This window comes from Setaria italica, chromosome IX (genome assembly GCF_000263155.2).
Source record: "Setaria italica strain Yugu1 chromosome IX, Setaria_italica_v2.0, whole genome shotgun sequence".
Taxonomy (NCBI): Eukaryota; Viridiplantae; Streptophyta; class Magnoliopsida; order Poales; family Poaceae; genus Setaria; species Setaria italica.
In genome coordinates, this window is record NC_028458.1 from 38,868,739 (window position 1) to 39,000,773 (window position 132,035).

At 48.3% G+C, this 132,035-nt stretch overlaps 2 pseudogenes; both read left to right on the top strand.

Moving 5' to 3' along the window:
• Positions 1-17,510: 17,510 nt before the first annotated feature.
• Positions 17,511-18,648, top strand: LOC101780799 (annotated as a pseudogene).
• Positions 18,649-33,803: 15,155 nt separating this feature from the next.
• LOC101781200 lies at positions 33,804-82,334 on the top strand (annotated as a pseudogene).
• Positions 82,335-132,035: the final 49,701 nt, after the last annotated feature.

Below are 132,035 nucleotides of genomic sequence, written 5' to 3' on the forward strand. Positions count from 1 at the left end.
GCATACAGAGATTGCGAAACTGAGAAGGAAGCAGCAAAGTTGCAGCGCATGATAGATGATCACCAAAAATTGTTGTACCCAGGTTGCCAGCAGGGCCAGGTACGACACTAGAATTTGTGCAATGGAAGGCAAAAAATGGTGTGTCCGATAAGGCATTTCAGGGGATGTTGAACATTATCAAGAAGATTCTCCCCGAGAATAATGAATTACCGTCCACAACATATGAAGCTAAATAGATTATTTGCCCTCTCGGATTGGATGTTGAGAAGATACATGCATGCCCTAATGATCGTATCCTCTATCGTGGTGATGAATACGAGAAATTGGATGCTTGTCCCATCTGCGAAGCCCTGCGGTATAAGATCAGGCGAGATGATCCTGGTGATGTCGAGGGGCAGTCTCCCAAAAAGAGAGTTCCCACGAAGGTGATGTAGTATTTCCCTATAATACCACGCTTGAAGCGCTTGTTCAGGAACAAGGTGAATGCTAAGTTGATGCGATGGCACAAAGAAGACCGTAAGAAAGATGAGATGCTGAGACACCCCGCAGATGGGGCCCAGTGGAGATCAATTGATAGAGCATTCCCGGACTTTGAAAGTGAAGCAAGGAACATAAGGTTTGGTTTAAGTACTGATGGATTCAATCCATTCGGTGAGTTGAGTAGTGGCCATAGTACTTGGCCTGTGACCTTATGTATGTTCAACCTTCCTCCTTGGCTGTGCATGAAGCGGAAGTTCATTATGATGCCGGCGCTTATCCAAGGCCCAAAACAACCCGGCAACGACATTGACGTGTACCTAAGACCGTTGGTTGATGACCTTTTACAGCTCTGGAAGGAAGAAGGTGTACGTGTGTGGGATGAGGATAGACAAGAGATCTTTAATCTATGAGCATTGTTGTTCGTAACCATCAATGATTAGCCTGCTGTAACGACCGACCCTTAAACCTTCCCGAGTTAGTCTTGATCAGAGCCCTTGATCCTAGCCATCTGTCTTGCTTGACCGCGCCTAAGTGCTCAGCTATCCGCCTGGTCCCGACCCCTGAGATCCGACCCCTTCCCGCTTCGCTCCTCTCCCGACCCCGGCAAGCTCAGCCCACCGTCGGATTCTGCTAATCTTCCTCACCCGTCCGATCTATCCACCGGTGGACCCGTGAGATCTTTTCCAGATCCCTCGCGACAGCCGCACTCGAGTTGCATGACTGCTTCAGAGTCTTCCTACCGCGTGGCTCGTCTTCTCCGACGCCGCCGCTCAGTTTTGTCTCTGGCCAGCGACCGAGTGGGTTCCCGCACCCCCTTTTCCCCAATGGTAGCGGAAGCCCTCTGCACCCCTTTCTGCAGAGCCTCGCCTCCCGTGCCCATCATCACGCCGCCAGATCCCAGCCCCAGAGCCCGATGTCGCCCGTCTTTTCCGTCCCTTCAGCCACAGTCGTGCCGCCTGGTCGCCGCTACACGACGATTCCTCCACCGCCAACCCCGACCGCAGCCGCGACAGTTCCTTTCCCCCGCTCTATCAGAAGCCGCCCGACAATCTGTTGTTCTGCGCTCTCCCCCGCGCCCGCGTCCGCTTGTCTTCTCACCTGTGCGCCCTCGATTCTAGCGCCGTTAAGCCGGTCGCTTCTATCAAATCTTCCGCACGATGACGCCCACTTTCCGCCAAACCTCAACCACCAGTCTACCCGCTCCTACGCCGCCCTGACGGCAGAACGCAATGATCGCTGGCGTCACCCCCGGAGTTCTGCACCACCGCCCTCTTCGCTCAATCGCCGCCCCGGCAGAGCACTCCAATGCCTCTCCCCGGCCTTCGCGCCGCTCCCCTTCTCTCTCTCCGCGCCATTTCCTTTCCTCTGCTCCAGCAGCTATAAAAGGAATGCCCCCATCGCCGAAGTTTCCTCCGCCCTTGTTGCCTTCAGCCCTTCTCTCGCTCTCTGCTCAAGCTCCTAGCGCCACCCACCCAGTTCTTGAGGAGTTCTTCTCTCAGATTCTCTCTCAGTTTTCTCCAAGTCACCCAGCAGCTTGCTCCTCCGTACTGCGTAAAAGCTCTCTTGTGATCCGCAAGAAGCAGCGCCGCCGCCGGAGCATTGCCGGTCTTAGCTTCTGTTCAAACCGTAGTCCCTCCGCCCAAGTCCGCTTCTTTCCGACCCCAAGCTTTCCTTTCAGGAAGAAGGTGAGTTGCCGACCCCTGTCCCCCTCGCCCGACCCCTCCTATCCGCCCAACCCCGGTTCCGTCTCGCCCGATCCTATCTGTTCCGCCGACCCTTATCCGCCTCGCCCGAGGGCTTGGCTGTGATCTTTTTCTTCAACTCGAGGGTGTATGTGTAAAACTTGGGAACCCTTCAGCGCTTGCGTCTAAGGACCCCCAGTTTATCACATCCTCTAGTTCAAGGATCAGACCACTAGTTCCTTTCCTACCCTTACCTCTTGATCATCATCAGCTCTCTCGAACCACCATAACCTCCTGCTCTTTGTCGCAAGTTTCTGGGCTCAGGTGAGCCAGTGTTGCTGTTGAAATAACCGTCTATGCTAACCCTTGCATTGCATTCGTGTAGAGCTGCACCTTACCGACGGCTTCTACGAGCTTCACCCGGCGCCAGAAGGAGAAGCTGTAGCCGAGCTCCTGTCCTCCGAAGCTGAAGTCGCCCCCGAAGTCGAGCAGTTCCCGTCCTCCTTGCTTGAAGGCAAGCCCCGGTTGCATGAAAATCCTACGTGTTTTGCCAGACTTGCACATGCCTTCTGTAACATGCTTGTGCATTTACGTATAGGAGTTGTGTGAAAACCTAGATGCATGACTTAGTTATCCCAGTGATCTGAGCACTAGCTGTTGGACCGAGTAGCTGCATTGCTTAACTAGGAGACGGTAAAAGTCAAGTGATTTCCTGTCACTCGCGAGTTGTAGCAGTTGCATGTTTACTCTCCTGTTATAACTATAAGGATGATGGACGGGGCAGGGTTTTGGTAACTTTTTGGTGGTCGGATGGTTGCCCCGTCTGTCTATGAAATCTTGCTAAGGCTCGACAGTGGTGGTGTTCGTGATCAAGTGTTTGAAAGTACTAGCCTCATACTTAGTATGGGATGAGGAAGCCTAGTACCGGATTGAACCTAGACGTGAGCGGTCGCCCCATTATTCTTGGAACGGAGTTTCCCCTGCTGGTTGTCGCACGTGGTGGCAAGCGTGGTCACAGAACGGCAGAGGCCGGGTCTATGGAACCTTGCACCAAAGGAAATGGGCCCGACACGGGTTAGGAGATTGATGGGGAAGGCCGACACAGGAAGCGACCTCCGGGTGCGCGGATGTCGTGAGGCTAGGTTCACCATGCATGGTTAAAGAACTCGAATCGATTCGTCTGCCTTTCACAGTTTGAGATTGCTTCATCGCTATGTCACTCTGAGTAAATGAGGAATCTGATGATGGCAATGTTTGTTGTTATATCTACACATCTTGCTTGGTTCTATGATGCTTAGAATAGGTGGCACAACCTAGACTGGTAAACGAACCTAGAACCAGAGCTAAAACTTGAAAATAGGGTTTTACTTAGTGCTTTTGGCAAACAAACCCCTCAGCCAAACAGCTTGCATGTCTAGAAGGAGGAGTAGCCCTTACTCCTATCGGTTAAGTCTTGTTGAGCTTAGTAGCTCAGCCTTGTTGTGGCTCCTGTTTTTCAGGTGAAGTTGCTGCTTCCGACCCCTCTCTAGTTGGTGCTTGGCCGCCCCAGCTCTCGCCAGGCTGGACGGTCGAGTGGGATCCTTCCTCGGACGGCGAGGAGAGGAGCCAGTGATGTCCCGGTTGGCCTCACCAGGGATGTCCGACCCCAACGAAGTCTTCCGCTAGTGTTTTCTCTGTTGCTTCCTGAAAACTTGTAAAACTCCGATGTTGGATTTTAGGGCCGAACTAAATGGGTAAAACTTGTTCAACTCAGTGGACTTGTTGTATTCTCTGTAACCACTCACCTTCGTGTGGGTTTGCTGAACTTGATCCTGTTTAAGTGGTTAAATCGGATGAAATCTGACGGCACTTCGTATTAACTCGGTTTAGGCAGGAGCGTCGCATGTTAGGCGGCTTAACCCTGCTTAATCAAGCTAATCCGAGGTGGTTCCGCCACAGCTGGTATCAGAGCCGTGTTTAGTGTTTCAGAGAACCCAACAAGCCCTAAACACTTCTTTGAAAAGGATAAAAGTTGCAAGAAACTTTTGAAAATCTCGTACGATCGTTAAGGATGACTTAGTGCGAGAGGCCCTAGGGGATTTTGGGGTTGTTTTAGGTGACTAATAAATATTTGGTTATTTTGCTAACCCTTCCAGCACTTCGCCACGTCTATTATACGTGTGCCGAGTTCCGCATCGCGAGCATGCGAGGGTTGATAAGGAGCTCCATTCAAAGGACCCTATCTTCGCGGTTGTTTTTGCCAACGTCTATTACACGTGCGCAGGTTCCGTATGTGTTCCATACGAAGGTTGGTACGGTTCGATTCCAACGAACCTATCAGCATGGTTGTTTCGCCACGTTTTGTCATACGTGCGCCGATCCCGCATCGCGAGTATGCGAAGGGTTATATGGTTCCATTCGAAGGGAACCTATTTCCACGGTTGAGTGCTGTCCATGCAGCCTTAAACACATGGGTGCCGTTCCTATAGTGAGCGGTAATATTTGGGAATGCTTTCGTGGGTGCTGGCACGAAAGGTTCGTGTGTGGTGTTTTCTGCAGGTTGCTAACCACGTTCGGATAGGAGACGTTGCTAGAACCTGTAGGGATACGAGGTAGGCTACACTAGCGCAAATCAAAATTTTCTACCGCGTATAACCAGGAAGAACTGCCGTATAAGGATCACGGGATTACCACTCGACGCACTACTGGTGCGGAAGATGTAGATATGTGTCGGTGCAGTGAAGACGATCACGTAGTCGTACGTAGTCGATCACGTCCAGCAGCTCCTCAGCAGCTCGTCCACGTGCACAGCAAGATCGCCTCTGGTACCGCGGCTCGTCGTCGGCTCGTCGTGGCTCGTCGGCGGCTCGTCCAAGTGCTACAGGCGCAACACCTCCAAGGTATCCACACGTGCAGGGAGGAAGCGTCGCAAGCCGGATTGCTAGATCCGCGAGTTGCAACAGGCGAGGGCGTGGGAGGCGCGGCAAGTGTGTTCAGCCAAAAGGTGTAAACCCTAGGGCGCCCCCACCCCTCTATTTATAGAGGTTCCTGATGGGCCTCTGGATCCGAGGCCCATTAGTACTCCTAAACCTAATCCAACTCGGATCAAATCCGAATTGGGCTTCCAGCCCCTTAAGTGTGCGACCCTTTGGGTTCGGATACGTATAGACATGGCCCGAGTACTCCTACTCGGCCCAATAGTCGGCAGCGGCCTCTAGCAAGACGTGCCAACTCCTATACGCACACGAAGATCATATCAGACGAACCATCACAACATAATATACATGCTATTCCCTTTGCCTCACGATATTTGGTCTAGCTTCAAGCCGACCGCTCTTTCTCGATCCTGTGATTCGGAATCCCTTTGTAGGTTAACTCTTAACCGTACGTAGCATGGCCATGCATTTCCGGATCCGATCACTCGAGGGGCCCAGAGATATCACTCTCAATCAGAGAGGGGCAAATCCCATCTTGATTGACCATGTCTCATAGCATGCTTCTTGACAAACCTGAAAGCTACCTTTATAACTACCCTGTTACGGCGTAGCGTTTGATAGCCCCTAAGTAGGTCGATCCACATCTAGAATACATGCGACAATCTCAGGTCTAAGGACAAAGCGTATATGTTGTTTAAAGAGAGAACTACTTCTCGTGTTGGGTCAGTCCTAACACATGTCTCCACATGTGTCCACATTATTAGTTCAACATCTTCATGTCCATGACTTGTGAAACATAGTCATCAACTAATACATGTGCTAGTCTAATATTCATGTGTGTCCTCACATGAACTCCGACTAGGGACAACTTTAGAATAACCATACAAGTAAAGAGTTTCACATACAATTCACATAATTGCAAATCAATTCAAGTAGCCTTTAATGGATATTCAATGAACACAATATTCAAATCATGGATACAAGTGGAATATCATCATCTCTATGATTGCCTCTAGGGCATACCTCCAACAGTCTCCCACTTGCACTAGAGTCAATCTAGAAGGTACCTAATACCCATAGCTCTTACATGCGCATCATGCTTAGCCTGCGGGAGTGGTTTTGTCAACGGATCAGAAATGTTCAGATCCGTGTGTATTTTGCATATCTTGATCTCACCCCGGTTAACGAAGTCTCGAATGAGATGAAATCGCCGCATTACGTGTTTGTTCTTCTGGTGGTTCCTTGGCTCCTTTGCTTGCGCAATTGCCCCATTGTTATCACAGTAGAGATTCAATGGGCTGGACGCATTCGGTAACACACCAAGCTCAATGAGGAAATTCCTTATCCAAACACCTTCCTTCGCGGCTTCCGAAGCCGCGATGTACTCGGCTTCTGTCGTAGAATCGGCCACCGTCTCCTGCTTGGAACTCTTCCAACTAACAGCACCACCATTTAGCGTGAACACAAATCCTGATTGTGACTTTGAATCATCTCTGTCGGTTTGGAAACTAGCATCGGTGTAACCTGTTACAACGAGCTCCTCCTCACCTCCATAGACGAGGAACATATCTTTAGTCCTTCTCAAGTACTTAAGAATGTTTTTCACCGCTGTCCAGTGACTCTCACCTGGATCAGATTGGTGTCTGCTTGTCATACTTAGCGCATATGAAACATCTGGGCGAGTACTTATCATTGCATACATGATAGATCCAATAGCCGAGGCATATGGCACTCTACTCATGCGATCCCGCTCATCAGCAGTCGAAGGACACTGAGTCTTGCTGAGATGTATGCCATGTGACATAGGCAAGAACCCTTTCTTTGCCTCTTCCATGCTGAACCGCTTCAACACTTTGTCAATATAAGTATCTTGGCTCAAACCTATAAGCCTTCTCGATCTATCTCTATAGATCTTAATGCCCAGAATATATGCCGCTTCCCCTAAGTCCTTCATCGAAAAACTATTTTTCAGTGAAGTCTTTACGGACTCAAGCATAGGAATGTTATTTCCAATCAGTAATATGTCATCCACATATAAGATTAGAAATACTACAGAGCTCCCACTAACCTTCTTGTAAACACAAGACTCTTCTTCGTTCTTGGTGAAGTCAAACCCTTTGACCACTTCATCAAAACGAATGTTCCAACTCCTAGATTCTTGCTTCAATCCATAAATGGATCTCTGAAGCTTGCATACCTTTCCAGCATTTTTCGGACCGACAAAACCCTCGGGCTGTATCATATACACGTCCTCAGCTAGGTTTCCATTCAGGAAAGCTGTCTTGACATCCATCTGCCATATCTCATAATCGAAATATGCGGCTATAGCTAGAATAATCCGAATGGACTTAAGCATCACTACGGGCGAGAAGGTCTCGTCGTAGTCAACTCCTTGAACTTGTCGAAAACCTTTGCGACAAGTCGTGCTTTATAGATGTGAACATTTCCATCCATGTCCTTTTTCTTCTTATAGATCCACTTGCACTCTATGGCTTTAACACCATCAGGCGGGTCAACCAAGTTCCAAACTTGATTGTCTCCCATGGACTCTATTTCGGATTGCATGGCACTCTGCCATTTTTCGGAATCTGGGTCCATCATTGCTTCTGCATATGTCGCAGGCTCATCATTGTCCAACAATAATATTTCTCGCATTTCGCGGAGCCTTGCTGACCTTCGTGGTTGTGGCGGTGCTTCTCTTGCCATGGGTATCTCAACTTGTTCTGTTACGTTAGCATCACTCATTGATTCTTGCCCGATTGGCTCATCTTGAACTTCTTCAAGATGCACTGTCTTTCCACTCTTTTCTCCTTTGAGAAACTCTTTCTCTAGGAAAACCCCGTTCCGAGCGACAAACACTTTGCCTTCTGATCGGTTGTAGAAATAATATCCCAAAGTTTCCTTTGGATATCCCACGAAAATGCACTTATCCGACTTGGGTGTGATCTTGTCCGACTGAAGTCGCTTGACAAACACTTCACATCCCCAAATCTTTAGAAAAGACAGACTAGGAACCTTTCCAGTCCATATCTCATATGGTGTCTTAACTACGGATTTAGATGGTACCCTATTAAGTGTGAAAGCTGCTGTTTCTAGAGCGTATCCCCAAAATGACAACGGTAGGTCCGACTGACTCATCATTGATCGAACCATGTCTAACAAAGTTCGATTACGTCGCTCGGGCACACCATTTCTCTGAGGTGTTCCAGGCGGCGTAAGTTGTGGAACAATTCCGCAACTCTTTAGATGATTGCTAAACTCATGGCTCAAATACTCGCCTCCATGATCAGATCGTAAGGCCTTAATTTTCTTGCCACGCTGATTTTCAACTTCATTCTGAAATTCCTTGAACTTTTCAAAGGTTTCAGACTTGTGCCTCATCAAGTAGACATAGCCATATCTACTAAAATCATCAGTGAAAGTTATGAAGTATTGGAATCCTCCTCTAGCCGTCGTGCTCATTGGTCCGCATACATCACTATGTACAAGTTCCAACAAGTCTACTGCTCTCTCAGGAAATCCTGTGAAAGGCGTCTTAGTCATCTTGCCTAGCAAGCAAGCCTCACATGTCTCGTATGATTCAAAATCAAACGAAGTTAGAAGTCCATCAGAATGGAGCTTCTTCATGCGCTTTTCACTTATATGACCCAAACGACAATGCCACAAGTAGGTAGGACTCAAATCATTAGGCCGAGGCCTTTTAGCACTTACATTACAGACAGGTGAACCATCAAGATTTAAAACAAACAATCCATTCACAATGGGTGCAAAAGCCATAAACATATTATTCTTAGAGATCACACAACCATTGTTTTCACTCGCAAATGAATAACCATCCTTCATCAAACATGAAGGAGATAAAATGTTTCGACTTAAACTAGGAACAAAATAACAATTATTCAACTCCATAATAAATCCTGACGGGAGGTGGAGTTGCATCGTCCCGACGGTCAAAGCAGCAACTCTTGCATTATTGCCCACGCGGAAATCAACTTCTCCTATTTCCACGCTTCTACTTCTTATCATTCCCTGCATCGAATTGCAAATATGAGCAACCGATCCGGTATCAAATACCCAAGAATTAATAACTGTATCAGCGAGAAATATGTTGTCTATAACATAAACAACAAGCGTACCTGAGGTAGAAGTACTCTTACTTCCGCCGTTCTTCAACGAAGCTAGGTAGTGCTTGCAGTTTCTCTTCCAGTGACCAAGTTCATGACAGTAAAAGCACTCTTTATCTGGAGCAGGTCCAGGTCCAGCTTTAACCTTGGGCGGTGGGTTTGGCTTGGATGTTCCAGCCTTGCCCTTCTTCTTCCAAGAATTGCCCTTCTTCTTAAAGCTGGGCTTGTTCTGTATCGCCATCACATGGCTGGTACTAGCGGTTTTCTTTATGTCAGCCTCTGCTGTTTTAAGCATGCCACACAGCTCATTCAGACCCTTCTCCGTCTCATGCATATGGTAGTTCGAGATGAAGTTCCCATAGCTAGGCGGAAGAGACGAAAGAATGAAATCAGTGGCCAACTCTTGGCCCAGTGGGAAGCCTAGCTTCTCCAACCGTTGAGTGTAACCAACCATCTTGATTACGTGTGGTCCTACTGCTGCGCCTTCTGCTAGCTTGCTCTCAACAAAGGCCTTAGACACATTGAACCTTTCAGTCCTGGCCTGTGTTTGGAACATGTCTCTAAGCGCCACGATCATATCGTGCGCCTCATGGTTTGTTTCGAACTGCATCTGCAGCTCGGGTTCCATGCAAGCAAGCATAAGGCAGCTTACTTCAAGGTTAGCATCACATGCTTTCTTGTAAGCATTCTTAGCAGCAGCGGGTGCATCCTCAGCAGGTTCTTCTGGTAGTGGGTTGTCTAGAACATCTTCCTTTTTCTCAGCCCTGAGAACAATTCTCAGGTTGCGGATCCAATCCGAGTAGTTTGTTCCATTCAACTTGTCCTTCTCAAGGACCGAACGCAAAGCAAACGATGTGGTGGTGTTGCTAGGTGCCATTTAATCTACAACAAAAGTAATGCAAAATACACTAAGACAAACGTATCCATGATAGAGCAAATTACATTAAACTATTTTAACAGAATCTACTCCCACTAAAATCAATATCCCTCTATTGAAACTTAGTGATTCAGGATCCACAACTAACAAGTCTACTAGTGAGCTTTAGCATCACCGCTAGCAAATGAGGTAGATCGGTAAGCAACTTTTGCTAATCATATCACATATGACTCCTGTTGTTGGGTGACATCTCTATGTCTCGGCGTCCAACCTTTATGCCCCAAGGTCCTTAACCGTTAAGATAACCTTGTTAAGCAAACCAACCCTTATGCATGTAAGTCTCCGACACAAACCCGTCTAGTCAAGGAAAACTAGTGGCACCCTAATTTCATAGACCCACCACTAATTGTACAAGACATGGGACGGTGCAAGTTTTAGTTGGGAGGGCATACTAACTTAAACTTTGTGAGGGATCGTTCTACTTCTAACATCACAGCATGCAGAAAGTAAAACATAAATAGAATAGCATTCACATAGTTGTGACACAGTATGGCCCGTTTTCATATGGTGATCTCCATCTCCATAGAACCTGTTCACCATGGCGATCTCCATCTCCATGTTCCATGTGCGCCATCCTCCTGGTGATGAGTCCTCCAAGAACTAGAACATGCTATTACACCTAATAGCTAGTAAAGAAGCTAGTAATGAAGATTACATAGTTGCTTGGATCATCACAGATTGGTACGCAGACCATTAAATACAATAAAGTGAGAACACATATGGCTCCAGCCATGTTGCCGTACGTGCGACACGCAGGTCACGAATGAGTTACACACATGCATCACATACACAAGGGGGCCATACTGATCACAAGATACATACATACATCCTGCAAAAGAGAGTTAGGCGTCCTAACGTTCCAAACTTCGGAGGCCCGAAACTCCATCTTCCAAGCCGAATTTGGCAAATTTAATTTCGCCGAAAACGGCAAAGCCGTTGAAATTCATGTGTAACTTTTTCTGTAGATCAATTTTTGTATAGAAATCGCCCCAATCCGAGATCGTACCGAAAAGTTACGGCTGATTTACCGAAGCATGCGCATACGGCAAAATCCTGACCCCGGCAGTAGATCCTATCTACTATTGCACATCTAATGCGCCTGGCGTATGACCCTGGATCTCGATTTGACCAATCATATTAATCTTCCCTCACTGCAACTGGATTTACGTGTATCACTTAACTCCGATGGCGGAAACCGACCGGTAGGAGTATGTCGTTACACTACCATTGCAGCAAGGGCACGAAATCAGGACATAGATCAAACAGAGAACTCGCATATCTCCATATGCACATATCCCGAATTCAAAACTAAGCAGCTACGGCTCTGATACCACTGTTGGGATACGAGGTAGGCTACGCTAGCGCAAATCAAAATTTCTACCGCGTATAACCAGTAAGAACTGCCGTATAAGGATCACGGGATTACCACTCGACGCACTACTGGTGCGGAAGATGTAGATATGCGTCGATGCAGTGAAGACGATCACGTAGTCGTACGTAGTCGATCAACGTAGTCGATCACGTCCAGCAGCTCCTCAGCAGCTCGTCCACGTGCACAGCAAGATCGCCTCCGGTGCCGCGGCTCGTCGTCGGCTCGTCGTGGCTCGTCGATGGCTCGTCCAAGTGCTGCAGGCGCAACACCTCCAAGGTATCCACACGTGCAGGAAGGAAGCGTCGCAAGCCGGATTGCTAGATCCGCGAGTTGCAACAGGCGAGGGCGTGGGAGGCGCGGCAAGTGTGTTCAGCCAAAAGGTGTAAACCCTAGGGCGCCCCAACCCCTCTATTTATAGAGGTTCCTGATGGGCCTCTGGATCCGAGGCCCATTAGTACTCCTAAACCTAATCCAACTCGGATCAGATCCGAATTGGGCTTCCAGCCCCTTAAGTGTGTGACTCTATGGGTTCGGATACGTATAGACATGGCCCGAGTACTCCTACTCGGCCCAATAGTCGGTAGCGGCCTCTAGCAAGATGTGCCAACTCCTATACGCATACGAAGTTCATATCAGACGAACCATCACAACATAATATACATGCTATTCCCTTTGCCTCACGATATTTGGTCTAGCTTCAAGTCGACCGCTCTTTCTCGATCCTGTGATTCGGAATCCCTTTGTAGGTTAACTCTTAACCGTACGTAGCATGGCCATGCATTTTCGGATCCGATCACTCGAGGGGCCCAGAGATATCACTCTCAATCAGAGAGGGGCAAATCCCATCTTGATTGACCATGTCTCATAGCATGCTTCTTGACAAACCCAAAAGCTACCTTTATAACTACCCTGTTACGGCGTAGCGTTTGATTGCCCCTAAGTAGGTCGATCCACATCTAGAATACATGCGACAATCTCAGGTCTAAGGACAAAGCGTATATGTTGTTTAAAGAGAGAACTACTTCTCGTGTTGGGTCAGTCCTAACACATGTCTCCACATGTGTCCACATTATTAGTTCAACATCTCCATGTTCATGACTTGTGAAACATAGTCATCAACTAATACATGTGCTAGTCTAATATTCATGTGTGTCCTCACATGAACTCCGACTAGGGACAACTTTAGAATAACCATACAAGTAAAGAGTTTCACATACAATTCACATAATTGCAAATCAATTCAAGTAGCGTTTAATGGATATTCAATGAACACAATATACAAATCATGGATACAAATGGAATATCATCATCTCTATGATTGCCTCTAGGGCATACCTCCAACAATTTGATACCGGATCGGTTGCTCATATTTGCAATTCGATGCAGGGAATGATAAGAAGTAGAAGTGTGGAAAGAGGAGAAGTTGATTTCCGTGTGGGCAATAATGCAAGAGTTGCTGCATTGACCGTCGGGACGATGCAACTCCACCTCCCGTCAGGATTTATTATGGAGTTGAATAATTGTTATTTTGTTCCTAGTTTAAGTCGAAACATTTTGTCTCCTTCGTGCTTGATAAAGGATGGTTATTCATTTGCGAGTGAAAACAATGGTTGTGTGATCTCTAAGAATAATATGTTTATGGCTTTTGCACCCATTATGAATGGATTATTTGTTTTAAATCTTGATGGTTTACCTGTCTGTAATGTAAGTGCTAAAAGGTCTCGGCCTAATGATTTGAGTCCTACCTACTTGTGGCATTGTCGTTTGGGTCATATAAGTGAAAAGCACATGAAGAAGCTCCATTCTGATGGACTTCTAACTTCGTTTGATTTTGAATCATATGAGACATGTGAGGCTTGCTTGCTAGGCAAGATGACCAAGACGCCTTTCACAGGATTTCCTGAGAGAGCAGTAGACTTGTTGGAACTTGTACATAGTGATGTATGCGGACCAATGAGCACGATGGCTAGAGGAGGATTCCAATACTTCATAACTTTCACTGATGATTTTAGTAGATATGGCTATGTCTACTTGATGAGGCAGAAGTCTGAAACCTTTGAAAAGTTCAAGGAATTTCAGAATGAAGTTGAAAATCAGCGTGGCAAGAAAATTAAGGCCTTATGATCTGATCGTGGAGGTGAGTATTTGAGCCACGAGTTTAGCAATCATCTAAAGAGTTGCGGAATTGTTCCACAACTTACGCCGCCTGGAACACCTCAGAGAAACGGTGTGCCCGAGCGACGTAATCGAACTTTGTTAGACATGGTTCGATCAATGATGAGTCAGTCAGACCTACCGTTGTCATTTTGGGGATACGCTCTAGAAACAGCAGCTTTCACACTTAATAGGGTACCATCTAAATCCGTAGTTAAGACACCATATGAGATATGGACTGGAAAGGTTCCCAGTTTGTCTTTTCTAAAGATTTGGGGATGTGAAGTCTTCGTCAAGGGACTTCAGTCGGACAAGATCACACCCAAGTCGGATAAGTGCATTTTCGTGGGATATCCAAAGGAAACTTTGGGATATTATTTCTACAACCGATCAGAAGGCAAAGTGTTTGTCGCTCGGAACGGGGTTTTCCTAGAGAAAGAGTTTCTCAAAGGAGAAAAGAGTAGAAAGACAGTGCATCTTGAAGAAGTTCAAGATGAGCCGATCGGGCAAGAACCAATGAGTGACGCTAATGTAGCAGAACAAGTTGAGATACCCATGGCAAGAGAAGCACCGCCACAACCACGAAGGTCAGCAAGGCTCCGCGAAATGCGAGAAATATTATTGTTGAACAATGATGAGCCTGCGACATATGCAGAAGCAATGATGGACCCAGACTCCGAAAAATGGCAGAGTGCCATGCAATCCGAAATAGAGTCCATGGGAGACAATCAAGTTTGGAACTTGGTTGACCCGCCTGATGGTGTTAAAGCCATAGAGTGCAAGTGGATCTATAAGAAGAAAAAGGACATGGATGGAAATGTTCACATCTATAAAGCACGACTTGTCGCAAAAGGTTTTCGATAAGTTCAAGGAGTTGACTACGACGAGACCTTCTCGCCCGTAGTGATGCTTAAGTCCATTCGGATTATTCTAGCTATAGCCGCATATTTCGATTATGAGATATGGCAGATGGATGTCAAGACAGCTTTCCTGAATGGAAACCTAGGTGAGGACGTGTATATGATACAGCCCGAGGGTTTTGTCGGTCCGAAAAATGCTGGAAAGGTATGCAAGCTTCAGAGATCCATTTATGGATTGAAGCAAGCATCTAGGAGTTGGAACATTCGTTTTGATGAAGTGGTCAAAGGGTTTGACTTCACCAAGAACGAAGAAGAGTCTTGTGTTTACAAGAAGGTTAGTGGGAGCTCTGTAGTATTTCTAATCTTATATGTGGATGACATATTACTGATTGGAAATAACATTCCTATGCTTGAGTCCGTAAAGACTTCACTGAAAAATAGTTTTTCGATGAAGGACTTAGGGGAAGCGGCATATATTCTGGGCATTAAGATCTATAGAGATAGATCGAGAAGGCTTATAGGTTTAAGCCAAGATACTTACATTGACAAAGTGTTGAAGCGGTTCAGCATGGAAGAGGCAAAGAAAGGGTTCTTGCCTATGTCACATGGCATACATCTCAGCAAGACTCAGTGTCCTTCGACTCCTGATGAGCGGGATCGCATGAGTAGAGTGCCATATGCCTCGGCTATTGGATCTATCATGTATGCAATGATAAGTACTCACCCAGATGTTTCATATGCGCTAAGTATGACAAGCAGGCACCAATCTGATCCAGGTGAGAGTCACTGGACATCGGTGAAAAACATTCTTAAGTACTTGAGAAAGACTAAAGATATGTTCCTCGTCTATGGAGGTGAGGAGGAGCTCGTTGTAACAGGTTACACCGATGCTAGTTTCCAAACCGACAGAGATGATTCAAAGTCACAATCAGGATTTGTGTTCACGCTAAATGGTGGTGCTGTTAGTTGGAAGAGTTCCAAGCAGGAGACGGTGGCCGATTCTACGACAGAAGCCGAGTACATCGTGGCTTCGGAAGCCGCGAAGGAAGGTGTTTGGATAAGGAATTTCCTCATTGAGCTTGGTGTGTTCCCGAATGCGTCCAGCCCATTGAATCTCTATTGTGATAACAATGGGGCAATTGCGCAAGCAAAGGAGCCAAGGAACCACCAGAAGAACAAACACGTAATGCGGCGATTTCATCTCATTCGAGACTTCGTTAACCAGGGTGAGATCAAGATATGCAAAATACACACGGATCTGAACATTTCTGATCCGTTGACAAAACCACTCCCGCAGGCTAAGCATGATGCGCATGTAAGAGCTATGGGTATTAGGTACCTTCTAGATTGACTCTAGTGCAAGTGGGAGACTGTTGGAGGTATGCCCTAGAGGCAATCATAGAGATGATGATATTCCATTTTGTATCCATGATTTGTATGTTGTGTTCATTGAATATCCATTGAAGGCTACTTGAATTGATTTGCAATTATGTGAATTGTATGTGAAACTCTTTACTTGTATGGTTATTTTCTAAAGTTGTCCCTAGTCGGAGTTCATGTGAGGACACACATGAATATTAGACTAGCACATGTATTAGTTGATGACTATGTTTCACAAGTCATGGACATGGAGATGTTGAACTAATAATGTGGACACATGTGGAGACGTGTGCTAGGACTGACCCAACACGAGAAGTAGTTCTCTCTTTAAACAACATATACGCTTTGTCCTTAGACCTGAGATTGTCGCATGTATTCTAAATGTGGATCGACCTACTTAGGGACTATCAAACGCTACGCCGTAACAGGGTAGTTATAAAGGTAGTTTTCGGGTTTGTCAAGAAGCATGCTATGAGACATGGTCAATCAAGATGGGATTTGCCCCTCTCTGATTGAGAGTGATATCTCTGGGCCCCTCAAGTGATCGGATCCGAAAATGCATGGCCATGCTACGTACGGTTAAGAGTTAACCTACAAAGGGATTCCGAATCACAGGATCGAGAAAGAGCGGTCGGCTTGAAGCGAGACCAAATATCGTGAGGCAAAGGGAATAGCATGTATATTATGTTGTGATGGTTCGTCTGATATGATCTTCGTGTGCGTATAGGAGTTGGCACGTCTTGCTAGAGGCCGCTACCGACTATTGGGCTGAGTAGGAGTACTCGGGCCATGTCTATACGTATCCGAACTCATAGGGTCACACACTTAAGGGGCTGGAAACCCAATTCGGATCTGATCCGAGTTGGATTAGGTTTAGAAGTACTAATGGGCCTCGAATCCAGAGGCCCGTCAGGAACCTCTATAAATAGAGGGGTGGGGGCGCCCTAGGGTTTACACCTTTTTGGCGAAACACACATGCCGCGCCTCCCACGCCCTCGCCTGTTGCAACTCGCGGATCTAGCAGTCCGGCTTGCGACGCTTCCTCCCTGCACGTGTGGATACCTTGGAGGTGTTGCGCCTGCAGCACTTGGACGAGCCGCCGACGAGCCACCGACGAGCCACGACGAGCCGACGACGAGCCGCGGCACCGGAGGTGATCTTGCTGCACGTGGACGAGCTGCTAAGGAGCTGCTGGACGTGATCGACTACGTATGACTACGTTGATCGACTACGTACGACTACGTGATCGTCTTCACTGCATCGACGCATATCTACATCTTCCGCACCAGTAGTGCGTCGAGTGGTAATCCCGTGATCCTTATACGGCAGTTCTTCCTGGTTATACGCGGTAGAATTTTTGAATTGCGCTAGTGTAGCCTACCTCGTATCCCAAGAGAGTTGACTTTGAGCTGTCTGCTTTGGAGTCATACAGTACTAGTAACATGTCATGGTGACCTAGCTAGGATTGATACTTTGAATGATTCTGTGTCAAATCAGCTATATAAACTTGTGTCTGAAAACGGCTCGATTCTACTAGTACTCTAGTAGTATATGTTCCGAAATTGAAACCCAGTCAATATGCAAGTTTCAGTTTTTGGAGGCATGCATCAACATATATCAATCGATGATGGTCTCAGTACACATCTCACTGTATCCTTTCTGCACATCATATATTTATATGCATGCAGATAATGTACTCTGACCTGGCACCGCACGGCCCGCTGAAGCTGTACCATTTCATCATCATCGTGGCCGTGGGTGCTGGCCTTCCTCTCGCAGCTGCCGTCGTTCCACTCGCTGCGGCACATCAACCTCGGCTCCCTCATCCTCAGCTTCGCCTAAACCATCCTCGTCTCGGCTGCCTGCATCCGAGCAGGTGCGTCGAGCGACCCTCCAGGCTCCAGCGAAGGATTACTCGCTGAGCTCGTCCAAGTCGGAGAAGACCTTCAACGCATTCCTCTCCATCTCCATCCTGGCCTCCGTCTTCCGCAGCGGCATCCTGCCAGAAATCCAGGCCACGCTGGCTTCGCCGGCCGCCGGGAAGATGACCAAGGCCCTGGTGCTGTGCTACGCGGTGGTGTTCTTCACCTTCTACCTCCCGGCCATCACCGGCTGCTGGGCGTTCGGCAACCAGGTGCAGTCCAACGTGCTGCAGAGCCTGATGCCGGACGAAGGCCCGTCCCTGGCGCCCACGTGGCTAGCTGCTGGGCGTCGCCGTCGTCCTCGTCCTCCTCCAGCTCCTCGCCATCGCGCTGGTGTACTCGCAGGTGGCGTACGAGATCATGGAGAAGAACTCGGCGGACGTAGCGCACGGGCGGTTCTCGCGCCGGAACCTGGCGCCCCGGGTCGCGCTCCGGACGGCGTACGTCGCGGCGTGCGCGCTCGTCGCCGCGGCGCTGCCCTTCTTCGGCGACGACATCGTCGGCGTGGTGGGCGCCGTGGGATTCATCCCGCTCGACTTCATCCTCCCCGTCGTCATGTACAACATGGCGCTCGCGCCGCCCAGGCGCTCGCCCGTGTACCTGGCCAACGTCGCCATCATGGTCGTCTTCACCGGCGTCGGCGTCATCGGCGCCGTGGCGTCCGTGCGGAAGCTCGCGCTCGATGCTGGCAAGTTCAAGCTCTTCAGTGAGAACGTCGTGGACTGATGATCATATTTGTGTTAGCAAGAACAACGTAATCAGTGCAAGCTGCGGTTGTTCTTGAAATCTTGTTAATTAAATTTCGAATTTTGAAAGTGTACATATCGACTCTGTCCCTCTGAATCGATCTTATCCTTATATCCAGTCAGGTCATTCGTTGTTAGACACGTGCCGTACGTTGCTAGGGGCGGGTTGAGGGCCATCTTTTTTGTTTCTGATTTTTTTTAAAAAAAAATCTCACAAATACGTTCCAAATACGCTCCAGGTGGAAACATTTTAAAATCAAATCTGGATCCGCTGGCGCCAAGCTTAAACATCTCGACGCCAGGAGGTTTGGCGCCTAGGTCGTTGCATAGCTGGTGAGGGTGGCTGGCGCCAAGCTTGGCGCCAAGATCCACAGCGCCAAGCTTGCGCCAGCAACCTTGCGCCAAGCTGGCTTACACAGGGGCCCAACCTCTCTTTCCTGCTCTCATTCGACTCCTCCCCACCCTCCGTTGCTGCGCCGCCCGACCCTCACTGTGCCGTAGTTGTCCATCGCGTCGGATTCGCCCGCCCCGGTCCCCCGCCCGCCATTGCCTCCCGTCCCACCCGTGTCGCTCCCCTGCACCGGCCCCCTGCCCGCTCCGGATCCCTATCATAGGCGCCCGTGCTGACCCCCCGCCCCACCCTGCCCCGCCCGAGCGTTGCCACGCCGGCCCCCCGCCTGCGCCGGAGCCACACCATAGGAGGGCCGCACTAGCCCCCGCCCCGCCCGAGCGTCGTCGCGCCGGAGCCGCCCACGCCGGCCGCCCGCGAGGCTGGAGCCGCCCGCCTCCGCGGGTCGCATCCACTCCACTCGAAGGTAGTTAATTTTCTTCTTAGTTAACAATAGTTGGTTAGCTTAATAGTGATTTACATAGGTACATAGATATTTAGATAGATAGTTAGATAGATACTTAGGTAGATGGTTACTTAGGTAGTGATTTAGATAGGTAATTTTCTTATTAGTTAGATAGGTAGGTAGAATTGTTAGATAGAATAGTTAGGTAGAATAGTTAGATAGAATCTAGATAGGTAGATAGAATTGTTAGATAGAATAGTTAGATAGATAGTTAGATAGAATTTTCTTCATATGTAATTTTCTTTACATAGTTAGATATATAGTTAGTTACATATAATATAGTTAGTATGATAGTTAGTTAAATAGTTATATAGTTAGTTAGTAGTACATATCTATTTAGTTAGTTATTTCATATTAGAGACCTTGTATTTAGCATGCTTTATTTATGTTGGACTAAAGGAATTGTGCGTCGTTATGTGTATGGACTAGATGGACAACCTAGTGAGCATCTATCATGGAGGCACCGTGGAAAGAGATCATTATGGATATGTTGACTACCTTGCAAGGATCGCTGCAAAAGCACATGGGCACTGGAACACCACTAGGCAGAGGCAATGGGTCAAAGGTATTTTCAGTGATCCGGCCATAACTACAATTTAGTCATTTTCGTTGTAAGAACCGAAAGCAATTAACATTAAACCTACACCTAGGGTTTCCCATTCGATCCACAACAATGAACCCATAACATAACAACGTGCACTGAGGTTACCTTGGTTTCCTAGCTTTTGCACGCCTCGACATCCTACGGTTGCATGAAAATCTAAGTTCAAAAATCCAACTAATATATACCGAATCAACGTGAAAAAAAACTATGAGGGAGCAAGGATACCTTGTTCTCGAAGATTCACGGACCAAATCAAAGTTTCCAAGGTTCAATATGCCGATTCGTGATGTAGAGCGAAGTGGGGAGAGAAAAACCCGAGAGGGAGGAGAAAGAAGAAGAGGAAGGCTTGGTCAGGAAGGAGGGGTGTGGTTAAAATACGAAGCTTGGCTCTAGGGTGGATGGCGCAAAGCTTGGCGCCCAGATCTATGGCACCAAGCTTGGCGCCATCCACCCTAGCACCTAGCTTGGTGCCATCCTCACTGGCGCCAAGCCCCTGCCATATCAGCGTCCACGTCACCAACTACGCAACGACCTAGGTGCCAGAACCTCTAGCACCGAGCTTGGTTAAAATACGAAGCTTGGCGCCAGTGTGGATGGCGCTAAGCTAAGGGTCCAGATTTGAAATGTTTCTGCCAGAAGCCTATTTGTGAGAATCTTTAAAAAAAGATAAAAAAAATTAGTCGAGCGAGATGGCGAAGGACAGTCAGTTGGGCAAAGTTGTTGGTGGGCGAAGGCGGAGCTACTGGCAAGGTTGCAGATTGAGATTAGGGAAGGGCAAGGTTGCAGATTGCGATTAGGGAAAGATGTGAAAGGACTAGCGAGTGTGCGCGGTGGGTGAGGAGGTCGTCAGTGGCCTGGGTGGTGAGGATGGAGAGGGTGGGGACGGTACGGAGGCTGAAGATTAGCTTTAGTACTATTACCCAGTGGCGGATCCAAAAACGGGCTCCGCCCCGGGCTAACTAATATAAGGCTTAAAATCTTACTAGCCATACTGTGGCGGATCCACTTCGGATTTGCTTGATTAGTCATGATTAAGCCGCCTGATATGCGACTCTCATGCCTTAACCAAGTAAACACGAAGTGCCGTCGGATTTCATCCGATTTAACCACTTAAACAGGACCGAATAGCAAACTCACACGAAGGTGAGCGGTTCCAGAGAAAACAACAAGTCCACTGAGTTAACAAATTAACCATTTGGTTTGGCCATAAAACAACATCAGAGTTTACAAGGTTCAGAAGAAAAACAACAGAAGGTAAAACAACTAGCGGAAGCTAACTCGTCGGGGTCGGACATCCCTGGTGAGGCCAACCGGGACGTCACCGATCCCTCTCCTCGCCGTCCGAGGAGGGATCCCACTCAACCGTCCAACCCGGAGGGAGTTGGGGCGGCCAAGTGCCAACAGAGGAGGGCTCAGAGGCAGCAACTTCACCTGAAAAAGACGAGCCACAACAAGGCTGAGCTACTAAGCTCAACAAGACTTAACCGACAGGGAGTATGCTACTCCACCACTTCTAGACATGCAAGGCCCTTTGGCTGAGGGGTTTGTTTGCCAAAAGCGCTAGGTGTATCCCTACTTTCAAGTTTTAGCTCCGGTTCTGAGTTCATTATCCGGTCTAAGTTTGCAACCTATTCTAAGCAACCATAGAACCAACCAAAAGGTATATATAACATCATCAAGACCATGTCATCATCAGATTCCTTTATTACTCAGGGTGACATAGCGATCAAGCAATCTCAAACTGTGAGAGGCAGACGAATCGATTCGAGTTTCTTAACCATGCATGGCGAACCTAATCTCACGACATCCGCGCACCACAAGGGTCGCTTCCTGTGTCGGCCGTCCCCATCAATTCCCAGGCGCATGTCAGGTCCAAACTTCCCTTGGCATGCAATGCTCCACAGTCCCGGTCTCTACCGTACTGTGACCGCACTTGCACCCACATGATGCACCATGGGAACCTCGTTCCAGGGACAGCAGGGGTATAAGCCACGCCCTAGTTCAATCAGGTACTAGGCTTCCCCATCCCATACTAGGTATGAGATTAGTACTTTCAAACACTTGATCACGAACACCACCACTGTCGAGCCTTAGCAAGTTTCATAGACAGACGGGGCGATCAACCGACCACCAAAAAGTTACCCAACACCTTGCCCCGTCCATCGTCCTTATAGTTGCAATAGAAGAGGAAACAACCAACTCCTACAACTCGCGAGTGACAGGAAATCACTCGGCTTTTACCGTTTCCTATTTGAGCAAAGCATCTACTCGGTCCAACAGCTAGTGTTCAGATCAAGGGAGCTAAGTTATGCATCTATGGTTCCAAACAACTCCTATACGTAAATGCACAAGCATGTTAAAGAAGACATGCGCAAGTTTGGTAAAACACAGGGGATTCATGCATCCGGGGCTTGCCTTCGAACAAGGAGGAGGGAAGCTGCTCTTCTGCTTGGGCGGCTTCGGCTTCTGGAGGCAGGAGCTCGGCTACACCTTCGTCTTCTGGCATCGGGTGCAGCTCGTAGAAGCCGTCGGGGAGACGCAGCTCTACACGAATGCAATGCATTGGTTAGCATTTAGACGGTTATTTCAACAGCAACACTTGCAAGTTTGAGCCCAGAAACTTGCGGCAAGTTACAGGAGGGTGGGGAGGTTCGCTTGAGTTGGTGGAGATCAAGATACAAGGGTCGGATGGGAAGGAACTTATGATCTGACCCTTAATCTAGAGGAATAGATGTGCTAGGGGTCCTCAGACTTAACGCTGAAAAGTTCCCAAGTTTTACACATACACCCTCGGTACAAGGAAAAAGATACAGCCGAGCCCTCGGGCGAGGTGGAGAAAGGTCGGCAGAATAGACAGGGTCGGGTGAGACGGAACCGGGGTCGGGCGGATAGGAGGGGTCGGACGAGGCGAACAAAGGGTCGGTAGCTTACCTTCGTCTTACAGATGAGGCTTGGGGTTGGGAAAGAACAGGCTTAGGCGGAAAGACTAAGGCTTGGGACAGCAGCGAGGATGTCCAGTGGTACTCCGGCGGCGGCGGTGCTTCTTGTGGACCACAAGCAAGCTCTTGTGCAGCACGGGGAGCAGTGGCTGGTGGATTGGGGAAGGTGGTGTTTGAGCGGAGAGGAGAGTTCCTCAGACTTAGGCGGTGGCGCTGTGAGCACGAACAGGGAGCAAGCGGGAGGGCAGCGATGGCGAAGGGGGACTCCGGCGGGGCTCCGACATTCCCTTTTATAGCTGCACGGAAGAGAGAAGGGGGAAGCGGCGCGAAGGCCGGGGAAGAAGCGATGGAGTGCGATGCCGGGGCGGCGATTGAGCGACGAGGGCGGTGGAGCAGGACTTCGGGTATGACACCGGCGGTCATTGGGCACCGATGACAGGGCGGCGCAGGCGCGGGTTTGCCGATGGTTGAGATTTGGCGGAGGCGGGCGTCGTTGCGCGGTGGATCTGATGGAAGTGACCGGGGAAATGGCGCTAGAAACGAGGGTGCACAGGTGAGAAGACAGGCGGCTGCGGTCGCATGGGCAAGCGCGGAGCAACAGATTGTCAGGGCGGAGCTCTGACAGGGTGGGAAAAGGAGCTGTCGCTGCCGTGGTCTGGGTTGGCGGTGGAGGAATCGTCGCGTAGCGAGGACCGGGGCGGCGCGACTGTGGAGGGGCGATGGAAAAGACGGGCGGCATCGGGCTCTACAGCCGGGATCTACCGATGTGATGATGGGCGCGGGTGGCGAGGTGCTGCAGAAAGGGTAGCAGAGGAGCTTCCGCTGCGATTAGGGAAGGGGGCGCGAGAATCCATCCGGTTGTGGCCGGCGACGAGGCGGAGCGGCGGGCGTCGGAGGAGTTGAGCCACACGGCTAGGGAACTCTGAAGCGGGCATGCAACTCGAGTGCGCCTGTCGCAGGAGATCTTGGAGAAAGATCTCGTGGGTCCACCGGTCAGTCTCGGTGGTCCACGGCTCAGATTGAAGGGAGGCGTTGTGGGAGGACTTAGAAAGATCCAGCGGTAGGTTGGGGTCGGCGGGGTTGGAACTGGGGAAAAACGACAAGGGGTTGGATCACAGGGGGTCGGGACCGAGCTGGAGGTTGAGCACTTAGACTTGGTAAACTGAGATAGGGAATCAGGGACTCGGATTAAGATTAACGCGAAGGATTTTAACTGAGGTCGTTACACATACACTATTAGATATAACATATTTTTCAAAGAGCACAATTCAACCAATAGACTCAAACAATACATAGAACATTGAAGGTAGAAAAGTATCAAATTAAGAGTCTTCCATGACAAAAAAAGAACCATACATGTCTTCATGAATTAACACCACTTCCACTTGTTCCGACGTCCTCAATTCTACATAAAAATTTTCAACATCTCAGCCCTATATAAAGCAAGATAACATTATGTATTGAAATAGACTAATACAAGTAAACAACACACACCTTGAGCCCTCATTTGGCAAATTCATCTTACAGTTTCTTAAGCCTTGAAAACGCTTTAGAATTTTTTCATCTTCAATCGACGCAAACAAATTTCGCTCAATATAGCACATCATGCTACTATTCAACCAATCATCATTCATTTTATTTCTTCGTTCAGTCTTGATAATATTCATAGCATAGAAGGCTCTTTGAACTGTTGCTGTTGCTACCGGCAAAATCAATGCAAGTTCAATGAGACGATACACCAAAGGAAAAGCTGTATCTCTTCCAGTCTGAACCATCTTCTCAGCAAGGTTACCAAGATCAATACAAGTGTCAAAATTATCATCATTTCTAACTTCATCAATGAATATACGAAGGTCACCCGCAAGCTTTATGCAGTCATAATCACAGAAGTCATCTTTATAAATCTTAGCAAGCTCAACTAACTTCTGTACTTCAAAGTTGGCAAAAGAATCCCTCGGATCAAGACAAGCAACACATCTCAAGAGTTGAGTTGATCTTTCTAGAAATCGATTGTTTAACTCACAATAAACTTGATCAATCACAACATTGAAAATTCCATGATGAAAATGATGGTAGTAACTCACTAATTTAGCACCACGATATCTCGAATGACCTCTAACTAATATCATATCTTCCATATTAGGAATTCTATGTTGTTGAGGAGGCAAAACTCCTTTACCTCTCCAAAAAGAGCATCCCAGCCATTTTCCCTCATTTCATTCATATTTCTCATCACAGAGCCAATTAATCCTATTGCATGAACTATATTTTGATTTTTCTTTTGCAAACATTGTGACAAGTCTTGAGTCATCCCCAGTACTCTAATCATAAGATGTAATATGAACACAAATTAGAATAACTCCATTCTTTGAATCAATCCAGAGGCTGTAGTTTTTTTTCCCATCAGTTCCATCTTCACTAATATTCTCCAACACCTCCAGTATAGAGGACCACATGATCATAAGACGTGCCAATGTTTTGTGATGTGTACCTGTGGTGGATCCACCTCGGATTACCTTGATTAAAGCATAGTTGAGTCGCCTGACACGCGACACTCATGCCTTAGTCAAATTAACTCGGGGCTGTCGGATTTCATCTGATTAAACCACTTAACAGGACCGAGTTTAGCAAACTCACACGAAGGTGAGTGGTTCCAGAGAATACAACAGGTCCACTGAGTTAAACAAATTTGACCATTTAGTTCAACATCAAAACGAAAATCAGAATTTTACAAGGCTCAAAAGCAGCGGAAAGATAAAACAGCGGAAGCTAGCGCCGGGGTCGGATGTCCCTGATGAGGCCAATCAGGACATCAGTAATCCCTTCCCTCGCCGTCCGAGGAGGGATCCCACTCGACCGTCCAACCCGGAGGGAGCTGGGGCGGCCAAGTGCCAACAGGAGCGAACTCAAGAGCGGCGACTTCACCTGAAAAGAGAGCCACAAACAAGGCTGAGCTTCTAAGCTCAACAAGACTTAACCGACCAGTGGTAAAACTATTGGAGGTATGCCCTAGAGGCAATCATAGAGATGATGATATTCCATTTGTAGCCATGATTTGTATGTTGTGTTCATTGAATATCCATTAAAGGCTACTTGAATTGATTTGTAATTATGTGAATTGTATGTGAAACTCTTTACTTGTATGGTTATTCTAAAGTTGTCCCTAGTCGGAGTTCATGTGAGGACACACATGAATATTAGACTAGCACATGTATTAGTTGATGACTATGTTTCACAAGTCATGGACATGGAGATGTTGAACTAATAATGTGGACACATGTGGAGATATGTGCTAGGACTGACCCAACACGAGAAGTAGTTCTCTCTTTAAACAACATATACGCTTTGTCCTTAGACCTGAGATTGTCGCATGTGTTCTAGATGTAGATCGACCTACTTAGGGGCTATCAAACGCTACGCCATAACAGGGTAGTTATAAAGGTAGCTTTCGGGTTTGTCAAGAAGCATGCTATGAGACATGGTCAATCAAGATGGGATTTGCCCCTCTCTGATTGAGAGTGATATCTCTGGGCCCCTCGAAGTGATTGGATCCGAAAATGCATGGCCATGCTACGTACGGTTAAGAGTTAACCTACAAAGGGATTCCGAATCACAGGATCGAGAAAGAGCGGTCGGCTTGAAGCTAGACCAAATATCGTGAGGCAAAGGGAATAGCATGTATATTATGTTGTGATGGTTCGTCTGATATGATCTTCGTGTGCGTATAGGAGTTGGCACGTCTTGCTAGAGGCCGCTACCGACTATTGGGCCGAGTAGGAGTACTCGGGCCATGTCTATACGTATCCGAACCCATAGGGTCACACACTTAAGGGGCTGGAAGCCCAATTCGGATCAGATCCGAGTTGGATTAGGTTTAGAAGTACTAATGGGCCTCGGATCCAGAGGCCCATCAGGAACCTCTATAAATAGAGGGGTGGGGGCACCCTAGGGTTTACACCTTTTGGCGAAACACACCTGCCGCGCCTCCCACGCCCTCGCCTGTTGCAACTCGCGGATCTAGCAGTCCGGCTTGCGACGCTTCCTCCCTGCACGTGTGGATACCTTGGAGGTGTTGCGCCTGCAGCACTTGGATGAGCCATCGACGAGCCACCGACGAGCCACGACGAGCCGACGATGAGCCGACGACGAGACGCGGCACCGGAGGCGATCTTGCTGCACGTGGACGATCTGCTGAGGAGCTGCTGGACGTGACGTTGATCGACTACGTACGACTACGTGATCGTCTTCACTGCATCGACGCATATCTACATCTTCCGCACCAGTAGTGCGTCGAGTGGTAATCCCGTGATCCTTATACGATAGTTCTTCCTGGTTATACGCGGTAGAAATTTTGATTTGCGCTAGCGTAGCCTACCTCGTATCTCAACAAAAACTACTCCACCACTTCTAGACATGCGAGGCTCTTTGGCTGAGGGGTTTTGTTTGCCAAAAGCGACAACAGTGGGTCCTTTCTTTCAAGTTTTAGCTCAAGTTCTAAGTTCATTAACCAGTCTATGTTGGCGACTTATGCTAAACAACCATAGTTTTCAACAACAAAGCATAGAACAAGCATCGAGTTCATATCATCATCATGTTCCATCTTTACTCAGTGTAGCATAGCGATCAAGCAGTCTCAAACTGTGAGAGGCAGACGAATCGATTCAAGTTTCTTAACCATGCATGACGAACCTAATCTCACGACATCCGCGCACCACAAGGGTCGCTTCCTGTGTTGGCCGTCCCCATCAATTTCCAGGCACGTGTCAGGTCCAAACTTCCCTTGGCATGCAATGCTCCACAGTCCCGGCCTCTACCGTACTGTGACCGTACTTGCACCCACATGATGCACCATGGGAACCTCGTTCCAGGGACAGCAGGGGTATAAGCCACGCCCTAGTTCAATCAGATACTAGGCATCCCCATCCCATACTAGGTATGAGATTAGTACTTTCAAACACTTGATCACGAACACCAACATTTTTCGACCTTAAGCAACTTCATATAGACAGACAGGGCAAACCACCAACCACCAAAAGAGTTCACCAGGCCCTGCCCTATCCATCGTCCTTATAGTTGTAACCAGAAGAAGAACAACCAACTCCTATAACTCGCGAGTGACAGGAAATCACTCGACTTTTACGGAGTCCTATTAAGCAATGCAACTACTCGGACTCAACAACTAGTGTGCAGATCAAAGGAACTATGTCATGCATCTAAGGTTGCAAACAACTCCTATACGTAAATGCACAAATGTGAGAAGGAAGGCATGTGTAAGTTTAGAAAGTTGGGCTCATGCTCCGGGGCTTGCCTTCAAGCGGAGGGGAGGGAAACTGGTCCTCTGAGGGTTCTGCTGCAGCTCCTGCGGTCAGCGGCTCAGCTACTGCTCCGTCTTCTGGCACCGGATGCAGTTCGTAGACGCCGTCAGCGAGATTTAGCTCTACACGAATGCAAATGCAGGGGTTAGCACTTAGATGGTTATTTCAACAGCAACACTTGCAAGTTTTAGCCCAGAAACTTGTAGCAAAGCTACGGAAGAAGTGTGGAGGTTCAAGCTTCAGTGGATAGAGAACAAGACCAAGGGTTGGATTGGAAGAAACTTATGATCTGACCCTTAGACTAGAGGAATAGCTGTGCTGGGGGTCCTTAGGCTTAACATAGAGAAGTCCCCAATTTTTTACACATATACCCTCAGGTCAAGGAAAAGGATGCAGCCGAGTCCTCGGGCGAGGCGGAAAAAGGGTTGGCGAAATAGACAGGGTCGAGCAGGACGGAGAAGGGGTCGGGCGAAACAGACAGGGTCGGGCGAGACAGAAAAGGGGTCGGGCGAACAGGTAGGGTCGGGCGAGACGAAAAAAGGGGTTGGTCGAACAGATAGGGTCAGGCGAGACGGAAAAGGGGTCGGGCGAACAGAGAGGGTCGGACGAGACGGAAAAGGGGTCGGCATCTTACCTTCGGTTTATAGGTGAAGCTTTGGGATCGGGAAGGAGCAAACTTGGGCGGAAGGACTGAAGCGCTAAGACTTGGGCAGCGGCGATGTCCGGCGGTGCTCCGGCGGCGGCGGCGCTTCTTGTGGACAACAAGCAAGCTCTAGCACAGCGCGGAGGAGCAAGCGGCTGGGTGGATTAGGAAAGGCGGGTTTTGAGCGGAGAGGAGAGTTCCTCAGGAACTTAAGTGGCAGCGCTTGAGCACGAAATAGAGAAACAAGGCGGTAAGGTAGCGATGGCGAAGGGAACTCCGGTAGGGCTCGGGCATTCCCTTTTATAGTTGCGCGGGAGAGAGAGGGTTGGAGCAGCACGAAGACCGAGAAGAAAAAGGATGGAGTGCGCTGCCATGGTGGCGATTGAGCGGCGATGGGCAGCGGAACAGGACTTCGGAGATGACGCCTTCGACCATTGGGCACTGGAGACAGGGCGGCGCAGGCGCGGTTTTGCCAGTGGTTGAGGTTTGGCGGAGGCGGGCGTCGTCGAGCGGCGGATCTGATGGGTGTGACAGGGGGAATGGCGCTATAAGCGAGGTTGCAACTAGTGAAAAGACAGGCGGGTTGCGGCTGCGCGGTCGAGCGCGAAACGGTGGTGGCGGATCTGATGGGTGTGACAGGGGGAACGGCGCTATAAGCGAGGTTGCAACTAGTGAAAAGACAGGTGGGTTACGGCTGCGCGGTCGAGCGCGAAACGGCGGTCTGCCGGGGCACAGTTCTGGCAAGGCGGAAAAGGAGCTGTCACAGCCGGAGTCGGGGTTGGCGATGGAGGAATCGTCGTGTAGCGCATTCGGGGCGGCGCGACTGTGGAGAGGCGGCGGAAAAGCCGGAAGGTATCAGGGCTTGCAGCTGGGGGTCGGGTGAGGTGATGATGGGCGTGAGCCGCGAGGTGGTTTGATGCAGCAGGCGGCAAAGCTCTACCACAACGGCGACGGAGCACCACGGCGCGGCCGGCGAGGGCGCGAGCGAGACGGAGCGCTGCAGAAAGAGTTGCAGAGGGGCTTCCACTGCGATTGGGAAGAAGGGCACGGAAATCCATCCGGTCGTGGTCGACGACTGGGCGGAGCGGCGGGGGTCGGAGGAGTTGAGCCACGCGGCGGGGGAGCTCTGAAGCGGCGCATGCTGCTCAAGTGCGTCTACCTCGGGAGATCCAGGAAAAAGATTGTGGGTCCACCGGTCAGTCTCGGTTTAACCCCTGCTCAAGATTGAAAGGGACACGGTGGTTGAGACTTAGAAGGAACCGACGGGGTGGGTTGGGGTCTTCAGGGGTCGGGGCCGGAACTGGAGGTTGAGCACTTAAGCTTAGGGGAGCCGAGATAGGGGGATCAGGGACTCAGATTTGAGATTAACTTGGCGGATTTGACCAGGGCCGTTACAGCACCCCACCGTGTATCACCAGGCCTAGCAAGACTAGTTTTTTTGGTTTTTCCCTCTTCCAGAAAAAAATAGCACTACTATCTAACTGCTCAACAAGCTTATCATGATGACTTTGAAGGAGTTGATCTTTCCTCTTGCAAGAAGCACTAACAACATTGACGATTGAAGTGACATAATTGAAGAAATCAAAAGTTGAGCCACAACTCTTGGCTATAGAAACTACCACAAGCTGCAATTGATGAGCAAAATAGTGGATGTAAAAGGCATATGGGTTTTTGTTCAATACCAGTCTTTGTAACCCATAAAATTGTCCTCTCATATTTGAAGCTCCATCATATCCTTGCCCTCTAATCTTGAAAATAGATAGACCATATCTTCTAAGCATAGTATCCAATGCTTCTTTTAATGAAGTTGATGTGGTGTCAGAAACATGTTCAATGCCAAGAAACCTCTCAATCACACTTCCTTTATCATTGACAAACCTACAAGAGAAAAGAGAAAATAGTGTTACTTGAAAGCAACAAAACAAAACCAATGAAATAACCAGATGGAGAGAAGGTATATACCTCACAACCACAGCCATTTGTTCCTTAATAGATGCATCACGAGCCTCATCGACAAGAATCGCAAAACAACGATCTCCTATTTCACTTTTAATTAACTCACTTGTCTCCTCTACACAAGCCCTAGCCAAATATTTCTGAACCATTGGACTACTCATTTGATTATTCCCTGGTGCATTTTCACTGGTCACAAGTGCAGCCTTAGGATCCTTCTTTCTGTACCATTCAAGCATCTCCATAAAGTTCCCTGTATTTCTTGATGTTTTAGACTCATCATGTCCACGAAAGGCTAGAGCTTGCAAAAGGAGAAATCTAGCAATGCCTAACATGATACTTAAAATGAGCTTTATATGCCTCCTCTTCTGTTGCACTTGTAATAGTCCACACATGTTCAACACTTTGCCTCTAATTTTTGAAATCAAGTGCACGCTTTCTTGCATTATTATGAAAGCCATCAATTGATTGAGCATGCTCCTTGAAACAATTTTTTGCATTCTTCCAATTTCTAAACCCAACTTTGGTAAATGTATCATTAGTATGAAACCCAATTTGTTGTGGCTTAAAGAGATAGCAATAAAAGCAATAAGTTGCATCCTTGGCTACACTGTACTCTAACCAATCAAATTGATCAAACCATGATCCAACAAATCCTCTTGATTGGCCTTTACCATCTTTTTTCATTTTTGGAAACTTATGAGCAACTGGCTTGTATGGACCTATTTGTAGATATGCTCTTCTTGCCTTATCCCTAATGTCATGATGAAAATCATCAATTGGTTTCCTTTCTCCTAGATCAGCAACCATATCTCTCATATCAAGTTCAATCCGTGGTCTTTTTTGCTCAACCCGGCTCTCTACACTTTCGGCGCTACTCTTTTCAGCATAGTATTTCTCCATTCTAAGTTATGATTATGAAATATTGCAATTGCAAACTAAGACTCAAATACTTCCTGCTCAAATCAATAAAATGAAATATTCATTACTTTGCATAGAAATAGCATAAATAGACTAGCAGTCATGGAGCAATTTAAAAAAAATGGCATACCGGAGCTTCAGCAGGGGGCCGGTCGCCGGTGTGGCCTGGGGCGTGGGGGCGCCGGGCATGGGCACGCCGCGTGCCACGCGCGGCTGGCGCGGGCCCCGGGTGGCGGCGCACACCTGGCGGTGCACGGCCTGCTGGCGGGGGCGCGGGACCCCGGTTGGCGGCGCGCGGGCGGCCGGCGGGCGCTGGCCGCTGGCTCCCTGCCGGCGGGGGCGCGGCACGCGGCCGACGCTCGATGGCGAGGGTCGGGGGACGCGCCGACGCGGCGCCTGGGCAGCGGCTGGCGCCCGGCGGGCTTCAGTCCCTGCGGACGGGAGGCGGCCTGGAGGTGGCTGAGTCGGGGACTCAGGGGTGGGCGGACAAGAGGCGGCTAGCGCTAGGGTGACTGGGTGACGGCCTGATCACCTGGGCCAAGTTCTCTTCAGGGTGGGCTAATGGGCCAGAAAGTTTTTTTATGCTATTTTTATGAAGAACTTTCCCATTGCTCTTGGACCTCGCCCCAAGCTGCAGCCCGGGCAGCCCGAGGCCCAGATCCACCCCTGCTATTACCGACGTGTGACCGCTGATGAAGAGCCTCTGCATCATGCCCAAAATATTCACACCAAACTCTTGCTTTTCTCCTTCCATGGCTACCCTAAAAACTAATGACTGCACGGGCCACCAAAGGTGGTTGAATGAGATCCAATAAAATATATCTTCAAGAACTACCCGAAGCACAATTCCATTGACAATTACTCATAATCACCCTATCTGATCACCTAATTGGTGTGTGAGCTCAGTGCTGTCGAGAAGTGTCGGGAGGTATAGCAGGAGATAGGAGGTCACGTGCGCCTAGTCGGGCAGTGGTGCAGCCTACAAAGAGTAGGCAGAGGGAGGAAAGATGGATCTATGTGCAAGCATACTCATGTCAATGTGTGGTATACAGTGTCAAAACGGTCTTACAAAAGCACGTGGATCATTTTAGAATAATGCTTTATCGGTTTTTGTACTTGAGGGATTTATATAGTTAACAATTGAAATGTTAGGGGATTACATATAATTTGTACTACTGTTTGCTGACTCAACACCATGCCAGTACCTATGTAATGTGCATTTCAGCAAAATCGCTTTCAAAACCGCTCGAGGAGTTATTTAGACGGCCTTCAATACTTTAAAGGGTAACAATGAGTGGGTCAAATAGACAACTAGAAAGGTTAGCAAAACTGTTTACATTTTTTAATTATCGCAGGGGTCCTAAGAGCACTTTGATTTAGATAAAAACATTTCGAGTAGTACAAATGCTCCAGCTCATCGGAACCAGCACTTCCATTGAGAAGGTAGGAAGAAGTGCGCTTGCGAGGATTGTACTAACTGTCAAAAGTGATCCAGGTGATCTTTTGGTTATCTAGGACTCGAATCATTGGTCTTTCGCAGATTTGCCATTAGACCCACATTCATAGACATAGATGGACCCATTTGTCATCCACCCAAGTGGTAACATAATCGAGGAGTCAATATTTTGAGTCCTAAATATCCAATTTTCTCGTAATAACACGTAGTAATTGTAATAGATAACTGGAGAAATGTTAAAGATTCCTTTGAAAACGAGCAACAACTTTTCCAAATCGATTTGAAGGCCGGATGCATGGATAATGCAATGGCCTTTTCATCTGTGTAGCTCATGGCGCATGCATCATTTGCCGCATGGTATGGGAGTGTGTTGACTGTTCACCGTACGTCCCTGCCCAGCTGCCCAGACGGGAAACAACAACAAACGAACTGCCGAAAGCAAGGCCAGTCGTTCGTTCTATTTTATACGGTGGTATGATCCGCTGCTCCATTGTCTGCTATCTACATCCAGTTAGTTAGTTAGTTAGTCGAGGGAGAAGATCTGACATGCTGGGGGTGGGGCGGGCTCGCCGCCGCCTGGGCCTCGGCTTGGTCTTCGCCGCCGTGCTCCTCGTCGCCGCCGATGCCGGCATGACGAGCTCGTACCGGCGGAAGCTGGAGGCGACGGTGGAGATGCCACTGGACGCCGACGTCTTCCGTGTCCCTCCGGGGTACAATGCTCCGCAGCAGGTCAGGCACCGATCGGCCGGCTCATCGTGATTAAAGATCCCATCTTTAATTTAATTAGTTTTCTTTTATCTGATCGCCGCCCGCAGGTGTACATCACGGTGGGCGACCAGGAGGGCACGTCGATGATCGTGTCCTGGGTGACGGCCGACGAGCTGGGCAGCAGAATCGTCATGTACAGCGAGGCCTCGCCGGACCCGGAGAAGATGGAGCTCCGGGCTGAGGGCACACCCACACGCGCTACGACTACTTCAACTACACCTCCGGCTTCATCCACCACACTGCACCCTCACAAACCTTAAGGTCAGTTAGTTAGTTATGTTAGTTAGTTGCCATTCCATGCATCTTGCAGAATACTAATGGCCGGCCGGCCGCCCCGCCATGGACGATGATGATCCAGTATAGCACCAAGGACTACTACGCCATGGGGTTCGGCCACACGGTGCGGAGCTTCTGCTTCACCACGCTTCCCATGCCGGGTCCTGTGCCCTTCAAGTTCGGCCTCATTGGTAAGAAACAAATTAACCCGACACATTATTGATGAATCCATTCATTTCATGCCTGCTGAGTGCTGACAACTAACGACGACAATGCATTCAGGCGACCTGGGCCAGACGTTCGACTCCAACACGACGCTGTCGCACTACGAGTCCAACGGCGGCGACGCGGTGCTGTACGTCGGCGACCTCTCCTACGCCGACAACCACCCGCTGCACGACCGGTGGGACACGTGGGCGCGGTTCGTGGAGCGCAGCGCGGCGCACCAGCGGTGGGTGTGGACGGCGGGCAACCACGAGCTGGACCTGGCCCCGGAGCTGGGCGAGCACGCGCCGTTCAAGCGCTTCGCGCACCGGTACCCGACGCTACGCCGCGCCTCGCCGCCGGCGGCAGCACCGCCGTTCTGGTACTCCGTACGCATCGCGTCCTCGCACGTCGTCGTGCTGCCCTCCTACTCCGCTTACGGCATGTACACGCCGCAGTGGGCTTGGCTGCGCGCCGAGCTGGCGCGCGTGGACCGCGCCGCCACGCCCTGGCTGATCGTGCTCGTGCACTCGCCGTGGTACAGCAGCAACGAGTACCACTACATGGAGGGCGAGACGATGCGGGTGCAGTTCGAGCGGTGGCTCGTCGCCGCCAAGGCCGACCTCGTCGTCGCCGGCGACGTCCACGCATACGAGCGCAGCCACCGCGTGTCCAACGTCGCCTACGACATCATCAACGGCCGGTGCATGCCCGTCCGGAGCAGGGACGCGCCCGTGTACGTCACGGTGGGCGGCGGCGGCAACATCGAGGGCATCGCGCACTAGAGAACTGATCTTCCACGCGCCCCTTTTATCCCGGTTTAAAGTTGGTCCGGGATAAAAGGGGGCGCGCCACGGTAGGCTGGAATGGAGAGATTTATTTCCGGTTGGTATTTGCAACCGGGACTAAAGGGGAGCCTTTAGTCCCGGTTGTAACGGCTAGTTCCCAGGCGTCGGTGACGTGCCCCTTTTTTCCCGGTTGGAGCCTCCAACCGGGATAAAAAGAACCGGGACAAAAGGTTAGGTTGGTAACACCAACCGGGACAAAAAATTTACTCCCGGTTGGTAATTTCAACCGGGATAAAAGGGCCACCCTTTTGTCGCGGTTGGAGCCTTCAACCGGGAGTAAACTTTCAACCAGGACAAAAGGTGTTCCTTTTTGTGCCGGTTAGAGTTTTTAATCGGGATAAAAACTCATCCCCCATTATATACCAAGATAGAGCCTTTTTTTTTCCTCCTCCAGCCCGAGCCAGTCTACCACAAAGACAGAGAGCTGAGCTTCACCTACTCTCCGGTGGTGCCGAAGCAAGGGAGGTGCTGCCCGAATTTTTTTGCCTTATTTTCGTGGGAATTTCACTCATCCAAAGTGTTGTGAAGGTTTGCTACTTCATCCTTGTGTTATGCTTTGATATATGCTTTAGAGAGGGAGAAAAATGAGTTTGTTTGTTAGAAAGAGGAAGAATGAAGAGGCTTTGTATTTATACATGCTTTTGAGCAAGAATGTGATGAATAGTTTGCTTGTTATATACAATTTGTATTATTTAAAACAACTTGATGTGTAGAATGGAGATGGATAGTTTATTTGCTAGAATGTGAAGTAGAAAATGGAGAGGATTTTGAGCTAGAATGTGAGGGAGATTGATGTGTCATATATAGTATATATCCTTGCAGTGGTTTAAGAATGATGCTACCCTTCTCTAGACGGTTTATCTTGTCAAATTCAGTATGGTTTTTCAAATCCTTACTTGTTGAACTTGCATACCGTGTTCATCTTGGTTAGCATGTTCTTCGCTGAGCAGCAACGGACGTCAAGGAGAAGCTCTGATTCTATGAGAAAGAGCGGATACGGACATCATGGAAGACTGTGTCCCTTTTTTCGTAGAATCGAAGCTCTTCCAATATGAAGTACGGTGCCACTCAGTTGAGAACATGCTCGCCAGATGATCACGGTCTTCAAGTTCAACAAGTTCTGCAATGCTAAGATATGAATTTTTGTACATATATGGCTTCTGCTATTGGAAGAAGTGGCGATGGTGGGGGCGATTGTCGTTCCTCTTGCAACAAGGGGAAAACCATAGTTGGCCCTCAGGATAAGCTGAAGAAAATGAGCACATTGGAGAAAACAATGCTTCGTTATTTGCAGAAATGTCATGAAGATGTTGTTGCGGCGGGTCAAGAATCTTCTTTTGGTGGTCGTTATGCTCCATCGTTAGTCCCGGGTGTTTCACGTCCACTTAGTACTACCGTTCCAGGAGGCACAAATAAACCACAGGATGAGGCCGGACCAGCGGAACCTTCGTCTTCACCGCTCAAGGATGCTTAAAGTCCTTCTAGATAATAATCAATAGATGGCTTGTCGTAGTGTATCATGTTGTTTGGATCCATAATTTAAATATGTGTATTTCTATCTGTATCTAAACTTTTAGCATTATTTGCACTACAACATTTGACGTGCTTTCAATCGTGAATCTATTTTCATGGGTAATCAATTTTCAAGTGTAATCCATTTTCATGCGTAATCCATTTTCATGTGTAATATGATGCAGATGGATCGACAATGGATGTATAATGCGGACAGATGGAGCAAGGTGTTTATTGATGGCTTGCATTATTTTCTCAAAGTGGCCAAAGCGAACAAGCCAAAGAATGAGTTCATATGTTGTCCATGCTTCCAATGCAGTAACAAGAAGGACTATTCAAAGGATTTCTAGAGGACTATTCATAGCCACTTGTTTAGATATGGTTTCATGCCTAACTATTTGATTTGGACCAAGCACGGTGAAAGAGGGGTTGTAATGGAAGACGACGAAGAGGAGAAGGAGGATGACAACATTTCGGACTGGGCTACAGGCTAAGCTTTTGCAGATACTACAATGAGCGAGGCTGATGAAGATGAGTTTGCAGAAAATGGTTCTACTGATGAACTTGGTCAGGTTCTACGAGATGCACAAAGAGATTGCAAAACTGAGAAGGAAGCAGCAAAGTTGCAGCGCATGATAGATGATCACCAAAAATTATTGTGCAATGGAATTTGTGCGACACTAGAATTTATGCAATGGAAGACAAAAAATGGTATGTACGATAAGACATTTCAGGGGATGTTGAACATTGCCAAGAAGATTCTTCCCGAGAATAATAAATTACCGTGCACAACATATGAAGCTAAACAGACTATTTGCCCTCTCGGATTGGAGGTTCAGAAGATACACTCATGCCCTAATGACCGTATCCTCTATCGCGGTGATGAATACGAGAAAATGGATGCTTGTCCCGTGTGCAAAGCGCTGCGGTATAAGATCAGGCGAGATGATCCTGGTGATGTTGAGGGGCAGTCTCCCAAGAAAAGAGTTCCTGCGAAGACCCAAGGTTGTACAAGGGCGATGGATGGGAGGCTTGTCATCACAGAAGTCACAGAAAAGGGCAGGTTGGTTGCTCTTGAAAAAGTAGCAAAGAAGTACATGAGTCAGATCGAGGCAATCATAAGGGACAACGTGCCTATCAGCATCAGGGAATGAAAGGGCAAAAGCACTAATCCGTACGTGCTCCCGGATACACAAAAGAATATGCTGTGGGAAGATGTCAAGAGACATTTCACATTTTCCCGAAGGATATATTGAAAAGGATGTGAAAGCGTGGACGCTGAAGAAGATGGCTACACAATTCCAGACATTCAAGAAGATGGTAGATGCCAACTACCTTAATAAGGGCACAACTCCAGATTTTGATGTGTGGCCAAAGTTGAGGGACCACTGGGAGGCATTTGTCGAATACAAGAGGAGCGAAGACAATTTGAAAAAGATCCAGACCAACACTACAAATGCTGGTCAAAAGGAGTACCATCATCGTCTAGGGCGAGGTGGTTATGGCACAACAATTCCCAGATGGAAAATGATGGAACAAGACCTGACTGATCGGGGTATCATACCAGCAACTATTGAATGGCTCGAATGATCGAAAAATTGTTATTATGCTCATGGAGGCTCCTCGAGCCAAGAGGATGGGACATTGATATTCAATGAGACAATACGTGAGAAGGCCGAAAGGCTTATCAAGGACATTGAAGATTCTAAGGCTGGGAGGTTGAAGGTGGACCGAGAGAATGACGAGCTCACATTGGTCCTCGGTAATCCCCAGCACCCAGGATGTTGCCGAGGGTTCGGGGTCATTCCGTGGAAGTTTGCTTTTCAAGGCGACAAGCGCATCGTACAGAAGCCGCAAGTGAAGAAAGGAACAGATCAAGGAGAGCTGGCGGCAGATGCTAGAATCCAAAGTGCATTCACAAGAAGTAAGAATGTTGGAGGAAATCAATCGTCAAGTGGCCCACGTAGTTGCGGCGTTGGCCTAATCTGGAGCATTGCCGAATCCAAACTTCGCCAGCCCTTCTCAACACCTCTTGAGCAGTTGTGCTTCTACAGGGCTCCCCGATGCGCAGACGCCCAGATTGTTGGAGGTATGCCCTAGAGGCAATCATAGAGATGATGATATTCCATTTGTAGCCATGATTTGTATGTTGTGTTCATTGAATATCCATTAAAGGCTACTTGAATTGATTTGTAATTATGTGAATTGTATGTGAAACTCTTTACTTGTATGGTTATTCTAAAGTTGTCCCTAGTCGGAGTTCATGTGAGGACACACATGAATATTAGACTAGCACATGTATTAGTTGATGACTATGTTTCACAAGTCATGGACATGGAGATGTTGAACTAATAATGTGGACACATGTGGAGATATGTGCTAGGACTGACCCAACACGAGAAGTAGTTCTCTCTTTAAACAACATATACGCTTTGTCCTTATACCTGAGATTGTCGCATGTATTCAAGATGTGGATCGACCTACTTAGGGGCTATCAAACGCTACGCCGTAACAGGGTAGTTATAAAGGTTGCTTTCGGGTTTGTCAAGAAGCATGCTATGAGACATGGTCAACCAATATGGGATTTGCCCCTCTCTGATTGAGAGTGATATCTCTGAGCCCCTCGAGTGATCGGATCCGAAAATGCATGGCCATGCTATGTACGGTTAAGAGTTAACCTACAAAGGGATTCCAAATCATAGGATCGAGAAAAAGCGGTCGGCTTGAAGCTAAACCAAATATCGTGAGGCAAAGGGAATAGCATGTATATTATGTTGTGATGGTTCGTCTGATATGATCTTCGTGTGCGTATAGGAGTTGGCACATCTTGCTAGAGGCCGCTACCGACTATTGGGCCGAGTAGGAGTACTCGGGCCATGTCTATACGTATCCGAACCCATAGGGTCACACACTTAAGGGGCTGGAAGCCCAATTCGGATGTGATCCGAGTTGGACTAGGTTTAGAAGTACTAATGGGCCTCGGACCCAGAGGCCCGTTAGGAACCTCTATAAATAGAGGTGGGGGGGCGCCCTAGGGTTTACACTTTTTGGCGAAACACATCTGCCGCGCCTCCCACGCCCTCGCCTATTGCAACTCGCGGATCTAGTAGTCCGGCTTGCGACACTTCCTCCCTGCACGTGTGGATACCTTGGAGGTGTTGCACCTGCAGCACTTGGACGAGCCACGACGAGCCGCCGACGAGCCACGACGAGCCGCGGCACGAGGGCGATCTTGCTGCACATGGACGAGCTGCTGAGGAGCTGCCGGACGTTGACATGATCGAGTACGTACGACTACGTTGATCGACTACGTACGACTACGTTGATCATCTTCGCTGCATCGACGCAAATCTACATCTTCCACACCAGTAGTGCGTCGAGTGGTAATCCCGTGATCCTTATACGGCAGTTCTTCCTGGTTTTACGCGGTACAAATTTAGATTTGCGCTAGTGTAGCCTACCTCGTATCCCAACAATGGTATCAGAGCCGTAGCTATTTAATTTTGGATTCGGGATGTGTGCATATGGAGATATGCGAGTTTTCAGTTTGATCTATGTCCTGGTTTCGTGCTCTTGCTGCAATGGTAGTGTAACGACATACTCCTACCGGTCGGTTTCCGCCATCGGAGTTAAGTGATACACGTAAATCCAGTTGCAGTGAGCGAAGATCAATATGATTGGTCGAATCAAAATCCAGGGTCATACGCCAGGCGCATTAGATGTGCAAAAGTAGATGGGATCTACTACCGGGGTCGGGATTTTTGCCGTATGCGTATGCTTCGGTAAATCAGCCGTAACTTTTCGGTACGATCTCGAATCGGGGCGAATTTTATATGAAAATTGATCTACAGAAAAAGTTACACATGAAATTTAAAGGCTTTGCCGTTTTCGGCGAAATTAGATTTCCCAAATTCGGCTTGGAAGATGGAGTTTCGGGCATCCGAAGTTTGGAACGTTAGGACGCTTAACTCTGTTTTGCAGGATGTATGTATCTTGTGATAAGTATGGCCCTTTGTGTATGTGATGCATGTATGTAACTCATTCGTGACCTGCGTGTCGCGCGTACGGAAACACGGCAGGAGCCATATGTGTTGTCACTTTATTGTATTTAATGGTCTGCGTACCAATCCGTGATGATCCAAGCAACTATGTAATCTTCATTACTAGCTTCTTTACTAGCTATTAGGCGTAATAGCATGTTCTAGTTCTTGGAGGACTCATCACTAGGAGGATGGCGCACATGGAACATGGAGATGGAGATCACCATGGTGAACAGGTTCTATGGAGATGGAGATCACCATAAGAAAACGGGCCATACTGTGTCACAACTGTGTGAATGCTATTCTGTTTATGTTTTACTTTCTGTATGCTGTGATGTTAGAAGTAGAACGATCCCTCACAAAGTTTAAGTTAGTATGCCCTCCCAACTAAAACTTGCACCGTCCCATGTCTTGTACAATTAGTGGTGGGTCTATGAAATTAGGGTACCACTAGTTTTCCTTGACTAGACGGGTTTGTGTCGGACACTTACACGCATAAGGGTTGGTTTGCTTAACAAGGTTATCTTAACGGTTAAGGACCTTGGGGCATAAAGGTTGGGCGCCAAGACATAGAGATGTCACCCAACGACAGGAGTCATATGTGATATGATTAGCAAAAGTTGCTTATCGATCTACCTTGTTTGCTAGCGGTGATGCTAAAGCTCACTAGTAGACTTGTTAGTTGTGGATCCTGAATCACTAAGTTTCAATAGAGGGATATTGATTTTAGTGGGAGTAGATTCTGTTAAAAAGTTTAATGTGATTTGCTCTATCATGGATATGTTTGTCTTAGTGTATTTTGCATTACTTTGTTGTAGATTAAATGGCACCTAGCAGCACTACACCGTTTGCTTTGTGTTCGGTCCTTGAGAAGGACAAGTTGAATGAAACAAATTACTCAGATTGGATCCGTAACTTGAAAATTGTTCTCAGGGCTGAGAAAAAGGAAGATGTTCTAGACAACCCACTACCAGAAGAACCTACTGATGATGCACCCGCTGCTGCTAAGAATGCTTACAAGAAAGCATGTGATGCTAACCTCGAAGTAAGCTGCCTTATGCTTGCTTGCATGGAACCCGAGCTGCAGATGCAGTTCGAAACAAACCATGAGGCGCACCATATGATCGTGGTGCTTAGAGACATGTTCCAAACACAGGCCAGGACTGAAAGGTTCAATGTGTCTAAGGCCTTTGTTGAGAGCAAGCTAGCAGAAGGCGCAGCAGTAGGACCACACGTAATCAAGATGGTTGGTTACACTCAACGGTTGGAGAAGCTGGGCTTCCCACTGGGCCAAGAGTTGGCCACTGATTTCATTCTTTCGTCTCTTCCGCCTAGCTATGGGAACTTCATCTCGAACTACCATATGCATGGGACGGAGAAGGGTCTGAATGAGTTGTGTGGCATGCTTAAAATAGCAGAGGCCGACATCAAGAAAAGCGCTAGTACCAGCCATGTGATGGCTCTACAGAACAAGCCTAGCTTTAAAAAGAAGGGCAATTCTTGGAAGAAGAAGGGCAAGGCTGGAACATCCAAGCCAAACCCAGCGCCCAAGGTTAAAGCTGGACCTGGACCTGCTCCAGACAAAGAGTGCTTTTACTTTCATGAACTTGGTCACTGGAAGAGAAACTGCAAGTAGTACCTAGCTTCATTGAAGAATGGCGGAAGTAAGAGTACTTCTACGTCAGGTACGCTTGTTGTTATAGACAACATATTTCTCGCTGATACAATTATTAATTCTTGGGTATTTGATACCAGATCGGTTGCTCATATTTGCAATTCGATGCAGAGAATGATAAAAAGTAGAAGCGTGGAAAGAGGAGAAGTTGATTTCGGCGTGGGCAATAATGCAAGAGTTGCTGCGTTGACCGTCGGGACGATGCAACTCCACCTCCCTTTAGGATTTATTATGGAGTTGAATAATTGTTATTTCATTCCTAGTTTAAGTCGAAACATTTTGTCTCCTTCATGCTCGATGAAGGATGGTTATTCATTTGCGAATGAAAGCAATGGTTGTGTGATCTCTAAGAATAATATGTTTATGGCTTTTGCACCCATTGTGAATGGATTATTTGTTTTAAATCTTGATGGTTCACCTGTCTGTAATGTAAGTGCTAAAAGGCCTCAGCCTAATGATTTGAGTCCTACCTACTTGTGGCATTGTCGTTTGGGTCATATAAGTGAAAAGCGCATGAAGAAGCTCCATTTTGATGGACTTCTAACTTCGTTTGATTTTGAATCATACGAGACATGTGAGGCTTGCTTGCTAGGCAAGATGACCAAGACGCCTTTCACAGGAGTTCCTGAGAGAGCAGTAGACTTGTTGGAACTCGTACATAGTGATGTATGCGGACCAATGAGCACGACGGCTAGAGGAGGATTCCAATACTTCATAACTTTCACTGATGATTTTAGTAGATATGGCTATGTCTACTTGATGAGGCACAAGTCTGAAACCTTTGAAAAGTTCAAGGAATTTCAGAATGAAGTTGAAAATCAGCGTGGCAAGAAAATTAAGGCCTTACGATCTGATCGTGGAGGCGAGTATTTGAGCCACGAGTTTAGCAATCATCTAAAGAGTTGCGGAATTGTTCCACAACTTACGCCGCCTGGAACACCTCAGAGAAACGGTGTGTCCGAGCGATGTAATCGAACTTTGTTAGACATGGTTCGATCAATGATGAGCCAGTCGGACCTACTGTTGTCATTTTGGGGATACGCTCTAGAAACAGTAGCTTTCACACTTAATAGGGTACCATCCAAATCCGTAGTTAAGACACCACATGAGATATGGACTGGAAAGGTTCCTAGTTTGTCTTTTCTAAAGATTTGGGGATGTGAAGTTGTTGACGCCGGATTTTGTCATCAGTAGAATCGGCGCCAAGGAGAAAAGAAATCGAAGAAGTACGGTTGGGGATCGGTCAAGTGGTGCTATAATGCGGAATCGGCCAAGTAGCTTTTACTTCGCTTCGAGGTGAATGCGCCATATCCCAATCGGCAGTCCTTTGTCGATAAGAAATCGGTCGATCAGGAAGATGGACTAGTTGGGCCTGTATGGGCTTGGAAAGATGGAAGGATAAGGTGGAGGTCAGCCCACGAAGCGTGGGGGAATTAGTTTAGCACGGATTGTGCTTGTAGATATTTGTTTTCTGTTTGAATTAGAGATAGAGTTCTAGTCGGTTAAGAAGATTATTTGTACGGGGCTATAAATAGCTGCCTTTGTAAATCTGTAACAACAATCAATCAATACAACAAGTTACTTTCTTCTTCGTACTTACTTTCGAGCAGGCGATTTCGCCATCACTTTTTTCTTCTCACGAGTTCGTGCGGGTTGGCAGGGCTGCATCATCTTGATCTCCGGCCGATTCTGTAAGTTCCGCTTATCGAGTAATATCTAAGCTTTAACTTCCGGCGCATCGCTGTTGTTTCGTTTAGATTTATTCATTAGTTATCGATATCAACTAGATTAATAGGTTTTTTACCTGTTTTCCTAGTTTTTATCACCAGTTATCCCGCTAGGAATCGGTAGTATCGGCTTTCATTATTTCCTGTTGTTAGATTCGTCCGTTGCCGATTAGATCTTTTCCTAGTGTTTTTATTACAAGCTTTGTACCGATTACCTTAGTATTTTTCTATCTACAAGGCTACAAGAATCGTGCTGTCTTATAGCCGATTTCGTTACCACAGTAAATCGGTTAATTTGCCGATAAACTTTCTCGATCAGAAACTTAGCCGATCGTAGTTCCTGAATTTGACACGTGTTCTTCCTTGCCAATCAACAGGTCAGATTGGCTGGCACGCCGCGCGAACCGCACCAGGGCATTCACCCGAACAGGAGCTAAGCAGATTCTCCCGGGTCGTGTGTCGGTCGCTGGGATTCGGTTGACCGATTTCTAGCGTCAACACACTTTTGGCACGCCCGGTGGGACCAATACAACCGCTGTCATGTCGAAAACTGCTGAAGTCTCCGAAGATAACGTCATCGATGTGACGGAAGCAGATCTAAAGGACGACCAAAAGGAAGATCTGAATAAGTATTTGGAGCAAGTCCGGAAAACTTGCTTGAAATCCTTCAGTCGTTCTAGGAGCGGGGAAACTGTCAAAAAGTCTCCTTTTCCTACTCCCCGTCAAAAAGATTCGGATAAAATGTCCGATATGATTGAACAATCTCTTCATCACGCCTTCATCAACCAATCCCCGGTACTCTCAAACATGGTGCACAATGCTGTTGTCAACTCCTTCGCCGGAGGTATACCTCAAGGGTACAGGGGACCAACGTATTTTCAGCCGATTCCACCAAATCAGGCTTCTCAGGCTTCACAGCCGCTACAATCCTCTGTTGGAGGATCCGGTGCTTCTGCATCATCAACTCCTTTGGGATATGGTTCTATCTGCCCGTCCTCTGCACCACTCCCTCCAGTCATCCCTTTATCCTGGGGGGCATCTTTAAACACGACCGGTTTGAATCAATCGGTCAGTCAAGGAAATCCTCCGTTCCAGGCACCCTCCCAAACGGCCACTCGGCCGATCATACCACCATACCAGCCTATCGCTCCGGAGGTCAACAAAACATCAGAGCTCATGCTATATGATGAAACAAGTGGTTCATACAAGCAGCCGTCCTTTACTACACCGCCGGCTTATACTCAGATACCACCTTTTCATCAAACTCCTTTTATTCAGCCTCCGATTTATCAACACGTGCCGATACCGCAGCCAACTGTTCCCCACCAACAACCAGACTGGTCGGCGCAAATTGCGGAGGTAATGCAAGAACAATTCGGCTTGAAGCCGAAGGTGCAAACTTATACCTATAGAACACCATACCCATCTACATATGACCTGTTGCCGTTCCCCCATCGGTACAAAGTTCCTGATTTTACAAAGTTTTCGGGGATGGATGACACTTCTACCGTAGAACATGTGAATAGATTCATCATCCAATGCGGGGAGGCAGCTACGCAAGATGCCCTGCGGGTACGGTTGTTCTCATCATCCTTGTCTGGATCAGCCTTCCAGTGGTTCACAACTTTGCCACCAAACTCAATTATCACATGGGCCGATCTAGAAAGGCAGTTCCACAAGTACTTCTATGCTGGGGTCCATGAAATGAAGCTGTCTGATCTGACTAGCCTCCGGCAAAGAAGTGATGAGCCGATACCCTCGTATATACAGAGGTTTCAGGAAATCAGGAACAAGTGCTACTCCTTGGCTCTAACCGATGCGCAGTTGGCCGATATAGCTTTCCAAGGCCTGCTGCCACACATCAAAGAAAAATATGCTTCACAAGAGTTCGAGAGCCTGAGCCAGATTGTCCACCGATTGTCCGGGCAAGAGGTGCGTCCATTCGATCCAAGAAGGAATTTCCAGAAGAAAGTGGCATTCCTGGAAGAATTAGAGGATGAGGAAGATGCCGAAATCGGACTTGCAGAGTGGATTAAAGGAAAGAAGCCGATATCATGCCCGTTCGACAAGAAGGAGCCGGAAGCATTTGGTTTCGATACAACTAAAGCTGACAAAATCTTCGATCTTCTACTCCAGGAAGGGCAGATTAAACTCTCACCTTACCATACAATACCCTCTGCCGAACAATTGAAGAAGATGAAATATTGCAAGTGGCACAATGCCACATCACATGACACCAACGAGTGCAAAATCTTCAGGCAACAAATACAGTCGGCCATTGAGCAAGGCAGACTCAAATTCGAAGTGCCGGCAAAATCGGCCAAACCAATGAAGATCGACCAACACCCCTTTCCTACCAACATGGTTGATACGGGGAAGGGTTCGACCCAAACAAAAGTGCTGACATCCGAATCGGCCAAAAAGAACGGCTCTGTCGATCCCAGAAATCAAGCTACGCCTGAAGACGCCAAAGGGAAGCGACGAATGGAGGACGAAGATGGTGAGTCAGAAGGGCCACGTATTACTTCCCAGTTCCTTCTCCAAAAGTACCAACGCCAACATGAACGTTCGAGGTCCCGAGAGGAAGCGATGCGTCGGCACGAGGAACACTGGAGATGCCCATTCTTCATCCATTGTTGGGAAAATAACCTCAGGCTACCATCGGCCGATACGTGCCCAGAGTGCAACGGTCCCTATCGAGGCAATCGGCCGTTCACCAGGTCTCGCTCCAGAGACGGAAGGCCAGAACCGATCAGCAGGAATTGGCGCAACCCAGATGATCAGCGCCCTTCCATGCGTGATCGGCTGGGGGGCAGAAGTGACCGATATGATCGGTCAGAAGGAAGAAGCCATAATAGGCAGGGGGGCAGGACCGATCGACACGGTCAATCAAATAGCAAAGCCAGCGTTCACAGCCGGCTCGAAGACATGGCCGATGCTCGGGTAACGGACGAAAATCCGTTAGGACGCGAACCGGAATGGGAACACGCCGGAAAAGAAGGGAGGCCAATAAACCCCAGATGGTGCCCTGACGGTTTAACCAAATCACAAAAATGGAGAATCCAACGCCTCCGCCAATGGGAACAACAAGAAGAAGAGAGCGCGATGGACAAGAAGGAAGGAAGGCCTCGAGTGTGGCGCCCCAAAAGAAACGACAAGGGCAACGATGAGTCGGCGGGTGATGAATCGGCAGCCGAAATCGGTATGGTTTTTATATTGCCGATGGAATTCATGACCCCTGCCGATCAACAGGACGTGTCGGCGATAGAGGAACAAACAGCACGGTTGGCTTTAGAACCAATGATGGCCACGTTCGAAAAGCCCGAAGACGACGAACGACAACATATGAAGGCGTTGTTCCTTAAAGGGCATGTTGACGGTCGTCCCCTCACTAGATTAATGGTTGACGGGGGAGCTGCCGTCAATATCATGCCGTATGCCGTACTCCGAAAGTTGGGAAAGAGCGACGACGACCTAACCAGGACGGACATGATGCTCAAAGACTTCAAAGGCAAGGTGTCAAACGCTCGCGGTGCCCTCTGCGTCGACCTCACCATCGGCAGTAAGACCCTTCCTACCACATTTTTTGTCATTAATGGCAAAGGGTCCTATAATATGCTTCTTGGCCGAGACTGGATACACGCAAACTGTTGCATCCCGTCAACTATGCATCAATGCCTTGTACAATGGGTCGGCGATAACATCGAGGTGGTCAAAGCCGACTCCGCGTACAGCATCGCAGCAGCCGACGCACAGCAATGGAGCTGCAAAACCGTCAGATGCATATCAGGTAGGGTGTGGGAAACCGATTTCCTGAAGGTCACCGATTTTGGCCTACAGCCGATCCGAGCAGTCGGCTCCGAAGAAGCGCAATAGATGGATCAGTTCGCCCGAGAAGACGGGAAGCTGGGACACGGGTTCACGTCGGCCGATTCATTAGAGATGGTAGACTTAGGTGACGGGACCAAACCAAGGCCGACTTTTATTAGTGCAAATTTAGATCCAGAGTATAAGTGTAAATTGACAAATTTATTAAGAGAATTCACGGATTGTTTTGCTTGGGAGTATCATGAGATGCCCGGATTAGATCGATCTATTGTTGAACATCGGCTACCCATAAAACCAGGGTATCGGCCGTACCAACAACCCGCACGGCGATGCAATCCTAAAATTTTACCAGACATAAAAGCCGAAATAACTCGGCTAATTGAAGCAAAATTTATTCGGCAATGTCGTTATGCCGAGTGGATTTCTAATATCGTACCGGTGTACAAGAAAAACGGGAAGCTGCGCGTTTGCGTTGATTTCAGAAATCTTAATCAGGCCACACCGATGGATGGTTACCCCATGCCTACGGCCGATGTACTGATCGACGCTGCCGCAGGGCACAAAATTATTAGCTTCATGGATGGAAACGCCGGATACAATCAAATACTTATGGGCGAAGAGGACATACCCAAAACGGCTTTCAGATGTCCAGGCCACCTTGGTTTATTCGAGTGGGTGGTGATGACTTTCGGCTTGAAGAATGCTGGTGCCACATACCAGAGAGCTATGAACTACATTTTTCACAAACTCATTGACGTGGTGGTCAAGTCCAAAAGCCACGAAGAACATCTAGCCGATTTGCGAAGGGTGCTAGAGTGCACCAAGAAGCATGGTCTTAAGATGAATCCCAACAAATGCGCTTTCGGCGTCTCCGCCGGACAGTTCTTAGGATTCATGGTGCACGAACGTGGCATAGAAGTCAATCAGAAGACCATAGCGGCCATCAACAAAGTCGTCGCTCCGCAGAACAAAACTGAGCTACATTCTCTAATCGGCAAGGTAAACTTCATCAGAAGGTTTATATCTAATCTATCTGGACGAATTCAGGCGTTCACGCCACTTCTGAAGTTGAAGCCTGATCAGGAATTTATATGGGGAGAGGAACAGCGCAAGGCGTTGGAAGATATCAAGCGATACTTGGTCTCACCGCCGGTCTTGGTTCCCCCTCGAACTGGTAAACCGTTTAAACTGTATTTATCAGCCGATGAAAAAGCTATCGGGTCGGCTCTAGTCCAAGAGTTTGAAGGCAAAGAGCGGGTCATTTATTACATCAGCAGGAGACTCCTGGATGCTGAAACAAGATATCCTCCGGTGGAGCGTTTGTGTTTGTGTCTTTACTTTTCGTGCACCAAACTCAGACACTATCTACTGTCGGCAGAATGTATAGTCGTATGCAAAGATGATGTAGTGAAATACATGCTGTCACTGCCGATATTGAAAGGACGAATCGGTAAATGGATCTTAGCTTTATCGGAATTTGACCTACGGTACGAATCGGCAAAAGCCGTCAAGGGTCAAGTCATGGCCGATTTCGTCGCCCAGCACTGTGGGCCGGAGATAACCCTCGTAGAACTAGCGCCTTGGCAGTTGTTTTTTGATGGGTCATCATGCGGAGTCGGATCAGGGATCGGCATCGTTCTCATATCGCCTCGGGGGGCAAGATATGATTTTTCTCTGCCGATAGAAACCGCCGCCACAAACAATCAAGCGGAGTACAGAGCTGTATTAAAAGGCTTACGATTATTGAGAGAAGTCAAGGCCGATTCTGTTGAGGTCTTCGGAGATTCGATGCTAATCGTGGACCAACTAACCGGAAGGGCTGAGTGCAAAGATGACATATTACGAATTCATCACAAAGATTGCTTACAACTTTTAAAAGAATTCAGATCGGCAGTAATCGAGCACGTCCCAAGAGACCGCAATGAGGAAGCAAACAAACTCGCTCAACACGCATCTGGGTATCGGCCGATTCCGGGCGCCATGGCCTTAGAGCTTGCAGCTGACGATTGGCGTAAAGAAATTGCTGATTACCTGAAGGATCCATCTAAAAAGGTAGAGCGACGAGTGCGTTTTCACACTACCAAGTACGTATTGCTCGAAGATGATCTGTTCTACCGAACGATCGATGGTGTTCTTCTTAAATGCCTTGGGACAGAAGAAGCCAAGACTCTAATGGGAGAAATCCATGAAGGGGTATGCGGAGCTCACCAATCAGCACATAAGATGAAGTGGATGATCAGAAACAATGGGTACTATTGGCCTACGATCCTCGAAGACTGTTTCAAATATTATAAGGGTTGTCAGGAGTGTCAAAAGTTTGGAAATGTCCAGCGTGCACCCGCATCGGCCATGAATCCCATCATCAAACCATGGCCGTTCAGAGGGTGGGGGATAGACCTTATCGGCCAAATTTATCCACCATCGAGCAAGGGGCACAAGTTTATTCTGGTTGCTACTGATTACTTCACCAAATGGGTGGAGGCAATCCCACTAAGGACCGTGACGTCGGCTATCATGGCCGATTTCGTAAGGGATCATATCGTCTACCGATTCGGTATCCCTCAAACTGTAACAACCGATCAAGGAACAATGTTCACATCGGGGGAATTTGAGGAGTTTACGACCGATATGGGCATCAAATTGTTAAATTCTTCTCCGTATCACGCTCAAGCCAATGGTCAAGCAGAATCTTCCAACAAAGGAATAATCAAGTTGATCAAAAGGAAGATTGAAGAATACCCGAAGAAGTGGCACCTATGTTTGACCGAAGCCCTGTGGGCATACAGGATGGCCTGTCATGGGGCTACCAAGTTATCTCCCTATCAGTTGGTATACGGTCACGATGCAGTACTTCCATGGGAGTCGAGGGCTGGATCAAGGCGTATTTCACTTCAGGACCAGTTGTCAGCCAGTGACTACTCATCTCTAATGAAAGAAGAACTTGATGATTTGGCCGGCCAACGACTAAGGGCTCTGATAAGTATCGAAGAGAATAAAAAGAGAGTGGCCAGGTGGTACGATAAAAAGGTCAAAGTCAAGCAGTTCTCCCCCGGAGATTTGGTATGGAAGTTGGTACTACCGATCGGGTCGAAAGATCCTAAATTCAGCAAATGGTCTCCTACCTGGGAAGGGCCGTATAAAATCGGCAGATGCGCTCCGGGGAATGCCTATATCTTGGAAACGATAGAAGGAGAAGAATTCACTAGAGCTCTGAATGGGAGGTACTTAAAAAGATATTACCCAAGTATATGGGTCGGTGCTTAAGGAATCAACACGATCCTACATGACCGATACGATTCGGTTTTGAGATGCACATAAAGTCGACCAGAACGGCCGATTGCATTCATTCGGTACGGGCGACAGAGTACATGGCCGACAAAACATTAAGTCGCCCTTAGAACAAAAAATTACAAAAAACAAACTAATTGTCCTTCTTCTGAGATGATTCCCCATTCCGCTCCAAAGCACGAAGGCGCGAGGCCTCCGCCGCCGCCAGAATGACGGGCCGAGGAAGCAGACGGACCCTATCGGTGGGAGGCCGCGGGTTCCGAGGAAGCGGACGGACCCTATCGGTGGGAAGCCGCGGGCTGCCGTTCCTTTCCAGGAAATCCAAGATCGTGCAGGTTGTCGAAGTGATGTCACCTCCGGGAACGTTACGGCGACGACCCCTCATGGCTAGAGATCGATGACGGCTTTCGTTCACCACAGCATCCAAGACTACACGAGCATCTGCAGTAATGTGGTCTTGGAGCTCCTCTTGATGAGCTAGAATCAGAGCCTTGTCCTCCGGGGTCAAAGGGTCTTCGGAATGAATGCACTCGATGGCACGCACGAGTTCCGGACTAAGGCGTTGGGGCTGAAACAAGGAAGGAATAAGATGACACATTCTTTTCCCAAGATCAAAGAGGATAAGGCGGAGCGTCACCTGATTGACAGAAGAGGATGACGATGAGGCCATGACAAAGTAGTTGCGCCGATGAGAGGAAGAGGAAAGGTGAAATGGGAACCAGATCGACGCTATCGGGAGGAGGCGCCGAGGTCGATATTTATGGGGAAAATACGTGGAAATCTGATAAGGCCACGTCCCATCGGTAATAAGGAAGGCAGTAAATAGAGAGCATCGTGAAGGGTCGGTCAAAGAAGGCAGTAAATGTTCGTACAAAGCGGTCAGTGTTTTACAGAGTACCCAGAAGGGTATCGATAGCCGTGATGGCCCGACGCCGAATCTGATCGGCAGAGTCAAGAACCCGTTGGTCTTCTTCTGCCGATCCAGGGACCTCCGATGCGTTGCGGTGGAGTCTCAGAGCCTCTTGAGCAAAACGCTGCCTCTCCCGTGTCAAATCTGCAATAGCAGAGGGTAAATCTTGAAGCCTGTTCTCTTCGGCGCTGATTGCTTTGGTCACTTGCTCCATCTCTTTAGCGAGTTCCGCCCTCCGTCGTTTAAGGCGATCTATTTCACTAATGATCGCTGGGCGTGAGTCTTCTAGGACATGGATACGCCGATTCGCTTCTTGGGCCTGACGCTTGAAGGCATTTTCATCTTCACGAATCTTGGCCAGTTTCGCGCGATCGGCCATATGACGGAGGGCCCTAAAGACGGGAATCCTCATCGACTCAATAAAGGCCGCCGGCGCCAAGGCCTCTTCCGCCTCCTCTGGTACTCGTCCGCTGACGTCACTAAAGAGCTGCCGAATCGGCGAAGCGTCTTCTACCAGTCGGCCGATGTCCCCTTGAAGGAGGGATCGGATATTGGTGAGTTTAGCCCGGACGTCGTCAGGAACGGAGCTTAAAGCGACCTGGCGGGATGTGGTTTCCTCATCATCAGAGAGAGCGACTGCGAAGGAGAAAAGGCTATTGTTGGGAGAGTCTTGTTCCTGAGAAGACAAAGAAAAAGGGTGAATCGGCAGGGGAACAGAACAAATCGGCTGGTAAAAGCTGGTTTAAGAAATTACCATTTTAAAACGAATTTCTTCATGCTGCGCTTGTAAAGCCTTTGTGTCTTGCTCAGTGACCTGTGTCATAGGTTCATCCGATGAAGAGGACTCCACAACAATTGGCACGGTGCTCGGACCAGCTCCCTGAAGAGGAATCGGTTGTCGAGAAACGCTCGGTGTGCCGATGGTCTGCGTCAAGGAATCGGTTACATATATTATGCAAGTATTCAAAGGGAGTCCGTAAGAAAAGTACCGTACCTCAATGGGTGAGGGCAGGGGCGCGTTGGCATCCGCTCGAGTTGTCGCCGACTGTGGTATTTCCATAGAGGAACTCTAAGAAGCACAAAGTTAAGAAGAGTCAACACCAAAATGACAATCGGAAACGGCAAAGCTTGAACTCACTTGTAAAGCTTCCAATAGTAGTGAGGCGGCAGCCGCTCCGGCTTGTGTAGTGGTTTGAGTATCAGCACTTTGTGTGGCCTGGGGTGGTGCAGTCAAGGTTTCTGCCGATACGAGCACAGGAGGGTCCGCCGATTCCGTACGAGCCCGAACTCGGCGACTGGTTTTCTTGACGACCTTCTTATGAACCTTCTTCGATCGGCCAGCAATCATGTCAACTGACGGAGCGTCGTGGCCGATAAGAGGATAAGTGGTGTACGGATGGCTCCCGATTAGCCGACCGCTGCGGCTGTGCGTTGGAGGAGCTTGATTCTCAGCCTAAAGAAACAATGAGATCATTAGTGCTCAATTATGTTAAAAAGAATAAAATCGGTAATCAGAAATACCTCGGCGTTGGGATCGATGTTGGCCGGGTCTATGAGGTTGCAGTATGCCGATGCCGAGTTGCAGAATAAAAATCGCTTCCATTCGGCCCACCAAAGTTTGAACGGCTGGATGGCAAATGGATATAATAGCCAGTTATTCAAATTAATCGTACTGGAGTCCGGAATTCGGTCTCCCAGCCGACAATAATCCAGGCCAGTTTTAAGCGCTTCTCTAAACTTAATTCGGCCAGCAAAATACACCCGTATCGGCAATTGACCCATGCCAAATTGTCGTGCGGCAGTAGACGGGTTGTAGAATTCGTATGTAGGGGCGTCTTTCCCCGAAAAGAAGTTGGCCGGTAAGAGCCCTGGTTTGATCAGTTCTTCATAAAGATCTTCATCAAATCGGCCAGAAGTTGAATCGAAGCAGGAGGGGAGCTCGAAAACCGGAATGTCCCGTTGATATGGAAACCAGGTAGTTGCGTCCTCATTAAATCCATTATAAAAGCACCGAAAGTACTCGGCTAGCTTTGTAGTGGAATACGCACAACCCGGAAAAGCTGACGCTGCTTCACCATAAGACATGCATCAGCGACGCTCGGTAGGGTCTTCCGCCGATTCAATATTGGGAAACATCATGTGATCCACTGGCTGCCGGGTGATCCTGTTCATATAAAGGTTCAACCATAGATTGACGAACCACCAAGGCCCACCTGGGTTGCCGATTGGTTCTCCCTTGGAAAGCTTTGTGCCGATTTGATGGAGCATATGGTACACGGCACCCAGAAGATGTTTCCCGAGAGGAATATGGCTTCCCCTAGTCAGTGCTTCAGCTAAAGATTGGGTGTTGGTTGTCGGGCCGGCGGCTCTTCCGCAGAAAAGGTGTTTTTCTAGCCACATCATCAGGAAAGCAGTGTGTTCCCTGTTCTCGACAGTGCTGGTTTTCTTGTTATAACTGATGAAGCCCTTCCAGCCACCGATTCCCCTTGTGTCCAGCCGATGCGACGTTGCGGTCAAAAGTTGGAAAGGTGTGTCAGGAGAAGATATGTCCAGGCCGGTCAAGAGGACTACATCGGCCAAAGTGGGGGTCATAGGACCGTGTCCAAATAAGAACGCATTAAGTGCGTCAGACCAAAAGTAGGAAGCCGCCATCACCAACGGCTCATTTTTCTCCATTTGGGATAGGGAGAGGTTGATGCATTGACCGATTTTGAGTTCTTCCCACAAGACACTCTTGGATGCAGCCATCCGTTGGTACCATTCCCTCCAACCTGGGGTTTCATTCGGCCAGGATCTAAATGTGCTTGCCCATTGATCTAAGTTCATATCGGATCGTTTGAAAGGTATCCGATAAGTTTCCAAATCTATAAGATCCGCCGGATCTGGATCTCCCATGGGACCAAGGCAAACAAGACCAGGACTGCCCGTGAGGTGAATAGTAATTCTAGGTCTAACCGCCTAAAAAGGAAAAGGGGCATAGGAATGTAAGGAGTAGATCTAAAGTGAATATATTGCCGATAGGGGAAGGATTCGGTATTTACCTCCGGGATAAAGTTCTGAGTAATCGGCGTGGTCGCCGACGCAGACGCAGACGACGGGGCCGTGATGGGGACCGCCATTGGGATTTCCGATGAAGCTCTTTCATCTACGGAAGGAGTGACGGCCGTCGCTACCACCACCGGAGGCACTATCCCTGGAGCATCACGTGCGGGGGAATTGCCGGAAGGATTCGCCATTGAAGGGAAAAGGGAAGAAGTGACAGGAGCTGGAACTAGAAGGCTTCGATGGCAAGGGAGAATTGAAGAAAGAAAGATGCGCGCGCGTTGGAGAAAGAGACGTGAGCTTGAAGATGAGCTGCGGTGAAATGTTATTTATAGGGTGCTTGAAGAGAGGGTAAAGATGGAATTTTCACCACGCCGGCGCGACGAGTTTTTCGGGGTAGTGGCTGTCGTGGGCGCCCGTTTCAAAAATTGCAATGATCAGCCGGGAGACCGCGAAACGGAAGGATATTTTCATTGCGGCCGTTTCGGAGGGGAGGTTATAAAGAATTTCGAAGTAAAAGACTGTGTTTTACTCCGAAACTGGGGGGCATGTGTTGACGCCGGATTTTGTCATCAGTAGAATCGGCGCCAAGGAGAAAAGAAATCGAAGAAGTACGGTTGGGGATCGGTCAAGTGGTGCTATAATGCGGAATCGGCCAAGTAGCTTTTACTTCGCTTCGAGGTGAATGCGCCAGATCCCAATCAGCAGTCCTTTGTCGATAAGAAATCGGTCGATCAGGAAGATGGACTAGTTGGGCCTGTATGGGCTTGGAAAGATGGAAGGATAAGGTGGAGGTCAGCCCACGAAGCGTGGGGGAATTAGTTTAGCACGGATTGTGCTTGTAGATATTTGTTTTCTGTTTGAATTAGAGATAGAGTTCTAGTCGGTTAAGAAGATTATTTGTACGGGGCTATAAATAGCTGCCTTTGTAAATCTGTAACAACAATCAATCAATACAACAAGTTACTTTCTTCTTCGTACTTACTTTCGAGCAGGCGATTTTGCCATCACTTTTTTCTTCTCACGAGTTCGTGCGGGTTGGCAGGGCTGCATCATCTTGATCTCCGGCTGATTCTGTAAGTTCCGCTTATCGAGTAATATCTAAGCTTTAACTTCCGGCGCATCGCTGTTGTTTCGTTTAGATTTATTCATTAGTTATCGATATCAACTAGATTAATAGGTTTTTTACCTGTTTTCCTAGTTTTTATCACCAGTTATCCCGCTAGGAATCGGTAGTATCGGCTTTCATTATTTCCTGTTGTTAGATTCGTCCGTTGCCGATTAGATCTTTTCCTAGTGTTTTTATTACAAGCTTTGTACCGATTACCTTAGTATTTTTCTATCTACAAGGCTACAAGAATCGTGCTGTCTTATAGCCGATTTCGTTACCACAGTAAATCGGTTAATTTGCCGATAAACTTTCTCGATCGGAAACTTAGCCGATCGTAGTTCCTGAATTTGACACGTGTTCTTCCTTGCCAATCAACAGGTCAGATTGGCTGGCACGCCGCGCGAACCGCACCAGGGCATTCACCCGAACAGGAGCTAAGCAGATTCTCCCGGGTCGTGTGTCGGTCGCTGGGATTCGGTTGACCGATTTCTAGCGTCAACAGAAGTGTTTGTCAAGCGACTTCAGTCGGACAAGATCACACCCAAGTCAGATAAGTGCATTTTCGTGGGATATCCAAAGGAAACTTTGGGATATTATTTCTACAACCGATCAGAAGGCAAAGTGTTTGTTGCTCAGAACGGGGTTTTCCTAGAGAAAGAGTTTCTCAAAGGAGAAAAGAGTGGAAAGACAGTGCATCTTGAAGAAGTTCAAGATAAGCCGATCAGAGAAGAATCAATGAGTGATGCTAACATAGCAGAAAAAGTTGAGATACCCATGGCAAGAGAAGCACCGCCACAACCACGAAGGTCGGCAAGGCTCTGCGAAATGCAGGAAATATTATTTGTTGGACAATGATGAGCCTGCGACATATGCAGAAGCAATGATGGACCCAGACTCCAAAAAATGGCAGAGTGCCATGCAATCCGAAATAGAGTCCATGGGAGACAATCAAGTTTGGAACTTGGTTGACCCGCCTGATGGTGTTAAAGCCATAGAGTGCAAGTGGATCTATAAGAAGAAAAAGGACATGGAAGGAAATGTTCACATCTATAAAGCACGACTTGTCGCAAAAGGTTTTCGACAAGTTCAAGGAGTTGACTACGACGAGACCTTCTCACCCATAGTGATGCTTAAGTCCATTCGGATTATTCTAGCTATAGCTGCATATTTCGATTATGAGATATGGTAGATGGATGTCAAGACAGCTTTCCTGAATGGAAACCTAGCTGAGGACGTGTATATGATACAGCCCGAGGGTTTTGTCGATCCGAAAAATGCTAGAAAGGTATGCAAGCTTCAGAGATCCATTTATGGATTGAAGCAAGCATCTAGGAGTTGGAACATTCGTTTTGATGAAGTGGTCAAAGGGTTTGACTTCACCAAGAACGAAGAAGAGTCTTGTGTTTACAAGAAGGTTAGTGGGAGCTCTGTAGTATTTCTAATCTTATATGTGGATGACATATTACTGATTGGAAATAACATTCCTATGCTTGAGTCCATAAAGACTTCACTGAAAAATAGTTTTTCGATGAAGGACTTAGGGGAAGCGGCATATATTCTGGGCATTAAGATCTATAGAGATAGATCGAGAAGGCTTATAGGTTTAAGCCAAGATACTTACATTGACAAAGTGTTGAAGTGGTTCAGCATGAAAGAGGCAAAGAAAGGGTTCTTGCCTATGTCACATGGCATACATCTCAGCAGGACTCAGTGTCCTTCGACTGCTGATGAGCAGGATCGCATGAGTAGAGTGCCATATGCCTTGGCTATTGGATCTATCATGTATGCAATGATAAGTACTCGCCCAGATGTTTCATATGTGCTAAGTATGACAAGCAGACATCAGTCTGATCCAGGTGAGAGTCACTGGACAGCGGTGAAAAACATTCTTAAGTACTTGAGAAGGACTAAAGATATGTTCCTCGTCTATGGAGGTGAGGAGGAGCTCGTTGTAACAGGTTACACTGATGCTAGTTTCCAAACCGACAGAGATGATTCAAAGTCACAATCAGGATTTGTGTTCACGCTAAATGGTGGTGTTGTTAGTTGGAAGAGTTCCAAGCAGGAGACGGTGGCCGATTCTACGACAGAAGCCATGTACATCGCGGCTTCGGAAGCCGCGAAGGAGGGTGTTTGGATAAGGAATTTCCTCATTGAACTTGGTGTGTTCCCGAATGCGTCCAGCCCATTGAATCTCTACTGTGATAACAATGGGACAATTGCGCACGCAAAGGTGCCAAGGAACCACCAGAAAAATAAACACGTAATGCGGCAATTTCATGTCATTCGAGACTTCGTTAACCGGGGTGAGATCAAGATATGCAAAATACACACGGATCTGAACATTTCTGATCCGTTGACAAAACTACTCCCGCAGGCTAAGCATGATGCGCATGTAAGAGCTATGGGTATTAGGTACCTTCTAGATTGACTCTAGTGCAAGTGGGAGACTGTTGGAGGTATGCCCTAGAGGCAATCATAGAGATGATGATATTCCATTTGTATCCATGATTTGTATATTGTTTTCATTGAATATCCATTAAAGGCTACTTGAATTGATTTGCAATTATGTGAATTGTATGTGAAACTCTTTACTTGTATGGTTATTCTAAAGTTGTCCCTAGTCGGAGTTCATGTGAGGACACACATGAATATTAGACTAGCATATGTATTAGTTGATGACTATGTTTCACAAGTCATGGACATGGAGATGTTGAACTAATAATGTGGACACATGTGGAGACATGTGCTAGGACTGACCCAACACGAGAAGTAGTTCTCTCTTTAAACAACATATACGCTTTGTCCTTAGACCTGAGATTGTCGCATGTATTCAAGATGTGGATCGACCTACTTAGGGGCTATCAAACGCTACGCCATAACAGGGTAGTTATAAAGGTTGCTTTCGGGTTTGTCAAGAAGCATGCTATGAGACATGGTCAATCAAGATGGGATTTTCCCCTCTCTGATTGAGAGTGATATCTCTGGGCCCCTCGAGTGATCGGATCCGAAAATGCATGGCCATGCTATGTACGGTTAAGAGTTAACCTACAAAGGGATTCCGAATCACAGGATCGAGAAAGAGCGGTCGGCTTGAAGCTAGACCAAATATCATGAGGCAAAGGGAATAGCATGTATGTTATGTTATGATGGTTCGTCTGATATGATCTTCGTGTGCGTATAGGAGTTGGCACGTCTTGCTAGAGGCCGCTACCGACTATTGGGCCGAGTAGGAGTACTCGGGCCATGTCTATACGTATCTGAACCCATAGGGTCACACATTTAAGGGGCTGGAAGCCCAATTCGGATGTGATCCGAGTTGGACTAGGTTTAGAAGTACTAATGAGCCTCGGACCCAGAGGCCCGTTAGGAACCTCTATAAATAGAGGGGTGGGGGCGTCCTAGGGTTTACACTTTTTGGCGAAACACATCTGCCGCGCCTCCCACGCCCTCGCCTGTTGCAACTCGCGGATCTAGCAGTCTGGCTTGCGACGCTCCCTCCCTGCACGTGTGGATACCCTGGAGGTGTTGCGCCTACAGCACTTGGACGAGCCACGACGAGCCGCTGACGAGCCACGATGAGCCGACGACGAGCCGCGGCACGAGGGTGATCTTGCTGCACGTGGACGAGCTGCTGAGGAGCTGCTGGACGTTGACGTGATCGACTACGTACGACTACGTTGATCGACTACGTACGACTACATTGATCGTCTTCGCTGCATCGACGCAAATCTACATCTTCCGCACCAGTAGTGCGTCGAGTGGTAATCCCGTGATCCTTATACGGCAGTTCTTCTTGGTTTTACGCGGTAGAAATTTTGATTTGTGCTAGTGTAGCCTACCTCGTATCCCAACACAGATTACCCATGCACGAGCAATGGTTCACTATGGATGCCATCACGCAACGCACCTCATGTGAGCTGCATACACCGGTCGGCAACCACACTATTAAGGTATACTTATAAACAATATTTATGCAATCTTCTCAATTGATCCACACCTCGGGATCGGAGTGCGTTACCAATCCTGGCAGGACAGACAAGCCATGGCATGGAGATTCCACCTAGCTACACCAGCGTCGGCGTAGAGCAGCTTGTTGATAGCCAATATGAAGGCCTAGAGCTCGACCTCCCGGGAGGCGATGGGGAAAGGACACTAGGAGATGTGCTTCATGGGATCATTTTATGGTGCAAATGCTACATCATCATTCTCGGCACGGAGGCATCTCCTTAGAGCTCAAGACCGTTCCCCGCAGATCCCCAGCAGCGACCTTCTCCTCAAAGCTCAAGACCGTCATCTCCTGCACAATCTGCTCCAGGACCGTTGCTTCCTGCTCGATCCAGGTCTCCATCTCTCCACCACATCCTAGTGGTGGGAGCGACAATGATAATAACAACACCCCTCCCCGATCACCGTCGCCGGGACTAAGAGCAGCCCCGGTGAAGGAACCTGCAACATCTATTAAGAAGTCGTGACCACCGCCTCCCAAGCCAAGATAGAGAAAGAAGAAAAGAAAGGAGCCTCAAGTGACTCGTAAGGAACGCTGGAAAGCCATGACTCGTGCGGAGCAGTGGGCCGAAATCCAAGTAGAGGCCAGTGAGTGGTTCAAGAAACAAGCTGAAGAAAAAAAAGCAAGGGAGATGCAACCACCGCCAGTAAATAGAAGAGATTAAAATTTTTTTTATCAGGATGGAAGAAGGAGCCAAGAAGAGGATACCACTACTGTCAAACTACGAACGGGCTTTAGTTAAGGCTGATGAGAATGCTTATATCCTTGACCTGCCTGCGGAGTTTGGTGTTTCCACGAGTTTTAATGTTGCAGATTTGAAACCGTATGTGGGCGAAGATGAGGAGTTGCCGTCGAGGACGACTTCAGTTCAAGAAGGGAAGGATGATGAGGACACCACGAGTACATCTACACCAGCAGCACCTCAGGCGCCTCCAGTTGCTCCTCCAGTTGGGCCAATCACTCGAGCCCGTGCGAGAGAATTAAACTTCATCATGCTGTTAAGGAACGAAGGCCCATCGGAATAAGAAGATGGCCCAACAGGGCAGCCCAGGTGGGGCGCCTAGGGTTGGGCGCCGTGACCCCTTCGGACTCCAGGGGCTGCGCCCCCTTTATTTAGTCCGAGTCCTTTTTGTTTACGACTTGAGTTTTGTTTTACATCTAGCTTTAGCTACTCTTGAACACGCGCAAATACGCGCTGTCCTTGTGATTCAGAACTCCACCTTCGAGTGATATTTAGATTGCTCGCCTCTCTTTCTTGTTCGTTCTTCGATTGCGGACAGGAATCGATCTTCGTGATCAGGCTGATCTCGCACCAGCGAGGTTGGTAACCATCGGGAGTTGGTTCAGCGATTGCATTGGCGCTTCGGGTTCGCTCGTCGTAGTCGGATCGTGAGGGTCTACTTCCACCAAGTCGAATTTATCTTCACTCACCGAAAGATCGGGCACTCCGACTCTATCAAGTGGTATCAGCTTTCCAGGTTGATCGGTGAGTTTTACCGAGTGTTTTTCCCTTCCTACAGTCCACAAAAACCAAAACAAATTTTTTTCAGGTTAGATCCTTTGTCCCAGCAACCGTTTAGCCTCGCACATTCTTTCAATAAGTGTCTTTGTTGAATTTGTGTGCCTACTCGTTCAATTGTTGCTGGTTACTTGTGTTTAATCTGTTGTTTCTCGTTTTTTCATCTAACCCTAGTTTTCGCCGCCGCCGCCTTTCCGCTGCTCGCCAACCCTACCAGCCGCGCCCACCGCACCTCCCTGCGACAACCGCGCCGCGCCATCCCACTACTCCGATCGCCCCTCCCCTGTCAAAAAAAAAAAAGATCGAAAGCAATCAGAAAAAAAAAAGGAAAGTGCAAAAAAAAAAAAAGGAAAGAAGCAAAAAAAAAAAAAAGACGAAGAAGAATCCAACAGGGAGAAGGAAGGTGATTCGGATTTGTTTCGGTGGAAACTCTTTTTGCGCGCGCCGTGACTCCCCCTGGGTCACGACTCTCTGGGGTAAATTCCCCCCCCCCCACGCATTCCGTGCCAGCCTTTCATATCCGTATCTCTCTTTCTTGGTCCTTTATTATTCTGAGGTCCGCCTTACTCTAGAGAGAGAGAGAGAGAGAGAGTATCTTTTTTTTACCGGAATACCCCTGTACTTTCGGAAAAAGTGTGTGCCGCATTTTGATATTTGAGATCCTCTGTGTTCATATTATCAGTTTTGGGGCACCCTCTGTGAAAAAAAAAAAAAAAAAAAACAGAAATAAAAAAAAAAAAAAGAGGTGCGCCCTCTCCACCTTGCCTCTGTTCTTTCGATTTTTCCTTGTTACCAGCAACTCTTGTTACGTGTTTGGCACTATCTTTCAACTTTGCATTATTGTTTGATTGTGCTAATCCTTCATTTGAGTGCAGCCTTCCCAGAACTCCACATAGTTCTACGACGAGCATATTTTGTTTCTCCAGGCAATCGCTCCTCCAATCTTTCGTGAGTTCCACCGATTGGTTGCAGTTCGCCCCTGTGTGCGTGGTAAGAACGGATAAGAATTTGATAACAGCACTAGTGTGAGCGCCTTGTGAGCTGTTACACCCCTATTTTGTCGTTGCTTTTGTTCTTGTCTTTGCGCTAACCATGGCAGATGATGTCGACGCGGGGGCTAACCAGCTGCAGGGCATACGAGCGCAAGTTGAAGGGCTTGTTACCGACATTCAGACGATTCATGAACGGCTGGACTCGACGATCTCCTCGACGACCGAGCGGTGTGATCAGCTCGACCTTGCACAGACGGCCGCTAAGGCCACACTCGATTCAGTTGTGGCAAGACTCGATGCATTGCACACAACAGTCGCAGAGTTGCAGCAGGGTTATGGTGGTGACTCGGACCAGGATGATGGCGACCGCCGAGGCCGTGCCCGCCGCGTGCCACGCCGTCCCGGTGGTAATGATTCCTTTTCCAAGATTAAATTTAAAATTCCACCTTTTAATGGCAAATATGATCCTGCTGCCTATCTTGATTGGGAATTAGAAGTTGAACAGAAATTTTCATGCCATGATATTCTTGCTAATTCTCAAGTTAAAGCTGCTATTAGTGAATTTACTGATTTTGCTTTAATTTGGTGGCGTGAATATAAACACAAACATCCCAATACCATTCCAACCACTTGGGAGCAATTAAAAACTGCTATGCGCCACAGATTTGTGCCTTCTTATTATGCTCGCGATTTGCTTAATAAAATGCAACGTTTTCAGCAAGGTTCCAAATCTGTTGAGGAATATTTCCAGGAATTACAAATAGGAATGATTCGTTGTGGGTTATTGGAGGAAACCGACGCTGCTATGGCCCGTTTTCGTGGTGGTTTGAACCGCGAAATTCAGGATATACTTGATTATAAGGACTACACAGATATGACAACATTATTTGAATATGCTTGCAAAGCTGAACGTGAAGTGCAGGGACGCCGCTCGAAGACATATTCTAACTCTTTTGCAGGAAGAAGCTCGCCATCCAACTCCGCACCCGCTCTCCCTGCGCCACCCACGCCCACCACTACACCGCGCGAGCGAACGGCAAAACCTGCAAGCGCTGCCCCTTCCACAGGCGCCGCCCCTCCCACAGGCCGTACACGGGATATTCAGTGTCATCGTTGCAAAGGATTCGGCCATGTGATTCGGGACTGTCCGAACAAGCGCACTTTGCTTCTTCGTGACGATGGTGAGTACTCTTCCGCTAGTGATTCTGAAGATATTCGACATGCGATGCTTGCCACTGACCATGCAGCTATGGAGGTACATGTCAACCCGGGCGACGCCGATAGGTATGAAAGTCTTGTTGTGCAGCGTGTTCTTAGTACACAGGTCGCCCCGTCCGAGAAGAATCAGCGACACACTCTTTTCCATACCAAGGGCGTTGTGCAGGAGCGGTCGATTCGCATCATCATCGACAGCGGCAGCTGCAACAATTTGGCGAGTACCACGCTGGTTGAAAAGTTGTCTTTACCCACTCGTAAGCATCCACATCCATATCACATTCAATGGCTTAATGATGGTGGGAACATTAGAATTACTCGCTCAGTCCGTGTTCCTTTCTCCATGGGTGCTTATTCTGATTTTGTCGATTGTGATGTTATTCCCATGGAAGCATGCTCTCTGTTACTTGGGCGACCTTGGCAATATGATACTGATAGCTTGCATCATGGTCGTTCAAACCACTATTCTTTCATGTTTAAGGGTCAGAAAATAATTATACATCCAATGACACCTGAACAAATTCTTAAAGATGATCTTGCTAGAGCTGCTAAAACTGCTAAACAACTTGAACCATCGACATCTCTTAATTCTGAAATCAAGTTGAATGCTCCTGTTTTGCTTGCCACACGTGCTGATTTTGATGAGTTACGCGATGCTCCTTTGCCATGCTATGCCCTTATATGCTCTAGTGTGCTCGTTTCACTTGATGATGCACCATCTTTGGATATTCCCCCTGCGGTTGCTAACATTTTGCAGGAGTACGCTGATGTCTTTCCAAAAGATTTGCCACCGGGACTTCCACCACTTCGTGGCATTGAGCACCAGATCGACCTCATTCCCGGCGCACAGCTTCCGAACCGCGCACCGTACCGTACAAATCCGGATGAGACGAAGGAAATCCAGCGCCAGGTACAGGCATTGCTTGACAAGGGTTATATTCGTGAGTCTCTTAGCCCTTGCTCCGTTCCTGTGTTACTTGTTCCAAAGAAAGATGGCTCATGGCGTATGTGTGTAGACTGTCGTGCTATTAATAACATTACCATTCGCTACCGATACCCTATACCACGCCTTGATGATATGCTAGATGAGCTTAGTGGTGCCATTATTTTCACTAAGATTGATTTGCGTAGTGGCTACCATCAGATTCGCATGAAATTAGGTGATGAATGGAAAACGGCTTTTAAAACGAAATTTGGGTTATACGAATGGTTGGTTATGCCGTTTGGTTTGACAAATGCTCCCAGCACATTTATGCGTTTGATGAATGAAGTTCTAAGGCCCTTCATAGGATTGTTTGTAGTTGTCTATTTTGATGATATCCTCATTTACAGCAAGTCTATGGAAGAGCATTTAGAACATTTGCGTGCTGTTTTTGATGCATTGCGTGCGGCCCATTTATTTGCTAACCTCGAAAAATGCATGTTTTGCACACAACGTGTCTCGTTTCTTGGCTATGTTGTTACTCCACAGGGCATTGAGGTGGATAGCAGCAAGATTGATGCCATTCGGGAGTGGCCTACACCGACAACGGTTACACAAATTCGAAGCTTTCTTGGCCTTGCAGGTTTCTACCGTCGGTTTGTTCGTGATTTTAGCTCCATTGCAGCGCCTCTACATGAGCTTACAAAGAAGGATGTTCCCTTTGCTTGGAGTGATTCACAAGAGGTTGCGTTCAGCACCTTGAAAGATAAGTTAACCAATGCTCCTCTCTTGCAGTTGCCTGATTTTACTAAAGTGTTTGAGCTTGAATGCGATGCTAGCGGTATTGGGCTAGGTGCTGTTTTATTACAAGAAGGAAAACCGGTTGCTTACTTTAGCGAAAAATTAAGTGGTGCTAGCTTGAATTATTCTACTTATGATAAGGAGCTTTATGCTTTAGTGCGCACTTTGCATACTTGGCAGCACTACCTTTGGCATCGTGAGTTTATAATTCATTCTGATCATGAGGCTTTAAAACATATTCGTACCCAAACAAACCTGAACCGTCGTCATGCTAAATGGGTAGAATTCATTGAGTCTTTCCCTTACATTATTAAACACAAGAGCGGGAAGGAAAATGTCATTGCTGATGCTTTGTCTCGTCGCTATACCATGCTGTCACAGTTAGATTTTAAAATCTTTGGCTTGCAAACTGTGAAGGATCAATATGTGCATGATGCTGATTTTAAAGATGCTTTCGGCCACTGTATTCATGGCAAACCATGGGGCAAATTTCACATACAGGACGGGTTCCTGTTTCGCGCTAACAAGCTGTGTGTTCCAGCTAGCTCGGTTCGTCGTTTGTTGTTACAGGAAGCGCATGGAGGCGGTCTCATGGGGCACTTTGGCGTCTACAAGACGCATGAAGTGCTGGCTGCCCACTTCTTTTGGCCCCGGATGCGCGCTGATGTTGAGCGCCTTGTTGCCCGCTGCCCTACTTGCCAGAAAGCTAAGTCACGATTAAACAACCATGGTTTGTACATGCCTTTGCCTGTTCCTACTTCCCCTTGGCTTGATATTTCTATGGACTTTGTTTTGGGATTGCCTAGAACTAAGAAGGGGAGGGACAGTATTTTTGTGGTTGTTGATCGTTTCTCCAAAATGGCTCATTTTATACCTTGTCATAAGACTGATGATGCTAGCAATGTTGCTGAATTGTTCTTTCGCGAGATTATTCGTTTGCATGGTATTCCAAATACAATAGTCTCTGATCGTGATGCTAAGTTTCTCAGTCATTTTTGGAGATCACTATGGAATAAAATGGGAACTAAATTGCTGTTTAGCACCACTTGTCACCCTCAGACTGATGGACAAACTGAGGTGGTTAATCGAACCTTGTCCACTATGCTTAGGGCTGTTTTAGATAAACACTTGAAACGTTGGGAAGATTGCTTGCCTCATGTTGAGTTTGCTTATAATCATGCAACGCATTCTTCTACAAAGATGTGTCCTTTTCAAGTTGTTTATGGTTATATTCCTCGGGCGCCTATTGATTTGTTTGCACTTGATGCCGAGGACACCCCACACATAGATGCCGCTGCACATGTTGATCAAATGATTAGCTTGCATGAGCAAACTCAACAAAACATTGCTGCTGCTAATGCTAAATATCAGGTTGCGGGTAGTAAAGGGAGAAAACATGTTACTTTTGCACCGGGTGATCTGGTTTGGTTGCATTTGAGGAAGGACCGTTTTCCTACCTTACGTCGTTCTAAATTGATGCCACGTGCGGCTGGTCCTTTTAAAGTGCTAACCAAGATTAATGATAATGCTTATATCCTTGACCTGCCTGCGGAGTTTGGTGTTTCCACGAGTTTTAATGTTGCAGATTTGAAACCGTATGTGGGCGAAGATGAGGAGTTGCCGTCGAGGACGACTTCAGTTCAAGAAGGGAAGGATGATGAGGACACCACGAGTACATCTACACCAGCAGCACCTCAGGCGCCTCCAGTTGCTCCTCCAGTTGGGCCAATCACTCGAGCCCGTGCGAGAGAATTAAACTTCATCATGCTGTTAAGGAACGAAGGCCCATCGGAATAAGAAGATGGCCCAACAGGGCAGCCCAGGTGGGGCGCCTAGGGTTGGGCGCCGTGACCCCTTCGGACTCCAGGGGCTGCGCCCCCTTTATTTAGTCCGAGTCCTTTTTGTTTACGACTTGAGTTTTGTTTTACATCTAGCTTTAGCTACTCTTGAACACGCGCAAATACGCGCTGTCCTTGTGATTCAGAACTCCACCTTCGAGTGATATTTAGATTGCTCGCCTCTCTTTCTTGTTCGTTCTTCGATTGCGGACAGGAATCGATCTTCGTGATCAGGCTGATCTCGCACCAGCGAGGTTGGTAACCATCGGGAGTTGGTTCAGCGATTGCATTGGCGCTTCGGGTTCGCTCGTCGTAGTCGGATCGTGAGGGTCTACTTCCACCAAGTCGAATTTATCTTCACTCACCGACAGATCGGGCACTCCGACTCTATCAAGAAATAGGTATGGGACTTGATGAATGTTTAGGGCAAGTTGAGCCGCCAGCTGCACCGCCAGTTGAACCGATATGGACCTTTGAGCTAGGCAAGTCTCTAGTAAGGCCTGAGTTGGTACGGAAGCTATCAACAAAGATGTACGAATTCCATCAATGGTACATGAAGGTGTCCGCTGACTCGAGGGAGATGTTCAGCCTTAAAGTAAAACTGATAGATTTTTACGACGAAGGTGAGAAAGTTCTGTGGCTAGAATTCAAGGATATATACGAAGTGTACCATCATGATGCCTTGGACGTCTCTCTGATCAGCGTTTGGGTTCTGTAAGTGTCCGTTTATCTACATGTAAATTTTAGCTCATATCATTATTTTTTTGCGTGCGTCACCGTACTAACTTCGTCTTCCATTTTATGTAGGATGCTAATTCAGACATGCCGACGAGGAGCATACCTACATATTGGCTTCATGGATCCATCCGTAGTTAACGAAAAACATATACAAGTATCGCCGAAAAAAACCTTGGTGGAAGTATACAATTTCCTACACAAACAAAAATTCAAGGATTTCATACTACTTCCATACAACTTCAAGTAAGTGTGTGCATACCGTCTACTTTCGTTTTCTTTTTCCTTACCTAATTAATGTTAGTTAGCCCTAATATGTATGAATATTTACGTACACAGCTTTCACTGGATCCTCATTATAATTGAGCCTAAAAGAAACCATGTCACTATCTTCGATTCGTTGAGGAAAGATCCGGTGGAGTACCGAGACATGCAAGACATGCTAGGCTTGTAATAATTCTGGACCTTTATCTCTATGCAAAAATTTGTTTCCTAAATTTTATCCCGGTTACACTATCATTCATTATTCTAATCTGCAGCGCATGGAAACAATTCATGAGGACACACAAAGGTTCATTCAAAGAAAAACTTACATGGAACACAGACTTCCCGGTACATATGAAGTCTGCACATTTTATACATTGTATAACACGAATATTTCATAACTTATTTTTTCCCCATTGAAGTGCTTAAGACAGAAACCCAGGAATAATCTATGTGGCTACTACATGTATGAGCACATGCATAATTTTATGGGACCCAAGGGACTAAAGATGACGCCGCACAACTTTAAATATGTAAAATAAAACTATTAATAGTTAATTATTTTCTAGCTCCTTATATTTAATTGTTCATATAACATTCACATATTTCCAAATTATAGATGTTAAATATTCAACAAGGACTCTTGAAGAAGGAAAGAGTAGCGGCAATATGTGAAGGTCTCATTTGATTCCTAATGGACAAGGTGGTAAATCCACAAGGAGAATTTTATTATGATGGATGAAATTTAGACGCTCCGAGCAACACCTCGACGGGAAGATTGTAAATGATGTGGACTAGGGTCCCGATCTTCTGAAAGGTTTAGTTAATCGACGATTTGGGCGGAGTCGCTACGCAAATCGATCCAGCTTCCGAACAACACATTCCGAACCCCGCAATCGCAGGACAACGTCTCCTCAGGTTATCAACCGGCGATGCACGGTCGACCTCGCCAAGAAGGCTAATCCTTGCCTGTGAATCGAAGAACACAAGCAAGAACAAGGAAGAATGCAAACCAAATTTGCGGATGAATGATTAAGCTCACGAGTTGGGGTTTTACAAACCGATGACGGCGAAACTGTTCTTGACAGATTAATCTAAGCAAAACCCAAAACCTAACAAAGGTGATGGCTACTGTTATATAGGGGTTAGGGTCGTGGTCGACCCCCTGGACGCGCCCCTAATGGGCCCAACGACGATACACGGCCCAAAGGCCAAAATAAGGCGACGCAGCGCCGGGACAGATTCTGGACGCCATCTTATTTCGACGATTCCCGTTGACTCAGGATGAATTTAGGCATGGAACCAGTGCCATTGGAAAATAGATCTTCTAAACTTTCCAACCATATATAGAACGTCCAAAACAGAGTCCGTATGCAGTCTGGGCATCCAAATCACTGTGGGCTTCTCCTGGACACCGAGGTGGACTCAAAGTCGACTTGGCTTGGGCCTCCAACTCGAGTTGTATGTCCTTGCTGGTCCTCCATGCCTCCAAGCCCCTCTCCATGCCTCTCCTGGTCCTCTTCTTTGTTCCTAATCAAAATATAATCATTGAATAGCAATCTATTCTTAAAATCATAAAATGAATTGCTTAGGAACGATCTCACCTCTAAATGCAATTGTCGTGCGCGAGCTCTAGTGATTGGACCTTGAATGTCCAGCGGAGTATCATGTGCATCCGGAGAGGTGATGTCCTCATCACTAAATATATAGTTTGATTTGTATATATAATACGCACTAAGATTGATTTGTATAGTATGCTAAGAATTGTATATATAACCTAAGAATTGTGTTATATATACTAATTGTATAATTACTAATTTCATTTGTTTAAATACTAGTTGATTTCATTATAAAAAAGTCTCAACTACTAAAGGTTAACAAAAGGGCCGGGGTACGTATGTGATGCATGAAATTACAGATGCCATGCAGGCGCCTGCATGGCGCGCGCTTGAAATTCAAGTAGGACTTTAGTCCCGGTTGGGTTTCCCAACCAGGAGTAAAGGGCTCCCCTTTAGTCCCGGCTGGATTCCAACCGGGACTAATGGCGCCCTGCATGGCACTGCCTGGCGCCTGAATTTTTCATGCATGCATCACGTACGTAGTACCGCGGCCCTTTTGTTAACCTTTAGTAGTTGAGTATTTTTTAGAATGAAATCAACTAGTATTTAAACGAATGGGATTTGTAATTATACAATTACTATATATGTACACAATTCTTATACACAATTCTTATACACAATTCATATACACAATTCAACTAGTACAAATCGATCATAATTAGCGCGTATTATATATACAAATAAATCAAAGTATCTATCTACAATCTTCCCGTCGAGGTGTTGCTGATCGGAGTGTCTAATTGTCGTCCATCGTAAGAAAATTCTCCTTTTGGATCTACCACCTCGTCCATTAGGAATCCAATGAGACCTTCACATATTGCCGCTACTCTTTCTTCCTTCAAGAGTCCTTGTTGAATATTTAACATCTATAATTTGGAAATTTGTGAATGTTACACGAACAAATACATATAAGGAGCTAGAAAATAATTAACTAGTAATAGTTTTATTTTACGTACTTTAAAGTTTTGCGGCGTCATCTTTAGTCCCTTGGGTCCCATAAAACTGTGCATGTGCTCACAGATGTAGTAGCCACATAGATTATTCCCGGGTTCCTGTCTTAAGCACTTCAGTGCGGAAAAAAATAAGTTATGAAATATTCTTGTTGTACAATGTAATAAATGTGCAGACTTCATACGTACCGGGAAGTCTGTGTTCCATGTAAGTTTTTCTTTGAATGGACCTTTGTGTGTCCTTATGAATTGTTTCCATGCGCTGTGGATTAGAATAATGAATGATATAGTGTAACAGGGATAAAATTTAGGAAACAAACTTTTGCATAGAGATAAAGGTCCAGAATTATTACAAGCCTAGCATGTCTTGCATTTCTTGGTAATCCACCGGATCTTTCCTCAACGAATTGAAGACAGTGACGTGGCTTCTTTCAGGCTCAATTATAATAAGGATCCAGTGGAAGCTGTGTTCGTAAAATGTTCATGCATATTAGAGCTAACTAACATGTAGAGATAAGGAAAAAGACATCAAAAGTAGACGGTATACACACATTTACTTGAAGTTGTATGGAAGTAGTATGAAATCCTTGAATGTTTGTTTGTCTAGGAAACTGTATACTTCCACCAAGGTTTTTTCCGGCGCTAATTGTATCTGTTGTTGGTTAACTACAGATGGATCCATGAAGCCTATATGTAGGTACGCCTCTCGGCGGCATGTCTGAATTAGCATCCTACATGAAATGGAAGACGAAGTTAGTACAGTGACGCACGCCAAAATTTACATGTAGAGATAAACGGACACTTACAGAACCCAAGCGCTGATCAGAGAGACGTCCAGGGCATCATGATGGTACACTTCGTATATATCCTTGAAGTCTAGCCACAGCACTTTCTCACCTTCGCCGTGAAAATCTATCGGTTTTACCTTCAGGCCGAGCATCTCCCTCGAGTCAGCGGATGCCATCATATACCATTGATGGAATGCATACATCTTTGTTGATAGCTTCCGTACCAATGAAGGCTTTACTAGAGGTTTGCCTAGCTCATAAGGCCATCTCGGCTCAGGGGGCGGTGCAGTTGGCGTCTCAACTTGCCCTAGGCATTCATCAAGTCCCAGACCTGTTTCTTGCATGAACTTCAATACTTCTGCTTGTTGATGCAAGGGCATTGCTTTTACCCGTTGAGCGTCTTTTTTTGATAAATGGCTGAGGTCAGGGACAGCACTGCTAGAAGATGACTTTCCTTTCCTTTTATCCTTTTCATCAGCTTTTACTAAAGCCCGTTCATAGTTTGATAAGAGTGGTATCCTTTTCTTGGCTCCTTCTTCCATCCTGATAATAAAAGTTTAAATCTCACTGGCCTCTCGTTGGATTTCTACCCACTGTTCCGCATGAGACATTGTCTCCCAGCGTTCCTTACGAGTCACTTCAGGCTCCTTTGTTTTCTTCTTTCTCTGTCTTTGCTTGGGAGGCGGTGCTCGTGACTTCTTTAGTGGTGGTGCAGGTTCCTTCATGGGGGGGCGCTCTTGGTGCCGGTGACGGTGATCGGAGAGGGGTGTTGTTATTGTCGTCGTCGCTCCCACCACCAGGATGTGGTGGAGATGGAGACCTTGATATAGATGGAAGGGACAGTCCTGGAGCAGGTCGTGCAGGAGATGACGGTCTCGAGCTATGAGGAGAAGGTTGCTGCTAGGGATCTATGGGGAGCGGTCTTGAGCTCTGAGGAGATGGCTCCGTGCCGGGAATAATGATGTAGCGTTTTCACCATAGAATGATCCCATGAAGCACATCTGCTAGTGTCTTTTCCCCGTCGCCTCCTAGGAGGTCGAGCTCTAGACCTTCATATTGGCTATCAACTATTTGCTCTACGCGGACGTTGGCGTACCCAGGTGGAATCTCCATGCCATGACTGCTCTGCCTAGCCAGGGTTGCTAATGCACTCCCGTACGCTACTTGTACATATAGCAGAAGTAAACAAGTTAAACTCCGATCACGAGGTGTGGATCAATTGACAAGATTGCATAAATATTAAGTATACCTTAATAGTGAGGTTGCCGACCGGTGCATGCAGCTCACATGTGGTGCGTTGCGTGATGGCATCCACGGGGAACCGTTGCTCCTCCACAGGTAACCTGGGCGTCTGCGCATCGGGACCCCTGTAGAAGCACAACTGCTCAAGAGGCGTTGAGAAGGGCTGGCGTTGTTAGGATTCGGCAATGCTCCAGATTGAGCCAACTCCGCAACTGCGTGGGCCACTCGACGATTGATTTCCTCCAGCATTCTTTGTTCTTGTGCCTGCACTTTGGATTCTAGCATCTGCCACTAGCTCTCCTCGATCTGTTCCTTTCTTCGCTTCCGGCTTCTGTACGATGCGCTGTCACCTCGGAAAGCAAACTTCCACGGAATGACCCTGAACCCTCGGCAACGTCCTGGGTGCTCGGGATTACCGAGGGCCAATGTTAGCTCATCATTTTCTCGGTCCACCTTCAACCTCCCAGCCTTAGAATCTTCAATGTTCTTCACAAGATGTTCGGCCTTCTCATGTATTGTGTCATTGAAAATCAACATCCCATCCTCTTGGCTCAGGGAGCCTCCATGAGTGTAGTACCAATTTTTTGATCGTTCGGGCCATTCAATAGTTGCAGGTACGATTCCCCGTTTGATCAGATCTTGTTCCATCTTCCTCCACTTGGGAATTGCTAAGCCATAACCACCTCGCCCCAGATGATGATGGTAGCCCTTCTGACTAGCATTTGTTGTGTTGGTCATGATCTTTTTCACACCGTCTTCACTCCTCTTATATTCAACAAATGCCTCCCAGTGGTCCCTCAACTTTGGCCACGCGTTGAAGTCTGGAGTTCGGCCCTTCTTAATGTAGTGGGCATCCAGCATATTCTTGAATGTCAGGAATTGTGTAGCCATCTTCTTAAGCGTCAATGCTTTCACATCCTTTTCAATATATCCTTCAGGGAATGTGAAATGTCTCTTAACGTCTTCCCATAGCATATTCTTTTCTGTCTCCGGGAGGGCGTACGGATTAGTGCTTCTGCCCTTCCATTCTCTGATGCTGATAGGCATGTTGTCCCGGACGATTGCCCCGATCTGACTCACGTTCTTCTTTGCTACTTTCTTGGGAGCAACCGGCCTGCCCTCTTCTGTCACTTCCGTGATGACAAGCCTCCCTTCCATCACCTTTGTACGACCTCAGGTCTTCTGCCCTTGCGTCGATCCAGAGGGCTAACAGTTCAAGATTCGTTAATTAGTACGTAGTAGTAACGGTGGCGTGAAACAATACAAGATTCGTTATATATACCTCGCCGGAACCTTCCACCACGGCAAGGTGTTGCTGGGGCTCTTGCTCTTCATTCCCATCGGTGGACATGTTGAGGAACATGTCCGCCTGGGTGCCCTCTTCATCCGTGTACGATAGTGAAAGGTTGTCACCGCTACCATCACCAGCGATTATCTACTCCATGATATACCTTGCGGTTTCATCGTTTGCCATTTCAACTATTGATTGAAACATACATGGAATCATGCATGACAGTCATAGAAATCGCCTTAGTTATATGTACATAAGGGTATATACATGAAATCATAAAATAACATGAATCCTACAAAGTCCGGAATATTTATACAAATTTCTACAAATTAGTAGTACTTTGTGACGAATTTCTAGCAATAACATGAATTTGTACAAATTTCTAGCAATAACATGAATTTTGTACGAATTTCTAGCAATAACATGAATTTTTACGACTTTCTAGCAATAACATGAATTTTTACGATTTTCTAGCAATAACATGAATTTTGTACGAGTTTCTAGCAATACCATGAATTTTTACGAATTTCTAGCAATAACATGAATTTGTACGAATTTCTAGCAATAACATGAATTTGTACGAATTTCTAGCAATAACATGAATTTTTACGATTTTCTAACAATAACATGAATTTTTACAATTTTCTAGCAATAACATGAATTTATGGAGGCCGGGGCGACGGAACAAAGGAGGCGGGGACGGAGTGAGGTGGCCGCAACAACGATTAATTTCTACCAAATTTCTACTAAATTTGCGACGGAGGCTGAAGGGTGGAGGCGGGGACGGAACCACGGATGGTCTAGGTTGGGACGGCGGCGGTTAGGGCGGCGGGACGGCGGAGGTGGGGACGGAACCACGCCGAAACACGATTCATTTCTAACCTAGGCAGAGCGACGAACCTAATTACTACTAATTACTACTAATATACACTAATTTGAGTTTCTAACACATATACAAAAATCTATTGAATTTCTACCTAATTACTACCTATTTATTTTCTAACTTAAAAAAAAGGCCCTTGCTGACGCAAGCCGGTGGCTTTGCGTCAGCAAGGCGGTACTCCCGGCGCCAGTGCCGGCCGGCGCGGCGGACCTCTCGCGCGCGGTCGACGGTGGCCGGGGCGGCGGGACGGCGGCAGTCAGGGTGGCGGGATGGCGGAGGCGACAACGGAGCGAAGGCGTGCGGGATGGCAGGACGGCGGAGGCGGGACGATGACGAGTCGGCGACGAGGGGCGACGAGGCGGCGACGAGGATGGAGGCAGCAGCGAGGCCCGCGCGATGGAGCTGGTGGCTAGCTGCGACGAGGTAGGGGCCGGACGCGATGGAGGAGGAACGAGGCGGGCCGGCCGGGGTGATGGAGGAGGAAGATGTCTGGGCGCGGTCGGTGGCGGGACGACGACATCCGGGGCAATGGGGGACGACGACGATGGCGGCTGGCGAGGGAGGCGGACGGGCGGCGACAGAGCAGAGCGCGCGCGGGACTTGGTGAAAATTTTGCTAAGTGTAACTGGCGTGGGGGGTAGAAGGGGCTACAGTGCATTTTAACCCCCTCCCCTTTTATCCCGGTTCGTAATGGCACCCAGGACTAAAGGGCCTTTTGTCCTGGGTCCCATCACCAACCGGGATAAAACCCCCCCCCCCCCCTTTATCTCGGTTGGTGATGGGACCCGGGTCAAAAGGGCGCGTCCGCCAGGTGGGCCTGGGAGCCTACCCTTTTATCCCGGGTGCCACCACCAATCGGGATAAAAGGGGGGGGGGCTTTTATCTCGTTTGCAGTTGGCAACCGGGATAAAAGGGTACGTCCAGGCGGGAGCCGAAAAGTACCCTTTTATCCCGGTTGCAGTTTGCAGCCGGGATAAAAGGGGGGCCTTTTGTCCCGGTTGCTGTTGGCACCCGGGACAAAAGGTCTTTTTCCTAGTTTTCTTCTCCCGCCTGTTTTTTGGAAATGGATTTTATTTATCTTTTCACTGCATTTCAGGATCAAAAACAAAAACCTTCACATATTTTGTACATGCAAAAATATATTTAATTAGCGAGTAAATTGGCAATAAGTGTGATTTAGTCATTAATTCTATACCAGTTCATTTAGCCTCTAAAATATTTATTTTACTGCATCGCTGTGATCAAGAAATTATTCAATTAAATAATTTCAATGCGCAGAAAAATCCATGTATGTATGTGGTTAACATTGTTCATGTTTATCTAAAAAATCTTCACCTAACAAATTTAAGAACACATGAAATCATACATAGGGTAATTTAAAAATTGTATCAATTAATACACAAAGGTCATGTAAATTTAGCGCATTACAATACAACGTTGTAAAATTTCTTCTTCACGAAAGTTCCTTGATCATGATCGCGGCGTAAGTACGGAGCCTCTTCTTTGGATAGCAGGATGCTTGGATCAACTTCAACGGCGAATGGAGGCATGCCATCAAACTGATCATAATCATCTGATTGGTCTGTTTTATCCTCGACTCCCACGATTTTTCTTTTACCTGGAAGAACTATGTGACACTTTGGCTCCCATGTCTCTTCTGGATTTCTCTTGGGTTTGCTACACATGTCTTTCACATAGAACACCTGATGCACATCATTGGCAAGTACGAATGGGTCATCACTGTATCCAATCTTGCTCAGATCTACTATTGTCATTCCGTAGTGATCTTTGGTTACGGCAGTTAGCTTCACCCAATTGCAAAGAAATAGAGGGATGTACAGCGGTCCGTATTCGAGTTCCCATATCTCCTGTATGAAACCATAATACGACTCCTTGCTATTATTTCTGTCCATGGCATCTATGCGGACACCACTATTCTGGTTCGTGCTTTTCTGGTCCTGGGCTCTCGTGTAAAATGTATAACCATTTATCTCATAGCCTTGGAATTTGACGATTGTGCTAGCAGGTCCCCTGGCTAACCAGGTAAGCTGTGAGTGAATCTCAGAGTTACCCATAAGTTGTTGGCGCAACCAGTAGGGAAAAGTTTCCATGTGATGACGGGTAAGCCAAGCGTCAGATTTGGTCGGGTTTTTGGAAACTACCATCTGCCTGTGCTGCTCGATATACGGAGACACAAAGGATGACTGTTGTAGAACAGTGTAGTGTGCCTTGTCGAACAAATCAGTATCATTGCTCAAACTTGATTTCCTTCCAAGGGTGCCCATACCTCGGAGCCTCCCCTCGTGGTGTGAAGTTGGAACCCCAATCGAGTCAATTGAATCAATAAAATCAACACAAAACTCGATCACCTACTCTGTTCCATATCCCTTGGGGATGCTTCCTTCTGGGCGGGCACGATTAAGAACATAGTTTTTTAGGCATGAACCTCTCGAAAGGCCACATATTGTGCAGGTATACAGGTCCGAGAATACCAATCTCTTTTACTAGGTGAACCAGTAAGTGCGTCATAATATTAAAGAACGATGGTGGAAATAACAACTCAAAACTTACAAGACATTGCACCACATCGTTCTGTAGCTTTGATAGCTTGTATGGATCGATTGTCTTCTGCGAAATCGCATTGAGAAACAAGCATAGCTTTACGAGCGGCAACTGGACATTTTCTGGTAGAACACCCCTCAGTGCAACCGGAAGCAACTGGGTCATCAACATGTGACAGTCATGAGCCTTGAGATTTGTAAACTTCTTTTGTTTCATATTTATTATTCCCTTTATATTCAAGGAGTACCCAGACGGGACTTTCATACTATTCAAGCATTCAAACATGTTATCCTTCTCTTCCTTGCTGACAGTGTAACTAGCAGGACGTAAGTAGTGCTGTCCATTATCTCTCTTTTCCGAATGTAGGTCATCTCGTTGCCACGCTTTCAGGTTCTGTCGTGCTTCCAATGTATCTTTTGAGGTCCCATAAACACCCATGAAGCCTAGCACGTTCACACAAAGATTCTTCGTCAGGTGCATCATGTCTATTGCGTTGCGAACCTCTAGCATTTCCCAATAAGGTAGCTCCCAAAATATTGACTTTTTCTTCCACATGGGTGCATGTCCGTTATCGTCGTTCGGAACAGGTTGGCTACCAAGACCCTTTCCAAAGACTACATTTACATCCTTCATCATCTCGAAGACACGCTTTCCATTACAGTGTATAGGTTTTTTACGATGGTCTGGCACCCCTTTGAAATGCATCCCGCTCTTTCTCAGCTGGTGGTGATTAGGGAGAAATCGACGATGACCCATATAGACGACCTTCTTACAATGCTTCAAATACATGCTGTCTGTGTCGTCTAAACAGTGGGTGCATGCCCGATATATCTTATTTGTCTGTCCTGAAAGGTTACTCAATGCAGGCGAGTCATTGATGGTTACGAACAACAATGCTCGTAGATTAAAGATCTCTTGTCTATCCTCATCCCACACACGTACACCTTCTTCCTTCCAGAGCTGTAAAAGGTCATCAACCAATGGTCTTAGGCACACGTCAATGTCGTTGCCGGGTTGTTTTGGGCCTTGGATAAGCGCCGGCGTCATAATGAACTTCCGCTTCATGCACAATCAAGGAGGAAGGTTGAACATACAAAGGGTCACAGGCCAAGTACTATGGCCACTACTCAACTCACCGAATGGATTGAATCCATCAGTACTTAAACCAAACCTTATGTTCCTTGATTCACTTTCAAAGTCCGGGAATGCTCTATCAATTGATCTCCACTGTGCCCCATCTGCGGGGTGTCTCAGCATCTCATCTTCCTTACGGTCTTCTTTGTGCCATCGCATCAACTTAGCATTCGCCTTGTTCCTGAACAAGCGCTTCAAGCGTGGTATTATAGGGAAATACCACATCACCTTCGTGGGAACTCTCTTCTTGGGAGACTGCCCCTCGACATCACCAGGATCATCTCGCCTGATCTTATACCGCAGGGCTTCGTAGACAGGACAAGCATCCAATTTCTCGTATTCATCACCACGATAGAGGATACAGTCATTAGGGCATGCGTGTATCTTCTGAACATCCAATCCGAGAGGGCAAATAATCTGTTTAGCTTCATATGTTGTGGATGGTAATTCAACATCCCCTGAAATGCCTTATCGGACACACCATTTTTTGCCTTCCATTGCACAAATTCTAGTGTCGTACCTAGTTTTTTATGGCCCTGCTGGCAACCTGGGTACAACAATTTTTGGTGATCATCTATCATGCGCTGTAACTTTGCTGCTTCCTTCTCAGTTTCGCAATCTCTGTATGCATCTCGTATCACCTGACCAAGGTCATCAGTAGGGCCATTTTCTGCAAACTCATCTTCATCATCCTCGCCCATTGTAGTACCTGCAAAAGCTTGGCCTGCAACCCAGTCCGGAATTGGTGTCATCTTCCTCCTCCTCCTCGCCATCTTCCATTACGACCCCTAGTTCACCGTGCTTGGTCCAAACCAAATAGTTAGGCATGAAACCGTATTTAAACAAGTGGCTGTGAATAGTCCCCCAGGAATCCTTTGAATACCCCTTCTTGTTATTGCATTGGAAGCATGGACAACATACGAACCCATTCTCTAGCTTGTTCGCTTTGGCCACTTCGAGAAAATAATGCAAGCCATCAATAAACACCTTGCTCCGCCTGTCTGCATTATACATCCATTGCCGGTCCATCTGCATCGTATTACGCATGAAAATGGATTACACTTGACAATGGATTACGCGTGAAAATTGATTAAAGATCCAAACAACATGGTACAATACAACAACATGAAGATCCAAATACACATATTTAAATTAAAGATCCAAACAACATGATACAATACAACAAGCCATCCACTGGTTATTATCTAGGAGGACTTTAAGCATCCTTGGACGGTGAAGACGAAGGTTTCGCTGACCCAGCCTCATCCTTAGGTTTATTTGTGCCGCCTGAAACGGTAGTACTAAGTGGACGTGAAACACCCGGGACTGAGGGTGGAGCATAACGACCACCAAAAGGAGGTTCCTGACCCGCGGCAACAGCTTCTTCATGACGTTGCTGCAAATAATGAAGCATTGCTTTTTCCAGCGTGCTCTTTTTCTTCGGCTTATGCTGAGGGCCAACTATGATTTTCCCCTTGCCGAAATAGGAACCACAATCGCCCCCACCATCGCCACTTCCTCCAGTAGCAGAAGCCATCTATGTACAAAAATTATTACCTTAACACTGCATAAGTTGTTGAACTTGAAGACCGTGATCATCTCGCGAGCATGTCCTCAACTGGGCGGCACCGCACTTCGTCATGAAAGAGGTTCAATTCTACGGAAAAGGGGACACGGTCATGATGTCCGTATCCACTCTTTCTCGTAGAATTGAACCTCCTTCTTGACATACGTTGCTGCTCGGCGGAGAACATCCTCGGAGAGATGAACACGGTATGCAAGTTCAACAAGTATGGATTTGAAAAACCTTATTGAATTTGATAAGTTCAACAAGTAGCAGAAGTCATCTATGTACAAAAATTCTTTCCTTACCACTGCAGAAGTTGTTGAACTTGAAGACCGTAATTATCTCGCGAGCATGTTCTCAACTGGGCGGCACCGCACTTCATCATGAAAGAGGTTCGATTCTACGGAAAAGGGGACACAGTCACGATGTCCGTATCAACTCTTTCTTGTAGAATCGAACCTCCTTCTTGACATACGTTGCTGCTCGGCAGAGAACATCCTCGCCGAAATGAACACGGTATGCAAGTTCAACAAGTATGTATTTGAAAAACCATATTGAATTTGATAAGATAAACCGTCTAGACAAGATAGCATCATTCTTAAACCACTGCAATAATGCATACTATATATGACACATCAATCTCCCTCACATTCTAGCTCAAAATACCTCTCTATTTTCTACTTCATCATCACATTCTAGCAAATAATCTTTCCATCCCCAAAGCATAAATCAAACCATAAAACGAGGATGAAGTAGCAAACCTTCACAACACTTGTGTTGGCTGAGTGAAATTTCCACGAAAATGAGGGAAAAAACTTCGGGCAGCACCTCCCTTGCTTCGGCACCACCGGAGAGTAGGTGAAGCTCAGCTCTCTCTGTCAATGTGCTGGACTGGCTCGGGCTGGAGGAGGAAGAAAGTCCTCTGTCTTTGTATATAATGGGGATGAGTTTTTATCCCGGTTAAAAACTACAACCGAGACAAAAAGGAACACCTTTTGTCCCGGTTGAAGGTTTAGTCCCGGTTGGAAGATCCAACCGGGACAAAAGGGACACCCTTTTATCCCGGTTGAAAGCTTCAACCGGGACTAAACTTTTTATCCCGGTTGGAGCCTCCAACCGGGACAAAAGGGTCCCGCCACCGACGCCCCCCAGCTAGCCGTTGCAACCGGGACTAAAGGGGGGCCTTTAGTCCCGGTTGCAATTACCAAACGGGACTAACTCTCCCCTCTATTTTTGCCTACCGTGGCGCACCCCCTTTTGTCCCGGGTCAACTTTAAACCGGGACAAAAGGGGGCGCATCGAAAGTCAATTCTTTACTAGTGATTTCACGCAGCCGCAGCCGGGGTACTCGGCGTTCCGGGAGGCCAGCTTCGGGCACGCCACCTTGGAGATCAGGAACCGGACGCACGCCTACTACGTACGCGTGACACCGCAACCAGGCCGGCGCCATGGTCGTCGCCGACGGCGTCTGGTTCACCAACAGGTACTGGATGCCCACCGATGCCGACACCAACTGAGTTGGTGATGATCACATGCATGGCAGCCATCGTCATCACCGGATCTGAGTTGGGTCAGTCGGAAGCGTTCTTCAGGTGCACTATCATATCATTCAATAGAGATGTTGCGTCGTTCTCTGGTTCGATTCAGCTGTCGTCCTTTGATGATATATAATTGTGGCCGCAAACTTTCGAGTGTAACAAGACTTCAAAGACCTGTGTAGCCAGTTCATCTTTGTGTTCTCCAAACTCTTGTTTGGTGGAATTCTGATAAAAAATGCTACGATCGACCAACACACTGCACGCTTTTTTAGGCTGGTGGAGCCCTTCCAAACAATCCCGTAAAGAGTGAAAAATGGCAAAACTGCACTGTTGTAGATGTCAAGCTGGATCAAAGGCCTAGGGCCATTGCGGTGCGCCAACCTTGTTCACGAAAGTGGAAATGGCAAAACTGCACGGTTCTGGATGTCAAGCTGGATCAAGGGCTGATCAGCTAGGGCCTAGGGCCATTGCACCAGCCTTGTTCACGAAATCGATTCACAAGAAAATCATCTCTACCCCTAAATAACCACCAGTTACAATTATCCTAGATCCACCCAGCAATTGTCTGCTCCACAGAGATAACATTTACTCCATCCACACACCTAGAAATGCAACACCCTAAAAACGTAGGCACCGGATCATCTCTCTGCCATTCTCTTTTCTTGCTCAACCAAATCCAACGGCCATCGTTCGATGTGTCTGCACTGCAACGCAGACCTCGCGGCCGATCCGATCTCCCTCCTCCCGCAGCCCTACCACGCGCATGTAGACGTAGGGGCGCGACAATTCAGTTTCCCCATGCACGTCACTTCGTCTCCTGTGTCGCGCGCCACCCGTCCTTACTTCCTCCTGCAGCACCAGCCGAGAAGCAGGCCGGCCACGCGGGGGCGCCAGCCGTGGGCGCGCCAGCCGCGTGCTCAGGGCCGCCGGCTTGGGCTGGCAGCGAGGAGAGGCCGAGCTGGCCACGAGCAGAGGCCGCGCGTGGCAACGGCGCGGAGTCGCCAGCCGCCTGGCCGCCGGCGCAGAGGCCGCGCGGGGGGCTGCCGGCCGCGGGAGCCCCCGGTGCTGGCTCGCCGGCTGTAGGCGGGCTCACTGGTCGCTCCTGCCGCCTGGCCCCTCTTTCGTAATGTTGTTAGGGAATTGGTCGTTCAGGAGCGTCTCTCCTCGATTTGTCAACGACAGAGCAAGCTCTCTCTCTCTCTGCGCTACATTGGCGTGCCACTCCACATGTCACCCACGACCTCACTTGCGCTGTTGCCCAAGGCACCCGCCCACCTCCACTACTCCCCAGCATGCTCACTTGCGCGCTGATGTTACTACCACCCCCATAACACGCTCACTGGTCCCGTGCTACAACGCATAATCAGACACCACCGCCACCCCTCACACCCTTGCCAGTTGTACTGCTCCCTGCACGCAAGGGAAATGCCACTTTCTCCTAAAGTGATTGTCCACCAGCACCGCTCCCCCCACGCAGGCGATGTGTGATAAACGAGTCTTCGTGTCACCACCGAGATTGAAGCCAGCCTCCCTGTTCTTTCTTCTTGTCATGACTTCTGCATTATCTTCTAATCACCAAACAGCCTGCCTACGCCGTGGTGTCGTGACCTCACCGATGTGGCCATGTCCCACCATAGCCATGCAGCACCTACCCTATCTCGCTGCTGGCATTGAATCCATGCGCCCATGTGTTCGCTAGCTCATGAGCATGTGTGATTCAAGTCGGATGTCTCCATCCACTCGATTTGGATGGATCGCTTGGTTCGGAGTATACACGGAATATTCTGTGGTGCGATGACCCTGTCCCCGATTTTCTCACAACCAGACACCTCAAAAAATAAGCTCTCCCCAACAGATCTCACTCAATCCATCCAACCAAACACATGCTAAGTGAACTAATCACATGATTGTCCATGCAGTAAAATTGATTCCTGACCTAGCTACCCATTGCATGCCTTTACAAATGATATAAATTACCTTGCCCATGTCAGTTTCAATCTTATTTAGCTTCTCCATGATATTCACAATATCAGGCCTTTTCTGGCTATCATTTTCCAAGCAATTCAATGCTATCTGAATGCATGACACTACTTGGTGGCAATATGATCCAAGCAAGGAATCGCTAGTGTTTGTTGCTTGCAACCTTTTTCTCCAGTTTTTTCGAACCTATAAATCAACATGTCAAGGTTGGCTGATACTTTTCTGATGTAAATATGACACTGTATTATATTAAAAAAATGGTCTTGTTAATAAGAACGTATTTCTCACTTGATCAATAAACTCATCTGAAGGCATGTGTAGACATGTGGGGTAGCTCTCAGGTCCTGACACTATTCTTATCATCATGACACCCAAGCTGAAATTGTCAAACTTTCCTGACATATCACCTTTATCAATATATTCTGGTGGTTGATACCCACTGCATTGCATCAAACACAATGAATTTGTAGAGAACATGTTTTTGATAGATAAGCCTAGTGCTCGTCACTTATATCTTACTTTTCCTGCAAGTTTATTTTTGCATTAGGAATATGCTCAGCATCCACTTTAGTGGCTAGGATATGCTTGAGCAACTAGAAAAGTAGAAGATGCTCTGCCCCTTGCCCAGGGGCAGTGCTATTGTACAAACAAGCCATTGCATTTCCAGTTCCAACAAGCGGCCAAGGCCAAGCTGCCCTCTGGCTTTCCTAGATCCGATCTGAATCTGAGATCCATCTCGTGGTTCCAAGGGCCAACAACTAGTATTGGAGCCAAGGTTCTTGAGAGTCCGGTGAGCAGCCATGTCCACCGCCAGCCAGATTGAGAGAGCGCGCGCTGCCGCTGCCACTGCCGGTGCGGTGAGGAACCCCGGCGGTGCAGCAGCAGCAAGATCTGATGATCGCGCAACGTGCCTTGCTGCCGCAGAGGCAATGGCGGCAGCAGCGGTCGAGACGGCCAGGCAGGCGGCAGCTGCGGCTGCAGTGCTGCTCGACGAGACAGAGCGGGAGCCGGTCGACGGGTCGCGAAGCCTAGCAGGGCATCGTCTTCAGTCGCCGTCACCAGAGCGACGCCGTGGACGCCGTGGCTGCTCGCCAGTGGTGCAGACCATCTACTGCGACTCCAAAGCAAGGACGCCGTGGTTGATGCTCACGAGGACCAACTACCATGAGTGGAGCCTGTTGATGAAGGTCAGGATGCAGGCGCGACAGATCTGGGACATGATCAAGTTCGGAGATGTCGAGTTTCACAACGATCGGCGGGCGCTGGAGGCATTGTGTGCCACCGTGCCACCAGAGATCAGCGCCTCCCTCGCTAACAAGGCGATGGCAAAGGAGGCTTGGGACTCCATCGCCACCACGTGCCTCGACGATCACAGGATCCATCATGCGACACTGCTGCGGCTTCGACAGGAGTGGGAAGGCCTCGCCTTTAACCCCGGTGAGCAAGTCGAGGACTTTGCCTTTCGCCTTTCTAGCCTGAAGGAGTAGATGGCGCGCAACGGTGACACCAACATCACCGACACTCGTGCAACGGCAATGCACTCCCGTATGCCACATGGATATATAAAACAAATGAAGTTCTTTAACTTCAAATTGCCAAAGCACTCCCGAGGCTCCGGTGTATAAATATTATGTATATATACGTACCTTAATGCTGAGGTTGCCGATTGGTGTATGCAGCTCACATGTGGTGCGTTGCGTGATGGCATCCACAGGGAATAGTTGCTCTTCCACGGGTAATCCTAGCGTATGTGGCTCAGGGAGCCCTGTGGACGCACAGCTGCTCCCGAGGTGTTGAGAAGGGCTGGCAACTACGTCGGCCATTCGTCTACTGCCTCCCTCCTGTCGGTGTTTTTGACTAGCAACCCGCCTAGGGGGTACCCTAGGTGGTCTTTTGTGCGGTAAGGGCCGTTGAGAACCAAGGAGTCGATGGTGACACAAGGAACACGATTTAGACAGGTTCGGGCCACTAGATCGCGTAATACCCTACGTCCTGTGAGTTTGGTTGTATTGATCTCAGATGAATTGAAGTTGTTCTGTTTTAGGGGGGGTCCCTGCCTGCCCTTATATACACAGGAGGGCAGGGTTACAAGTCTGAATCCTAGTCGAGTACAATTATAGAGTTCTACTCGGTGTGGTCCAAGTAGTTTCCATATGCGTACTTAACTAGTTCGAGTGGGATACGCCTATTGCTGCGTAGCCCCCTTGTCTTGATCATGTCCAAGTACATCCCTTGATGGGCCGTTCAAGGCCTACTCGTGGGCCTGGGGTGCATGCCCGACAAGCCCCCGAGTACTTTGTAGCCGTGCATCACAGTCACGAGTACTGCGAGCACCATCCGAGTAGATCTTCGTAGAGGTTGTAGTGTCCAAAGTGCTCGAGTACTGTCGCGTGGCTGGAAGGTACTCATCTTGTTCCTTCGAGTTGCTTCTAGTCCAAGAATTTTTATATGGTAGTGTGATGACAATCGCACTCCATATGGAGTAGCCCTCGAGCCTTAGGTTGAGTGGAAGAGTCAAGCTTAGGGTCAATCATGCTTCTTCGCTGTTTTACTCTACTAATCTGAAAAAGAAAATTCTGACCATCGGGTACGGTACCCGCAGCCCCCGAGCACTTAGGCGATATTTTGTCGATGAAGTGGTCAAAACCCGTTGATTGGAGTAGCCATTGGGTGTTATGGCAATAAATCTGTTTTAAACCTGGCCGTTGCATAACTGATGCTTGGAATCCGGATGCGGATGAAATATAATAGGAAGGGCCCCCTTTCGATTAGGGTTACGCCTCACTGTAGCAGATCTGTTTTTCTTCTTCTCCCCGCTTTTCTGTTCCTCTTTTGCGCCATCGAGATCTTCCAGCGCCACCGCCGTCATTGCTGCTGTTCCTTGAGACAGATCCATAGTCGACTTCACTCTTCCTTGCCGCGGCTGAGGTCGGGAGATGCGCACCAAGAAGATGGGGAAGAAACCAGAAAAAAGTCAAGGAAAAGCTCCAGCGGCGGACAAGGTGAAATCGAAGAAGGGGAATGTCGGGACTACTCCCTAGACCCACGAGTAGGCCTTGGGCGGCCCACTATGGGACGTACTCGGATGTGATCAGAACAAGGATGGGCGTATCCTACTCGGACTAGTCTTGTATGTTTATGGAAAACTACTCGGACGATACCGAGTAGAACTCTGTAATAGTACTTGATTAGGACTCAGACTTGTAACCCTGCCCTCCCGGGTATATAAGGCCGGGCAGGGACCCCCCCTCAAAATAGATCCCTCAGGACCAGAACATACATCAATACAAACCAACACACAGGACGTAGGGTATTACGCGATCTAGCGGCCCGAACCTGTCTAAATCGTGTTCCTTGCGTCACCATTGATTCCTTGATTCTCAACGACCCTTATCGCATAATAGACCACCTAGGGTACCCCTAGGCGGGTTGCCGGTCTAAAACACCGACAGCTGGCACGCCAGGTAGGGGCACTCGTCGAGTTTCTCAGCGCGAACTCAATGGCGAAAGTCATCATCAGGCCCGTCCTCTTCATCGAAGCCGGCGCCACCTTCGTTTTCGGATCCTGGCTCTGCGTCGCCGAAGGCTCAGGATCGTTCCAGCGCCAGATCGTCGACACTCAGGAGAGGAAACCAGAAAACCTGACCAGAAAAAATCAAGATTTCAAAGTCAACAAGTTCGAGTTCGGCTACGCGTCGGATTCGACTTCGCCTCGGACCACCCCAGCGTCGGGGTCAGGCACTCCTGACCCCAGGACTCGAGGTCGGGCGAGGCGGAGTCTCGCTCAGGGGTCAGGCACTCCCGACCCCAGGCCTCGGGGTCGGGCGAGGCGGAGCTACCCTCCCACAGGGTCAGGCTCTCCCGACCCCAGGACTTGGGGTCGGGCGAGGCGGCGCTCCACTCAGGGTCGGGTGAGGCGGAGCTACTCCCTCACAGGGTCGGGCTCGGCCGACCCCTGGACTCAGGGTCGGACTTGCTTCGGATTCGGCGACCCCAGTCAGCATCCAAATCAGTTTCAACTTCAAAGCGGTTCCCGCACGGACTTCGCAACATGACAAAAGTTTATCAAGTTTTTCTTGCTCAAACCCGAGATGAACTCGGGCATGACGAAGACGTTGACTCCAACTTATCCTACTCACCAGAAATACCATTATCCGGTCCAGCCCAAGGGTTGGTAATAACTTCGACACCGCAAGGCAGATTCGTCCACTGGCCGGGACTGCGACCGTCCTTCTTCTACCGTGACTACGACTCGCGCCTCATCGCCCATATAGACAACTTGCCATATCAAGAAGGCGTTCCACTTACATCCAACCACGAAGGAAGCTACACAGAGATTGCTACATCAAGTTCCGGAAGCTACTACCCAGACAGGGAGATACTTGTTATTACTCCAGTTAACAACCCGGGAACTAGCCAGAATAGAACCCCCGGGCGACTAGCACAAGTCAACAACATCTCTGATGATGAGTCTACAGCCGACAATGAAACTCCTAAACAGCGCAAGCAACGAAGGGCACGCAATACTACTCGAGCTGAGCGTCGACAGTAAATGGCTACAAATATCCCTATTACAAATCTTGAACGGGCTTTCAACACAGTTCAGGCTCAGGAGCACAACACTCCACTTGCGGCTATCGCTTCCATCAACATTTTAACGACATTGATGCCTCAAGACAATGATAACGCAGCCACAGCTCAACTCGTGCAGCGTGGCAATGGACTAATTGCACAACTCGCAGAGCAAGCTTACAAGCTGCTTGACAAAGAATCTCCAATCCCATCCGTTCCTCGCATTACAGATGGAAGCAGGGGGGCTGCAGATAAAAATGCCGCCCCACGAAACGATGAAGCAGTCAACTAGCCTCGGCAACACAGCCAAGGCCCAAGCAAGCATAAAACTCCTACACAACAGAAGGATGTAGGTGAAGCCAACTACACCAACTCGGTTAAAAGTGTTCGCCCTACTCGGAAAAACCGCGAGATGTCCAACATCAGCGATCTACGAGAAATCCTTAACAGTCGGCGTGAATGGGAAGTCGACAGCTACAACCACTTTCCCGCTTTCACAAACCGGGTAATGAAAACAAAATTACCCGAAAAGTTCAAACCGACCGGCATTACCAAGTATGATGGCAAGCAAGATCCAATTCAATGGCTACGCTGTTACTTGCTAGCCATCCAAGCAGTCGGAGGCAACAACGACACCAAAGTCATTCATTTTCCTATATGCATGGAACCCGTACCACTGACCTGGCTCGAGTCACTTAAACCCAAGTCCATCGACTCCTGGGCAGACTTGACAAAGGCTTTTACCAACAACTTCGCCGGCTCCATGGCTAGACCAGGCAACAAGATTGACTTACAACAAATTAAGCAGAGAGAGGGCGAAACCCTGCGCGACTATCTACGATGGTTCTTCGAAAAGAAGGCTACCATAGTAGACATCTCCGAAGCAGACGTCATCGAGTGTTTCCAAAATGGACTCTACGATCGACGAACATACCAAGACTTCGGTCACCGACGGCCAGCCGATGTCAAAGCACTCAAGCTCATGGTGCAACAATGGGCCGATGAAGAAGACAAAGAGCGTGAACGGTTCGGTTCCCACCGTAACCGCGGACGCGACAACACCCACAACAATGACACAGACAAAACTCGTCACAACGATGCTCGGAATTCCTATCCGGGTAATCACAATCGCAAAAGGAAGCCCGACAACACTGTTGCTGCCATGACCAGCTCCGGGAAAAAGGGACAGTGCAGAAACGACGACGGACCAACCTTCACGGAGCTACTCAAAAAGCAGTGCCCATGGCACCCGACCAGCAAGCACTCCGCATTGGACTGTTACAGCATGCGCCGAGTTATGCAAGATCTACCAGCCCCACCAACTCCCGAAGAGTACGCTAAAAACAGAGACAAGGGCAAAAACAAAGCCCGCAACAATGAAGATGAAGACGGCGATTTCCAACCAGCCTCAAAAACCATCAACGTCATTTTTGGCGGCATCCCTGGCACAGCATCCAAGCGAGCCAACAAACTCGTACTCAAGGAGATCATGGCCATCGAGCCGACGGACCCCACACCGCTAAAGTGGTCGGAAGTTCCAATTTCTTTCAGCAGAAAGGATCAATGGACAAAATTTTCAGAACCCGGCCGTTTCCCACTAGTCCAGTCGTGGCAGGCTCAAAGTTAACCAAAGTACTTATCGATGGTGGGAGCGGTCTCAACGTTATCTTTGCCAAAACATTAAGGAAAATGTGCCTCGACGTCACGGACATGCTTACTCCAACGGATTCACCTTTCTACGGCATTGTACCCGGGAACACGGCCATACCGCTGGGACAGGTTGTCCTCCCAGTCACCTTCGGAACTAAAGAACATTACCGCACCGAGTACATCAGATTCGAGGTCGCCGCTTCGAGACTTCTTATCATGCCATACTCGGGCGGCCGGCACTAGCAAAGTTTATGGCCATACCACATTATGTCTACCTGGTACTCAAGATGCCAGGTCCCAAAGGCGAGCTCACGCTACGAGGAGATCTCCGGAGATCCTACGAGTGTGACACCGAAGCCGTGGAGATCGCTGCGACTACTCAATCTCCCAGTCCCATGTAGCAAGTCTTCACAGCTTCAAAGAAACTCCATCCAACTGAACTCGAGATCCCGGAAAACAAGTCGGGCTCCACAAAGGTGAAACCTACCAGTGAGCAAGACTTCAAATTGATCGACCTCTAGACTGGCGATCCTTCCAAGACAACCCTGATCGGAACAGGGCTGGATCCTAAATAGGAACTCGCACTCGTCAGTTTCCTTCGGGCTAACCACGATATCTTTGCTTGGAAACCGGCCGACATGCCAGGTGTGCCCAAGGAACTGATCGAGCATTCCCTCAACGTTGATCCCAAAGCTACTCCAAAACGGCAACAACTACGCCGCTTCGCTCAGGACAGACGCGATGCCATCAAAAAAGAACTCGCCAAACTCCTCGCGGCAGGATTCATCAAGGAAGTCTTCCATCCTGACTGGCTCGCCAATCCTGTGCTCGTTCGCAAGAAAAACAACGAATGGAGAATGTGTGTCGACTACACCGACCTCAACAAACATTGCCCGAAAGATCCTTTCGGGTTACCCAGGATCGATCAAGTGGTCGACTCCACCGCTGGGTGTGCCCTGCTATGCTTCCTCGATTGCTACTCCGGCTACCATCAGATAAGCCTCAAAGAGGAAGATCAAGCCAAAACAGCGTTCATCACGCCCTTTGGAGCTTTCTGCTACAAAACAATGTCCTTCGGACTCAAGAACGCAGGAGCAACTTACCAAAGGGCTATACAGATATGCTTTGAGAAGCAGCTTCATCGCAATGTCGAAGCTTACGTGGACGACATCGTCGTCAAAACAAGACAGCGGGAGGACCTCATTGCCGACTTGGAGGAAACTTTCTCCAGTCTACGCGCTTTCCGATGGAAACTCAATCCTACTAAGTGCATCTTCGGAGTACCTTCCGGCAAACTCCTCGGGTTCATCATTAGCCATCGCGGCATTGAGGCCAACCCAGAGAAGATATCTGCCATCACAAACATGCAGGCTCCAGTCAGCATTAAGGATGTGCAGAAACTCATAGGCTGCATGGCCGCTCTCAACCGATTCATCTCGAGACTTGGAGAACGGGGACTACCCTTCTTCAAGCTTCTCAAACGCTAGGACAAGTTCAAGTGGACGGAAGAGGCAGATTAGGCATTGACACAACTCGAAGACTTTCTGTCAAAGCCTCCTGTACTCACCGCTCCCTCGCCGAACGAGGACTTGCTCCTATACATCTCCGCTACCACTCATGTCATCAGCACGGCAATGGTAGTCGAACGGTCTGAACCGGGCCATGCCCACAAGGTTCAACGTCCTGTCTACTTCATCAGCGAAGTACTCTCGGACTCCAAAACTCGGTATTCACCGATACAAAAACTCCTATATGCTATCCTACTCACCTCGCGGAAGCTGCGCCATTACTTCCAAGAGCATAACATCACGGTCATCTCCGACTTCCCGCTTGGCGAAATTCTCCATAACAGAGATGCCACGGGTAGAATCTCCAAATGGGCAGTCGAACTCAGAGCTCTTACTTTGAGCTTCAAGCCAAGGACAGCCATCAAGTCTCAGGCTTTGGCCGACTTCATAGCCGAGTGGACTGAAAATCAAGTTCCTACTCCAGTCGAATGACCAGAGCATTGGGTCATGTACTTCGACGGATCCCTCAAATTTGAAGGAGCCGGCGCAAGCGTCTTACTCATCTCCCCCAAAGGAGACCAACTCAAGTACATGCTGCAGATATTTTGGGAAGCATCCAATAACGAAGCCGAGTATGAAGCACTGCTACACGGCCTTCGCCTTGCGATCTCTCTTGGCATCAAACGACTACTGGTGTACGGCGACTCCCTAGTCGTCATAAACTAGGTCAATGATGAGTGGGACCGCAACAAGGAAAATATGGACGCTTACTGCAAAGAAGTCTGTAAACTGGAAAACAAATTCTCCGGCTTGGAGTTCCATCACATCGCCCACGACAACAACGTTGCTGCCGACGTCTTATCTAAATTGGGCTCAACTCGTGCAGAAGTTCCAGCAGGAATTTTCGTACACGAGCTACGCAAGCCATCCATACCTGAACAAGTTACACCGCTAGTAGCCCCGACTACTGATGATTCTTGAGAGATCATGATGATAGAAGTCGACTGGAGGACACCCTTCATCGACTACATCAAAGATCACCAGCTACCATCTGACAAGAATAAAGCTGAGCAAATCTCCCGGCGGGTAAAGAATTACATTCTAGTTGGAGACAAGCTCTATAGGAAAGGCACATCATCTGGAGTACTCATGAAGTGCGTTACCAGAGAAGATGGCCACGAAATCCTAGAGGAAATACACAGAGGAATCTGTGGCAACCACGCCTCTTCGAGGACACTAGTCGGCAAGGCCTTCAGAGCAGGGTTCTATTGGCCCATGGCTCTGGCCGACGCCAAGCAACTTGTCTAGAAGTGCAAAGGTTGCCAATTCTTCACCAAACAGCAACATGTGCCGGCTTACAAGCTGGTCACAATACCTCCAACATGGCCATTTGCCTGCTGGGGGCTCGACATGATTGGCCTGTTACCAACTGCGCCAGGAGGATTCAACAGAGTACTCGTGGCAATTGACAAATTCACTAAGTGGATCGAGGTCAAACCAGTCACTTGCCCAAAGGCAGACCGAGTTCTCGACTTCTTGGATGAAATCGTACATCGTTATGGTTTTCCCAACAGGATTATCACCGATCTCGGGTCAAACTTCAACAATCATGACTTCTGGGAATATTGTGAGAACAGCGGCATCGACGTCCGCTATGTCTCGGTTGCTCATCCGCGAGCCAATGGTCAAGTCGAGCATGCCAATGGCATGATACTCGATGCTCTGAAGAAATGACTACATGACGTCGGCAACACCAAAGGTGGCCGATGGCTCAAAGAGTTACCCAATTCCTTGTGGGGCCTACGTACCCAACCATGCAAGACTACGGGGCTATCACCTTACTTCCTGGTGTATGGCTCAGAAGCCATGCTACCCGCCGACATCATGTGGCAATCACCATCCGTCGAACAATATGACGAAGAGCTTGCCATAGAAACACGGCGAACGGATATCGACACTTTGGAAGAAGCAAGGTGCGCAGCACTGGTGCAATCTGCCAGATACCTTGACGGTTTAAGGCGTTACCACGATCGCAACGTCAAGGAAAGGTCTTTTAACTCGGGCGATATGGTCCTTAAGCGTATTCAAGACACATCAGGATTGCACAAACTCAATTCACCATGGGAAGGCCCTTACATCGTGTCAAAGGTTACAGGACCCGGATCTTACAGACTCCAAGAGCTCTCAGGAGAACAGGTTCCAAACTCTTGGAATGTAGAACACCTTTGTCGCTATTACCCGTAGCAGCACTCGAGTACTCACTTCCAGGCAACTACTCAGGACGACTACTCGGCTATCGGCTTCAAGGGGTGTTCGCTTCAGCGCGCTATCAAGACAACAACTCTCCTTTATTGAAACAAGAGTACATCAAATTACATACGAGTACAGGGACTCAGTTCAACAAAGACTACAAGCAACTGCCTACTAGCGGGCTGCATTTAAGTCTCAGGCTTTTACTATATCACAAGGCCACTTAGGTCTGCCGACTGCAGGAGGGGCCTACATGCAAGGAAGCTGCGCAAAACGCTGCCTGGTGTCCTACCCAAGGCATGTCCAGGTACTCCATTACCGCCATCACCAGGACAACGACTGTTGGAATACGAGGTAGGCTACGCTAGCGCAAAACAAAATTTTCTACCGCGTATAACCAGGAAGAGCTGCCGTATAAGGATCACGGGATTACCACTTGACGCACTACTGGTGCGGAAGATGTAGATATGCGTCGGTGCAGTGAAGACGATCACGTAGTCGTACGTAGTCGATCAACGTAGTCGTACGTAGTCGATCACGTCCAGCAGCTCCTCAGCAGCTCGTCCACGTGCACAGTAAGATCGCCTCCGGTGCCGCGGCTCGTCGTCGGCTCGTCGTGGCTCGTCGGCGGCTCGTCGATGGCTCGTCCAAGTGCTGCAGGCGCAACACCTCCAAGGTATCCACACGTGCAGGGAGGAAGCGTCGCAAACCGGACTGCTAGATCCGCGAGTTGCAACAGGCGAGGGCGTGGGAGGCGCGGCAAGTCTGTTCATCCAAAAGGTGTGAAACCCTAGGGCGCCCCCACCCCTCTATTTATAGGGGTTCCTGATGGGCCTCTGGATCCGAGGCCCATTAGTACTCCTAAACCTAATCCAACTCGGATCAGATCCGAATTGGGCTTCCAGCCCCTTAAGTGTGTGACCCTATGGGTTCGGATATGTATAGACATGGCCCGAGTACTCCTACTCGGCCCAATAGTCGGTAGCGGCCTCTAGCAAGACGTGCCAACTCCTATACGCATACGAAGATCATATCAGACGGACCATCACAACATAATATACATGCTATTCCCTTTGCCTCACGATATTTGGTCTAGCTTCAAGCCGACCGCTCTTTCTCGATCCTGTGATTCGGAATCCCTTTGTAGGTTAACTCTTAACCGTACGTAGCATGGCCATGCATTTTCTGATCCGATCACTCGAGGGGCCCAGAGATATCACTCTCAATCAGAGAGGGGCAAATCCCATCTTGATTGACCATGTCTCATAGCATGCTTCTTGACAAACCCGAAAGCTACCTTTATAACTACCCTGTTACGGCGTAGCGTTTGATAGCCCCTAAGTAGGTCGATCCACATCTAGAATACATGCGACAATCTCAGGTCTAAGGACAAAGCGTATATGTTGTTTAAAGAGAGAACTACTTCTCGTGTTGGGTCAGTCCTAACACATGTCTCAACATGTGTCCACATTATTAGTTCAACATCTCCATGTCCATGACTTGTGAAACATAGTCATCAACTAATACATGTGCTAGTCTAATATTCATGTGTGTCCTCACATGAACTCCGACTAGGGACAACTTTAGAATAACCATACAAGTAAAGAGTTTCACATACAATTCACATAATTGCAAATCAATTCAAGTAGCCTTTAATGGATATTCAATGAACACAATATACAAATCATGGATACAAATGGAATATCATCATCTCTATGATTGCCTCTAGGGCATACCTCCAACAGTCTCCCACTTGCACTAGAGTCAATCTAGAAGGTACCTAATACCCATAGCTCTTACATGCGCATCATGCTTAGCCTGCGGGAGTGGTTTTGTCAACGGATCAGAAATGTTCAGATCCGTGTGTATTTTGCATATCTTGATCTCACCCCGGTTAACGAAGTCTCGAATGAGATGAAATCGCCGCATTACGTGTTTGTTCTTCTGGTGGTTCCTTGGCTCCTTTGCTTGCGCAATTGCCCCATTATTATCACAGTAGAGATTCAATGGGCTGGACGCATTCGGGAACACACCAAGCTCAATGAGGAAATTCCTTATCCAAACACCTTCCTTCGCGGCTTCCGAAGCTGCGATGTACTCGGCTTCTGTCGTAGAATCGGCCACCGTCTCCTGCTTGGAACTCTTCCAACTAACAGCACCACCATTTAGCGTAAACACAAATCCTGATTGTGACTTTGAATCGTCTCTGTCGGTTTGGAAACTAGCATCGGTGTAACCTGTTACAACGAGCTCCTCCTGACCTCCATAGACGAGGAACATATCTTTAGTCCTTCTCAAGTACTTAATAATGTTTTTCACCGCTGTCCAGTGACTCTCACCTGGATCAGATTGGTGTCTACTTGTCATACTTAGCGCATATGAAACATCTGGGCGAGTACTTATCATTGCATACATGATAGATCCAATAGCCGAGGCATATGGCACTCTACTCATGCGATCCCGCTCATCAGCAGTCGAAGGACACTGAGTCTTGCTGAGATGTATGCCATGTGACATAGGCAAGAACCCTTTCTTTGCCTCTTCCATGCTGAACCGCTTCAACACTTTGTCAATATAAGTATCTTGGCTCAAACCTATAAGCCTTCTCGATCTATCTCTATAGATCTTAATACCCAGAATATATGCCGCTTCCCCTAAGTCCTTCATTGAAAAACTATTTTTCAGTGAAGTCTTTACGGACTCAAGCATAGGAATGTTATTTCCAATCAGTAATATGTCATCCACATATAAGATTAGAAATACTACAGAGCTCCCACTAACCTTCTTGTAAACACAAGACTCTTCTTCGTTCTTGGTGAAGTCAAACCCTTTGACTACTTCATCAAAACGAATGTTCCAACTCCTAGATGCTTGCTTCAATCCATAAATGGATCTCTAAAGCTTGCATACCTTTCCAGCATTTTTCGGATCGACAAAACCCTCGGGCTGTATCATATACACGTCCTCAGCTAGGTTTCCATTCAGGAAAGCTGTCTTGACATCCATCTGCCATATCTCATAATCGAAATATGCAGCTATAGCTAGAATAATCCGAATGGACTTAAGCATCACTACGGGCGAGAAGGTCTCGTCGTAGTCAACTCCTTGAACTTGTCGAAAACCTTTTGCGACAAGTCGTGCTTTGTAGATGTGAACATTTCCATCCATGTCCTTTTTCTTCTTATAGATCCACTTGCACTCTATGGCTTTAACACCATCAGGCGGGTCAACCAAGTTCCAAACTTGATTGTCTCCCATGGACTCTATTTCGGATTGCATGGCACTCTGCCATTTTTCGGAGTCTGGGTCCATCATTGCTTCTGCATATGTCGCAGGCTCATCATTGTCCAACAATAATATTTCCCGCATTTCGCGGAGCCTTGCCGACCTTCGTGGTTGTGGCGGTGCTTCTCTTGCCATGGGTATCTCAACTTGTTCTGCTACGTTAGCATCACTCATTGATTCTTGCCCGATTGGCTCATCTTGAACTTCTTCAAGATGCACTGTCTTTCCACTCTTTTCTCCTTTGAGAAACTCTTTCTCTAGGAAAACCCCGTTCCGAGCGACAAACACTTTGCCTTCTGATCGGTTGTAGAAATAATATCCCAAAGTTTCCTTTGGATATCCCACGAAAATGCACTTATCCGACTTGGGTGTGATCTTGTCCGACTGAAGTCGCTTGACAAACACTTCACATCCCCAAATCTTTAGAAAAGACAAACTAGGAACCTTTCCAGTCCACATCTCATATGGTGTCTTAACTACGGATTTAGATGGTACCCTATTAAGTGTGAAAGCTGCTATTTCTAGAGCGTATCCCCAAAATGACAACGGTAGGTCCGACTGGCTCATCATTGATCGAACCATGTCTAACAAAGTTCGATTACGTCGCTCGGACACACCATTTCTCTGAGGTGTTCCAGGCGGCGTAAGTTGTGGAACAATTCCGCAACTCTTTAGATGATTGCTAAACTCGTGGCTCAAATACTCGCCTCCACGATCAGATCGTAAGGCCTTAATTTTCTTGCCACGCTGATTTTCAACTTCATTCTGAAATTCCTTGAACTTTTCAAAGGTTTCAGACTTGTGCCTCATCAAGTAGACATAGCCATATCTACTAAAATCATCAGTGAAAGTTATGAAGTATTGGAATCCTCCTCTAGCCGTCGTGCTCATTGGTCCGCATACATCACTATGTACGAGTTCCAACAAGTCTACTGCTCTCTCAGGAAATCCTGTGAAAGGCGTCTTGGTCATCTTGCCTAGCAAGCAAGCCTCACATGTCTCGTATGATTCAAAATCAAACGAAGTTAGAAGTCCATCAGAATGGAGCTTCTTCATGCGCTTATCACTTATATGACCCAAACGACAATGCCACAAGTAGGTAGGACTCAAATCATTAGACCGAGGCTTTTTAGCACTTACATTACAGACAGGTGAACCATCAAGATTTAAAACAAATAATCCATTCACAATGGGTGCAAAAGCCATAAACATATTATTCTTAGAGATCACACAACCATTGTTTTCACTCGCAAATGAATAACCATCCTTCATCAAACATGAAGGAGATAAAATGTTTCGACTTAAACTAGGAACAAAATAACAATTATTCAACTCCATAATAAATCCTGACGGGAGGTGGAGTTGCATCGTCCCGACGGTCAAAGCAGCAACTCTTGCATTATTGCCCACGCGGAAATCAACTTCTCCTCTTTCCACACTTCTACTTCTTATCATTCCCTGCATCGAATTGCAAATATGAGCAACCGATCCGGTATCAAATACCCAAGAATTAATAACTGTATCAGCGAGAAATATGTTGTCTATAACATAAACAACAAGCGTACCTGAGGTAGAAGTACTCTTACTTCCGCCGTTCTTCAACGAAGCTAGGTACTGCTTGCAGTTTCTCTTCCAGTGACCAAGTTCATGACAGTAAAAGCACTCTTTATCCGGAGCAGGTCCAGGTCCAGCTTTAGCCTTGGGCGGTGAGTTTGGCTTGGACGTTCCAGCCTTGCCCTTCTTCTTCCAAGAATTGCCCTTCTTCTTAAAGCTGGGCTTGTTCTGTATCGCCATCACATGGCTGGTACTAGCGCTTTTCTTAATGTCAGCCTTTGCTGTCTTGAGCATACCACACAGCTCATTCAGACCCTTCTCCGTCCCATGCATATGGTAGTTCGAGATGAAGTTCCCATAGCTAGCCGGAAGAGATGAAAGAATGAAATCAGTGGCCAACTCTTGGCCCAGTGGGAAGCCTAGCTTCTCCAACCGTTGAGTGTAACCAACCATCTTGATTACGTGTGGTCCTACTGCTGCGCCTTCTGCTAGCTTGCTCTCAACAAAGGCCTTAGACACATTGAACCTTTCAGTCCTGGCCTGTGTTTGGAACATGTCTCTAAGCGCCACGATCATATCGTGCGCCTCATGGTTTGTTTCGAACTGCATCTGCAGCTCGGGTTCCATGCAAGCAAGCATAAGGTAGCTTACTTCGAGGTTAGCATCACATGCTTTCTTGTAAGCATTCTTAGCAGCAGCGGGTGCATCCTCAGCAGGTTCTTCTGGTAGTGGGTTGTCTAGAACATCTTCCTTTTTCTCAGCCCTGAGAACAATTCTCAGGTTGCGGATCCAATCCGAGTAGTTTGTTCCATTCAACTTGTCCTTCTCAAGGACCGAACGCAAAGCAAACGATGTGGTGGTGTTGCTAGGTGCCATTTAATCTACAACAAAAGTAATGCAAAATACACTAAGACAAACGTATCCATGATAGAGCAAATTACATTAAACTATTTTAACAGAATCTACTCCCACTAAAATCAATATCCCTCTATTGAAACTTAGTGATTCAGGATCCACAACTAACAAGTCTACTAGTGAGCTTTAGCATCACCGCTAGCAAACGAGGTAGATCGGTAAGCAACTTTTGCTAATCATATCACATATGACTCCTGTTGTTGGGTGACATCTCTATGTCTCGGCGCCCAACCTTTATGCCCCAAGGTCCTTAACCGTTAAGATGACCTCGTTAAGCTAACCAACCCTTATGCGTGTAAGTGTCCGACACAAACCCGTCTAGTCAAGGAAAACTAGTGGCACCCTAATTTCATAGACCCACCACTAATTGTACAAGACATGGGACAGTGCAAGTTTTAGTTGGGAGGGCATACTAACTTAAACTTTGCGAGGGATCGTTCTACTTCTAACATCACAGCGTGCAGAAAGTAAAACATAAATAGAATAGCATTCACACAGCTTGTGACACAGTATGGCCCGTTTTCATATGGTGATCTCCATCTCCATAGAACCTGTTCACCATGGTGATCTCCATCTCCATGTTCCATGTGCGCCATCCTTCTGGTGATGAGTCCTCCAAGAACTAGAGCATGCTATTACGCCTAATAGCTAGTAAAGAATCTAGTAATGAAGATTACATAGTTGCTTGGATCATCACAGATTGGCACGCAGACCATTAAATACAATAAAGTGACAACACATATGGCTCCTGCCGTGTTGCCGTATGCGTGACACGCAGGTCACGAATGAGTTACACACATGCATCTCATACACAAGGGGGCCATACTGATCACAAGATACATACATACATCCTGCAAAAGAGAGTTAGGCGTCCTAACATTCCAAACTTCGGAGGCCCGAAACTCCATCTTCCAAGCCGAATTTGGGAAATCTAATTTCGCCGAAAACGGTGAAGCGGTTGAATTTCATGTGTAACTTTTTCTGTAGATCAATTTTCATATAGAAATCGCCCCGATCCGAGATCGTACCGAAAAGTTACGGCTGATTTACCGAAGCATACGCATACGGCAAAATCCCGACCCCGACAGTAGATCACATCTACTATTTAAAATCTAATGCGCCTTGCGTATGACCCTGGATCTCGATTAGACCAATCATATTGATCTTCCCTCACTGCAACTGGGTTTACGTGTATCACTTAACTCCGATGGCGGAAACCGACCGGTAGGAGTATGTCGTTACACTACCATTGCAGCAAGGGCACGAAATCAGGACATAGATCAAACAGAGAACTTGCATATCTCCATATGCACACATCCCGAATCCAAAACTAAGCAGCTACGGCTCTTGATACCACTGTTGGAATACGAGGTAGGCTACGCTAGCGCAAAACAAAATTTTCTACCGCGTATAACCAGGAAGAGCTGCCGTATAAGGATCACGGGATTACCACTCGACGCACTACTGGTGCGGAAGATGTAGATATGCGTCGGTGCAGTGAAGACGATCACGTAGTCGTACGTAGTCGATCAACGTAGTCGTACGTAGTCGATCACGTCCAGCAGCTCCTCAGCAGCTCGTCCACGTGCACAGCAAGATCGCCTCCGGTGCCGCGGCTCGTCGTCGGCTCGTCGTGGCTCGTCGGCGGCTCGTCGATGGCTCGTCCAAGTGCTGCAGGCGCAACACCTCCAAGGTATCCACACGTGCAGGGAGGAAGCGTCGCAAACCGGACTGCTAGATCCGCGAGTTGCAACAGGCGAGGGCGTGGGAGGCGCGGCAAGTCTGTTCATCCAAAAGGTGTGAAACCCTAGGGCGCCCCCACCCCTCTATTTATAGGGGTTCCTGATGGGCCTCTGGATCCGAGGCCCATTAGTACTCCTAAACCTAATCCAACTCGGATCAGATCCGAATTGGGCTTCCAGCCCCTTAAGTGTGTGACCCTATGGGTTCGGATATGTATAGACATGGCCCGAGTACTCCTACTCGGCCCAATAGTCGGTAGCGGCCTCTAGCAAGACGTGCCAACTCCTATACGCATACGAAGATCATATCAGACGAACCATCACAACATAATATACATGCTATTCCCTTTGCCTCACGATATTTGGTCTAGCTTCAAGCCGACCGCTCTTTCTCGATCCTGTGATTCGGAATCCCTTTGTAGGTTAACTCTTAACCGTACGTAGCATGGCCATGCATTTTCTGATCCGATCACTCGAGGGGCCTAGAGATATCACTCTCAATCAGAGAGGGGCAAATCCCATCTTGATTGACCATGTCTCATAGCATGCTTCTTGACAAACCCGAAAGCTACCTTTATAACTACCCTGTTACGGCGTAGCGTTTGATAGCCCCTAAGTAGGTCGATCCACATCTAGAATACATGCGACAATCTCAGGTCTAAGGACAAAGCGTATATGTTGTTTAAAGAGAGAACTACTTCTCGTGTTGGGTCAGTCCTAACACATGTCTCAACATGTGTCCACATTATTAGTTCAACATCTCCATGTCCATGACTTGTGAAACATAGTCATCAACTAATACATGTGCTAGTCTAATATTCATGTGTGTCCTCACATGAACTCCGACTAGGGACAACTTTAGAATAACCATACAAGTAAAGAGTTTCACATACAATTCACATAATTGCAAATCAATTCAAGTAGCCTTTAATGGATATTCAATGAACACAATATACAAATCATGGATACAAATGGAATATCATCATCTCTATGATTGCCTCTAGGGCATACCTCCAACAACGACAACGTCAAAACCGGGAAGACGCGCCTAGAGGGAACCAAGGCTGCTCTTTTGCTAGCCTTGCGAAGCCTATATTCTCTACGGCCGCACCTCCACCATCTTTCAGAGCGGGATGAAGACCGCGGCACTCATCACCCATCACTCGCTGCGAGTTTCAGCACGTACTCCACTGGATCAGTAGCTACGAGATGAGGCAGGCGACGAACCCTCCTACGAGGATTCTTCTAGCATCGCGGCTATCCCTACGAGCGCAAGAGCCTGTGGAGGCAAGGTGGCCTTAATCTACGAGGAATCTTCTAGCACCGGTGCGCTCTTTGCTGGCTCTCTACACTCAAACAGAAGCAAGCACAGACAATCCATTGCTACTCAGAGGCTTGAGTTGGTTCGACCACCAGATGGCTCTATTTATAGCCAAAAGATCCAACTACCACCGGCCCAAGAGTTACTGTGCACCCATGGTTAATGAGCCTGACGACTCCTGACTCCACCCATGTGACTGCACTCATGCTGCAACAGACAAAGGAGCACAATACACCCATGCCTCCGCAAACGGACAAAAGAGCCCAGTACACCCGTACGGCAACAAAGGACAGCTGAGTACAGTACACCCGTGTTCCTTCGAGGACGAGTACTCAAACAACATTACGACTACTCGATACTTGGGACTACTACAAGCCAAGTTTAGCCCACACGACGGGGGCTCCGACTACTACGATCCTGGGACCTAAGGTCGGGCGAGGCGGAGTTCCACCCGTGCGGGGTCGGACGCCTCCGACCTCGGGACTCGGGGTCGGATGAGGCAGAGTTCCACCCGCGAAGGGTCGGGCGCATTCGACCCCAAGACTCGGGGTCAGGCGAGGCGGAGCTACACCCTTGAAAGATCGGGCACAGCAGAGTTGCAACACTTCGAAGATTCAACAACATTTTTCAAAAGACAACGCACCCCAAAATCCAAAAATCTTGATATTCAGAAGTATCAACATACTTGGTACAAGAACAAGAATACACACAAAAAGCTCAAAGTTCTTCTAAAGATACGAACTGCGACATCTTGGCTGCAATGGGCTCCGTCTCCTCAAGATACTGCGCATAGGCCTCCTCTGTGCAGTTGCGAGCCACGCCATCACCAGCCGCCGCCAAGTCTGCCCTCGGGTAGTAGGACTTCACAACTGCAAGCACCTGTTTGCAAACAGTCCTGCAAAGTCCTGCTACTTTACTCGGGGCAGCTCTTAGTCGCTCCACTAGCGATTGCAGCCCTGCGCCTTCCACGGGGGCTATGGCATTCACCAAATCTTCGGCCGCTCCAGACAGTTCTTGGAGTTCGCCACGAAGTCGTCCCAAGGTCTGGGCATGATCCCTGCACGCCACCATGGCCATGGCAAGCATCACGCCGTTCTGCATCTTTCGGTCCCGCTGGTGCTCGCATGCAGCTTCTGCTTCAGCGAGCGCGGCTCGAAGATGTTCGGCTTCATTTGCCACTCGGTCATGAGCGTTCTTCCAATCAATGATTTGGTTCCTTGCAGACGCCTCCTGTTTCTTGAGCTCTACAAAGCAAAAAGAACTTAGGACACCGCCAACTACAGTTGGACACACCCAAAGTAGTCGCAATGCTTACCTTGATACCTCTTGTTTAAGGATTTATAGCGGCTCTCGAGTTTCTCCTGCAGAACGGCGTGATCCGTGCGTTCCACGACAAAGGATTTCGCCCCAACTTCATGAACCCGAAGCGCTTCTTTCAGTCGGGTGCACTCCTGCTCTAGTTGGTGGTTTCTTTCCTGAAAAGGTCCGAGTACGTTGTGGTAAGTTTCACGCCTCACGACTACTCGGGTCCTGCAGTAACATCAGCAATATCTACCTGGACGCCCCGGAACACATCCATGGCCCTCTGGAGCTCCAAATCAGAAGGCGGGCTGAGTACTGGCCTTTGGGTACTCACCACAAGAGGAACTGTACCCAGAGCAACACCTACAACATTCACCATATCAGCTACCGACTACAACTACAATAACAAAATACAGGCATTTACCTGGAGCAGTCGCTGCTTGGATTTCTCAACTACAGTAAGCACTCCGCTAGAGGACGAGGACAGGCCGGCACTTCCCGAGCCTGATGCAGCAGCAGGTTCCTCTACTGAGCGAATCATGTCTTGAAGCATCGACATCATAGCTCCAAGATGACCCGGGTCAACCTCGGGAACTTCTTCAACAATCATGTCCTCAAAAGGAATAGATGTTGTGGCCAAAGGGTCCGGTACTGCCCCTGTTTCTACAGGGATAGTTTCCTCTGCATCCCTGCACCGCCAAAGTATTACTACATGATTTCCAGACAATGCAACATCGTTCAAAAGGACAAGGGAGCTCACCGAGTTGAACGTGCCGGCAGTCGCACACGTTTCTTCTCGGCAATAGGTGGCCGAGTACTCGGAGCTGCGGGAACGACCGCCGGTGCCGTTTTCTCACCCAGACCTACAAAACCGAAGTCAAGACTACAATACTATTCAAAAGACTACATTTGACAAGGATAGCGCTTACCGCTGGCGATCACATTTGACAGCAAGGTGCCAGTAGCAAGTACTGGTGACACCTCCTTTGCCACTCTAGCAGGCAGCCCCAGAACCGCCTGATCAGCAGTGGGCGGCACGACAGCTGATGGAGCTGGCGCGGTTAACTCGGGGGCTACCACAGCTGTTGACGGCATTTCCTCCGGCAATGTGTCGACAGCTGCATCACCGACTTCAGGGTTGGACGCGGCTATCTCTTCAGAAACAGTCTCATCTACAGCCTTCATGAACCAAGAAATTCACATCAATAACGCATCTCGAGTTCATCAGTGACATACAAGTCATCAACTACATACCGTGGTACCCCGAGACTTTTCAGTGGTTGCAACAGACTTAGCCGCAGCCATCTTACGGACTACTCTGCGCCTCTTGACAGGGGGAGAAGGTTCGTCTTCTGACTTCCCGACAGCGGCCTCTGACTCTTCTTCCGACTATGCCACATAGCCGTCAAGTACTCGGGACTTCTAAACAACAAGACAGTGTCAGCAACAAGAATCACAAGTCAACAGAAAACAAGTCAGGGCGGAAATACTTACCACCTCTGGCTCGTACCAGGATTCATACTGGCGAAGGGCCGCAGGAAGTACTGGTACTCCCTGATAGTTCCTGAAAAATTTCGCCAGCAGCGCCTCCACGTCATCGTCGGATATGTCCTCCTCAGACATACGCGAAGGATCTTTCAGACCTTTATACTCACTTCCTGGGTGAGCGCGTTTTTGAAGTGGCTGGACCCTTCTTTTTAGAAAGATTGCTACCACATTGATCCCAGTCAGACCAAGTGCTTTCAACTCGGTGATCTGCTGCATTTGAAGATCAAGCTCCAGGGTATCTTCAGGCTCGATTACCCAATTTTCTGCATGCTTGGGCGTGTGACCAGTCACCACAGGCAGGCGAGGATCATGGTTCCCGATGTAGAACCACCTTTTCTTCCAGTCCCCATGGGAGTCGGTCAGATTATACTCAATGTATGCATTCGAGTTCCTGAGTTGGAACCCGGCACCTCCAAAGACCTCCGTCCGCTGGGCACTCGGCTGAGGCTTGCAACGGAACAATTTCCTGAATAGCTCGAGACTTGGAGGTACTCCCAAGAAAACTTCACACAGATGTACAAATATAGCCATGTGCAGTACTCCATTGGGATTCAAGTGGACGAGCTGAAGACTGTAGTACTTGAGAATAACTCTGAAGAAGTCAGACGTAGGCACGGCCAGTCCCCTTTCCACGAAGTGAGCAAGCATCACCGTCTCCGCCAGGTGTTCCTCGAACTACCACGCATTGGGAAATGCGGGGCCCCACTGCACGATTTCCTTCGGTTGAAGGAGCTTGGCATCAACTAGCGCTTGGACTCCCTCTTCCTTCATCACATAGTGTTGCCAAGTTGCCCCAAGCGGTGGCGGAGCTGTCTGGTTCGTCGACCCCACCTTCGGTGCCGGCAGCACCAACTCCTTCCCTTTCTTGGATCTAACCTTGCTCGTCGCCAGAGCCCTGCCTTGGATCTTCTCGGGTTTCTTGCCCATCTTCTTGGAGCGCATCCACTAGGACTCAACCTCAAGTTAAGAGGTTTCCACTTGGATCTAAGCGGCAGTGGCGGAGGTGGCAGCACTAGCGGCGGCGACACAGCGAGTGAAGGCACAAAGGAGGAGGAAAGAAATAGATCTAAATGCCTGTGCGGCGTCACATCAACCGAAAAGGGAGCTTTCCAGATTTATCTTCACCGGCTCCGAATTCGACGCGTTCAGTTGCGCAACGGACAGATTAAAATTGCGTATTAATCGCAACAAACATCCAACGGTTACTACATTCAACGGATTGCTGACCACTTCAACGACAGGAATCGCCTAAGTGCTCGGGGGGGGGGGGCTGCGGGTACCGTACCCGTTGGTCAGTTTTTTCTTTTTCAAGATCTCTGAGGGTAAAACGGACAAAAGCTGGTTTGACCCTAAGCCTGAGTCTTCGACTCAACCTAAGGCTCGGGGGCTACTCCATATGGAGTGCGATTGACATCGCACTACCATATAAAGACAACTCGAGACTGCAGAAAGAGTACCTTCTAGCCACGCGACAGTACTCGGGCACTTTAGTCCGCAAAACAACTCGGGTAGTGCCTATAGCGCCCAAGACTATGGCGCACGACTACAAAGTACTCGGGGGCTTGTCAGGACTACTCCCTAGACCCACGAGTAGGCCTTGGGCAGCTTACTATGGGATGTACTCGGACGTGATCAGAACAAGGATGGGCGTATCCAACTTGGACTAGTCTTGTATGTTTATGGAAAACTACTCGGACGATACCGAGTAGAACTCTGTAATAGTACCTTATTAGGACTCAGACTTGTAACCCTGCCCTCCCGGGTATATAAGGCCGGGCAGGGACCCCCCTCAAAACAGATCCCTCAGGACCAGAACATACATCAATACAAACCAACACACAGGACGTAGGGTATTACGCGATCTAGCGGCCTGAACCTGTCTAAATCGTGTTCCTTGCGTCACCATTGATTCCTTGATTCTCGACGACCCTTACCGCATAAAAGACCACCTAGGGTACCCCTAGGTGGGTTGCCGGTCTAAAACACCGACAGGGAAGGAATTGGTGTTGCCAGCACCGAAGGTGGGTCCGACCAACCAGACTGTGCCGCCGCCACCTGGAATCACATGGCAGAATTCCGTGATGAAGGAAGCGGCCGTTCAAGCACTTGTTGATGCCAAGCTTCTGCAGCCGAAGGAGGTTCTCGAGTGGAGGCCTATTTTTGCTAACGCGTGGGAGTTCGAGGAGCATATGAACGAGACTATCATGCTTGCACACTTTGTGGAGAGGGGACTGGCAGTGCCTACCTCCGACTTCTTCAGAGGTATCCTCGAGTACTACAAATTTCAGCTAGTTCACTTGAATCCCAATGGTGTTCTGCATATGTCCATTTTTGTACACTTGTGTGAGGTCTACCTGGGCATTCCTCCTAGCCTTGAGCTATTAAGGAAATTGTTTCATTGCAAGCCTCAGCCTAGTGCTATTAGGACAGAGGTCTTTGGAGGCGTCGAGTTCCAACTCAGAAACTCGGGCGCCTATCTTGACTATAACTTGACGAATTCCCATGGGGAGTGGAAAAGGAGATCGTTCTACATTGGAAACCATGAGCCTCACTTGCCGGTAGTCACAAGTCATGCCCCGAAGCAAGCGGAGAACTGGGTGAGCGAGCCTGAAGATTCTCCAGAGAATGACAACTTACTGACCCAGATTGCTAAGTTGAAGGCTCTGGGTTTGACTGGAATAAATGTGGCAACTAGCTTTCTTAAGAGAAGAGTGCAGCCTTTGCAGAAGCGAGCTCACTTGGGTGGGCAGTACTCGGGATTTAATGACCCATCACGTATGTCTCCTGATGACATTTTTGATGATGATGTAGAGGCACTGCTAACCAAGTTCTTCAGGAACTATCAAGGAGTACCTGTTATTCCTTCAGCTCTTCGCCTGTTTGATGCTTGGTATCAACCACAAGAGGTATGGTCTTTGTACTTTTGAGTTTTTGAGAAATTGTTTGAGTAATAACAATTTTTTGTAGTCCCGAGTTCTTGCCGGCTATCTGGCGCATTCAGAGGAAGAGTCGATTGTTGAGGAGTCGGAAGATGAGCCTTCTCCCTTTGTGAAGAAACACTGAGTAGTTCGCAAGAGGTCTGCTGCTAAGTCTGCCTCGACTTCGACTCCCGAGTAGTCTCAGGGTGCCAAGGTGTGTAGTTGTGTATCTCTTGGTAACTCACAGAGTTTATCCTGTAGTCGCTTGATGATTTTATTTGTCTGAATAGGTTGTCGATGCGACCCTTGGTGGTGATGAGGCTACTTCTGATGAAGTAGTCACGACCGCCAAGGACGTGGATGTTGCGTCTGTTGATGAAGTGCCAGGGGAGGTGCCGCCAGCAGATGCTGGAGTAGCCCCCAAGTCAATAGTCCAGACTTCGTCGGCTACCTCGCTACCGGTCCCTGAATAGGCAGTTCTGGGTTTGCCTGCTGGAGTGACGGAGGTTGCGCAGGGAGTATCGCCAGTAGTTGCTACTGGCTCTTTATTATCCAATGTGATCGCCAGTGGTGAGCTTTCTCCCCGACTATATTTGTTAGTCTGAGTTTATTGTAGTCTTGACCCTGTTTTTGCAGGACTTAGTGAGAAAACTGCACCTTCAGTTACTCCTGCGGTGCCGAGGGCTCAGCCGCTTGTTGCTGAGAATAAACATGTGCGATTGCCGCCACGATCAACTCGGTGAGTTCTTTATTCTTGATTTGTATCTTCGAGCTTTCAGAAGGTCGTGTGATGACTTTATATTTTGATGTAGGGATGCGGATGAGACTATCCCTGTGGAGGCAGGAGTAGAGTCTTGCCCCTCGACTACTCTTTCTGCTCCCTTGGGTGATCTATCTGTTGATGATGTATCCGAGGTTGATACAAGTCGTCTTGGAGCTACCATGTCCATGCTTCAAGAAGTGATCTGCTCGGTGGAGAATCCTTCAGTTGCTTCGGGTTCCGGAGGTGTACCTTTGTCGACATCTACTAGCGGTGTTCTGGCTGTAGTTGATGTGGATAAGGCCAAAGAGGCAACTGCACCAGGTATATAGTCGGGATACTGGTATTGTAGTCGCTGTTTTATTTGACTAATGTTCGTCACTTTTGGTACAGCCTTGGGTATGGCTCCAGCTCCTCATGTTGCTCAAGGTCCAGTACTCGGGCTTCCGTCAGAGTCGGAGTTTAAGAGAGCTATGCAAAGCTTTCAGATGTGTTTTTTCTCTTGTCTGTCTGTTTGTTGCTAAGAGGCTTGACCACTTGCTTTTCTTTGCAGGATCTATATGATAGGACTCAAAGGAATGCTCGGGCCCTTAATGAACAAAATGAACATTTGGAGCAGGAATGCCGCCGTCTGACTGAATCTTTGAGGGTTCATGAGGACACTCCGAAATCTTTTGCTGTTGAGCAGTCAAATCACGAAGTTTTGCAACAGAAACTGGAGAGCCGCTATAAATCTTTGAATAAAAAGTATCAAGGTGAGTACTTTCCATTCTTCGAGTATGCCCGGCTGTAGTCGGTTGTTTGAACTTGGTCATTTTTGTAGAGCTCAAGAGGAAGGAGGCTGCTGCGAGTAGCCAGCTCCTCGACTGGAGGAACGCACATGACCGAGTAGCTGATGAGGCTAATCATCTTCGGGCTGTGCTGGCTGAAGCACAGGCTGCCTGCGAGCATCAGCGAGACAGGAAGAACCAGAATGGAGTGATGCTTTCTATGGCTATGGTGGCCTATAGAGATCATGGCCAGACCATAGGAAGACTTCGAGGTGAGCTTCAAGAGTTAACTGATGCTGCTCAGGACTTGGTGAATGCCATTGCCCCTCTTGAAGAGGATGCAGGACCTCCTTCACTAGTCGAGCGCTTGAAGGCTGCTCTGAGTAAGGTGGCTGGCCTCTGCAAGGCTGTGTGTAAACAAGTCCTTGCTGTGGTCGAGTCGTATTACCCAAGAGCAGATTTGACGGCGGCTGGTGATGGCGTTGCTCGCAACTGTACGGAGGAGGCTTATACGCAGTACCTCGAGGAGGCTGAGCCAATTGCGTCGAAGATGTCTGAATTTGTATCTCTGGAAGAGCCTTAGGCCTTGTGTACTCTTGTAAGCTTCTGAGTAGTTTGGAACAATATTTTGTTTTTAAAAAATAGATACTTGTCCATCCTTTGTTATTTGGAGCAGTTCCGAGTGCTGAGTTGAAGTAGTTGCACTATTGTTGAGTACTCTGCTTGTTGCTCTTTGATTGGGGGTGCACGGTTGTACTGTACTCTTTTGTCCTTTGTGGTGTGAATGCTTTCACGTGGGTAGTGTTAGAGGTCATCCAGAATCGTCGTTCATGGGCGAATAGTAACTCCTGGGTGGTTGGTGGTTGTAGCGCTTGGCTATAAATAGACCGCCATGGAGGTCGACCCAAATCAGGCTTTGAGTAGCGATGGATTGAGTGTATAGAACCTTCAAAGAGTACATCGGTGCTAGAAGATTCCTCTAGATTGGGGCCACCTTCCCTGCACAGACTCTAGCACTCGTAGGGATAGCCGCGATGCTAGAAGAATCCTCGTAGGAGGGTAGATCATGCGTCTCATCTTGCAGCTCGTGTTCCAGCCGGGTACGCGATGGAACTCGGGAGTGATGGGTGATGAGTGCTGCGGTCTTTATCCGACTCTCATAGAGGTGGAGGTGTGGCCGTAGTGTGGGTTGGCTTGTCAAGGCTAGCAAAAGAGCAGCCTTGTTTCCTTCTTTGCGCAGCATGCGGGATTCATTGTTGCCGCTGTCAAGGCAGCGGCGGTGCAGGAGTACCTGGTGTTGCCTTGGGTAGAGGACCTGGATATGGCTGCGTTTTGCGTAGCTTCCTTGCGTGTGGGCCCTTCCCATTGAAGTCGGCAGGCCTGAGTGGCCTTGTGATATTGTAAAAGCTTGAGGCTTAAATGCAAACCGCCAGTAGGCAATTGCTTGTAGTCCTTTTGTATTGTATTTCGAGTACTTTTACTCGTATGTAACTTTTGATTTTTTCCTCAAACTTGAGTAAAAAATTGTTCTACCCTTGAGGCCTTGTACCAAAGCTGGAATGCTTGTTGAGTTGGTAGTCTTGTGTCAAGGGTAGTATATCTTATTGTCGGTAGTCGAGCTGTTGGCTCGAGTAGTTGAAATGAGTTTCTGCTTGAAGCAATAACTCGAGTTCTTTTGTCTACTACGAGTAGTAGCGACAGAGATGTTCTATATTCCAAGAGTTTGGTACTTGTTCTCCTGAGAGTTCATGGAGTCTGTAAGATCCGGGTCCCATAACCTTGGATACAATGTAAGGACCTTCCCATGGTGAATTGATTTTCTGCAACCCTGAGGTGTCCTGGATTCGTTTGAGGACCATGTCACCTAAGTTGAAAGATCATGCCTTGACATTGCGATCATGGTATCGTCTTAAGCCGTCAAGGTATCTGGCTGATTGGACTAGTGTTGCGCATCTTGTTTCTTCTAGGCTGTCCAGATCCATGCATCTTTTTTCCTCTGCCATTTCTTCATCATAATGTTCTACTAAAGGAGATTGCCACATGACATCTGTGGGTAGTATAGCTTCTGAGCCATATACTAGAAAATAGGGAGAGAGCCCAGTAGTCTTGCATGGTTGGGTCCGTAGTCCCCACAGAGCATTAGGTAATTCCTTGAGCCATTTGCCTCCTTCTGTGTTGCCGACGTCGTGTAGTCTTTTCTTGAGAGCTTCAAGTATCATGCCGTTAGCACACTCGACTTGTTCGTTGGCTCGTGGGTGAGCAACTGAGACGTAGCGGACATCAATTCCGCTATTCTCGCAGTACTCCCAGAAGTCATGATTATTGAAGTTGGACCCCAAGTCTGTGATGATTCTGTTTGGAAAGCCGTAACGGTGTACGATTTCATCTAAGAAGTCGAGGACTCGGTCTGCCTTGGGGCAAGTGACTTGTTTGACCTCGATCCACTTGGTGAATTTGTCGATGGCCACGAGTACTCGGTTGAATCCTCCTGGCGCAGTTGATAATGGCCCTATCATGTCTAGCCCCCAGCAAGCAAAAGATCATGTTGGAGGTATTGTGACTAGCTTGTAGGTGGGGACATGTTACTGTTTAATGAAGAATTGACAACCTTTGCATTTTCGAACTAACTGTTTTGCATCGGCCAAAGCCATCGGCCAGTAAAAACCTGCTCGGAAAGCCTTGCCTACTATTGTTTGTGAGGATGCATGGTTGCCACAGATCCCCTTATGAATTTCTTCTAAGATTTCTTGGCCATCTTCACGGGTGACACACTTCATGAGCACCCCTGATGATGCGCTTTTCCTGTAGAGCTTGTCTCCAACTAGAACGTAGTTTTTTCCTCATCAGGAAATTTGCTCAGCTTGATTTTTGTTAAAAGGTAATTTGTGGTCTTTGATGTAGTCAATGAAGGGTGTCCTCCAGTCGACTTCTATCATCATGATTTCTCGAGTAACTTCTGTAGTCTTGCGATCTGGTGGTGCAACTTGTTCTAGTATGGACGGCTTGTGGAGTTCGTGGATAAAAATTCCTTCTGGGACCTCTGCACGAGTTGAACCTATTTTTGATAGTACGTCAGCAGCTACGTTGTTGTCGTGGACGATATGGTGAAATTCCAAGCCTAAGAACTTGTTTTCCAGTTTGCGAACTTCTTTGCAGTTAGCGTCCATGTTGTCCTTGTTACGATTCCATTCATCATTGACTTGGTTTATAACGACTAGTGAGTCGCCGTATACCAGTAGTCTTTTGATTCTGAGGGAGATTGCAAGACGAAGGCCGTGTAGCAGTGCTTTGTACTCAGCTTCATTGTTTGAAACTTCCCAGAAGATTTGCAGTACGTACTTGAGTTGGTCTCCCTTGGGGGAAATGAGGAGTACGCCTGCACCGGCTCCTTCAAGTTTGAGGGAACCGTCAAAATACATTACCCAGTGCTCTAGCCTCTTGACTGGTGTTGGCACCTGATTTTCAGTCCATTCAGCCACGAAGTCGACCAAAGCCTGGGATTTGATAGCTATCCTTGGTTTAAAGTCCAAGGTTAGAGCTCCGAGTTCCATTGCCCATTTGGAGATTCTACCCGTGGTGTCTTTGTTGTGGAGAATTTCGCCGAGCGGGAAGTCAGTGATGACTGTGATGCTGTGTTCTTGGAAATAATGGCGCAATTTTTGTGAAGTGAGCAGAATTGCGTATAGGACTTTTTGTATCGGTGAGTACCGAGTTTTGGAGTCCGAGAGTACTTCACTGACGAAGTATACGGGTCTTTGGACTATGTAAACATGGCCTGGTTCAAACCGTTCAACTACTATTGCCGTGCTGATGATGTGAGTAGTAGCTGCTATGTATAGGAGCAAGTCCTCGTTTGGAGATGGAGCAGTGAGTACAGGAGGCTTTGACAAAAAGTCTTTGAGTTGCGTTAATGCCTTGTCTACCTCTTCTGTCCATTTGAACTTGTCTTGTCGTTTGAGAAACTTGAAGAAGGGTAATCCTCGTTCTCCAAGTCTCGAGATAAATCTGTCGGTGTTTTAGACCGGCAACCCACCTAGGGGTACCCTAGGTGGTCTTTTATGCGGTAAGGGTCGTCGAGAATCAAGAAATTAATGGTGACGCAAGGAACACGATTTAGATAGGTTCGGGCCGCTAGATCGCGTAATACCCTACGTTCTGTGTGTTGGTTTGTATTGATGTATGTTCTGGTCCTGAGGATCGTTGTTTGAGGGGGGTCCCTGCCCGGCCTTATATACCCGGGAGGGTAGCGTTACAAGTCTGAGTCCTAGTCGGGTACTATTACAGAGTTCTACTTGGTAACGGCCCGAGTAGTTTTCCATAAACATACAAGACTAGTCCGAGAAGGATACGCCTATCCTTGTTCTGATCATGTCCGAGTACGTCCCTTAGTGGGCCGTCAAAGGCCTACTCGTGGGTCTGGGGAGTATGCCCGACAAGCTCCCGAGTACTTTGTAGTTGTGCGCCATAGTCTTGGGCACTGCAGGCACTACCCGAGTAGTTTTGCAGACTGAAGTGCTCGAGTACTGTCGCGTGGCTGGAAGGTACTCTTTCTGCAGCTTTGAGTTGTCTCCGTCCCGAGTAATTTTTATATGGTAGTGCGATGTCAATCGCACTCCATATGGAGTAGCCCCCGAGCCTTAGGTTGAGTCAAAGAATCAGGCTTAGGGTCAAACCAGCTTTTGCCCATTTTACCCTCGGAGATCTTGAAAAAGAAAAAACTAACCAACGGGTACGGTACCCGCAGCCCCCGAGCACTTAGGCGATTCCTGTCGTTGAAGTGGTCAGCAATCCGTTGAATGCAATAGCCGTTGGGTGTTTATTGCGATTAATACGCGATTAATCTGTCTGTTGCACAACTGACACGTCGAAACCGGAGCTGGCGGAGATAAATCTGGGAAGGCCCTTTTCGGTTGCTGTGACGCCGCAGGGGCATTAGATCTGTTCTTCCTCCTCCTCTACGCCTTCGCTCGCTTTTTCGCCGCCCCCAGTGCCGCCGCCTCCGCCATTGCTGCTTTTTGAGATAGATCCGAGTGGAAAACCTCTTCCTTGACTTGAGGTTGAGTCCATCGAATGCGCTCCAAGAAGATGGGCAAGAAACCCGAGAAGATCCAAGGCAAGGCTCCGGCGATGGGCAAGGTCAAATCCAAGAAAGGGAAGGAGTTGGTGCTGCCGGCGCCGAAGGTGGGGCCGACGAACTAGACTACTCCGCCGCCACCTGGGATAACTTGGCAACACTCGGTGATGAAGGAGGAAGCGGTCCAAGCGCTAGTTGATGCCAAGCTCCTTCAGCCGAAGGAAATCGTGCAGTGGCGTCCGGCATTTCCCAATGCGCGGCAGTTTGAGGAACATCCTGCCGAGACGGTGATGCTTGCTCACTTCGTGGAAAGGGGACTGGCCGTGCCCACCTCCAACTTCTTCAGAGGTATTCTTGAGTACTACAATCTTCAGCTCGTCCACTTGAATCCCAATGGTGTACTGCACATGTCTATATTTGTACATCTGTGTGAAGTTTTTCTGGGAGTACCTCCAAGTCTCGAGCTATTTAGGAAACTGTTCTGTTGCAAGCCTCAGCCGAGTGCCCAGCGGACGGAAGTCTTTGGAGGCGCCGGGTTCCAACTCAGGAACTCGAATGCATATATTGAGTATAATCTGACCGACTCCCATGGGGATTGGAAGAAAAGGTGGTTCTACATCGGGAACCATGAGCCTCGCTTGCCTGTGGTGACTGGTCACGTGCCCAAGCATGCGGAAAATTGGATAAGCGAGCCCGAGGACACCCCTGAGCTTGATCTCCTGATGCAGCAGATCACCGAGTTGAAGGTACTCGGTTTGACTGGGATCAACGTGGCAGCCAGCTTCCTGAAGAGAAGGGTCCAGCCACTTCAAAAACGCGCTCACTCGGGAACTGAGTACGGAGGTCTGAAGGATCCATCGCGTATGTTTGATGAGGACATATCTGACGATGATGTAGAGGCGCTGCTGGCTAAGTTTTTTAGGAATTATCAGGGAGTACCAGTAATCCCAGCAGCCCTTCGCCAGTATGAATCCTGGTACGAGCCAGAAGTGGTAAGTTTTTTCCTCCTAACTTGTTCTTCTTTGACTTGTGATTCTTGTTGCTGACACTGATTTGTTGTTTTGAAGTCCCGAGTTCTTGCCGGCTACGTGGCACAGTCGGAAGAGGAGTCGGAAGCCATCGTCGAAGAGTCGGAGGACGAGCCTTCTCCTCCTATCAAGAGACGTAGAGTAGTCCACAAGATGGCTGCGGCTAAGTCTGCTTCAACCACTGTAAAGTCTCGGGGTACCAAGGTATGTAGTCGATAACTTGTATATTACTGATGAACTTGAAATGCGTTATTGATGTGGTGAATCTTGTCTTGGTTCGCGAAGGCTGTAGATGAGGCTGTTTCTGAAGAAATGGCCGTGTCCAACCCTGAAGGCGGTGATGCGGCCGTTGACACATTGCCGGAGAAGGTGCCGTCAACAGCTGTGGTAGCCCCCAAGTTAACCGTGCCAACTCCGTCGGCTGCCATGCCGCCCATTGCTGACCAGGCGGTTCTGGGGCTGCCTGCTGGAGTAACGAAGGAGGTGTCACCAGTACTTGCTAGTGGCACCTTGCTGTCCAATGTGATCGCCAGCGGTAAGCGTTGTTCCTTCCGATTGTTTTCATTTGAGTAGTACTGTTGGTCTTGACTTCGATTTTGTAGGTCTTGGTGAGAAAACGGTGCCGGCGGCTGTTCCCGCGGCTCCTAGTGCCCGGCCGCCTGTCGCCGAGAAGAAACGTGTGCGACTGCCACCACGCTCAACCCGATGAGCTTTCATTTCTTTTTGAATGACGTTGGGTTTGTCTTGGGGTCATGAAGTGACACTTTGTTGGTGCAGGGATGCAGAGGAGACTATCCCTGTAGAGATAGGGATAGTGCCGAAACCTTTGACTACAGCATCTATTCCTCTGGAGGACTTCATTGTTGAAGAGATACCCGAGGTTGACGCCGGCCGTCTTGGAGCGACTATGTCGATGCTTCAAGATGTGATTCGCTCAGTGGAGGAACCTGCTGCTACATCAGGCTCGGGGAGTGCCGGCCTACCATCATCTTCTGGCGAAGTGCTGGCTGTTGTTGAGAAATCCAAACAAATGACTGCTCCAGGTAAGTGCCTGTAATTTGTTATTGTAGTCGTAGTCGGTAGCTGATATGGTAAATGTTGTATGTGCTTCTCTGGTTGTGATTCCTTGTCTTGTGGAGAGTACCCAAAGGCCAGTAATCAGCTTGCCTTCTGACTTGGAGTTCCAAAGGGCCATTGATGTTTTCTGGGGCTTCCAGGTAGATATTGTTGATGTTACTGCATGACCCGAGTAATCGTGAGGCGTGAAACTCACCACAGCATACTCGGATCTTTTCAGGAAAGAAGCCATCAGCTGGAGCAGGAATGCGCCCGACTGACAGAAGCGCTTCGGGTTCATGAAGTCGGGGCGAAATCCTTTGCCGTGGAACGCACAGATCACGCCGTTCTGCAGGAGAAACTGGAGAGCCACTACAAATCCTTGAACAAGAAGTATCAAGGTAAGCATTGCGACTACTTTGGGTGTGTCCAACTGTAGTTGGCTGTGGCTTGAGTTCTTTTGCTTTGTAGAGCTCAAGAAGCAGGAGGCGGCTACAAGGAGCCAAGTTATCGATTGGAGGAACACACACGATCGAGTGGCAGATGAAGCTGAACATCTTCGGGCCGCGCTCACGGAAGCACAGGCTGCTTGCGAGCATCAGCGAGACCGAAAGATGCAAAATGGCGTAATGCTTGCCATGGCCATGGTGGCATGTAGAGATCATGCCCAGACCTTGGGAAGACTTCGGGGTGAACTCCAAGAGCTGTCTGGAGCAGCCGAAGACTTGGTGAATGCCATAGCCCCCGTGGAGGAAGGCGCAGGACCGCAATCGCTAGTAGAGTGACTAAGAGCTGCCCCGAGTAAAGTGGCAGGATTTTGCAAGACTGTTTGCAAACAGGTGCTTGCGGTTGTGAAGTCCTACTACCCGAGGGCAGACTTGGCGGCAGCTGGTGATGGCGTGGCTCGCAACTGCACAGAGGAGGCTTATGCGCAGTACCTTGAGGAGGCGGAGCCTATTGCAGCCAAGATGTCAGAGTTTGTCTCCTTAGAAGAGCTTTGAACTGTTTGTGTACTCTTGTATTTGAATACATTGATATTTTGAAATGTCGAGCCTTTTGGATTTGTTGTCGTTGCCTTGCGAAGAGTAGCTCCTAAGTATTGCAAATCTGGGGAGGGGATTCGTCTCGCCTGACCTTGAGTTTTAGGGTCGGCTAAGCCTGACCCCTTCGAGGGTGAAAAATCCGCCTCGCCCGACCCTTGGTCCCGGGGTCGGATGCGCCCAACCCTTCGAGGGTGGAACTCCGCCTCGCCCGACCCCGAGTCCTAGGGTTGGAGGCGCCCGACCCTTCGACGGTGGAACTCCGCCTCGCCCGACCTTAGGTCCCAGGGTCGGAGTAGTCAAAGCTCCCGACATGTAGGCTAAGCTTGGCTTGTAGTAGTCCCGAGTGTCGAGTAGTCGTAATGCTGTTTGAGTACTCGTATTCTGAGGGACACGGGTGTACTGTACTCGGCTATCCTTTGTTGATGTACGGGTGTCCTGTGCTCCTTTGTCCTTTGCGGATGCATGGGTGTACTGTGCTCCTTTGTCCGTTGCGGCATGAGTGCAGTCACATGGGCAGAGTCAGGAGTTGTCAGACTCATTGATCACGGGTGCACAGTAACTCTTGGGCCGGTGGTAGTTGTGGCTTTCGGCTATAAATAGGGCCATCTGATGGGCGAACCAACTCAAGCTCCTGAATAGCGATGGATTGCCTGCGGTTGCTTCAGTTTGAGTGTAGAGAGCCATCAAAGAGTGCACCGGTGCTAGAAGATTCCTTGTAGATCAAGGCCACCTTCCCTCCACAAACTCCTACACTCGTAGGGATAGCCGTGATGCTAGAAGAATCCTCGTAAGAGGGTTCGTCGCGTGCCTCATCTTGCAGCTCCTGATCCAGTGGAGTACGCGCTGGAACTCGCAGCGAGTGATGGGTGACGAGTGCCGCGGTCTTCATCCCGCTCTGAAAGAGGTGGAGGTGCGGCTGTAGAGTAGATGGGTTTCGCAAGGCTTAGCAAAAGAGCAGCCTTGGTTCCCTCTAGGCGCGTCTTGCCGGATTTAGCGTTGCCGCTGTCCAGGCGATGGCGGTGATAGAGTACCTGGCAGTGCCTTGGGTAGGATACCTGGGTGTGGCTGCGTTTTGCGCAGCTTCCTTGCGTGTGGGCCCTCCCTGCGGTCGGCAGACCTGACAGGCCTTGTGATATAGTAAAAGCCTGAGGCTTAAATGCAGCCCGCCAGTAGGCAGTTGCTTGTAGTCTTCGTGTAAGCTGAGTCCTTGTACTCGTATGTAACTTGATGTACTCTTGTTTCAGTAAAGATTGATAAGATTTTGTATCAGGGCAAGGATCCTTGTTGTACTGATAGCTCGTCGGAGCTAACACCCCTTGAAGTCGGTAGTCGAGTAGTTGTCCCGAGTAGTTACCTGGAAGTGAGTACTCGAGTGCTGCTATGGGTAATAGCGACAAAGGTGTTCTATATTCCAGGAATTTGGCACCTGTTCTCCTGAAAGCTCTTGGAGTCTATAAGATCCGGGTCCTGTAACCTTTGATACGATGTAAGGACCTTCCCATGGTGAATTGAGTTTATGTAACCCAGATGTGTCTTGAATACGTTTAAGGACCATATCGCCGAAGTTGAAAGATCTTTCCTTGACGTTGCGATCGTGATAACACCTTAAACCATCAAGGTATCTGGCAGATTGCATTAGTGCTGTGCATCTTGTTTCTTCTAAACTGTCTATATCCGTTCGTCTCGTTTCTATTGCAAGCTCTTCGTCGTATTGTTCAACGGATGGTGATTGCCACATGATGTCGGCAAGTAGTATGGCTTCTGAGCCATATACCAAAAAATAGGGTGATAGTCCCGTAGTCTTGCATGGTTGGGTGCGTAGGCCCCACAAGGCATTGGGTAACTCTTTAAGCCATCAGCCACCTTTGGTATTACCGACGTCATGGAGTCGTTTCTTCAGAGCATCGAGTATCATGCCATTAGCACGCTCGACTTGACCGTTGGCTCATGGATGAGCAACCGAGACATAGCGGACGTCGATGCCGCTGTTCTCGCAATATTCCCAAAAGTTGTGGTTGTTGAAGTTTGACCCGAGATCTGTGATAATCCTGTTGGGAAAACCATAGCGGTGTACGATTTCATCCAAGAAGTCGAGGACTCAGTCTGCCTTGGGGCAAGTGACTAGTTTGACCTCGATCCATTTGGTGAACTTGTCGATTGCCACGAGTACTCTGTTGAATCCTCCTGGCGTAGTTGGTAACGGGCCAATCATGTTGAGCCCCCAGCAGGCAAATGGACATGTTGGAGGTATTGTGACTAGCTTGTAAGCCGGCACATGTTGCTGTTTTGTGAAGAATTGACAACCTTTGCACTTTTGGACTAGTTGCTTTGTGTCGGCCAGAGCCATTGGCCAGTAGAACCCTACTCTGAAAGCCTTGCCAACTAGTGTCCTCGAAGAGGCATGGTTGCCGCAGATTCCTCTGTGAATCTCTTCTAGGATTTCTTGGCCATCTTCTCTGGTGACGCACTTCATGAGTACTCCAGATGATGCACCTTTCCTGTAGGGCTTGTCTCCGACTAGAACATAATTCTTTACTCGTCGGGAGATTTGCTCAGCTTTATTTTTGTCGGATGGTAGCTGGTGATCTTTGATGTAGTCGATGAAGGGTGTCCTCCAGTCGACTTCTATCATCATGATCTCTCGGGAGGCGTCAATAGTCGGGACTACTGGCGGTGTGACCTGTTCAGGTATGGATGGCTTGCGTAAATTGTGTACGAAAATTCCTGCTGGAACTTCTGCACGAGTTGAGCCCATTTTGGATAAAACATCGGTGGCAACGTTGTTGTCGCAAACGATGTGGTGGAACTCCAAGCCGGAGAATTTGTTTTCCAGTTTACGGACTTCTTTGCAGTAAGCGTCCATGTTGTCCTTGTTTCGGTCCCACTCGTCATTGACCTAGTTTATGACGACTAGGGAGTCGCCATACACCAGTAGTTGTTTGATGCCGAGGGAGATTGCGAGGCGAAGGCCGTGTAGCAGAGCTTCATACTCGGCTTCATTATTAGATGCTTCCCAGAATATCTGCAGCACGTACTTGAGTTGGTCTCCCTTGGGGGAGATGAGTAAGACGCCTGCGCCAGCCCCTTCAAGTTTGAGGGATCCATCGAAGTACATTACCCAATGCTCTGGTCGTTCGACTGGAGTTGGAACACTATTTTCGGTCCACTCGGCTATGAAGTCGACCAAAGCCTGAGACTTGATGGCTGTCCTTGGCTTGAAGCTCAAAGTAAGAGCTCCGAGTTCGACTGCCCATTTGGAGATTCTACCCGTGGCATCTCTGTTATGGAGAATTTCGCCAAGCGGGAAGTCGGAGATGACTGTGATGTTGTGCTCTTGGAAGTAATGGCGCAGCTTCCGAGAGGTGAGCAGAATAGCAAATAATAGCTTTTGTATCGGTGAATACCGAGTTTTGGAGTCCGAGAGTACTTCACTGATGAAGTAGACAGGTCGTTGGACCTTGTAAGCGTGGCCCGGTTCAGACCGTTCGACTACTATTGCCGTGCTGACGAGATGAGTAGTAGCGGAGATGTATAGGAGCAAGTCTTCGTTCGGCGAGGGAGCAGTGAGTACATGAGGCTTTGACAGAAAGTTTTTGAGTTGTGTAAATGCCCTCTCTGCCTCTTCCATCCATTTGAACTTGTCCTGGCGTTTGAGAAGCTTGAAGAAGGGTAGTCCCCATTCTCCAAGTCTCGAGATGAACCGATTGAGAGCGGCCATGCAGCCTGTGAGTTTCTGCACATCCTTAATGCTGGCTGGAGCCTACATGTTTGTGATGGCAGATATCTTCTCCGGGTTGGCCTCAATGCCATGATGGCTAATGATGAACCCGAGTAATTTGCCGGAAGGTACTCCGAAGACGCACTTAGTAGGATTGAGTTTCCATCGGAAAGCGCAGAGACTGGAGAAAGTTTCCTCCAAGTCGGCAATGAGTTCCTCCCGGTGTCTTGTTTTGACGATGATGTCGTCAACATAAGCTTCAACATTGCGATGAAGCTGCTTCTCGAAGCACATCTGTATAGCCCTTTGGTAAGTTGCTCCTGCGTTCTTGAGTCCGAAGGACATTGTTTTGTAGCAGAAAGCTCCAAACGGCGTGATGAACACTGTTTTGGCTTGATCCTCCTCTTTGAGGCTTATCTGATGATAGCCGGAGTAGCAATCAAGGAAGCATAGCAAGGCGCACCCGGCGGTGGAGTCGACCACTTGATCAATCCTAGGTAGCCCAAAGGGATCTTTCGGGCAGTGTTTGTTGAGGTCGGTGTAGTCGACACACATTCTCCATTCATTGTTTTTCTTACGAACAAGCACAGGATTGGCGAGCCAGTCAGGATGGAAGACTTCCTTAATGAATCCTGCTGCGAGTAGCTTGGCTAACTCTTTTTTGATGGCGTCTCGTCTGTCCTGAGCGAACCGGCGTAGTCGTTGCCGTTTTGGAGTAGCTTTGGGATCGACGTTGAGGGAGTGCTCGATCAGTTCCTTGGGCACACCTGGCATGTCGGCCAGCTTCCAAGCGAAGATATCATGGTTAGCCGGAAGGAAACTGACAAGCGCGAATTCCGTTTTAGGATCCAGCCCTGTTTCGATCAGGGCTGTCTTAGAAGGATCGCCGGTCTGGAGGTCGATTGATTTGAAGTCTTGCTCACTGGCGGGTTTCACCTTTGTGGAGCCCGACTTGTTTTCCGGGATCTCAAGTTCAGTTGGATGGAGTTTCTTTGAAGCTGTGAAGACTTGCTGCATGGGACTAGGAGATTGAGTAGTCGCAGCAATTTCCACGGCTTCGGTGTCGCACTCGTAGGATCTCCGGAGATCTCCTCGTAGCGTGAGCTCTCCTTTGGGACCTGGCATCTTGAGTACAAGGTAGACATAATGTGGTATGGCCATAAACTTGGCTAGTGCTGGTCATCCGAGTATGGCATGATAAGATGTCTCGAAGTCAGTGACCTCGAATCTGATGTACTCGGTGCGGTAATGTTCCTTAGTTCCGAAGGTGACTGGAAGGACAACTTGTCCCAGTGGTATGGCCGCGTTTCCGGGCACAATGCCGTAGAAAGGTGAATCCGTTGGAGTAAGCATTTCAGTAACATCGAGGCACATTTTCCTTAATGTTTTGGCGAAGATAACGTTGAGGCCGCTCCCACCGTCGATGAGTACTTTGGTTAACTTTGAACCCGCAACAACTGGATCCAAGACTAGTGGAAAACGGCCGGGTTCTAAAAATTTTGTCCATTGATCTTTTCTGCTGAAAGAAATTGGAACTTCCGACCACTTTAGTGGTGTGGGGTCCATCGGCTCGATGGCCATGATCTCTCTGAGTGCGAGTTTGTTGGCTCGCTTGGATGCTGTGCCAGGAATGCCACCAAAAATGACGTTGACGGTTTTTGAGGCTGGTTGGAAATCGCCGTCCTCATCTTCGTCGTTGCAGGCTTTGTTTTTACCCTTGTCTCTGCTTTTGGCGTACTCTTCAGGAGTTGGTGGTGCGGGCAAGTCTTGCATGACTCGGTGCATGCTGTAACAGTCCAGTGCGGAGTGCTTGCTAGTCAGGTGCCATGGGCACTGCTTTTTGAGTAGCTCCGTGAAGGTTGGTCCGTCGCCAATTCTGCGATGTCCCTTTTTCCCGGAGCTGGTCATGGCAGCAACAGTATTGTCAGGCTTCCTTTTGCGATTATGGTTACCTGGATAGGAATTCCGAGCATCGTTATGCCGAGTTTTATTTGTGTCATTGTTGTGGATGTTGTCGCGTCCGCGGTTACGGTGGGAACTGAACCGTTCTTGTTCTTTGTCTTCTTCATCGACCCACTATTGCACCATGAGTTTGAGTTCTTTGACATCGGCTGGTCGCCGGCGGCCGAAGTCTTGGTATGTTCGTCGATCATAGAGTCCGTTTTGGAAGCACTCAATGACGTCTGCTTCGGAGATGTCTACTATGGTAGCCTTCTTTTCGAAGAACCGTCGCAGATAGTCGCGCAGGGTCTCGCCCTCTTTCTGCTTAATTTTTTGTAAGTCGATCTTGTTGCCTGGTCTAGCCATGGAGCCGGCGAAGTTGTTGGTAAAAGCCTTTGTCAAGTCTGCCCAAGAGTCGATGGACTTGGGTTTGAGTGACTCGAGCCAGGTCAGTGGTGCGGGTTCCATGCATGTGGGGAAATGAATGACTTTGGTGTCGTTGTTACCCCCGGCTGCTTGAACGGCTAGCGAGTAACAGCATAGCCATTGAACTGGGTCTTGCTTGCCATCGTACTTGGTAATGCCGGTTGGCTTGAACTTCTTGGGTAATTTTGTTTTCATTACCCGGTTTGTGAAAGCAGGAAAGTGGTTGTAGCTATCGACTTCTCGTTCGCGCCGACTGTTGAGGATTTCTCGTAGATCGCTGAAGTTGGATATCTCGCGGATCTTCCGAGTAGGGCGAATGCTTTTAATCGAGTTGGTGCAGCTGGCTTCACCCAAATCCTTCTGTTGAGTAGGAGCTTTATGCTTGCTTGGACCTTAGCTGTGTTGCCGGGGTTGGTTGACTGCATCATCATTTTGTGGGGTGACATTTTTATCTGCAGCCCCCCTGCTTCTGTCGGTAATGCGAGGAATGGACGGAATTGGTGATTCTTTGTCAAGCAGCTTGTAAGCTTGCTCCGCGAGTTGTGCGATTAGTCCGTTGCCACGCTGCACGAGTTGAGCTATGGTTGCGTTATCCTTATCTTGAGGCATTAGTGTCCTCAAAAGGTTGATTGAAGCAATAGCCGCGAGTGGAGTATTGTGCTCCTGAGCCTGGACTGCGTTGAAAGCCCGTTCAAGATTTCTAATAGGAATATTTGTAGCCATCGACTGTCGACGCTCAGCTCGAGTGGCATTGCGCGCCCTTCGTTGGTTGCGCTGTTCGGGAGTTTCATTGTCGGCTGTAGACTCATCTTCAGAGATGTTGTCGACTTGTGCTAGTCGCCTGGGGGTTCTATTTTGGCTAGTACCCGGATTGTTATTCTGGGTAATAACAAGTATCTCCCTGTCCAGGTAGTAGCTTCCGGAACTTGAAGTAGCAATCTCCGTATAGCTTTCTTCGTGGTTGGACGTAAGTGGAACGCCTTCTTGATATGGCAAGTTGTCTATATGGGCGACGAGGCGTGAGTCGTAGTCACGGTCGAGGAAAGATGGTCGCAATCCTGGCCAGTGGATGAATCTGCCTTGTGGTGTCGAAGTTATTACCAACCCTTGGGCTGGGCCAAATAATGGTATTTCTGGTGAGTAGGATGAGTCGGAATCAACATCCTCGTCCTACCCGAGTTCAACTCGGGTTCGAGCAAGAAAATCTTGGTAGACTTTTGTCGCGTTGCGAAGTCCGTGCGGGAACCGCTTTGAAGTCGAGACTGATTTGGATGCTGACTGGGGCCGCCGAATCCGAAGCGAGTCCGACCCTGAGTCCAAGGGTCGGCTGAGCCCGATCCTTTGAGGGAGTAGCTCCGCCTCACCCGACCCTGAGTGGAAGTCCGCCTCGCCCGACCCCGAGTCCTGGGGTCGGGAGCGCCGGACCCTTCGGAGGAGTAGTTCCACCTCGCTCGACCCCGAGTCCTGGGGTCGGGAGAGCCTGACCCCTGAGCGAGACTCTGCCTCACCCGACCCCGAGGCCTGGGGTCGGGAGAGCCGAACCCCTGAGCGAGACTCCGCCTCGCCCGACCCCGAGGCCTGGGGTCGACGGAGCCCGACCCTTTGGAAGGGTAGCTCCACCTCTCCCGACCCCGAGTGAGGCTCCGCCTCGCCCGACCCTGAGTCCTGGGGTTGGCGGAGCCCGACCCTTGAGCGAGACATTGGAGTAGTCTGAGGTGAAATCAAATCTGACGTGTAGTCGAACTCGAGCTTGTTGATTTTGAAATCTTGATTTTTTTCTGGTCAATTCTTCTGGTTTCTTCTCCTGAGTGTCGACGATCTGGCGTCGGAACGATCCCGAGCCTTCGGCGACGCAGAGCCAAGATCCGAAAACGAAGGTGGCGCCAGCTTCGATGAAGAAGACGGGCCTGATGATGACTTTCGCCATTGAGTTCGCGCTGAGAAACTCGACGAGTGCCCCTACCTGGCGCGCCAGCTGTCAGTGTTTTATACCAGCAACCCACCTAGGGGTACCCTAGGTGGTCTTTTATGCGGTAAGGGTCGTCGAGAATCAAGGAATCAATGGTGACGCAAGGAACACGATTTAGACAGGTTCGGGCCGCTAGATCGCGTAATACCCTACGTCCTGTGTGTTGGTTTGTATTGATGTATGTTCTGGTCCTGAGGATCGTTGTTTGAGGGGGGTCCCTGCCCGGCCTTATATACCTAGGAGGGCAGGGTTACAAGTCTGAGTCCTAGTCGGGTACTATTATAGAGTTCTACTTGGTAACGGCCCGAGTAGTTTTCCATAAACATACAAGACTAGTCCGAGAAGGATACGCCTATCCTTGTTCTGATCATGTCCGAGTACGTCCCTTAGTGGGCCGTCCAAGGCCTACTCGTGGGTCTGGGGAGTATGCCCGACAAAATCGATTGAGGGCTACCATGCAGCCTGTGAGTTTTTGCACATCCTTGATGCTAGCTGTTGCGTGCATGTTTGTGACGGCAGATATTTTCTCCGGGTTGGTCTCAATGCCGCGATGGCTGATGATGAACCCATGTAGTTTGCCAGAGGGTACTCCAAAAACGCATTTGGTAGGATTGAGTTTCCATCGGAAAGCTCGTAGGCTTGAGAAAGTTTCCTCCAAATCGGCGATAAGTCCCTCCTGGTTTCTTGTTTTGACAACTACGTCGTCCACGTAAGCTTCAACATTACGATGTAATTGCTTTTTGAAGCACATCTGTATAGCTTGTTGATAGGTTGCCCCTGCGTTTTTTAGTCCGAATGACATTGTTTTGTAGCAGAAAGCCCCAAATGGAGTGATGAAGACTGTTTTAGCTTGATCTTCTTCTTTGAGGCTTATCTGATGATAGCCTGAGTAACAGTCATGGAAGCATAGCAAATCGCACCCAGCAGTAGAGTCGACTACTTGGTCAATCCTGGGTAATCCAAAAGGGTCTTTTGCACAGTGTTTGTTGAGATCTATGTAATTGACGCACATTCTCCACTCATTATTTTTCTTGCGAACGAGTACAGGATTGGCTAGCAAGTCAGGGTGGAAAACTTCTTTGATGAACCCTGCCGCGAGTAGTTTGGCCAGTTCTTTTTTGATTGCTTCTCATCTGTCTTGGGCGAACCTGCGGAGTCGCTGTCATTTTGGAGTAGCTTTGGAGTCAACATTTAAAGAGTGCTCAATCATTTCCTTGGGCACACCGGGCATGTCAGCTGGTTTCCAAGCAAAGATATCATGGTTAGCCCGAAGGAAACTGATGAGCGTGGTTTCCTATTTAGGATCTAGCCCTGTTCCGATCAGAGCTATCTTGGAAGAGTTACCCGTCTGGAGATCGACTGGTTTGAAGTCTTTCTTGCTTGCTGGTTTCACCTTTGTGGACCCCAACTTGTTTTCTAGGATCTCGAGTTCAGTTGGGTGAAGTTTCTTTGAAGCTGTGAAAACTTGTTGCATGGGGCTAGGTGCTTGAGAAGTTGCGGCAATCTCCACGGCTTCGGTGTCACATTCGTAAGATCGTCGTAGATCTCCTCAGAGCGTTAGTTCTCCCTTGGGCCCTGGCATTTTGAGTACCAAGTAAACGTAATGTGGTATGGCCATGAACTTGGCTAGTGCTAGCCTTCCAAGTATGGCGTGGTAAGATGTCTCGAAGTCGGCGACTTCAAATTTGATGTACTTGGTGCGGTAGTGTTCCGTAGTTCCAAAGGTTACTGGAAGGACGACTTGTCCTAGCGGTATAGCTGCATTTCCTGGTACAATTCCGTAGAAGGTAAATCTGTTGGAGTGAGCATTTCCGTGACGTCGAGGCACATTTTTCTTAGTGTTTTGGCGAAAATGACGTTGAGTCCACTTCCACCATCAATGAGTACCTTTGTCAGCTTTGATCCTGCCACAACAGGGTCGAGTACTAGAGGGAATCAACCTGGCTCTGAGAATTTTGTCCATTGGTCCTTCCGGCTGAAGGTTATGGGTACTTCTGACCATTTTAGCGGTCTTGGATCTGTTGGCTTGATGGCCATGATTTCCCTGAGTACGAGTTTGCTGGCACGCTTGGATGCGGTGCCTGGGATTCCGCTAAAGATGATGTTGACTGTCTTGGAGGCGGTCTGGAAGTTGCCTTCTTCTTCTTCGTCGTTGTGGACTTTGTTTTTGCCCTTATCTTTTTTCTTGGTGTACTCTTCAAGAGGTGGTGGTGTGGGTAGGTCTTGCATTACTCGGCGCAGCTGTAGCAGTCTATTGCTGAGTGTTTGCTAGTCGGGTGCCATGGGCACTATTTTTTGAGTAGTTCGGTGAATGTTGGCCCTTCGTCATTTTTGCGAGATCCCTTTTTCCCAGAGTTAGTCATGGAAGCAATGGTGTTGTCGGGTTTCCTTTTGCGATTTTGATTACTCAAAAAGTTATTTCGAGTATCACTGTGTCGAGTTCTATCCTGGTCATTGTTGTGTTGTCGCGTCCACGGTTGCGATGAGAGCCGAACCGTTCTCGCTCTTTATCTTCTTCATCTGCCCACTGTTGTACCATGACTTTAAGGTCCTTGACATTGGCTGGTCATTGTCGACCGAAGTCTTGGCATGTCCGTCGATCGTGAGTCCATTCTGGAAGCACTCAATGACGTCTATTTCTGAGATGTCAACTATATGGTGGCCTTCTTTTTGAAGAATTGTCGCAAGTAGTCGCGTAACATTTCACCCTCTTTCTGTTTTACTTGACTTAGGTCAATCTTATTACCCGGTCTAGCCATGGAGCTGTTGGGATACGAGGTAGGCTACACTAGCGCAATTCAAAAATTCTACCGCGTATAACCAGGAAGAACTGCCGTATAAGGATCACGGGATTACCACTCGACGCACTACTGGTGCGGAAGATGTAGATATGCGTCGATGCAGTGAAGACGATCACGTAGTCGTACGTAGTCGATCACGTCCAGCAGCTCCTCAGCAGCTCGTCCACGTGCAGCAAGATCTCCTCCGGTACCGCGGCTCGTCGTCGGCTCGTCGTGGCTCGTCGGCGGCTCGTCGGTGGCTCGTCCAAGTGCTGCAGGCGCAACACCTCCAAGGTATCCACACGTGCAGGGAGGAAGCGTCGCAAGCCGGACTGCTAGATCCGCGAGTTGCAACAGGCGAGGGCGTGGGAGGCGCGGCAGGTGTGTTTCACCAAAAAGGTGTAAACCCTAGGGCGCCCCCCACCCCTCTAGTTATAGAGGTTCCTGATGGGCCTCTGGGTCCGAGGCCCATTAGTACTTCTAAACCTAATCCAATTCGGATGAGATCTGAATTGGGCTTCCAGCCCCTTAAGTGTGTGACCCTATGGGTTCGGATACGTATAGACATGGCCCGAGTACTCCTACTCGGCCCAATAGTCAGTAGCAGCCTCTAGCAAGACGTGCCAAATCCTATACGCACACGAAGATCATATCAGACGAACCATCACATAATATACATGCTATTCCCTTTGCCTCACGATATTTGGTCTAGCTTCAAGCCGACCGCTCTTTCTCGATCCTGTGATTCGGAATCCCTTTGTAGGTTAACTCTTAACCGTACGTAGCATGGCCATGCATTTTCGGATCCGATCACTCGAGGGGCCCAGAGATATCACTCTCAATCAGAGAGGGGCAAATCCCATCTTGATTGACCATGTCTCATAGCATGCTTCTTGACAAACCTGAAAACTACCTTTATAACTACCCTGTTACGGCGTAGCATTTGATAGCCCCTAAGTAGGTCGATCCACATCTAGAATACATGCGACAATCTCTACCTTTATAACTACCCTGTTACGGCGTAGCATTTGATAGCCCCTAAGTAGGTCGATCCACATCTAGAATACATGCGACAATCTCAGGTCTAAGGACAAAGCGTATATGTTGTTTAAAGAGAGAACTACTTCTCGTGTTGGGTCAGTCCTAGCACATGTCTCCACATGTGTCCACATTATTAGTTCAACATCTCCATGTCCATGACTTGTGAAACATAGTCATCAACTAATACATGTGCTAGTCTAATATTCATGTGTGTCCTCACATGAACTCCGACTAGGGACAACTTTAGAATAACCATACAAGTAAAGAGTTTCACATACAATTCACATAATTGCAAATCAATTCAAATAGCCTTCAATGGATATTCAATGAACACAACATACAAATCATGGATACAAATGGAATGTCATCATCTCTATGATTGCCTCTAGGGCATACCTCCAACAGGATCCCACTTGCACTAGAGTCAATCTAGAAGGTACCTAATACAAGAGTCGATTGATCTGGGTTTGAGTGACTCAAGCCATGTGTAACGCCCGTAAAAATTACCAATTTAAATCACTCGTTAAAAATGCATTCCAAAATTTTTCCGACCATTGAGCTCCCAAAAAAAGTCCTTTCCTTCCCGTCGGACCCGTCGTTACGGCCCCAACGTCGTCAACCCTCTTTTTCCATTCCCCGTATTTTTCGCCGCGTGCCTATCAAATCCATCACGCGTGCCGGTCAAATCCTGCAACTTTCGTCATTTCCCCTTTTCCTTCTCTCTTTTCCTTCCCTTTTTCCCTTTTCTTTTTTTCCTCTCTTCCTTTCTCTTTCTTCCTTCTTCCTTCTTCCTCTCTCTCCTTCTTTTTCCCCTGGCGCTCTGCCTCTGGTGCCTTTCTCCTGGCCGCCTGACGCCGGGACACCTTGCACGCGCGCTGGGCCGCGCGCCTGGCCACACGCTGCGCCCGCCCGCGCGTGCGCCTAGCCTGGCCGCACCACGTCGGCCCCGCTCACGCCTGCGCCAGTGGCAGCGCGCTAACCCGCGCCCGGCCGCCCAAACACCGCCGCCCGTACCGCGCCACGCCCTCGCGCTAGCGCCCGCCTCTTGCCGCGCCGCTCGCCAGCGCGCCCGCCAGCACCCGCACGCCCGCGCCCGCACCCAGCCACCTGCACCGCACCGCTTGCTCCGCTTCAGGCCGCTGTCATGTCGCCACCCTGTGCGCCAGCCCGCACGCCGCCCCTCCCGGCGCGCCTCCCCACGCGGTCGTCGCCCCTGCGCCCCCTCGTCGACCGAGCCCACGCCTCCCATGAGCTTCCCTACTCTGGCACGCCCCCAGCCGAAAGCCCGGCTGCCATCATCACCTCCGCCCTCCGCCGCCTCCTCCCGCTGGCTATAAAAGTCGCCCGAGGCCGGCCTCCTCCTTCCAAACCATGAGCTCGCCCAGCCCTCCACCTCCCACCTCCCTGTGCCAACCGCCATCGCCGCCAGGAGCTCCACCCGCCACCTCCTTACCCGCCGCCGGCCCCCTTTCTCCGGCCACCAATCACCCGAGGTGACCCCTCAAATGGGTTCCCCTTCCTCCCCTCTA